General features: G+C 42.5%; 5 protein-coding genes across 14 annotated transcripts; 3 read left to right on the top strand and 2 right to left on the bottom strand.

Moving 5' to 3' along the window:
• Positions 1-737: 737 nt before the first annotated feature.
• On the bottom strand, positions 738-20,729 carry LOC115147824 (voltage-dependent calcium channel subunit alpha-2/delta-2-like). Its single transcript, XM_029690105.1, has 9 exons — positions 20,643-20,729; positions 7,527-7,571; positions 7,244-7,382; positions 4,500-4,631; positions 3,169-3,182; positions 3,077-3,124; positions 2,723-2,801; positions 1,607-1,656; positions 738-1,139 (listed from the first exon to the last, which is right to left on the bottom strand). The coding sequence occupies exons 2-9, from the start codon at positions 7,560-7,562 to the stop codon at positions 1,005-1,007; spliced, it is 633 nt and encodes a 210-aa protein (XP_029545965.1). The 5' UTR covers positions 7,563-7,571; positions 20,643-20,729; the 3' UTR covers positions 738-1,004.
• A 7-nt stretch (positions 20,730-20,736) lies between these two features.
• Positions 20,737-31,574, top strand: LOC115208241 (interferon-induced protein 44). Of its 3 annotated transcripts, XM_029776132.1 has the most exons (8): positions 20,737-22,300; positions 25,916-25,980; positions 26,319-26,352; positions 26,744-26,948; positions 29,870-30,017; positions 30,099-30,270; positions 30,431-30,531; positions 30,788-31,574. In XM_029776132.1, exons 5-8 carry the CDS (start codon positions 29,871-29,873, stop codon positions 30,968-30,970), a joined length of 603 nt encoding a protein of 200 aa, XP_029631992.1. In that variant the 5' UTR covers positions 20,737-22,300; positions 25,916-25,980; positions 26,319-26,352; positions 26,744-26,948; position 29,870; the 3' UTR covers positions 30,971-31,574. The 3 variants fall into 3 exon arrangements, with proteins under 3 accessions (XP_029631992.1, XP_029631991.1, XP_029631993.1); XM_029776131.1 differs by lacking the exons at positions 20,737-22,300; positions 25,916-25,980; positions 26,319-26,352; positions 26,744-26,948 and having other exon boundaries at positions 29,662-30,017; XM_029776133.1 differs by lacking the exons at positions 20,737-22,300; positions 25,916-25,980; positions 26,319-26,352; positions 26,744-26,948 and having other exon boundaries at positions 29,662-30,270.
• A 10,618-nt stretch (positions 31,575-42,192) lies between these two features.
• aqp7 (aquaporin 7) lies at positions 42,193-59,207 on the top strand. 4 transcript variants are annotated; one of them, XM_029776142.1, is made up of 6 exons: positions 42,193-42,631; positions 48,853-48,979; positions 49,119-49,256; positions 49,503-49,621; positions 55,889-56,106; positions 58,464-59,207. In XM_029776142.1, exons 1-6 carry the CDS (start codon positions 42,506-42,508, stop codon positions 58,657-58,659), a joined length of 924 nt encoding a protein of 307 aa, XP_029632002.1. In that variant the 5' UTR covers positions 42,193-42,505; the 3' UTR covers positions 58,660-59,207. The 4 variants fall into 4 exon arrangements, with proteins under 4 accessions (XP_029632002.1, XP_029632000.1, XP_029631999.1 ...); XM_029776140.1 differs by having other exon boundaries at positions 42,379-42,631; positions 58,469-58,550; XM_029776139.1 differs by lacking the exon at positions 58,464-59,207 and having other exon boundaries at positions 42,379-42,631; positions 55,889-56,110.
• tpgs2 (tubulin polyglutamylase complex subunit 2) lies at positions 59,153-64,964 on the bottom strand. Of its 4 annotated transcripts, none has more exons than XM_029776135.1 (7): positions 64,763-64,964; positions 64,497-64,585; positions 61,513-61,600; positions 61,266-61,403; positions 60,924-61,037; positions 60,542-60,705; positions 59,153-59,776 (listed from the first exon to the last, which is right to left on the bottom strand). In XM_029776135.1, the coding sequence occupies exons 1-7, from the start codon at positions 64,836-64,838 to the stop codon at positions 59,558-59,560; spliced, it is 888 nt and encodes a 295-aa protein (XP_029631995.1). In that variant the 5' UTR covers positions 64,839-64,964; the 3' UTR covers positions 59,153-59,557. The 4 variants fall into 4 exon arrangements, with proteins under 4 accessions (XP_029631995.1, XP_029631997.1, XP_029631996.1 ...); XM_029776137.1 differs by having other exon boundaries at positions 64,497-64,576; positions 64,763-64,958; XM_029776136.1 differs by having other exon boundaries at positions 60,924-61,031; positions 64,763-64,958.
• Positions 64,965-82,914: 17,950 nt separating this feature from the next.
• On the top strand, positions 82,915-96,570 carry LOC115208244 (retinol dehydrogenase 12). Of its 2 annotated transcripts, none has more exons than XM_029776143.1 (6): positions 82,915-83,234; positions 86,818-87,057; positions 87,776-87,865; positions 90,588-90,776; positions 91,180-91,289; positions 96,094-96,570. In XM_029776143.1, exons 1-6 carry the CDS (start codon positions 83,072-83,074, stop codon positions 96,271-96,273), a joined length of 972 nt encoding a protein of 323 aa, XP_029632003.1. In that variant the 5' UTR covers positions 82,915-83,071; the 3' UTR covers positions 96,274-96,570. The 2 variants fall into 2 exon arrangements, with proteins under 2 accessions (XP_029632003.1, XP_029632004.1); XM_029776144.1 differs by lacking the exon at positions 82,915-83,234 and adding an exon at positions 86,293-86,423.
• Positions 96,571-112,561: the final 15,991 nt, after the last annotated feature.

Genomic DNA, 112,561 nt, shown 5'->3' on the forward strand with positions numbered 1-112,561 from the left:
GCTATCCGTAAATAAAAAAAAACAGAAAATGATGCCGTCTGGTTTGCTTAATATAAAGAATGTGAAATGATTTCTACTTTTACTTTTGATACATTTTAGATTTTGCAATTACATTTACTTTTTATACTTAAGTATATTTAAAACCAATTACTTTTAGACTTTTACTCAAGTAGTATTTTGCTGGGTGACTTTCACTTTTACTTGAGTCATTTTCTATCAAGGTATCTTTACTTATGTATAAAAATTGGGTAGCCTACTTTTTCCACTACTGCGCAAAACAAACTCGCCCACTGGAACCTCTTCCCCAGACAAGACGTGTGTTTAGTAGCTACTCTAGAGAAAATGGGCTTCCAGAAAGTTGTTCAACAATCTTGGGCAGATGGCCAGGATATGGATTACATCCAACTAGTTTCTTCTTGGGCTGTCAACCGTCAAACAGCTATATGTCATTATAGGCTACGCTGCTATGATACTAGGCTGTGATACTGTGATGTAACTAAATAAAATATAAATACATAGCCTCTTGCTTATTGGTAATGTCAGAGATAGATTTGCATAGCTATCGTTGAACCTGAAGAAAGGTTTTATCCCTGCTAGCTAACGTTAGCTAGCTAGCTCCTAATCAAACAAACCTGACGACATGTTTGATGCATGTTGCCAGCTTGCTTTCAATGTTTCAACTCGAAATGGCTACCTGTTTGTTTGTTGTGATTGTGATTGTTTGTTGTGATTGACTGGCAAAGACAAACCCAAGAAAGACCCACCTCAAACCACACCCCCAAGACAACTCGTTTGCCTTCAGTCATGGCCGCTAGCATTTCTTAATGAGCATTGATAAAGAATTTGGCCTAAGCAGGAAGTGCAGTCACCCTTTAAGTCCAATGTAGATGAATTAGCATGAGTGCCAGTCTGTGCTGTCATGCCAACTCCTTGTCACTCAATGTCATTCCAAACAGCGACAGACTGCAATGAAGCATGATAGCACAAACAGACTGGCATTCAGGCTATAGATTAGGTATAGCTGAATGTTCTGAGCTAGGTGACCTCACCAAGGCATCCTGATAGACATTGGTCCACTGAACCTGCTTGGCACGGCTGCCTGTCAGGACCATCGGGCGGCCCAGCACATCCAGGTACTCCTGGTAACAACACACAGGAATAGCAAACAGTCAGGCATCAGCTGTGTAGCAATACTGATGTTACACATTTTGTAGCTTGCATACCAAATGGCACTGTATTCCCTTTATAGTGCACTACTTTGGACCAGGGCAAAGAGGGCTCTGGTTAAAAGTAGTGCACTATGTAGAAAATAGGGTGCCATTTGGGACGCTCCCGTGCTGATGTTACACAGGAAACTGAAAAGTATTTCACATGACTACGTGCTGTTGCTGATGGAAAGATGCTCAGTAAAGTTTGTCCAACTATATATCTTTGCCTGTCATCCAGCTGTAAGTGAAAACACTTCACAGTAATAACCTCAGGGTAATAATATATACGCTACATTAGAGTCAGTCTCTGGTAAACTACAACAATTCCAGGAAGCAGTGCCAGGAGGAGAACTGGCTGACCCAGGATCAGCTGTGTAAGAGGCACTAGACAAACCCACCTGGGTGTTAATCCTTATGGCACAGATGGAGCGGATCTCAAAATAGAAACCTAGAGGGAGAGCAGAGAGAGGGAGAGGGGATAAAAAGAGAGATAGGATGAGATGGCTGTGGGCTACACTAGTTAATTTAGCAGACAAGATTTGCTTAGAATTCCGTGGCATTATTTTATATTTTGAAGAATACATTTTGAACAAAGCTGATTAAAATATCAATATTTTTCCAAACGATTTGAGGGAGTGCGCACATCTGGCTATTCTGTGTTGAGAGGTTAACAAAGAAATAGGTATTCCTATATGCTTAATTTAGAGTTATTAATGTTACTTTAGTTGTAATACAAACGTTGGGCTGTATGTTTTGATTTTGAATATATTGTAAGGCTGCATGATGCGACTCTATTGCTTTGAAAATAGTTGCTTGAAACGCATGAGCTCTGCTTTGTTTTTTCGCTCAGACTGTACACACTACTCACAGCGGTATCCCCTTTGTGTGGCTGTAATGCACCCTGAAAAAATGTATGCCTTTTGCGGCCAGTGCTGCTCCCTCATCACGTGATCGGGTCTTTCTCACAGGCTACAAGTGAAGACACACATCGGGGACGCAACTGCACAAATCCTTATCGAATTCCAAGATGCATAGGCTTCTGGACTAGGGCTGTTATGGTTCCAGGCTTCCCTGTGGCTCAGTTTGTAGAGCACGGTGTGTGCAACACCAGGATTGTGGGTTCGATTCCCACGGGGGGCCAGTACAAAAAAATATAACTTTTTTTAAATCAAATGTATGCATTCACTACTGTAAGTCGCTCTGGATAAGAGCGTCTGCTAAATGACTAAAATGTAAAATGTAAAATGAGAAACAGAGCTCCCAATTATGGCACAGATGAGGGAGAGTGAAGATGGAGGTTGTGTATCAGGCACTTATAACCTAGGCTAGGGGTTATAAACTGAAAGACTACAGTAACTTCTCTTAAGCAGACAAGTGTCATGTTTATTAGGGCACAAGGAAATGAAAACGGCAATTTTGTTACAACCCCTTACTGCATCTATTTTTGGACAAGTTAAGAGGGATCTTCACTGATGCTGGTTAGGAAAAATAGCCCCTGCACCGATCCCACTCACATTTATTGGCACACGAAATCCATTGCAAGGGTGTGACATCATAGTTGTGCTGCCCCACAGAGAATGTAAAGACCTGCACCTAAGAAGAAAGATAATTCAAAGAACCCATTAATCTTTATTCAGGGACATTAACACAGAGATACACGGCCAACTGTGATGTCCATTGTGGTATCATTTGACCACAAATCCCATTTGGAAGATTCCTGTAACAGGAGGAAATAAGCAGGCGGAATTTTTTAAACCCTAGTGATGCATTTATGGATTCCAAGAATGAAGTCATCAATGAAAAAGTGATTGAAATTTCAGCTCATGTGTTTTGTGTTTGTGTTTAGTTTCTGAGAAACTAAGTTGTACCAGTTGAGCAGTTGTACTGCTCAAAGATGTCCTGAGCTCGATCCTCTCCTCCGTCAGTGAACAGCATGATTATTTTATTGCAGTGAGCTCGCGGGACATTCGTCTTCTAGAAAGAGAAACAGAAAGAGTGTGTGCTAACATTAATACAAAACACAGCAAGTGAATGATTAATACAGAATGTAAGTACGTGACGAATAAAGCAGGCAAGAGTGGAACACTGTCTATGTCCCAAAGGGAACCCTATTTAAAAATAAGGCACTATAAAAGGGAAGAGGGTGACATTTGGGACGCAGAAAATATGAGACAGAGGGGGGTTATAATGGAACACTTCAATTGTGCAGACTTGCTGACATTCAGTTCAGTTTTACAACCCAGCATATTTCCAACCATTCATATAACCATATAACCATTCACATTTAAGTCAACTTTTATTGTTTTACAGTATATTGCATTGTCGTGAAGGAAAGGACCAAAGAGATCCTATAATTCTAATAAGGACATCCTGTAGTCCTGTAATAAGGGCATCCTGTATTAATGTAATAACAGCATCCTGTATTCCTGTAATAAGGACATCCTGTATATCCTGTAATAACAACATCCTGTATTCCTGTAATAACAACATCTTGTATTCCTGTAATAAGGACATCATCTTTTCCTGTAATAAGGGCATCCTGTATTCCTGTAATAAGGGCATCCTGTATTCCTGTAATAAGGGCATCCTGTATTCCTGTAATAAGAGCATCCTGTATTCCTGTAATAAGAGCATCCTGTATTCCTGTAATAAGAGCATCCTGTATTCCTGTTATAAGGACATCATATATTCCTGTAATAAGGGCATCCTGTATTCCTGTTATAAGGACATCAAATATTCCTGTAATAAGGGCATCCTGTATTCCTGTAATAAGAGCATCCTGTATTCCTGTAATAATGAGCATCCTGTATTCCTGTTATAAGGACATCATATATTCCTGTAATAAGGGCATCCTGTATTCCTGTTATAAGGACATCATATATTCCTGTAATAAGGGCATCCTGTATTCCTGTAATAAGAGCATCCTGTATTCCTGTTATAAGGACATCATATATTCCTGTAATAACAACATCCTGTATTCCTGTAATAACAACATCTTGTATTCCTGTAATAAGGACATCATCTTTTCCTGTAATAAGGGCATCCTGTATTCCTGTAATAAGGGCATCCTGTATTCCTGTAATAAGGGCATCCTGTATTCCTGTAATAAGAGCATCCTGTATTCCTGTTATAAGGACATCATATATTCCTGTAATAAGGGCATTCTGTATTCCTATAATAAGGACATCCTGTATTCCTGTATTAAGGACATCATATATTCCTGTAATAAGGGCATCCTGTATGTCCTGTAATAAGGGAATCATGTATTCCTGTAATAAGGACATCATGTACCTGGGTAGTAGCGGGTGACCCCAGTGGCGCTACCAAACGCCTGCCAGAGTAGTGAAGGATCCTCTTGACTGTTCTCCATAAACACCTTCTCCAGCGCCTGGGTCCAGTTCAGCTCATTTAGAATCACTGGGGCTGAAGGGGAAGACCATGTAGAAGACGGATTGGTCTCACTTACAGTGCCTATAGAAAGTCTACACACCCTTGAACTTTTTTCACCTTTTGTTGCGTTACAAATGGGATTAAACTGGATTTAATTGGAATTTTTTGCCAACGATCTACACAAAATACTCTATGTCAAATTGAAAGAATAATTATACATATTTTTAAAAGATGAATGGAAAATCAAACACTAATATACCTTGATTAGATAAGTATTCACCTCCTGAGCCAATACATGTTAGAAACACCTTTGGCAGCGATTACAGCTGTCTTCTTGGTTAAGTCTCAAAAGAGCGTTGGCCACTGTATTGTGCAATATTTGCCCATTATTCTGTTGGAGACTATTTGACTTGAGCTCATTTTAGTTGCATAATGAGTCCGTTTATGATTTCATCATGCCATTATCAGTAGTAATAACTTGTTATTGGTTAGGATGTTGGAGCTGGAGAGTGTTATTGCAGCAACAAAGGGAAGTCCAGAAAGTCTTTGAATGTCCAGATACACCAAATGACCAAAAGTATGTGGACAACTGCTCGTCGAACATCTCATTCCAAAATCATGGGCATTAATATGGAGTTGGTCCCCCTTTGTTGATATAACATCCTCAACTCTTCTGGGAAGGTTTTCCACTAGATATTGGAATATTGCAGAGGGGACTTGCTTCCATTCAGCCACAAGAGCACTAGTGAGGTCAGCTCGCAATCTGCGTTCCAATTCATCCCAAAGGTGTTCGATTGGGTTGACATTAGGGCTCTGTGCAGGCCAGTCAAGTTCTTCCACAACAATCTCGACAAACCATTTCTGTATGGACCTCGGTTTGTGCACGGGGGCATTGTCATGCTGAAAAAGAAAGGGCCTTCCCCAAACTGTTGCCACAAAGTTAGAAGCACAGAATCGTCTACAATGTCATTGTATGCTGTAGCGTTAAGATTTTCCTTCAATGGAACTAAGGGGCCTAGCCCAAACCATGAAAACCAGCCCCAGACCATTATTCCTCCTCCACCAAACTTTACAGTTGGCACTATGCATTGGGGCAGGTAGCGTTCTCCTGGCATCCGCCAAACTCAGATTTGTCAGTCGGACTGCCAGCATGATCCATCACTCCAGAGAACGCATTTCACTGCTCCAGAGTCCAATGGCGTCGAGCTTTACACCAGTCCAACCGACGCTTGGCATTGCACACGGTGATCTTAGGCTTGTGTGCGGCTGCTTGGCCTTGGAAACCCATTTCATGAAGCTCACCGACAAACAGTTATTGTGCTGATGTAGTGAGTGTTGCAACCGAGGACTGATGTTTACGTGCTACGCATTTCAGGACTCGGCGGTCCCGTTTTATGAGCTTGTGTGGCCTACCACTTCGCTGAGCAGCTGTTGCTCCTAGACGTTTCCACTATACAATAACAGCAGTTACAGTTGACTGGGGCAGCTATAGCAGGGCATAAATTTGACAAACTGACTTGTTGGTGCCACGTTCAAAGTCACACAGCTCTTCAGTAAGGCCATTCTACTGCCAATGTTTGTCTATGGAGATTGCATGGCTGTGTGCTCGATTTTATACACCTGTCAGCAATGGGTGTGGCTGAAATAGCCAAAACCACTAATTTGAAGGTGTGTCCATATACTTTTGTATATATATTGTAGGTTACTGTCCTCCTGAAAGGTGAATTCCTCTTTTAGTGTCTGGTGTAAAGCGGACTGAAGCAGGTTTTCCAAGGATTTTTCCTGTGCTTAGTTCCATCCCGTTTCTTTTCATTCTGAAAATGTCCTCAGTCTTTGCCGATGTCAAGCATACCTATACCATGATGCAACTACACCATGCTCGATGTGTGGGTGGTTCAATGCATCATCCACAGCATAATTATTAACTTGACCATGCTTAAATATATATTCAATTTCTGATTTATTATTGGTACCCATCTACCAATCACTGCCCTTTTCTTTATGAGGCTTTCGAAAAGCTCCCTGGTCTTTCTAGTTAAATCTGTGATTGAAATTCAATACTTGACTGAGGGACCTTACATATGTTTTATGTATGGGGGACAGAGGAAGGGGTTAAATACAGAGTGAGTCATATAATTTATTATGTTATTTGTTAAGCAAAATTTAGACTTGCCTAAACAGAGGGCTGAATACTTATGCAACGACTATATTTTTGTTATTTAATTTGTAAAAATGTGAAACATTTTCTTTTGACTTTGACAATAGAGTATTTTGTGAAGATCAATGACAAAAAATACAACTAAATCTATTTCATTCGCACTTTTTAACGCAACAAAATGTGAAAAAAGTTCAAGGGGTTGTAGACATTTTTTTATAGGCTCTGTACCTGTGAAGGTAAGCCCTTTACACACACACAGCATTTGGTATGGAGTTTTTCTGCACCCAAAAAAGTATCACAAGCATTATTGAGGAGACAAACTCTCTGCCAAAATATTTGTTGTTTCACAACCATTGTGTCAAATGTGTTGTACATCAGTTGTTCTACCCAAGTGTGTACAGGGCCATAGTCTCAACTGAGCAGCAAATGACTGCTAAATAACATAATAACAAGATAATCATTGTCCATGCACTAATGCGAAACTCACCTCCTTTATAGATGTCTGTGGGGATCTGAACGGCTGTGAAGGAGTAGTTGACCTTATTTTTGAAGTTAGGGTCATACACAAACTCCACCTGAAGTGGAGGGCTCACCGTTTCCCCATCACCATCTTGCAGGGAGTACTGCTAACACACATACACACGCACACACACACACACACACACACACACACACAATATTACTACCACTTCATTCTTCAGCAGATTTCAAAAGCTTTATCAACAAATGAGAGAGGATGTGTAGAAATTAGCTTTTCACTTTCTACTCACGTAGTCTACCTCTGCCTTGGAATCGTAATACGTCATGTTCCACTCCTGGTAGACAGAAAAACAACATGGATGATGACAAGTTGGCCTAGAGTTGCAAAGCTAACGGTAATTTACCAAAGATCTGGAATTGTAAGTAATTTTGGTAATTAACAGGTAATCTATGGCAATCTATGGTAATTTTGGTAATTTATAAAAATGTATTCATATATAGTATTCATTTTTTGTATATGTGTTCATATTGACTTTGAGTTTCTAGTGGATAGACCATATAGTTAAAGTGAAAATAGCCTAATTAATGAAAAAAAAGCATCTAGTCAACAATGTCATTATTTTCAATGAACCAAGCAACTCCTCCAACTATTGACTTTTTCACAACTGCCACCAGTTTGGCACCAAAACATTTAAAACAAAGACATATTGAGGTAGCAAAATAAATAGAAGTATGTCAAAAAATATATAGGATATTTCATGCTGAAAACCTCACATTAAACACCAACGGTATTCACTAAGTTGATGGTTTATATTTAGGATAATGTTTTACAGCTTTGTCATTTTATTTTATTTGGCCTATATTATATATTTGACATGTGATAAGTCCACACAGAGGATCAGAAATAATTACGGACACCTGTGATTATCTGGAGTATCTAAAAAGGCCCCTAGACGTAATCTGATCAAATAAAATAAAAACTTGAAAGTTACCAAACTTCTGGTAGTTTACTGGTAAACCTCTAGAGTTTCCAGTAATATACCCTCCCCTTGCAACCCTACGTTTGTCACAATCTTATAATAGTGTAACCAGAGTTAACAACCACACTCCCTCAACAAGTAAAAAATAAATTGGAAATGCTAATCTGAAACAAACTGTCCTGCTGTCATGAAGGAACACCACAAACTACACCCCTGTATTTCATATACATAATACACCCACGACAATACGACAGTGCTGTCAAACCCACTGAATCATCCAATCAAACTCTTTTTTTGTCGGTGCATAAGGAGGGGAAGAGTTGTTACTTGTGAGCTCTGATGGTTCGTACACAGCGAGCGAGCCAGTGGTGGTGAGGCTCACAGAGGGAGTCACTGCTGCTGGGAGGGCTGGGGTGGTGTGGCGGGGGAGGGAGGGAGGATGGGGGATGAGTCCACAGGCCCTGTCCTGCCTCAATGGGCTAAAAAAGTGGAATGTCAATGTGTGTAGGACATGTGCCCCCCCCCCCCCCCCCCCGCCCCCCCCGCCGAGCTGGCCATGCTTTTCGCTACACCCGCAATAACATCTGCTAAATATGTGTATGTGACCAATAAAATGTGATTTGATTTAGTCCGCGCCACCAGTTACAGCTCCAGCTATCCCAGCCCAGCACTGTCGAACCAGCTCATCCCTGAGCTCCGTCCTCTGCCCCTGACTGGTGATCTCAGAACACCCTGGCTGAAATAATGACTGACTGTGCGCATGGATGGATGATTGATGATACTGTGTGGCATGGGATGAGCGCATTCTAAACTTTGCAAATCTGAGTAGATTACAAGGAAATAGTACTATTGGACTCCAGCAGCTGTAAACAGACATGGTGGTAAACCTTTGAGTTTCATGGTGAATAAGGGGCATGGAATCTGATGAGAAGAAGAAGAATACATGGGACTTCTAAAATGCTTTTCAAGGACCTAAAGTCACTTTACAAAAAACAGATATCCAAAGAAAACAATGGCAGACTAAAAAGCAGAGAGAAAAATCATGAAACAAAGAGAAGAGGGGTAGAGCTCAAGGAAGGGTAAGAGTGTGATGTGTCAGTGTATGAGTAAACCAGCAGGTGTTGTGTGTGTGCATGGGGTGTTTTTGGTTTCACTATCCTTGTGGGGACCAGAAGTCCTCACAAGGATATTAAAATCAGCAAAATTCAGACAAGTGGGGGCATTTCGCCGGTCACCACATTAAAAGGCTATTTTAAGCTTTGGGGTTAGGTTTAGGGTTACAATTAGGGTTACAATTAAGGTTAGGGGTTAGGTTTAGGAGTTAGGGTCAGGGTTAGGGGTTTGGGGTTAAGGTTAGGTTAAGGGTTAGGTTTGGGAATCAATTGTTTGTTCCCCACAAGGATAGCAGTAAAAAAAAAAAAAAGTATTCTGTGTGTGTAAGAGTGTGTATGGAAGAGAGAGTGTGTGTGTGGGGGGGGGGGGGGGGCTTATGGGTAGGCCATGGTGAAGAGGTGGGGCTTTAGGTGGAACTGAAAGGTGGTGATGGACTCAGAGTCACAGAGGGAGTTCCAGGGCCTGATTAAAGTACCTTAGGTAATCATTTCATAGAGCACCTCAAATATTTCCTTAGGTAAGGGAATACTTAAGGGGGTTTACTGTAGTTTGAAGGCATGTATGGCAGAAAGAGTATTTACATAGGAGACGGCTTAATTCACTGACTAGAGGTCTCGTCAAAGAGATCGCATTTGTTTTGTGAGATAGCAAAATATAACTTCTATAATGAAGACAGGACAACCAAACTGCTTCAGAAGAGAATACACCACGTTTCTTGAAGTTACTGTTTTCTCAACTTGTTTCAATTACTTTCTAGCATGTCAAGCTAGCTTACAGAAAAGCCAGCTAACTAGCAAGCTAACTTTTCCATGGATTAAGCTCCTTCCACAAAAAACAAAAACAAATCTAATTTCCTGCAATTCTACATATTTTCCAATGGCTTTGGCCCATAAACAGGGTGGAATAAAAATGTAAAAAAAATATTTGTATTTTTCAAATCACAGGTCTGATGTAGGGATGCACAAAATATCGGTAAGCATATCGGAATCGGCCGATATTAGCTAAAAATGCCAACATCGGAATCAGCTCTATGTACAGTGGCAAGAAAAAGTATGTGAACCCTTTGGAATTACCTGGATTTCTGCATAAATTGGTCATCAAATTTGATCTGATCTTCATCTATGTCACAACAATAGACAAACATAGCATGCTTAAACTAATAACACACAAAGTATTGTATTTTTCTTGTCTATATTGAATACATAATTGAAACATTCACAATGTAGGTTGGAAAAAGTATGTGAACCTCTAGGCTTATGACTTCTCCAAAAGCTAATTGGAGTCAGGAGTCAGCTAACCTGGAGTCCAATCAGTGAGACGAGATTGGCGCTGCCTTGCCCTATAAAAAAACACTCACAAATTTGAGTTTGCTTATTCACAAGAAGCATTGCCTGATGTGAGCCATGCCTCAAACGAAAGAGATCTCAGAAGACTTAAGATTAAGAATGGTTGACTAGCATGAAGCTGGAAAGGGTTACAAAAGTATCTCTAAAAGCCTTGATATTCATCAGTCCACAGTAACACAAATCAAATCAAATTCTATTAGCCACATGCTCCGAATACAACAGGTGTATTCGGCGCAGTGAAATGTTTAATGCTTACAGTGAAATTCTTACTTACGAGCCCCTAACCAACAATGCAGTTTCAAAAAAATACGGATAAGAATAAGAGATAAAAGTAAAAAGTACTTAAAGAGCAGTAGTGAAATAACAATAGCGAGACTATATACAGGGGGGTCCCGATACAGAGTCAATGTGTGGGGGCATCGGTTACTTGAGGTAGTATGTACATGTAGGTAGAGTTATTAAAGTAACTATGCATAGACGACAACAGAGAACAGCAGTGGTATAAAGAGGGGGGGGGGGGGCAATGCAAATAGTCTGGGTAGCCATTTGACTAGATGTTCAGGAGTCTTATGGCTTTGGGGTAGAAGCTGTCTACAAGCCTCTTGGACCTAGACTAGGCGCTCCGGTACCATTTGCCATGCTGTAGCAGAGAGAACAGTCTATGACAAGGGTGGCTGGAGTCATTGACAATTTTTAGGGCCTTCCTCTGACACCGAGCAGTTGCCATACCAGGCAGTGATACAACCAGTCAGGATGCTCTCGATGGTGCAGCTGTAGAAACTTTTGAGGATCTGTGGACCCATGCCAAATCTTTTCAGTCTCCTGAGGGGGAATAGGTTTTGTCGTGCCCCCTTCACGACTGTGTTGGTGTGCTTGGACCATGTTAGTTTGTTGGTGATATGGACACCAAGAAACTTGAAGCTCTCAACCTGCTCCACTGCAGCCCCGCCGATGAGAATAGGGGCGTGCCCAGTCCTCTTTTTCCTATAGTCCACAATCATCTCCTTTGTCTTGATCACATTGAGGGAGAGGTTCTTGTCTTGGCACCACACTGACAGGTCTCTGACCTCCTCCCTATAGGCTGTCTCGTCGTTGTCGGTGATCAGGCCTACAACTGTTGTGTCATCAGCAAATTTAATAATGGTGTTGGAGTCATGCCTGGCCGTGCAGTCATGGGTGAACAGGGAGTACAGGAGGGGACTGAGCACGCACCCCTGAGGAGCCCCTGTGTTGAGGATCAGCGTGGCAGATGTGTTGTTACCTACCCTTACCACTTGGGGGCAGCCCGTCAGGAAGTCCAGGACCCAGTTACAGTGGAGGTGTTTAGTCCCAGGGTCCTTAGCTTATTGATGAGCTTTGAGGGTACTATGGTGTTGAACGCTGAGCTGTAGTCAATGAATAGCATTCTCATATAAAAGTGTTCCTTTTGTCCTGGTGGAAAAGGGCAGTGTGGAGTGCAATAGAGATTGCATCATCTGTGGATCTGTTGGGGCGGTATGCAAATTGGAGTGGGTCTAGGGTTTCTGGGATGATGGTGTTGATGTGAGCCATGACCACCCTTTCAAAGCACTTCATGGCTACAGAGATGAGTGCTACGGGTCGGTAGTCATTTAGGCAGGTTACCTAGGTGTTCTTGGGCACAGGCACTATGGTGGTCTGCTTAAAACATGTTGGTATTACAGACTCAGACAGGGAGGGGTTGAAAATGTCAGTGAAGTCACTTGCCAGTTGGTCAGCGCATGCTCGCAGTACACGTCCTGGTAATCCGTCTGGCCCTGCGGCCTTGTGAATGTTGACCTGTTTAAAGGTCTTACTCATTTCGGCTGCAGAGAGCGTGATCACAGTCTTCCGGAACAGCTGGTGCTATCATGCATGTTTCAGCGTTATTTGCCTCGAAGCAAGCATAGAAGTAGTTTAGCTCGTCTGGTAGGCTCGTTGTCTATAAATGGAGAAAGTTCAGCTCTGTTGCTACTCTCCCTATGTGTGGCCATCCTGCAAAGATGACTGCAAGAGCACAGTGCAGAATGCTCAATGAGATTTAGAAGAATCCTAGAGTGTCAGCTAAAGACTTACAGAAATCTCTGGAACATGCTAACATCTCTGTTGACGAGTCTACGATACGTAAAAACACTAAACAAGAATGGTGTTCATGGGAGGACACCACGGAAGAAACCACTGCTGTCCAAAAAAACATTGCTGCACGTCTGCAGTTTGCAAAAGTGCACCTGAAGGTTCCACAGCGCTACTGGCAACATCAAATCCTCATCCCAACTGTAAAGTATGGTGGAGGAAGCATCATGGTTTGGGGCTGCTTTGCTGCCTCAGGGCCTTGGACAGCTTGCAGGTTCTAATTTTCAGAGTAAATAACTCACGGACACTAGAAAAGCTTAACCAGGTTTAATTCTTCCCAAAAGGTCGATACAGCTGTATTTCAAACACAGATATGGCTTCCCCCGTGGTAGTATTCATACCCCACTTTGGGTGGAGTCTCCTCCTTATCGCTAAACATTGCATAATTATTGCTAAGCAGGGCGCTAAGTGATATGAGCCTTCAACGGTTTCTTGTCTCTTTTTAACTGATGTTCAAATACTTCTGAGTATAACAATGTTCAAAGTTTCACCCAGAATCCAACACTATCGTCGATGGAAAAATGAATTCCTAAGTTTATCAAGACATTTTGCAGGAGAATGTTAGACTCTGTCCGCCAATTGAAGCTCAACAGAAGTTGGGTGATGCAACAGGACAACGACCCAAAACACAGAAGTAAATCAACAGAATGGCTTCAAGAGAAGAAAATACGTCTTCTGGAGTGGCCCAGTCAGAGTCCTGACCTCAACCCGATTGAGATGCTGTGGCATGACCTCAAGAGAGCAGTTCACACCAGACATTCCATGAATATTGCTGAACTGAAACAGTTTTGTAACGAGGAATGGTCCAAAATTCCTTCTGACTGTTGTGCAAGTCTGATCCGCAACTACAGAAAACGTTTGGTTGAAGTTATTGCTGCCAAAAGGGTCAACCAGTTATTAAATCCAAGGGATCACATGCTTTTTCCACCCTGCACTGTGAATGTTTACACGATGTGTTCAATAAAGACATGAAAACATATAATTGTTTGTGTGTTTTTAGTTTAAGCAGACTGTGTTTGTCTATTGTTGTGACCTAGATGAAGATCAGATCAAATTTTATGACCAATTTATTCAGAAATCCAGGTATTTCCAGAGTTCACATTTTTTCTTGCCACTGTATAGTTTAACGCCGATGTGCAAAACCGATGTCAAAGCTGACGTTCATACCTGTATAACTTAGGTAGATGACGTAATGACGCAACGAAAAATACAGCGTTACACGTACAACACAGCATTCCTAACCTAGCCCACAATGTCTGCTGTGTGGATCTATTTTGAAGTTTCAAAGGAAGATAACAAAAAGGCCATATGCAACGTTTGAGCTGCTATTATTGTAAGGATCCACGCTGGAGACGAGAAGCAGGTACAGGGAGTGAATATTTAATAACCACGGACATGAAGAGAATACAGACAGTGTTTGGACAGGGGAAATGGAAAAGACAATAATGCTGACACGGATGAAACAGACAGATATAGGGAAGGCAATCAAAACGTGAAGGAGTCCAGGTGAGTCCAATGATGGTGACAGGTGTGAGTAATGAAAGGCAGCCTGGCACCCTCAAGCACCAGGGAGGGAGAGCGGGAGCAGGTGTGACAATCATTTCCAGAGGAGGGGAGAAGCCCGTGTGGCTCAGTTGGTAGAGCATGGTGTTTGCAACGCCAGGGTTGTGGGTTCGATTCCCATGGGGGACCAGTACCAGTACGAAAATTTTAAAAAATTTATGAAATGTATTCACTACTGTAAGTCGCTCTGGATAAGAGCGTCTGCTAAATGACTAAAATGTAAATGAAATCTTTCAATACCACAAACCTAATTATTCATTTGAAAAGTGCATCACCCCCAGACGTTCAGTGACTATGTAGAACAAAAGCAGAAAAATCTAAGTGCACACTTCCAACAACTAAACAAGTTCAAGTCAAGCAGTCATTTGAAAGAGTAATAATTTCAGCGAGACAATTCAAAGGCGAAATCCTTTAATGCCAAAATAATGGAATTCATTGATGTTGTATAGCACACTGATTTACTTATACAACTAATATAAGGACAGGACATGAGACGGGAGTAGAAATCAACGTGGGCATTGTTTAATGCGTTTCACAGGAAGAAGGAAGACAAAACTAGAATATCAATACACAACAATTGCCCTTGACAATCAACCGTTCTCTGTCGTGGATGAGCACCTCGAGTCCCGGTATACACTACCAAGTAGGCGCTATTTTTCAAATGTTGCACTACCGGAGTTACACGGTATTGTTGAAACGCACATCCATGAGCTACTTGCTATGGGCGTCACTGCTATTAGCTTCATGACTGACATTTGGACCAGCAATGTCAGCCCCATGAGCATGCTGAGTCTGACAGCACAGTGGGTCGATGAGGATTTCGTACTGAGGAAAGCCGTATTGCATGCTCAAGAATGTGCTGGTTCTCATACCGCTGCTGCCATTTCAATGGCATTTGAGAACATGTTTGAAACGGGAAAATCCCCAAGAACAAAGTGCTACGTGATAATACACGTAACATTTTTTTATTTTTTTGTTCACCTTTATTTAACAAGTTAGGCCAGTTGAGAACAAGTTCTCATTTACGACTGCGACCTGGCCAAGATAAAGCAAAGCAGTGCGACACAAACAACACAGAGTTACACATGTAATAAACAAACGTACAGTCAATAACACAATAGAAACGTCTATATACAGTGTGTGCAAATGAGGTAAAATTAGGGAGGACCCATTACGGACGCAGGCAATGAGGCAGTGATCGCTGAGATCCTGGTTGAAGACAGCAGAGGTGTATTTAGAGGGCAGGTTGGTCAGGATGATATCTATGAGGGTGCCCGTGTTTACGGATTTGGGGTTGTACCTGGTAGGTTTCATGATAATTTGGGTGAGATTGAGGGCATCAAGTTTAGATTGTAGGACGGCCGGGGTGTTAAGCATATCCCAGTTTAGGTCATCTAACAGTACAAACTCTGAAGATAAATGGGGGAGCAATTAATTCACATATGGTGTCCAGGGCGCAGCTGGGGGCTGAGGGGGGCTGTAACAAGCGACAACAGTGAGAGACTTATTTCTGGAAAGGTGGATTTTTAAAAGTAGAAGCTCGAACTGTTTGGGCACAGACTTGGATAGCATGACAGAACTCTGCAGGCTGTCTCTTTGCAGTAGATTGCAACTCCACACCCTTTGGCAGTTCTATCTTGGAGGAAAATGTTGTAGTTGGGGATGGATATTTCAGAATTTTTGGTGGCCTTCCTAAGCCAGGATTCAGACATGGCTAGGACATCAGGATTGGCGGAGTGTGCTTAAAGCAGTAAAAAAAACTAACTTAGGGAGGAGGCTTCTGATGTTAACATGCATGAAGCCAAGGCTTTTACGGTTACAGAAGTCAACAAATGATAGCGCCTGGGCAATAGGAGAGGAACTGGGGGCTACAGGGCATGGGTTAACCTCTACATCACCGAGGAACAGAGGAGGAGTAGGATAAGGGTACGGCTAAAGGCTATAAGAACTGGTCGTCTAGTGCGTTGGGGACAGAGAATAAAAGGAGCAGATTTCTGGGCGAATAGATTCAAGGTATAATGTACAGACAAAGTATGGTAGGATGTGAGTACAGTGGAGGTAAACCTATGCGTTGAGAGATGAGAGGTTTCGTCTCGAGGCATCAATTAACGTAGGTGAGGTCTCCGCATGTGTGTGGGGTGGGACGAAAGAGCTATCTAAGGCCTTTTGAGCGGGACTGAGTGCTCTACAGTGAAATAAAACAATAAAAAACTAGCCAAGACATCAGTAGACATAGGCATATTGACATTAGAGAGAGGCATAAAGCAATCACAGGTGTTGATCAGGAGAGCGAAGACAACAACGGGTAAATGTCGATGAATGGGCAGAGCGGGTCGGTTAGGTACATACAGGATCTGAGTTCGAGGCTGGGGCCGACAGGTAAACAAAATGAGGTACCGTGTTATTGAAACAGTCCAGGGGGCATCAGCTGTGTAGCCGATTGATCATAGGGTCAAAGAGCAGCAATAGGTAAGCCAGGGTGCTGTTCGGTAGTCACTACTACGGGCGAGCAGGGGACATAGCATTCAGAAAAGCTAGTGGGCCGGGGCTAGTGGATGGTTCTGCGGCGATATCGTAACCGAATAGCCTGTTGAGACCACATCGGGCGATCACGTTGGCAGTCCAGTCGTGATGGATCGGCGGGGCTCCGTGTCGACAATAAAGGCTTTGGAAGAATGCGGAGTCGCCAGTTTGCCATGCATGGCACACACACTGCAACTGGCTGTGAATGAATGTGTTATGTCCCAACGCATGAAATGTGACAGCGGCAACAAGTAGGAAGATAGTGGGTCATTTTAAACACTCACAGCTAGCATACAACTGCCTGCAAGCAATACAGGAGCAGCTTGGAGTGAAAACAGAACAGCACTTTTGACATAATGGAGAGCCTGCTGGAACAAAAACGAGTGCTTGGCGTGCAACAATCAGTACAAACCAGTGGACTCTCATTGAAAACGCACTCCTAGCGCCATTCGAACAACTGACTCGAGAAATAAACTCATCAACTGCGTCTGCAGCAGACGTGAAACCCTCTGTCATGGCATTGAAACGCCTGCTCAACAAAACTACCAACAGACCGCGGGGTTAACTTGAAAAAGTACTCTACTAGAGGCTGTGAACAAGCGATTCGGTGGCATTCTCTCTGAGCCTCTTTACTGTGTCACCACCATGCTCGATGCGAGGTACAAGGACCACTAATTCGATGCAGACAAGAAACAGGGTTTACGTGAATTGTTACAGACACAGCTGGACAAGATGGAAACGGACACAGTGACAGTGCACACTGAGGAAGAGGACCCACGACAGAAGAGGCCACGGACAGACAGAGCTGAAACTTTACTGCTTGACATGTATGATGAAATCCTGGTTGAGAATGAAATGACTGAACAAATGAACAATGAAACGGCACAGCAAGTAAGTGAAATAAATAGGTTTGATTATGTTTTACTGATGGGGACATACGGAAATGCCAACAAAATAACCTTTTGATCAGTTTGTGTGTTTCAACTATTTAACTGTACTAGAATGCTTAAAAGGCTGCTATTTTTTTATATCTGTTATTGGTATTGTTTTTATTTTGGCAAGGAAAATATCGGTATTGGCCAAAAATGTCATATCGGTGCATCCCTGTCAGATGTATTCAGGATTCTTTTTGAAGTTGAATACACACTCAACATTTTACCACTTGGTTAGAAGATACTTTGAGATTATTTGGGCATGAAATTTAGAGTATTCTAACTGGGGAACATTGAATTACATTTTTATTTTATGCTCATATTGTCACGCTCTGACCTATGAGAGCTGTTTTTTCTCTGTGTAGTTAGGTCAGGGTGTGATATGGGTGGGCAGTCTATGTTTGTTGTTTCTATGTTTAGTTGTTTTTCTATTTCTATGTTGAGTTTAGGGATGATCTCCAATTAGAGGCAGCTGGTTCGTGTTGTCTCTAATTGGAGATCATATTTAAGTTGGGGTTTTTCTATGGTGTTTTGTGGGTAGTTGTTTTCCGTTTTGCGGTTGTTGCCTGACGGAACTGTTTGCTGTCGTTTTTGTTCCTTTGTAAAGTGCTTCATTTTTTCATTAAACAATAATCATGAGCACTCAACACGCCGCGCCTTGGTTCCCTATATACGACTGCCGTTTCACATATTAACGGTTGGTGGCAGTGGCTAGCCATAGGATGGACTGCAGTCTCTCCTTGTCCATAAGAAACAAACATTAACTATTCCTTTAAAATAGGACCGTAGAAAATCCTGACTAGAGGTAGCTCTCCAAGACGGTTAGCCACCACTGATCTATGTTTCCCAAATCCTGTGGGTTTGAATATGTTCATGTGACATTTGATTCTACAAATTATCCCACTATGAAGAAACATCGAATGAATATCAATTTTCAGGTGGTTGAGGCTGATTTGCAAAACCTTGCCATCATCTTACTCTGCATAGGCAAGCTCTTTTGCATTTATGCCTACCATTTTTGCCTAGTGACCATTAATATGGTCGAATCCGGAACCTATAATTTCGAAAACGAAACGTTTATTATTTCAGTGAAATACGGAACCGTTCCGTATTTTATCTAATGGGTGGCATCCCTAAGTCTAAATATTCCTGTTACATTGCACAACCTTAAAATGTTATGTCATAATTATGTACAATTCTGGCAAATTAATTACGGCCTTTGTTAGGAATAAATGGACTTCACACAGTTCGCAATGAGCTAGGCGGCCCAAACTGCTGTATATACCCTGACTGCTTGCACGGAACGCAAGAGAAGTGACACAACTTCCCTAGTTATAAGAAATTCATGTTAGCAGGCAATATTAACTAAATATGCAGGTTTAAAAATATATACTTGTGAATTGATTTTAAAGAAAGGCATTGATGTTTATGGTTAGGTACATTGGTGCAACGACAGTGCTTTTTTCGCAAATGCGCTTGTTAAATCATCACCCGTTTGTCAAAGTAGGCTGTGATTCGATGAGAAATTAACAGGCACCGCATCGATTATATGCAACGCAGGACACGTTAGATAAACTAGTAATATCATCAACCATGTGTAGTTAACTAGTGATTATGTTAAGATTGATAGTTTTTTATAAGATAAATTTAATGCTAGCTAGCAACTTACCTTGGCTTCTTGCTGCCCTCGCGTAACAGGTAGTCAGCCTGCCACGCAGGCTCCTCATGGAGTGCAATGTAAGGCAGGTGGTTAGAGCGTTGGACTAGTAACTGGAAGGTTTCAAAAACTATTCCCAGAGGTGACAAGGTAAAAATCTGTTGTTCTGCCCCTGAACAAGGCAGTTAACCCCCGTTCCTAGGCCGTCATTGAAAATAAGAATGTGTTCTTAATCTGACTTGCCTAGATAAATAAAGGTATATTAAAAAAAATATATATATATATATATATATATATATGTTTTTTTATTACTTTTTTATTTTATTTTATTTTATTTATTTTTTAAATCGGCGGCCAAAAATACCGATTACCGATTGTTATGAAAACTTGAAATTGGCCCTATTTAATCGGCCATTCCTCTTATAGAGGTCGACCGATTTATCTTAGCCAGGTCGCAGTTGTAAATGAGAACTTGTTCTCAACTTGTCTACCTGGTTAAATAAAGGTGAAATATATATATATTTTTAAACTTACCACCACAGTGGAGCTTCTCAAAGTAATTTTTTCTTCACCTCAAATAGCAAGTAAACAAAGTCTGTTTTTAGATCCATTGAGAATGACAATAGGTCTTCAACATAGCCTATTTGAAAAATCTTTCCAGCTCTCTTTTGATAACCACTTAGCGTGAATGTGAAAAAATAGTAATGCTCTGGTGGAAACGTCATAAAATAGGCCTACCTGATTACTTCTTATCCCTGACGCAAATAGAGGGCCCAGAATACTTTATCCAATGTTGCAAGTTACTAGTGTGAGCTTCATGCTGGACCCAAGTTAATAGTTGATACAATGTTTCAAGTTCCTTGCAGACAAACCATGCGAAGCGAATGTGACTTATGATATTTTCTTTTATCAGGATATTTTCTACCTGCAGGCTGCAAGGTTTTTATTTGTTATCTTTATGTAGGCTATTTTTACATAGTTGTCAATGGCAATATAAGTTACTTTTAGAATTTTGATTAACCACATGTTAATGATTTTGAGATACAAAGACTTTATTATAAATTAAATGAAACTGTTCCACAAAAATGTGCATATGAAAATTATAACTGGCATGCAGATCGGTAGAAAAGGTTAGCCACCCCTGGTGTAGCCTATTACCTACCGGCAAATCAAGGATCGTAACAGCAGAATCTGCAGAAGCCAGCTGTCACGACTACTCCTGCTCCCTCCCTCCGGCACATTGCTGAGGATGGATTTGGTGCCTATGAGGAGGAGTTCCGTTTTAGCACTGTTGAGATAGTAAGTTTTGTTGCATCCAGGTTTTTATTGCAGAGGCATGATTCAATGTGGGTCAGAGGTGGGTTGAGGAGGGATTTGGTGCCTAGGTAGATCTGTGTGACATCAGCGTAGTAGTGAATGTTAAGGTTGAAGTGACGGAGGATCTGACCAAAGGGGGATGTAGATGGTGAAGAGTAAGAGGCCCAGCACAGAGCCTTGGGGGACACCCAGTGTAACTGCAGTGAGTCTGAGATGTGGCCATTGAGGGTCCGGTTGGTGAGGTAGGATTGTAGCCAGGAGACTACAGTGCCCTCAACACCCAGACCCTCCAGCTTGCTGAGTAGGATATGATGGCTCATAGTGTCAAAGGTGGCACTAAGATCAAGGAGAATAAGGATGTTGAGGGCAGCAGCACCAGCAGCGGTGAGGAGGTCATTGATGACTTTGAGGAGTGCATGATGATTGGGTGAACATTTACTGTTGATATAATCATTACATCAATAGGGGATGTGCTTAGTATCATGACCCCCTGCTGAATCTTTTATACATTACAAATGCAGACAGTCTGCTGGTAGGGTGTTACAGAAGTGTTACCTTGACGCTGTCGTGCCAGGGATGGTCTCGCTGGACACATTCTGCTTCACTGGCCAGCCTCTGCAAGTTCAAGAGTTCAGGTTAGAGAACAGAGAAAACAAAGGTCCTGCCCTTTATTTTCAATAGGCCAAGTTGAATGAGAGGGATATTTAAAAAATGATATTCACATTATTTATAACAGGGCCTGCTATGTGAAATAGTGTCCACTGCCAAATGGTTTCCACCCCTGGGTCACAACGGGATTCAATTAGCTTTTAGCGTCTGTTGCTAGGACCGTTGCTAGAACCTGTTAAATTCTGACCGGCCTACGTAATGAACCAAAGCGTCTGTTGCTATGCTGGTTGCTATACTGGTTGCTAGCTCTATTTTACCTCATATTGCTCACGGAGGACGGAGGACAAGGGTGGTTCTGGTTCTATTTCACCTCAGAAGCCCATTTCTAAAGTAGCCTGGATGAACTCTATACGTACTGGGAGTTTCAGGACAAATTATCCACACAAGTATTATGAGAAACATAAGCATATTATGACATCAGTTTGCATAATATAATACTGTAAATATTTGTTAATAGTTCACTGACCTCTCACTTGTAATGTCATTGATAAAAGATAAACAATTGTGTTCATAAATGGTCTGACTTCATAGAAATGTAATGGGTTTAGAAGACTATAAGAGCTGGGTGTTTGTCTTTCTGTCTAAACCACATAACCACCTGATGCTCTTATTTGTAAACAAAAAGTGAAAGCGTCATATTGAAAGTAAAACTATGGTCCCTCTATTACTATAATAGCCCCATTTACAAGAAATGGCTAGAGAAATAGAAGAGCTAGACAGTCCTCCTCACTTGAATTTCACTTTCTACTGTGCAGGTATAAATAGGTGCTGGTGAAATCTTTTTATCAGAACTATATCAGAATCTCAGCCTCAGGAGGAACTAGTACCAACAAGGTAAGTCTATTCACATTTTGTATTTTATCTTTTATAAACAATACAAAACAATTTATTCTGCTGATAGGAGAAACTGGTAGAGGACCTGATCGATATACAGTACAATATTTGCATTGCAAAAGGAAAACTCGAATTGTTATACTGCAATGTTTGTAGAAGCTGCCTATAATTTGTGCACAAAGGAAACCTGTAACCTTGTCTTCTATTGTTCCTATACATCTTCTACATTATGGGGCAGTTTCCTGGACATGTACAATAACAAATGTTTACTGTAACACAAATTTAATTGTAACTTGTTAAAAATGCATTCCACCCGTCTTTGCTTTCACAAACACCTGAAAAGCTGGTTTGGGGTGCATTTTTTGTTCCTAAATATACTGAACAAAAATATAAACGCAACATGTAAAGTGTTGGTCCCATGTTTCATGAGCTGAAATAAAAGATCACAGAATTGTTCCATATGCACAAAAAGCTTAATTCGGTCACATTTTGTGCACAGATTTGTTTACATCCCTGTTAGTGAGCATTTCTCCTTTGCCAAGATAATCCATCCACCTGACAGGTGTGGCATATCAAAAAGCTGATTAAACAGCATGATCATTACACAGGTGCACCTTGTGCTGGGGACAACAAAATGCCACTCTAAAATGTGAAGTTTGTCACACAACGCCATAAGTTTTTAGGGAGCGTGCAATTGGCATGCTGACTGCAGGAATGTCCACCAGAGCTGTTGCCAGAGAATTGAATGTTAATTTCTCTACCATAAGTCGCCTCCAACGTTGTTTTAGAGAATTTGGCAATGTGTCCAACCAGCCTCACAACCGCAAAACAGGTGTTACCACGCCAGCCCAGGACCTCCACATCCGGCTTCTTCACCTGCGAGATTGTCTGAGTCTAAGACCAGCCACCCGGACAGCTGATGAAAATGAGGAGTATTTCTGTCTGTAATAAAGCACTTTTGTGTGGAAAAACTGATTGGCTGGGCCTCTCTCCCCAGTGGGTGTGCCCCTGCCCAGTCATGTAAAATACATAGATTAGGCCCTAAAATGTATTCCAAATGACTGATTTCCTTATATGAAATGTAACTCAGTAAAATCTTTGAAATTGTTGCATGTTGCATTTATATTTTTGTTCAGTATAGATAAAAAATGTATTGGAAACAGGTTATCAAGTAATTTAATTTGCCATGGAATATGTTAGTATTGCGAACGCAATGTGTTCATTTTGTGTGAAATATCCAGTAGGGAATCCTGGATTAAGAAGCATTTTCAATGGAGATTCACTATTGAACTTGCTTTTTAGCCCAGGACCGAGCTAAATCTGTGTCTGTCAAACTGACACTAAATGTAATGTTATTTGTGAAATAAATAAAAGTCAAATTGCTGACTTACATCAAGTGCTCTGCATTTCTTGGCCAGTAGCTTCTCGATGTCTGAAGCTACCTTCTCCACCATCTCATAAGGAGAATTCTTTACCAGGCTGAACTGCCTTCTTTTCTCATTGTAGATCTGCAAAAAGAGTAAAAAAACAGACATCAATGAGTGCAGTTAAAGGACAGTTCCACATATGTTGTACATGTACTGCTTGTATTACTGCATTTAACATCATTTGCAACAGTTTCCGATCCTTGAGTATGTGGACACCTACTTGTCGAACATTTCATTCCAAAATCATGGGCATTAATATGGCGTACCCCTTTGCAGCTATAACAGCCTCCCCTCTTCTGGGAAGGTTTTCCACTAGATGTTGGAACATTGCTGTGGGGACTTGTTTCCATTCAGCCACAAGAGCATTAGTGAGGTCGGGCACTGATGTTTGGTGATTAGGCCTGGCTCGCAGTTGGCATTCCAATTCATCCCAAAGGTGTTCGTTGGGGTTGAGGTCAGGGCTCTGTGCAGGCAAGTCAAGTTCTTCTACACCGATCTCGATAACCCATTTCTGTATGGACCTCGCTTTGTGCATGGGGGCATTATCATGCTGAAACAGGAAAGGGCCTTCCTCAAATTGTTGCCACAAAGCTGGAAGCACAGAATCGTCTAGAATGTCATTTTATGCTGTAGCATTAAGATTTCCCTTCACAAGAACTAAGGGGCCTAGCCCGAACCATGAAAAACAGCCCCAGACCATTATTCCTCCCTCACCAAACTTTACAGTTGGCATTATGCATTGGGGCAGGTAGCGTTCTCCTGGCATCCGTCAAACCCAGATTCGTCCGTTGGACTGCTAGATGGTGAAGGGTAATTGATCACTCCAGAGAATTTGTTTCCACTGCTCCAGCCGACGCTTGGCATTGCACATGGTGATCATAGGCTTGTGCGCGGCTGCTCGGCCATGGAAAACCATTTCATCGAGGTCGCAATTAACCGTTTTTCTGCTGATGTTGCTTCCAGAGGCAGTTTGGAACTCAGTAGTGAGTGTTGCAACCGAGGACAGATGATTTTTACAAGCTTCAGCACTTGTGGTCCCATTCTGTGAGGTTGTGTGGACTACTAGTTCGTGGCTGAGCCGTTGTTGCTCCTAAACGTTTCCACTTCCCAATAACAGCACTTACAGTTGCCAAACATATTTTAATACTGGTATCCACCTAGCCCTACTAGCTGCAGTGCAGACATGACATACTATTCAACCCAAATAGTATTTTTATGTTCCAGGGTTGAGGTAAAGGTCCAATGCAGCCGTTTTTATCTCACTATCAAATCCTTTTTGGCCAAAAAATTAAGTACCTTTCTGTGATTTATCAATTGAAATGGTTAAACTAACACAGCTTCTTAACAAAGAGCAATTTCTCAAGCAAAAATGTTGATAGGACTGTCTGGGAGTGGTCTGAGTGGGGAGGTGAAAACTATCTGTTATTGGCAGAAAGGTTTGGAACGCTATTTCTTATTGGTCTACTGACTAATTTACCTCCTGGGGATGTCACTAGGCAGGCCAACACTCCATCCCACCAAAACAGGCTGAAATTTCAAGCGGTCTTTTAAAACAGCTCTTATGCTAAAAGGATATTATCATTTTCACAATTTCACAGTATTATTGCAACCTCATAGTGTGGAAGTATATATAACACACAGGAAAATCACATTTTTGACTGCACTGGGCCTCTAATTCCACAAATTCAATTAGAAATAATTAAATTATATCTGGAAATTTGATTTAATTCAATTAAAATTCCAGGTCAGTCTTTGAACTCAGAGAACTACATTTCTCTCCATTCCAATGTTAGGTAAATTCCAAGAATTCAATTCCCAATTCAATATTAGGTCACAATTCCACAAATTCAAATTCAATTCCCTCAGGCTTTCAGACTTATCATGTGACTGTTCAGACAGCCTAACTATACTGGAACTATAAAAATACCAATCCTGCAGTCAATGTTTGATACATTGCATTAACTGGGAAATGTAATAATACTGAATTCCAATTTAATTCAATTCCACAGATTAAATGTTTTACAATTCCGTTTAAATTCCAATAAAAAAGTCAATGCAGCCTAATTCCAATTCAATAACTTGAAAGATTGTTGAAATTCTAATTTAATTCAATATCAATTCTCCACTTTATGAGTGAATTCAATAATTAAATTGGAATTGACCCCAACCCTGTTATATTCCCTCTCAGAAAAGCAAACATGGGTGGAGAAGAATCAACCCCATCACCACCCCCATCACCACCCCCACCAAAGGGTAAGAGAGATATGACATATCTGTAAAATAGTCAACCCCTGATAGTGAATATCAGGTTTGAGTGCAAATTCTGTTCAAGCACAGTGCATCGGTCCCAATTCTTTTGACTTGTTCTGGGAACCTGCAGACACCGTTTTAGCGCATGCATTGACCACAGCCCCAAGGTTTTACTTATATAGTACATACCCTGTATCATTGACTGTAGCCTACTCTCATTAATTGTGTCATTGTAATCAAAATCTTCTAATTGTTTTGAAAGTAAGAGATGGGGGGTGTTGGAATGTGGAAAACAGTAATGAACTAATTTAATCAAAATGTCTTCCATGTATGTCACACAGAATTTGACCAACAATGGAGGAAAACATGTTGGAGGTAAGTACTGTACTGACTGACCGATATGAAGGAGAAAGAGAGAAAGTAAAACAAACGTTTAGGTTATAATTACAATCACTATCATGGGTTGTGTGAATGGTGTGCTATACTAAATTGCTGATATCAGTTTTCCCACCATCTTAAATTAGTCCTGGTGTTATCTTGATACAATTTCCCTGTACATCATTATAAGCAGTCTATGGCCACTGTTTCAAAATGCAAAATGTTAAGCATTTGTGGCACAAATCCACAATCATGCAAAAACATGCTAATATCGGTACCACTGATTTGCATTGAACCCGTGCCACAGATGCTAAAAGGGTTAGCATTTGGAAACAGTGGCCAGGCTAACAAGTAACAGGTAACAGGTACTCTTCATTGTCTCTGACAGTAAAAAAGAGAGAGACGACATGGTGGATGATCTGAGGAGCTTTAAACTGAGTGATCCTGACGTGGGCCAGCTCAGATGCCTGCTATATGGACCAGTCGGTGCAGGAAAGTCCAGCTTCATCAACTCAGTCAACAACGTCTTCCAAAATCGGATAACAGGTGGTGCCCTGGTAGCTTCTACCTCTGGCACAAGCTTCACCATGACAGTAAGCTGCGGTGCCTAATACATTTAACACAGACACAATGCAGGCATGGGATATGGCTACCTAATATATCCTGGTACACTAAGACACAGTATTTCATGAGCTACAAACAGGCAGAGACATGAAGAGGGACTTACAGGAACAGAGGTTGTCTGCGCTGTTTTAAATGCAAAATGTAGTCAATCACAGGGGCGTAGGTTTGCAAAAGAAGGACCATGGATAGAATAAATACACTCAGACTGTTGGAAACTTAAAATAAAAACAAAAATGGAGACGCAGATGCACAAATGTATATCATTTACATATTTTTATGTGAGAAGGTGCATAAAGAAAAGGGACAAGACAAATGAAAGCACACATCTGGATAAAGAAAATATAAATGAGTTGATTACATCACATTATCAAGACTAGATAAATGCAAAGCATGTAACTACACAGTAGAATACAAAGTAGAAATGTACACAGTAGAAATGTTACATTTAAGCAATAAGGCCAAAGGAGGTGTGGTATATGGCCAATATACCACGGCTAAGGGCTGTTCTTACGCATGACGCATCACAGAGTGCCTAGACACAGCCCTTAGCCGTGGTATAATGGCCATATATCACAAACCCCTGAGGTGCCTTATTACTATACTAAACTGGTTACCAACATAATTAGAACAGTAAAAATAAATGTTTTGACATACCCATGGTATACTGTCTGATAAACCACAGCTGTCAGCCAATCAGTATTCAGGGCTCGAACCACCCAGTTTAAAATATGTATTCTACTGCTTAGTTATATCCTTTGAGTTAAAAACCGAAATGTTGGTCTTGCATTTTTACTTTATGCACATTTCGGGGTATTGTGCCCTAAATCAATTTTATGTAAAGGGTCTGAAAACTTACAGTACCAGTCAAAAGTTTGGATACACCTACTCATTCAAGGGTTTTTCTTTATTTTTACTATTTTCTACATTGTAGAATAATGATGAAGACAAACTATGAAACACATGGAATCATGTAGTAACCAAAAAGTGTTCAACAAATCAAAACATATTTTATATTTGAGATTCTTCAAAGTAGTCGCCCTTTGCCTTGATGACAGCATTCTCTCAACCAGCTTCATGAGGTAGTCACCTGGAATGCATTTCAATTAACAGGTGTGCCTTGTTAAAAGTTCATTTGTAGAATTTCTTTCCTTCTTAATGCGTTTGAGCTAATCAATTGGGTTGTGACAAGGTAGGGTTGATATACAGATGATAGCCTTATTTGGTAAAAGACCAAGTCCATATTATGGCAAGAACAGCTCAAATCAGCAAACAGAAACGACAGTCCATCATTACTTTAAGACATGAAGGTCAGTCAATCCGGAACATTTCAAGAACTTTGAAAGTTTCTTCAAGTGCAGTCGCAAAAACCATCAAGTGCTATGATGAAACTGGCTCCCATGAGGACCACCACAGGAAAGGAAGACCCAGAGTTACCTCTGCTTCATTTGAGTTAACCGCACCTCAGATTGCAGCCCAAATAAATGCTTCACAAAATCCAAGTTACAGACACATCTCAACATCAACTGTTCAGAGGAGACTGCGTGAATCAGGCCTTCATGGTCGAATTGTGGCAAAGAAACCACTTCTAAAGGACACCAAGAAGAGACTTGCTTGGACCAAGAAACAGGAGCAATGGACATTAGACCGGTGGAAATCTGTCTTTTGGTAAATTTGAGATTTTTTGTTCCAACCGCCGTGTCTTTCTGAGACGCAGAGTAGGTGAGCGGATGATTACCGCATGTGTGGTTCTCACCGTGAAGCATGGAGGAGGAGGTGTGATGGTGCTTTGCTGATTTATTTAGAATTCAAGGCACACTTAACCAGCATGGCTACCACAGCATTCTGCAGCACTACGCCATCCCATCTGGTTTGCGCTTAGTGGGATTATCATTTGTTTTTCAACAGGACAATGACCCAAAACACACCTCCAAGCTGTGTAAGGGCTATTTGACCAAGGAATGTGATGGAGTGCTGCATCAGATGACCTGGCCTCCACAATCAACCAGCCTCCACAATCAACCAGAGTTGCACCCCCTTTTGCCCTGAAAACAGCCTTCAAAACAGTCAGGGCATTTTCCACAAGACATTGCACAGGGACGCTGGCCCATGTTGACTCCAATGCTTCCCACAGTTGTTCTAAGATGGCTGGATGTCCTTTGGGTGATGGACCATTCTTGATACACATGGGAAATTGTTGAGTGTGAAAAACCCAGCAGCGTTGCAGTTTTTGACACAAACCTGTGGGCCTGGCACCTACTACCAGAACCCGTTCAAAGGCACTTAAATATTGTATCTTGCCCATTCACCCTTTGAATGGCACACATACACAATCCATGTCTCAATTGTCTTAAGGCTTAAAAATATTATTTAACCTGTCTCCTCCCCTTCATCTTCACTGATTGAAGTGGATTTAACAAATGACATGAATAAGGGATCATAGACTGACCAGGTGAAAGCTATGTCATGGAAAGATCAAATCAAATTGTATTTGTCACATTACAGTGAAATGCTTACTTACAAGCCCTTAACCAACAAGAAAAAATAAGTGTTAAGGAAAAAAATAGATAAGTAAAAAAGTACAAATTAAAGTAACAAATAATTAAAGAGCAGCAGTAAAATAACGATAGCGAGGCTATTTACAGGGGGGTACCAGTACAGAGTCAATGTGCGCGGGCACCAGTTAGTCGAGTTAATCGAGGTAATATGTACATGTACTGTAGGTAGAGTTCAGGTGAAAGATCAGGTGTTCCTAATGTTTTGTACACTGTATATATATTTGTTGATTCTGAGCCTCAGTTTGGGATGCTTTTCATGTTTCTGAGTGTGAGGGTATTTATCCTTTCCATAGAAAAAAAAGATACATGTTATTAAATAAAAAATGTATTTTCAGTATGACACACACTACATTCAAGGCCGTTCAGGAGAAAAACGTCTTCCCTTTGCATTCAATGATGTCATGGGTCTGGAAACCAAAAAATGGGTTGCACCCTGATGACATCATCAATGCGCTGAAGGGCCATCTACCAGAGGGCTATGAGGTAATGCAGATGTCACACGCACACGCACACGCACACACACACACACACACAGACTAACAAATCTTATATTTTCTTGGCCAGTTCAATCCTTTCCACCCATTATCGGATCAAAAAAAGGAATTCATTCAGAATCCCAGCTTAAGTGACAAAACTCACTGCCTGGTGAGTATTGTGTCAGCGGACAAAATCTCTCGCATGTCAGTGGATGTCATAGACAAGATGAAGAGCATCAGGGCAGCAGCCAGCAGACTGAGTAAGTAAGCTCTTTAAACTCTGTTTCTCAATGGTAACTACAACTATGTCTGGCGATCAGTTGTCACCTTTCAGCTGTAGCTCTTGACTTTTCACTATTACATGACACAGTGTTACTTATGCTAGTCCTTCTATTCATTAAATATTCATTTCTACGGCAGAAATCCCTCAAGTTGTTGTCATGACCATGCCAGACATGGCTTGTGACGTGGTGAACAAGGATGTGAAGAGAATCTTCTACAGCAAGGCGATCAAAGAGAAGGTAAATCACATGACCTCAGACCTGAACAAATGTCACATTGCCTGGACAAGTGTTTAACATGTCAACTAACCATATAATATGATGAGGTAATCTGATGCCCAACTGCACAGTTGATGATGTGGCACGCAACCATCGGTTGACACAATGCAATGTCTGCAATGTAGTCAGCCATTAAATCTTGGTTGTGCTGACATGATTCAATGATCATCACTCAAGAAAAACTGATCCAGCCGTTTTTGTCTCCAACATTTTTCAGATGCAGATCTGCAGTAATGAGCTAGGCCTTCCCATGAACTGCATCCTGCCGGTGAAGAACTACCACGACGAGGGGATGCTGGATAACGACATGGACATCCTGATACTGAACGCCATGACTCAGATTATGAACTTTGCCAACGACTACCTCTGGAACCTCCAACAACATGCAATTCAAAAATAGAATGAGTATTAAGAGATTAGTCAGTGAGCCCTGTAGTATAAGACTGGAATGAAGTTCCTAATTTCTATATTTTTGACATTGTGGTCGTATCATTTCACTTCCATGTAGAGGCCTAAATATGTTATCTGCGGCTCTGGGAGAAATGTATTTTGAGTGAGTATGCACTTCGTGTGACAAGAAAATCTTTAAAATAGTAATTTCTGGGGTCTGCGAAATAGATTATGTGACAATTGTGGCAGAAACGCATTTAAGCGCAAATATTGATATAATAACCATCATATCGAAGTACACTTGGGGTCACGCGATGGTATGTTATGTTGTACAACCACCACAACGTGGAAAAGCATGCAGAGTTTATAGGTAGATTAAATACCGTTAATTATGATGAATTTATGCTAGTAAACCTGTTGAATGTTAATGTGAAGTGGATGGCTGTATAAAACATATCTTCATTAGAGGGCCATGAACAGTACCTAGTAATGCCTTATACTGTTAGAAAGCGGCTTTGTTGCTTTTTGGGGGTATTTATTATTTGTATTAACTTCTTGCACTAGCACGCACTGCTATAGTAAATTGTATGAAAAAATAAACATTTTCGATTTAATTTTCAAGTTTCATTCTCTATGAACAACCAATTCATGAAAAATGACAATTGATATGCTATGAGATTACAGCTGCCTAATTACTGTAACTTTACATAAAAGTAACAAGCTTCCTGTCCCATCAGAACATGCAAGAGTATTGTAGCAAATACATATTTAAATGCAATTTAAAATAACGTTTGAATTTGATTTGACATTGCACTTTTAATTGGTCCAATATTTTTTAGAGAGAAATAGGCTGTATCACTAGTAGGGTTTCCAACTTTCTCACTACCAAATAAGGGACAAAAGGTGGCGTGCCATTGCACGGTGCCGCTGCGGTGTGGGTATGGTGTTGTGGGAATGAATACAGTGTATATTCTTATTAAATTGGAAAGGCAAAACATTTTTATATTCCATTTAGTCTATAACTTTACTAAAACTGTATCATCATGTAAACTTATGTGAATAAACCTCAAAATAAATTATCAAAGAAATCACAATTTGGCCCTTAACAGCATTAAAAAAAAATAACATTTCAAATGCAAGAGGAAAAGAGGGGCATGAGTCACTCACCAAGTCTACTTTTTTCCATGGATACTTTTTTCTGCTCGACTGTTTCAAGCAATCCTTTGCCCTTTTGCATAGCCAGAGAGAAGTCCTTACATGACAAGTCACAGTTCACAGATATTTGAAGTTCATTTTTGATCAGCTCTGTGCTGCATCCGTTTCTTGAGTCTGACCATTTAATGGTCATCAGAGAGAAAATCCTCTCTACAAAGGCATTTGAGCCTGGCACACTGAGGACAAATGAGACAATCCTGAACATGTTGATCAAGTTGGCTTCCCTAGGTTTTGGAAAGCTGCCACCCACTTCTCACTGGTGGATTTTGTGGTATCCTGTCTGGCTTTCTGTATTTCCTCCCGGCTAGCACAAAACTCTTCATAGAGTTGGTCCATACTGACTGTCTCTGTCATTTTGAGGGAAACCACCACCTGCTCCAGGTCAGTGAAGGAGAGCTCCTCATAGAGGCCGATTGGTTTCAGTTTCAACGTTACATTTTCTGGTGAGAATCAAACCACTTGTCAATGTATGTAATGACAGTGTCATAGAACTTCAAAGTCCTGTTGATGCGTGGACCTTTGCGCTTACAGCTGCTTTGCTTGGTCTGGTATCCAAAAAAGCTTTCCTGTTTCCGCTGAAGCATCTTAATTTTGAATTTGGACTTCCTCGTAAACATCTGGGATGCAGAGCGTTGTTTCCTCCAGCTTTTTATGAGTTGGTCAAAAAAACACCCCACGTTGTGGAAAAACCACAGATAAATCTCAGCGGCTTCCGTTTTTCCTTCATACTCAAAAATACTCTTCAGTGCCACAGGACAGGTCTCCCCAAGGGACCTGAGGTATGAAGTAAGAGCTGGCCAGCTTTGCAGGAGACGATCGACAGCTGGTTGAAGAGAGAGCCATCTAGTGCAAACATGTCGCAGAATTTCACGCCACTCAATGTCAACAAAGGCAACACATGCACGCAGTTCCTCTCTTAGGGAAGCAGATACTGAGAAGTGGCTGTAGATCTTTAAAACATTGTCTCAATATCCACTGACAGCTGATCGCAGGCGTGCTTGCAGGCATTATGAGCTATGTGAGCTGGGCAATTAGCTTTCAGAATTCGATTGTTGGCACTGCTCAATAACTGGTAAACGGAGTGGTGTTTTCCAAAGTTGACATTTGCATTATCTGCTGCATATGCTGTGATGTGTCTAATATCCAGTTCACGCTTTTCCAGACAGTTCATCAGTCATTTTCAGTTTCATCACTGTCAAATAAACGTCAAGTAACTTGCACCGCACTCCAGCATAAACACAGAGAAATATCTCACGCACACTGGATTTTTTTTCTTCTATTTCCCTTGTTTGAGGCATCACTGGCAACTGAGAAGTACACGGGCTCACCTTCGGTCCGGGACAGATCATCCAAAATATCCCGCACAGTCTTTGGCCAATTGAGAATTCCCGACGGCATAAAGTACAGAAAGCTTTCGTCGAGTCACCACTGACGGGCTTAACACACGTCTTATTTGCTTCCCATTGTTTGTTGTAGCTGCACTGTCTTTTCTTTTTTGCAGGTTTATCCATATTTCCTTGATATGCCAAACCGACCGAACAACAACAGAAATGACTTTGCAGGAATTGGCGCGTTTACGCGATACTGTGATTGGATGAATATAGGGGACAAGGGAGATTCCGTTTGGGACAAACCAATTTAGCCCAATATAAGGGACATCCCGGCTAATACGGGACAGTTGGCCAAAACTCCATCCCACCAAAACAAGCCTTCCTTTCAAACAGCTCTTACACTAAAAAGGCATTATCATAATGTTCACAATTTCACAGTATTATTTCAACCTCGTAGTGTGGAAATGTATATAAAACACAAGATATCCACATTTTACACAGCTCTGGTCCTTTATCATTTTTAACTAAAACTGTTAATAGTAAGTCAAATGTGTACTATTAAATCGAACAAAATCCGTTTTTTAAATCTCACAGTAATGTCAATTGCAGATGGTAGACTGTATTTTTCCATGTTCAAGATCACCAAAGCGAAATAGAATTCAAGACATGACAAGATCGTATGAATAGTCTATTATTCTAATTGAGATTTGCCACTGGCAGACAGGTGGGCCTACCATGCATTCATCCAGATGCAGAGTTAACACCAGACATACAGTTGTTCTCTTATGATGTGCTTGTTGTTCCAACACATAAAAACACACATTTCTCATGTCATGTAAATTCGTTCCAGAAACATTCGAATCAATATCACTTCAAGCCCCCAGTTGAGGTTTGGGGCAAGGTGTTGGAATCTGTATCGGAGGACCCCGTGTATTCCAGTTCAGAGAATTACGAAGCGCTGTGAATTTTTCCGGTAAAAAGTGCTGTTTGCAAGGACGACAAACAGTAAGTGTGGTAGTAGGCCTACCAGTGTCAAGCAGGGCTGCTTTTCAGGCTTTAGGCTACATGGAGTTGAAACTAACTTTGAGAGCAACTGTTTATTTCTTACATTGAAATGATAAAAAACACCTTATTATTCATAATTGTTAGTGTATATTTTATAAAGTGTATCATACTTTTAATATATTTTATTATCCATATTTTTTTTATCAAATTCATCTTTTATTGCCTTGTTTGTTTTTTAATTGAAATGAGGCCCTTTATCATCTTCCCCAGAGTCATATGAATTCGTGACACCCATAGACTTCCAGTTATTGCGCTAATGCTAGTTAGCATTGGCTCGTGAAACGACCTCATACTTCCTTCATACTGGACACAGAGGCATAAACATGGTATCCACAAGTTCATCTGAATCTGGGGAAGTAGATGAATGGCCTTATTTCCAAAATCCCTAAGTATCCCTTTAACTTTATAGTCTGTCATTCTTATTAAGATGTTTTTCAAATGTATGAACTAATCCCAAGGACTGCAGTGATACTAAGTAAATAAAGGTTTGGAGCAGCCTGATTGACTGCTGAACTGACCTGGGGGTTGAGAATGATGACAAGGTGTTAAGAGCTGTTAGCATGAGCTTTTAGCTTCTACTTGTTACACCCTGAAGACGATGTCCGCACCCACGTGGGAATCTAATTAGCATCATTAAAAAAATCCCCATCAAAATCTCTGTTTAAGATAGAGAGTACTTTATTCCTCCATAAACATTGGCCTGGGAGTGGGAGCCTCACATCTCAATACTTGGTGGCAGGTAGCCTAGCGGTTAAGATAATTTGGCCAGTAACTGAAAGGTCACTGGTTTGGATCCCTGAGCCGACTAGGTGAACAATCTGTCTGTGTCCTTGAGCAAGAAACGTAACCCTAATTGCTCCTGTAAGTTGCTCTGGATAAGAAATGACTAAAATATAATACTGTTCGTATTTTTTTTTTTTCACGTAAATGCACTGTACTTTAAGCTTTAAAACGTAAAAGTTCTCTCTACCTCATGGCAAGATGTGTACAATTGCAGAATATTAGCTTAAAAGCTACAACAACCAAAAACCTCTGCTCCAAGACAAAATGTGTAGAATTGCGGGGAATTGGCTTGAAAACTGCAAGATTTTCTCTCTGATGCCTGGAGGCAGTCCTTTAAAATGTTCCTTCCCAGGGCCTGAGACTTGGTTCGTCCGGCTATGCACTGAAGTCATAGTCATAGTAAAACACTTGTACACTATTTTTTTTTTTTATCTCACTCAAGTTGTGTTCTGGTTATGAGTGGGTCCCCGATTAATTTAGCTTCACAAACGGGGTTTTCCCGGCTCCAAAATGTTTGAGCACCCCTGCAATACAGTACTGTGCCTTAGACTGCTGCTCCGCTGGGCACCAGTTCGAGTAGCCTACTGTTGGCTGCATGCAGGCTATGCGCATCTCGTGTCAATTCTTATGCGGATTAATAAATAAACATATTTGTAGGGGGTTGATGTATTTTCCATTAGGGAAAATATGTTTATTTTTATTGTTTTATTACAGTAAGCAATAAAGGCAAGGCAAGCAATAAATCATTGGACAATGATTTATTGTATGACAAAACAAGCAAGTATAGTGACATATGTGACAAAACAAGCAAGTGTAGTGTAGAGAATCATTATACCATGTAATATCTTTTCCATAACCAAAAATATTATATGTTCAGCTGTTCGAAGCTGGTGTACAAAGCCGAAAGTAAAAGATGCAAAAACAAAACTTAAGAACAGAAAGCATAGAAATAGCGCACCATGAACAGATCTACCATTTCTTAGACTTGCTTTCAATGAGAATGACAGATCTAACCAATGTGATCACACCATCGCGCGCACTCTCTCTCCTTTCAAACTCCCACCAGTTCTGTCTGTTTCCTGAAGTTGTAAGTCAGAATGGGTGTAGTAGTCCTACGGGAATGTGAAATAAATCCTCCTTGACTAAACTCTAAGTATGTGCTTATCAGCAAAACACAATATAGGCCTTTAATATAATGATAATACAGTATAATGACACTAGGTAGCCCAATGGAAGGTAGCCTAGCAATTAGAGAAGTGAGCCAGCAACCAGAGGGTTTTCAGTTCAAATCTCGGATCTGACAGGGAAAAATCTGTCAGGAAGTATGCTGGCTACAAGAAGATTGCTGGTATCAAATCCAATAGAGCCCCACAGAGGAGGTGTCATAATACCCATAAAACCTAGTGGTCAAACAGGGAAATGGTTCCAATCGTTTTTCCAGCATTCATTTCAGAAACACTTAAAATGAATCTCAAATTCGAAAATGCTAATTAGCATCAAAGTAGACATCATGCAAGACTACTAATCCCTGCAAGCTACCGCATATCATCTCTAGCCGGCAATTTTGCTAACAGGTACATTTAAACACATTTAGTCAATATATTGATTACAACATTTATCAAATAAAATAACATTTTATTGGTCACATACACATTTAGCAGATGTTATTGCGGATGTAGCGAAATGCATGCGTTCCTAGCTCAAACAGTGCAGTAGTATCTAACAATTCACAACAATAAACACAAATCTAAAAGTAAAAGAATGGAAGTAAGAAATATATACATATTAGGACGAGCAATGTCGGAGTGGCATTGACTAAAATACAGTAGAATAGAATACAGTATATACATATGAAATGAGTAAATCAGTAGGTTAACATTATTAAAGTGACTAGTGTTCCATTATTAAAGTGACGAGTGATTCAATGTCTTTCTAAATAGGTCAGAAGCCTCTAAGGTGCAGGGTTGAGTAACCGGGTGGTAGCCTGCTAGTTATGGCTATTTAACAGTCTGATGGCCTTGTGATAGAAGCTGTGTTTCAGTCTCTCGGTCCCAGCTTTGATGCACTTGTACTGACCTCGACTTCTGGATGGTAGCGAGGTGAACAGGCCAAGGCTTGGGTGGTTGTTGTCCTTGATGATCTTTTTGGCCTTCCTGTGACATCGGGTGCTGTAGGTGTCCTAGAGGGACAGGCAATGATACAGCCCGACAGGATGCTCTCAATTGTGAATCGATAAAAGTTTGTGAGGGTCTTAGGGGCCAAACCGAATTTCTTCAGCCTGCTGAGGTTGAAGAGCCAATGTTGCGCCTTCTTCACCACACTGTCTGTGTGGGTGTACCATTTCAGATTATCAGTGATGTGTACGCTGAGGAACTTGAAGATGTTTCACCTTCTCCACTGCGGTCCCGTCGATGTGGATAGGGGCGTGCTCCCTGTGCTGTTTCCTAAATCCACGATCAGCTCCTTCATTTTGTTGACGTTGAGGGAGAGGTTATTTTCTTGGAACCACTACGCCAGGGCCGTCACCTCCTCTCTGTAGGCTGTCTTGTCATTGTTGGTAATCAGGCCTACTACTGTTGTGTCGTCTGCAAACTTGATGATTGAGTTGGAGGAGTGCATGGCCACGCAGTCATGGGTGAACAAGGAGTACAGGAGGGGGCTTTTATTAATAAACTTATTGCAATAAGGGAGCTGGTCACACCACACACAAAGTGAAAGGAGTGAGAGCCCGAGCACAAAGAGTACGGAAGCCTTATATAGTCAAGCTGTCTTATACAAGCATCTGCAAAACACGTGACCTTATGTATGTGTATGTGGGGAGAGACGAAACTGGGTTACGGGGTACAGGCTATAATGAAAAGGTTGTCTCATTCTGTCGCAACTGAGGGAGGACAATAGGTGCCAAGGAAGTCACTCCAGACGTACTTCCTCTAACAGTAGCTCAACGGTTCCCCCAAGTTGGGCAAGCAAGCACCTTTGCCTGTCGGCCCAGATGATGTATGGTCCTACCCCTACACACATACACAGAAGCACGAACCTTTCAACCAGAAACAGGCTCCACACAGAACAACAGCCGTATCCCTGGTGTGTGTTGATGATCAGTTACTTGAGAAGGAGACCAAGTCAAGACGCTGGACCGGGTGGATTCAATTATCGTAAGGCAGCTTTATTAAGAGACAAAGATATTTGGCAAAACGTGCACGGACTCGTTCTTTTAGCTCTTATGGATCTAGCGGAAGCGAGCCCCTACACATAGTGTGCATCTATTTTATACAACATGATTGTAATGTAATGACGTATGTTGAGTCTTGTAGATTCGTCCTCCTGACTGGTCGATGAGTGGAGTGACGTTCTGGTCTCGGGTCGGTATCGACTCCCCATTGGTCCATGAGTGTGTTCTTTGTTCCGCTGACCCAGCCCTCTGGGATGGGTTTGTGTGTGTGTGTGTACTTTGTGCTGAGTCCTTGTCTGTGTATCTCTGTAGTTACAAGATATTATTGCGAGACTGGACGTTGACCCCTGTGATCAGGTCATTTCCTGTTTTATCAGTGCTGTGTAAGGTCTAATTCGGCCAATCTGTTTCTGGGTGTGCGTGTATAGCTAGTATCAGTTCAACACAGAATGTGTCTTTTGTATCAGCAGATAAGTGTTGCGCAATAGACCAGCTTATCAAATATATTTATAACATGTGCAGGATATAACACATTGCTCTGTCTCCAGTTAAGCTAAGAGGAACTAGTTCGTTTCTCTCAGCTCTTGGCTGAGCGCCCAGACATCATGGGGTCATACCACACACACACACAACAGTTAAAACAGGCCTATACTAACGCACACACACTTCTCTATCTTATATGATTTAGTTTCTTTAACAATCTCAAGCCCAATGCCTAGGCTTAAAGAAGGATATTTTAGTACACAAGCATTAGTAAGGTTTTACAGAAAATGCCCTCACAGGCCCCTGGGCACATGCCCTGCATGCCCGGTCTGTAACGATCGTCGTAAGGAGGAGACCAAGGTGCAGCGTGATAAGTGCTCACGATACTTTTATTTAGCTCAGAACACCAAAAAAAAAAAAAAAAGGAAAACGAACGTCACATTCTGCAGGCTTACACAGAGCTGTACAAAAACAAGATCCCACAACTGAAGGTGGAAAAAAGGGCTGCCTAAGTATGATTCCCAATCAGAGACAACGAAAGACAGCTGCCTCTGATTGGGAACCACACTCGGCCATACACAAAGAAATAGAAAACATAGAATGCCCACCCCACATCACACCCTGACCTAACCAAATAGGCTCTCTAAGGTCAGGGCGTGACACGGTCGGTATTCAGCCATGATTACTACAAGTTTAGAGAGCTGGCTAAATTAACTTTACAATCTAAATATTGTTAGCTGACATGGCTAATTGAGTGACTGTCAGTGACTGACATAACAAGAGAAAACACTGCTGAGGCTCAACAACATTTCTAAATTTGTCACGGTTGTCGTCTGGAATGGTGGACCAAAACGCAGCAGGAATGTGGATGCTCATCTTGATATTTATTGAAACCAAGAAAACACCAAAATAACAAACGACGAAGAACTCACGAACAACCAAACAGTCTTGTAAGGCTCACACACGCAAAACAAGAGACAATCTCCCACAAACACTAAACCAAACACATACCCATATATAGGACTCTCAATCAGAGGCAACGAGAAAGCACCTGCCTCCAATTGAGAGTCCAACCCCCCATTAACCTAAACAAGAAATACAACTAACTAGACTAAACATAGAAATACATTAACAAGGAACAGTGCCCAAAAACCCCGGAATACATAAATCAAATACCCTTCTACAAAAACACCACCCCGAACCACATAAAACAAATACCCTCTGCCACGTCCTGACCAAACTACAATAACAAATAACCCTTATACTGGTCAGGACGTGACAAAATTGCAGTAAATTGAGACCCTGACTTCCCCCGACTGGGGTTGTTAATCCGGTACTGTGTGATCTCGCTCTCCGTGGCTGATGTGAGTAACTTTTAACCCTGGGCCCGACGGAATACCAGGGTGCGTTATCAGAGTATGCGCAGACTAGCTGGCAAGTGTCCTAATGGACATTTTAAATCTCTCCATGTCCAAGTCTATAATCTCAACACGTTTCAAGCTGACCACCATTGTCCCTGTTCCCAAGAGCTCCAATGTAACCTGCTTTTAAATGACTATCGTCCCATAGCACTCACATCTGTAATCATGAAGAGCTTTTCAAGGCTGGTCATGTCACAAATCAATACTGATGGGTTCTGACTTCTAAACTTGAAAATATGAACTATCCTTATTCATGTTACTGAGGGAGAGTGGGGAATGTAGAATGTTTACATTCTGTCAGAAAATTGTATTGTTAGATATCAGGGAGCCTACGGAAAGGAGAAGGGCCACAGTCTGGTACAAGTCAACAGGACAGCCGTGAGTTGGGGAGGAGTGAGAAATTTGGGCCGAGGTCAGGTCAGATGAAGTGAGGAAGAACAGATATCACTAAAGTTCTGTCCAGCAACAGATGTGTAAGGAGGAGACTCAGCATAGGAGGAAGGGTTAAATGCCAGCGCTTGTATGAATATGTCTTTGTCTGCTCAGCTGTCTGACCCTTTGGGTAAATAAACTTGTTTTGAGCTTTTCGTAGTTGTCTGTCAGTTTTTACACTGTTACTTAGAACCTAACAATACCATCATCCCAGACACCCTAGACCCACTCCAATTCACATACCGCCCAACAGATCCACAGATGACACAATCTCAGTTGCACTTCACACTGCTCTCTCCCACCTGAGAGGAATAGCTATGTGAGAATGCTGTTCAATGACTACAGCGCAGCATTGAACACTATAGTCCCCTCCAAGCTCATCACCAGGTTCGGGACTCTTGGACTGAACACCTCCCTCTGCAACAGGATCCTGAACTTCCTGACGGGCCAACCCACACAGTCGTGAAGAGGTCACGACAAAACCTCCACCTCAGGAGGCTGAAATGATTTGTCATGGGCCCAGATCCTCAAAATGTTCTACATCTGCACCATTGAGAGCATCTTGACTGGCTGCATCACCGCTTGGTATGGCAACTGCACTGCCCTCGACCGCAAAGTGCTACAGAGGGTGGTGCTGACGGCCCAATACATCACCTTCCAGGACCTCTATATCAGGTGGTGTCAGAGGAAGGCCTGAAGAATTGCCAAAGACTTCAACCACCCAAGGTATAGACTGTTCTCCCCGTTACCGTCCGGCAAGTGGTACCGGAGCATCGGGTCTCGGCCCAACAGGATTCGTGACAGCGTCTATCCACAAGACTGCTAAATAGTTAATCAAAATGGTAACCCAGACTATCTGCATTGACCCTATTTTTGCACTGACCCTATGCACACTCATTAGACTCCACCCACCCACACACTCACCACACTGACACTCTCTCTCTCTCTCTCTCTCACACACACACACACACACACACACACACACATACTTTCACACTCATCAAAAACGCTGCTGCTACTCTGTTCCTTTTTTACTCTAGTTATTATCTATACCATGCCTTCAAGTACATATCTACCTCATTGATCTGGTACTGGTACTCCTTGTATTTAGCTTAATTGTTGTGTATTTTCATTCCTCTTTTAAATATATATTTTTTTACTCTGCATGGTTGGGATAAGGCTCCTAAGTAATCATACAGTATTACGGTTAAATCTACAGCTGTTGTATTCAGCACATTTGATTTGGAAGATTTCTCTGTGACAAGCCACGTTGTTTTTCTACCCCTCCCCCTTAAGCATACACCCCTCCCAGACATAGGCCCATTGTAGGGTATGTGTGTGACTGTGTGTGTGTGTGTCTGTGCGTGGAGGAAAGAGGGGGTGTGAGAGCAGGAAGGTGGGAGAGGAGAGGAGGCCATAAAATACAAGCCAAAAGGAAGCGAGAGAAAGGGAAGTGGGAAGAGAAAGAGAAAGAGATACAAACAAGGCTGTGTGTCGATTGCGATTTTGAGGGTCGTAGCCCAAATTCTTCCGGATACCTTGACAACCTACAAAGGACTGTAAACTTGAGTGTGACTCTGTGGAAAGAAGAGAAAAACAAGCAGCGGGCATACAAGACAGACAGAAGAAGAAAAAAAGACTCAATGCATGCGATGGAGCAGGGGAGCGTTCAAGAACATGGAAGAAGTAGAAAACTGTCCAAGATCCGGGTGATAAATGAACATGTTCGAGTGGGACTCGCAGAAACCCTCAGCACCTATGTCATGATGGTAAGAGAAAGAGAGAGAAAGAGAGAAAGGGTTAGAGGACACCATCAACCTTTCACTTCTTAAGGGCAAGGCCAGACTGGCCCGTTGATTTGATCTGTATCTGTGATTTCCAACGCTTTCTCAATGGGAGTCGTACGTTGACGGTCAGCGTAGATGACCGTCAACGTATTTTCACGGACAAAAAGTTCCGATGAGATGAACTTTTGATGGGCCGACGGATACGTAACCATCCATTTAGCCAATTAGAAAAGAGGAGGCGTTTTACGTCACACACTTCACACACGCACAGAGCGAAATGTATCTGTTCTAATTTGGTGTCCGCATCCACACGTCAGTCTGGTCTCACCCTTACTCCCTTGCTTATTTGCATTTTACATTTGCATGCAATATGTTTTGGTTGTTGCATATTTCCAGAAAGACAAGAATTATAAATGAATAAATAAAATGTTGTATTTAAAGGTATTTAGTATTACTAGTTTATTACTACTAGTATTACTAATTGTGTCTATATTCATTGATATATTTCCACTCAACTGTGATTCTGCTTAGAAATATTCAGACAAATTGCATGTTGCAATACGCTCCCCATGTAGATGCTTATCATGTGGCATTAGTTGTCACTGTCATGCGCTTGACCCTGTGATAACACGGCTGGCCAGTTGGCCGCATGCATGCTCTCTCACACACACACACACACACACTGCGAAAGCAGTCAATAGTCTCATAGCCGGGGTCTGCTGCCTGTTTGTCACATGCCTGACAACGAATCCTATTCTTAGAGCTTAGGACACAGACAGAAGACACACACGTGGTAGTAGTGTGATATTGTCTTCACTACTATACAGTAATTGTATAAGGAGCTTTCCCTTTCCTTTGTGACTTACCTACATTAAAAAGTGGGACGACGCTGTTGTTAATCTTAAATGCTTTTACTGATTGGAATGATTGAAAATGACGCTTTGGTTCTTTTAACCTATTCTATGAAATTTGTCTGAAATTAAATGCTAAATTCGACAGATCAATGTGAATTCTTTAATTGAATGAAAGGTTCTAAAATGCTTTCAAAACCTCATGCGCTTGCGCATTAAATAGCATTGGGGGAAATGTAGCGGCATCAGCCTATCAGAAGAGTTGGAGGCGTGGCTTATTGGGGTCATTGCATTCAGTTGGTTCTTTATGCACACCCGTGAGAGTGAATGTCATTCCAGTTAATCTGGTCTATTGTAGTCATTTTTCACTGATAGCAACTGAAATGATACTGGCATAATTACATTTAATACCGAAGAGCCTGATATGATTTCTATGTTACAGTAGGCAATGCTTGGTTATGATATTGTGGCTACTAAATGTGAAAGGCTTGTGTAAAGAATACGTTTGGAAACATTATTTCAAGTTATTGAACCAACATTAATATCTTGATTTACAGGGATTTATTTATTTTTCTTGTAACCCAATTGCTGAAAATGTTATAGGTCATTCCAAATAAAAAAGTGAACTTGGAACAAGATGAAAAAATGTGTTGTATTTACATGAAATATTCGTTTATATTAGTTATTTATTAGGTTTATGAGTGCTCAAATAAATAGTTTGCAACTTGAAATATAGGTTTGGTAATAATCAAATTAAACAGTTGACATTGAATCATATATTTGGTTTCAAAAACGAATTTACTAGTAACCAGTTAAAGTATTTTTGGGGGGGTTGATCCAAAAGAGTCACCTTGGGGCATACGTGTGGGTTGGAAGTAGATCATCACCTTAGTAACCTACATACGATACAATATTAATAGAATAATCACATCCCCCTAAGGCCTAAGCTGATTATATTCTTATAACTAATTAACCTCTATGGGACCCCTTCCCGTTCTCATCCCAGTAACGGGATTGCTTGACAAGATAGCAAAAATCGAATAATTTCAATTTCTCAAACAATCAACTATTTTACACCATTTGAAAGATAAACATCTCCTTAATCCAACCACGTTGTCCGATTTCAAAGAGGCTTTACGGCAAAAGCATAAAGTTAGATTATGTTAGGACAGTACATTGACAAAACATTACACACAGCTATTTTCAATGCAAAGACAGGCGTCACCAAAAGCAGAAAACCAGCTAAAAGTATGCACTAACCTTTGACAATCTTCATCAGATGACACTCCTAGGACATTATGTTAGACAATACATGCATTTTTTTGTTCTATCAAGTTCATATTTATATTCAAAAACAGCATTTTACAATGGCGGTGATGTTCAGAAAATATTTAGCCTCCAAAACTGCCGGTGAATCTGCGCTACAATTTACTAAATTACTATTCGAAAACATTGATAAAATATAATATTGTCATTCAAAGAATTATAGATTAACATCTCGTTGTCACGGCTGTCGTAGGAGAGAGACGACCAAGGCGCAGCGGGTTGCGTGCTCATCATATTAATTTACTTAATAAATGTGAACACGGGAAAAACAATAAACAAAAGAACGACAGTTTAACAGGCTATACTTACAACAGCAGTGCTAAAGACAACTACCCACAATTAACAACCCCAAACACATACCTATATATAGGACTCTCAATCAGAGGAAAATAGAAACACCTGCCTCCAATTGAGAGTCCACACCCAAACCTAAACATAGAAAAACTAAACTAGACAGAACGTAGAAAATACAACCTAGAACATACCCAACACCCAGAACTAACAAATCACACACCCTAAACACAACCAACCACCCCGAACCAACCAAAACAAATACCCTCTGCCATGTCTTGACCAAACTACAATACCAATAATACCTAAAACTGGTCAGGACGTGACACTCGTGAATGCAACCGCATTGCCAGATTTCAAAATAACTTTACTGGGAAATCACACTTTGCAATAAACGAGGTACTATGCTCAGAAAAATAGGCTAGGCGATACAGGTTAGCGCCATCTTGGAACCATCTAAAATCAAATATACTATTGTAAATATTCACTTACCTTTGATTATCTTCATCAGAAGGCACTTCCAGGAATCCCAGGTCCACAACAAATGTGGTTTTGTTCGAAAAAGTTCATAATTTATGTCCATATAGCTCCTTCTTGTTAGCGCGTTCCGAAGGCTACTCAAAATGTATGAAGCGCACGGGACTTGTCGTCAGGAAAGTACAAAAAAATATTATTTACGTTCGTTCAAACATGTCAAATGTTGTATAGCATAAATCTTTAGGGCCTTTTTCAATCAGAACTTCAATAATATTCAAGGCGGACGATTGCATTGTCTTACAAAACATTTCGGAACGAGAGAGTACCCACGGGCACGCGCGTCATAGTAGAAATGGGCTTCCCCCTATGACAAACTTTCCAGGCCTCTCGTTCGGTCAGTTTTTACAGAAGACTCAAACCACTTTGTAAAGACTGTTGACATCTAGTGGAAGCCGTAGGAAGTGCTACATTAATCCTAATTTACAGTGTGTTTCATAGGCAAAGGCTTGAAAGTGATTCCACACATCAGATTTCCACTTCCTGTTAGGATTTCTCTCAGGGTTTTGACTTCCATTTGAGTTCTGTTATACTCACAGACACCATTCAAACGGTTTTAGAAACTTCTGAGTGTTTTCTATCCAAATCTACGTTTGACTAGGAGGCAGTTTAATATGGGCACACATTTTTTCCGAAATTGTCAATACTGCCCCCTAGCCCCAACAGGTTTTAAGTACATCACTCAAAATGAGTTGACAGGTTTCAAGGATAAGACGTGATAGTTACCTTAAATGTCTTAAAGAGCAACTGAAGGCAATAAACAACCTCTCTAGTAGAAAACGGCCTATAGAGTATTGCTATTATTCAGATTTTTTTTGTTCTAGTGTCAACATTGACTACAAAGTGTAAATAGGATAATTTTGGTCATAAAGTCAGTCTCATCCAAAACGGAGATTTGTGAGATAATTAGGGGGGATGGGGGGGGGAGTATGTCACGGAATGAAGGGTACCATAACAGTTTTCCTTGGGTTGGGTTTATTTCAATCCCACACACACGCCCACAGCTGGCAGCACCCAAATAATCATAAATTCGGAGCGCAGCTGCACCCAACCCCATCGTAATGCCCATGGCCAATTTGGTTTGACATTCGATATCCCTATGAGGGCTAGTTAGGGACCATCAGTAAATTACACAATGCACATGGGACTTTCATTTTAAATGTAAATAGCTCCAAATTTCAGTGACTTAAAAACCTCAAACAACTATTATTTGTAGAAATTCAGATACAAATACAGCTCAAAGATGAGCAACATTAAAATATTGTCACATTTACATTGTATAATTTATTGACGGTCCCTAACTAGCGCCACTAGGCTATCCAAAGTCAAACCCACTTTACCACGGTCGCACACCGGCTGGCTGAAGCTGATTGGCGAAAGAAGTTAGCTAGCTTGCTAGCTAGTCTAGGCTACTTCCAGACACAAGACCTAGTTAGACCATTTCAAGTTATTTAGAAGGGTGAGTACTGTAACTGTGTGCTGTTTTGGCAGAGTGAAAGTACAAATGAAGTACGTGAGGATGGAGGTCAGATGTTGGAGAATTTTGCAGGTTTTTTTGCAGGTTTTTCCAGGAATCTAGAGCCATAATCATTCTGCCTAATTCTATGTAAAAAACAAATGTATATTTTTCTCCATAGGTTATCCAAGGATACCTCTTTTCCAGCAGCATACCACCCTGCATCCCACTGCTGGCTTGTTCTGAAGCTAAGCAGAGTTGGTCCTGGTCAGTCCCTGAATGGGAGACCAGATGCTGCTGGAAGTGGTGTTAAAGGGCCAGTAGGAGGCACCCTTTCCTCATCTCAAATGCCCCAGGGCAGTGATTGGGGTCATTGCCCTTTGTAGGGTGCTGTTTTTCGGATGGGACATTAAACGAGTGTCCTGACTCTCTGTGGTCACTAAAGATCCCATAGCATTTATAGTAAGAGTTATCCCTGGTGTCCTGGCTAAATTCCCAATCTGGCCCTCATACCGTCACCAAATCATCCCCAGTTTACAATTGGCTCATTCACCTCCTCTCCCCTGTAAAAAATAAATGTACATGTTCAATTGTCATTTTAAGGATGGTGTCATTCTGACTTGTAAATCACACATCTAAATATACTGCAATAACATGCCTAAAATGTCACATCCAAATTACAACACAGTACATGGGACCAAAGCACACATCAATACAGGCAAATATCATGGCATAATAATTAACACACAGATGTAATGATAATATCATAAGGTGCCAGATAAAATTTAAACCAAATATTTTTCTGCATACCTCTTCAGCTGTCTGCATCCCCCTAAAATCTGGATAAAAGGTTGGAAGGAATGTGAGTCTTATTGAGTACATTAAGTAATTGTACACTTTCCTAAAGTCTAGCAACTTTGCCAGCAGCATGCCAGCTAAGATACCGTAGTTAGACAAGCTACTCTAAGTTGATTGGTAGCCTGAAATGATTTGGTAGCTAGTTATGAGGTTGGGAGATTGGGAATCTATCTGGCTGGTTAACTAAAACCAACTCCATAAAATGGCTAGGTGTCTAGTATTACATAAAAATTATATATTTTTTGTTTTATTTATTCATCAAGAAGGAATCAATAGGCGACATAGCTTGATCAAATTCATTTACAAACATACCTCCTGTGACTCCTACCCATCATCGGCAGCTAAAATCAAATCAAATGCTGTGTCTTTGCTCCATGGTGACCTTGGAAGGAAACACTTACTAGGGAGAATGGGGGTACTCTTTGCCTGGTCCAGTCAGTGTGCCCCTCCACAACATACCGCTGACAGATCTTTTTAATAAATAATTATGTTTAAGTTTAATAATAAGTTTTACATCAGAAAAATATAAAACTGGACAAATCTGAGGGGGAATGTGCTCTTGTGCCCCCTATGGGCATGACGCCTCTGCAAGAGACACTCACATCAAAGACCCAAATCTAGTTCTCATTCACATTTCCTAATGAGGGAATTGAAACTTGTGACAAAGCTTGTTGGACGTTTTATGAAGTGACATGTTTTTACTTTAACAGTAATCCTTTGTTTAATTGAGTTAGTGAATCCAAATGCACCAGAAGGAATACATTATGTAGACCCACAAACCAGCTTGGATATATTCAGCTGTAATAAATTATTGTAATCAATTCTCCCACTGCCTGTGTGGACATCTGTTTTTGACGGGTTGTGTTTATGTTGTGTTTATATTCAAGGTGTTTGGCTTGGGCTCTGTGGCACAGGTCGTGACTGGACGGGGTGCGTTCGGAGAGTACCTTAGTGTCAACCTGGGCTTCGGCCTGGGTGTGGCTATGGGGGTGCATATTGGCGGGAGGGTCTCAGGTACATAACACAACACCACTTCTTTTGTCATGGGTAATGGCTTAAATTGTTTTCATGTATGGTGCCTCTTATAGAGCACATTTAAGTGCAAAATGAAAATACCTCTCTCTCTCTCTCTCTCTCTTCCTCTACCTCCTAGGGGCCCATATGAACGCAGCAGTATCATTCTCCATGTGTCTCTTTGGTCGTTTGGGTTGGAGGATGCTTCCCGTCTATATCCTCAGTCAGCTGATAGGCTCCTTCTTGGCTGCTGGGACCATATATTCCCTTTACTATGGTAAACACATAATGACAACATAGAAGACAATGACCAATTCACTTTGGGAAATCATACAGCCAGTACAAGGAAGCGCTTGTGTGCATTAAACGTCGCTATGAGGGCCGGAAATGTTTGTTTCAATATTCATGTACATTTCCCAACCTTAGCACTTGAAATCCTACAGATAGTAGTAGTGTGTTGGTTGAATATGGTTATGAGGTACTGTGCAATGATGTGAAACTTGCTTTGTCACTCTATTTCCAGATGCCATATACCACTACTGTGGAGGGAATCTGACTGTGTCTGGCCCTAAGGCTACAGCTGGGATCTTTGCTACCTACCCAGCAACCTACCTCTCACTTCATGCTGGATTCTTAGACCAGGTAAGCATGAAACGGGAAATTCAACCCCATTTTACACCATAAAGACACCTGTTGAATTGGTTTGTCAAGCCAGTTTACCCTGATCTATATTTTACTGTGGACGTCCATCTCACACTGACGGAGGACAACTCAGGCTATCTATCCCTTTTCTCGCCAAGTGTGTGTGTGTATGTGTGTTAATTGTGTGTAGTCCAGGTATTAAGCACATCGGGGGGAATTCAGACCAGAGTTTTGTGCACGTAAATGGAACTTAATTTCCTTTTTATGCACTTTTCTCTCAATGCGTAGTCTGACCTTGAACTTAAGCGAGGGGAAATGTATGTGCCAGCCAGCTATACGTTTGGGGTGGAGATCACAGAAATTGAGGTGTGGTAGAGGTGTGTCTACAGATATCTGTATTCTGACCTTGACTTAATTCGCTCAAAATTCCACCACTTTTGCGCATGAGGAAACCATGAATAAGGTCGAGCGAACCTGTTTGTTCCAAGTGGAAACTCATACTTAATTTTTTTTCAGATAGAAATAACACCTTTCTTCATGCACTGTATTTAACAATTAATAAGAGCTATTGATAAGAGCTAGGTAAATGAGCAATCTGTTTGGAGAAGAGGGCTAAAAAAAAACATGATTTTTCCTTCGGATGCTGGAGAATGTGAAACCAGTCATGGAAGCAAACCTAAAGCGTGACAAGAATTTCTGCCCTTTTCCCACAGTGAAGTACAACATGCTGTGACCTTATGCATCATTTTAATTGTATGGCCTTTTAACTTGCAGTTATGAAACTTGGAGATGCAAGCCAAATGGGTAGGCTACTGCAGCCTGGAGCATGTGATGACGATGCACCATGATAGTGACGCCAAATTTAACCTTTGGACACTTTCGAATGTTTGAATTATATGCCTCAACTTTCTCTGGTTCCTACTATTTCTATCATGTTACCAAATGTCAGTAATAACCACACAATTTAATGTTAGTTTCCTTCATTTCATTACATTACATCCCTCAATTGAATTGCATTGTTTTGTTTACCTTCATATGCTTCCTCTGTAAACGTTGTCACGTCCGTGTGGTTGTTGCTGAGGATCTCTAGTAATAGTTGATCATGTTTAATAATGTCTTTTTTTTTAAAGATGTAGGCTAATTAAATCCTTATGGAGTGACAGACCAAGTCTTAATAGTTTGAACCTGACGCATGGCGCAATACTTGGCCGTGTCATCACACAGTTCTATTACAATTACTTGTTTGGTCTCTCACTTTGGGTAACGTCTCGTTAGGGGCGGAGTATAGGAAGGGGCAGAGTCTATGAAGATCCATTCACACAAGGTCTGTCATAGACTTCCTATGTAAGGGGCCATAGCCTGCTCCCATCTTCACTTCTATCATCTTCCTCACGGATTCTATTAAGATCCTCTACTCTCCTCAGTAATATCCTCCACTCTCCTCTACTCTCCTCAGTAATATCCTCCACTCTCCTCTACTCTCCTCAGTAATATCCTCCACTCTCCTCTACTCTCCTCAGTAATATCCTCCACTCTCCTCTACTCTCCTCAGTAATATCCTCCACTCTCCTCTACTCTCCTCAGTAATATCCTCCACTCTCCTCTACTCTCCTCAGTAATATCCTCCACTCTCCTCTACTCTCCTCAGTAATATCCTCCACTCTCCTCTACTCTCCTCAGTAATATCCTCCACTCTCCTCGACTCTCCTCAGTAATATCCTCCACTCTCCTCTACTCTCCTCAGTAATATCCTCCACTCTCCTCAGTAATATCCTCCAATCTCCTCTACTCTCCTCAGTAATATCCTCTACTCTCCTCGACTTGGACCTCTGCTTTGCTGCTAACCTGTCCACAGGTGGACCGTCAAAGAATCCATCGCCGAGCATAGTACAGCAGCTTATCGTCGAGAGGATTGACCTCACAGGGAAAAATTCTCTGTCTCTGGTTCAGCTAGCACCACACGGCGAGCTGTAACCAAACTACCTGCTTCGCTTTGCTTATTCCTACCTAGGTGGAAAGAGAAAATATCTTTTTTTATAGCTAATGAAGAACACACATTCTCTTCAGCTAACAGCGTGCTGGCTTTAGCTAGGTTACTAACCGACGAGGTGAACTCTAGCTAGCCAACGACAGGACTACTAGCTACACAGCTACAGCGTCGACCAGCACACACACAGCCTGGGTGTCCATACCGGAACTTTGGCTAATTCTACCCCTACACAGGACGAGACCAGCAAACCTGCTGACCTACACCCATGCCCATGTGGGGCAGGGATACCCACACCCTATATATCGACTCTCTAGGACTGGAGCATGCCCAGACAAGGCTCGCTAATCCTGAGTCCTGCGTGTATTGCAGGGAGTTGCCGAAGGCTATCCTCAAGCGTCGAGTGCGACAGGCTGCCGCCCCATGCTCATCTTCCTCCCAGCATTTTGGGTGAAGAGGCAACTCACCAACCCCTCCCCAGTCCTGTCTGTACTGAGGTTGACAGGGCTGAGGTTATGGACAGTCTCCCCCCTGATATACGGTTTGACGACCTAGAATTAGGGGAAGATGACTTGATCATAGATGAGGATGAAAACGACATCCTTCATCTCCTCCGTGATGGAGAAGAAGAGGTGGAGGAGGACCCCCTGGCTCCCAGGCATACACAGGGCAGAGATGTCCCCTCTCCTACCCTGGGGTACAGGCTCATGGATGTGTGTAAACGGGTTGCAGCCAAGCTCAAGATTAGGACACTGAACGTCCCCACTCTACTGATGGCATATCAGGGTGAGCTATTGGAAGAGAAGGGCAATCTCCTGAACAAGAACGAGCCCAACCCATTGCTCTGGGAAGAGATCTGTGTCGTCTCAGACCTCAACCTCCGTGCCTCCAGGGGTGCTATCCAAGGCTGTGGGCGTGTCATTCGCCTTGCAGTGGTGGGGGATAGAGCCCTGTGGCTGAACCTGTCCAGCCTCACGGAGAAGGAGACGGCAGACTTCCTGGATGCTCCTATTGAGCCAAAGGAACTGTTTGGCCCTAATGACTGGAACTGTACAGAGCAGGAGAATCTTCCAACTTCTTCCAACAACCCGCCAAACCGGGTCCAACCCTGGTCCAACATCCACAGCCATGAGCCAGCGTGCCTACTCAGCAGGAAGAGGCCAGTACTCCTTCGCCAGGGGCACCAGGCCCAGCAGACTGCTAACCCACTAGTAACTGTTCAGACTAGAGGCAGACGAAACTGGGGCAGACGTTCCTACGCAGCAGCTGCTTTGAGGTCACACCCCAACAATTCCCCTGAGGGGGAGACAGTCCTAGGGGTCTTTCCACAGTGGCAAAGGGGAGCAGAGCACAGATCATATGGTGTCCGGCCCTTCCCCCTCTCGGGCTAAAGACCTTTCACCCTACGCAAATCGCAAGAGGGGCATGTCTATTTTGTCAGAATGCTTTCCCCCTTGCTGCAACACATTGTTTTGTGTCGAGACACAGGGAAGATGGAGACAGCCCACTTTCCCCCCAAGTGCCCTTCATATTGTAGCTCTCCACTCGACACCCTTGTTTGATCTGTCAGAGGCCGGAAAACAAGGTTTCAGTTGCCATGAACACTGCCCTGTTCCGGGTTCATTCACTGCCTATTCAATAAAGGTACTACTGTTGCGCTAAAGCTTTTCGCAAATCAAATCAAATTTTATTGGTCACATACACATGGTTAGCAGATGTTAATGCGAGTGTAGCGAAATGCTTGTGCTTCTAGTTCTGACCATGCAGTAATATCTAACAAGTAATCTAACAATTTCACAACAACTACCTTTTACACACAAGTGTAAGGGAATGAATAAGAATATGTACAGTACATATAAATATATGGATGAGCAATGGCCTAGGCATAGGCAAGATGCAGTAGATGGTACAGTATATACATATGAGATGAGTAATGTAGGGTATGTAAACATTATATAAAGTGGCATGGTTTAATGTGACTAGTGATACATTTATTACATAAAAAAATTTGTTTTTAAAGTGGCTTTCGATTTGAGGCAGCAGCCACTCAATGTTAGTGATGGCTGTTTTACAGTCTGATGGCCTTGAGATAGAAGCTGTTTTTTAGTCTCTCGGTCCCAGCTTTGATGCACCTGTACTGGCCTCGCCTTCTGGATGATAGCGGGGTGAACAGGCAGTGGCTCGGGTGGATGTTGTCCTTGATGATCTTTTTGGCCTTCCTGTGACATCGGGTGGTGTAGGTATCCTGGAAGGCAGGTAGTTCGCCCCCGGTGATGCGTTGTGCAGACCTCACTACCCTCTGGAGAGCCTTACGGTTGTGGGCGGAGCAGCTGCCGAACCAGGCGGTGATACAGCCCGACAGGATGCTCTCGATTGTGCATCTGTAAAGGTTTGTGAGTGTTTTTGGTGACAAGCCAAATTTCTTCAGCCTCCTGAGGTTGAAGAGGCGCTGTTGCACCTTCTTCACCACGCTGTCTGTGTGGGTGGACCATTTCAGTTTGTCCGTGATGTCTACGCCGAGGAACTTAAAACTTTCCACCTTCTCCACTACTGTCCCATCGATGTGGATAGGGGGGTGCTCCCTCCGCTGTTTCCTGAAGTCCACGATCATCTCTTTTGTTTTGTTGACATTGAGTGTGACGTTGAGTACTGAAACGTGGCCGGATGATGAAGCTATGCATGTAGTACTCAGTGGATTCTCCATGCAGCAGCAGGATCGTACCCTACATCCCGCCCTAAGCCAACACCACTCTGGCATTCAACAAACTGTATGGGGCCATAAACATACAAGAGATCGCTCACCCAGAGGCAGCGTTTCTGGTGGGGGGAGATTTTAAGTCGTGGAGACTTAAAACTGTCCTACCTCACTTCTGCCAACAAAACTCTAGACCACCTTTATTTTACACACAGAAATGCATACAAGGCCCTCCCTTATACCACATGCGGCAAATCTGACCATGCCTCAATTCTCTTGCTTCCTGTTTACAAGCAAAAGCTCAAACAGGAAGTACCAGTGATGCGCTCAATACGGAAGTGGTCAGATGAAGCAGACGCGAGGTTACAAGACTGGTTTGCTATTACAGACTGGGAAAACCATGGATTACAGGCAATATCCACACTGGGCTAAAGGCTAGAGCTATCACTTACAAGGAACAGGACACGGACATGGAAGCAATCAAGAAATCCCGCTACGAACTCCGACAAGACATCAACAATGCAAAAGGACAATATAGGAGGAGGTGGAATCCTATTATACCGGTGCCATCTCTCGTCGTATGTGGCAGGGCTTGCAGACGATAACGGATTACAAAAGTAAACCCAGCCATGAGTTGTCCAGCGATGCAAACTACCAGATGAGCTAAATGCCTTTTATGCTCACTTTGAGGAATATAACATTGTGCTTTGATTGAAAGCTCCTGTTTTTCCAGATGGCTATGTGATCTACTGATCCTTTGGACGAAATTTGTTTAATCTGTTGTTTTTAGTAATATTCATTTGAAAAATTAAATGTGTATAAAAACAGTTATTACTTTTATTTTAAGATCTGGTCACGGAACCCCTGCAGTAGCCTACCTCGTCCGCATACCCCACTTTGAGAACCCCTGCATTAAGTAACCTTAAATTCCATGGTCAGTGTGGGCAATGAGTCAGGGTATACTATTGTACACTATTCTCCCTATTATAATCATATGTTCACTATTAATCAAAACAGTTTTGTTTTTTTTGTGCGTAAAGGCTCTCCAAATTGTTCCATGAAGTAGCCTAGGGTTCATGAAAACTTCCCTAAACATACATATTGTGAAATATCAGTGTTTTGAAATCTACACAAGGGTTCTGAACAGAGATAAATATACATGTTTTGATGGCTATCTTTCATTGATATTCATTCTGAATGCATTTTTCATAGGCTGCATTCTAATGTTGTGCCAATCAAATTAAAAGGTACACATTATTTAGAGGGATTGGTTAAGATGAACAGAAAAACATATTGAAGAAAAACTCTGATCAAATTGGCCGACCCAGTAGGTGTGATTTTTGTTGGATTGAATTAAATGTATTCAGCGTGTGCAAGAGAGCCACACCCGCAAACCATGTTATGCTCATGCATATGTTAAGTCTGAATCTCAACTACTGAGAAGTGCTTAAATCAGAATGCTTAAAAAAGGCATACATTTCCTAAGTCTGATTTGATTCCATAGTGTCAATCATGGTTGTTTTACTCTCTCACAGACAGTAGACATATCAACCTAATGTCCGCTTTCTCGCTGTGTGTGTTCCAGGTGATCGGCACGGCCATGTTGTTGCTGTGCCTGATGGCCCTGTCTGACCAAAGGAACCAGCCTGCTCCATCGGGGGGTGAGCCCATCGCTGTGGGCCTGTTGGTACTGCTCATAGGAGTCTCTCTGGGGAGCAACAGCGGATACGCTATCAACCCTAGCCGTGACCTGGGACCTCGAATCTTCACCGCTATAGCAGGCTGGGGGCCAGAGGTGTTCCGGTAAGTCTGGAGGGGAGTAAGACTTGGTGGTGGTCAATTCAGTTTTGGTTCAGTGAATTAGTTAATTGATATTCAATTTGTGAATTCAAAGTGAATTGGCCATTTTCAGAACTGAGTGGATTGAAAAGTGAATTGACCCCAACATTGCCTGCTAGTCTTGCAAGGGCTTTTTATCTTACAGTATCTTCAGAAAGTATTCACACCTAAATAAGTTCAGGAGTAAAGATGTGCTTAACAAGTCCCAAACATTAATACATTGCATGGACTCATTCTGTGTGCAATAATAGTGTTTAACATAATTTTTGAATGACTACCTCATGTCTTTACCCCACACATACAATTATCTGTAAGGTCCCTCAGTCGAGCAGTGAATTTCAAACACATATTCAACCACAAAGACCAAGGAGGTTTTCCAATGCCTCGCAAAGAAGGGCACCTATTGGTAGATGCGTAAAAGAAAGCACGCATTGAATATCCCTTTGAGCATGATGGAGTTATTAATTACACCCAGTCACTAGAAAGACACAGGTGTGCTTCCTAACTCAGTTGCCGGAGAGGAAGGAAACTGCTCAGGGGTTTCACCATGAGGCCAATGGTGACTTTAAATTGTTACAGAGTTTAATGGCTGTGATAAGAGAAACCTGAGGAGGAAAAAACAACATTGTAGTTATACCACAATACTAACCTAATTGACAGCCTGAAAAGGAAGCCTGTACAGAATAAAATATTCCAAAACTAGCATCCTGTTTGTATAAAGGTACAAAAGTAATACTGCAAAGAAAATTGACAAAAGGGCAAAAAAATATATAATTCTATAATAATATTAATAAATAAATAGGCAAAGCAATTCACTTTTTGGCCTGAATAAAAAGTGTTATGTTTGGTACAAATCCAATACAACACATTACTGAGTACCATATTTTCCAGCATAGTGGTGGCTACATCATGTTATGGGTTATGTTATTGTAATCGTTAAAGACTGGGAAGTTTTTCAGGATACAAAAGAAACGGAATGGAGCTACTGTAAGCACAGGCAAAATCCTAGAGGAAAACCTGGTTCAGTCTGCTTTCCACCTGACACTAGGAGATTAATTCACCTATCAGCAAGACAATAACCTAAAACACAAGGCCAAATCTACACTGGAGTTGCTTACCAAGAAGACAGTGAATGTTCCTGAGGGGCAGAGTTACAGTTTTGACTTAAATCTACTTGAACATCTATGGCAAGACCTGAAAATGATTCTCTAGCAATGATCAACAACCAATTTGACAAAGCTTGAAGAAGTTTGAAAATAATTATAGGCAAATATTGTACAATCCAGGTGTACAAAGCTCTTAAAGACTTTCCCAGAAAGACTCACAGCCAAAGGTGATTGTAACATTTATAGGTTGAATGCTATCTAATCAAGATATGTTCTATTTATATATTTTTTTTTAACGAATGTTTGAATTTTTCTCCAATTTGACAGAGTATTTTCTGTTGACAGTTGACAAAAAAATTACAATTAAATAAATGTTAATCCCACTTTGTAACACAAAATGTGGAAAAAGCAGGGGTGTGAGAATACTTTCTTAAGGTACTGTATATAAACAAACTGGCAGGACTAAGATTGCCTTGGGGTTTTGGTTTAGCAACATTCATACATGTTTTGCCACATGTTTCAGCCAGGTGTTGATGACAGTGTTAGTAGAATGTTCAGTGGTTCAGGGGTCAATTACAGGGCAGTAGAGGTATTTTGGAGTGGACAGTCTGGTTTCCCATGCCAATCTGCATTATTTCCTCTGTCCTAGCCAGTCACTTCTTTTTGATGTTTCTTTGTACTGTTCTGTCCTCTTGTTCCTACCATAATAGGAAAAGAGCTGTGCCCGTTTGTTGTGGCATCTGATTTGATCTCACCCTCTTATGGCATCTAATTGGATCTCACTGGCCAGTTATGTTCCAATTTTGGTAGCAACAAAAAAGTCCCTCTCATGATATGGTTTAAATGATTTTGGGATTGTTCGACATTGCAACTGACGTGACGCATTTTGGGTAAATTGTGACTGACTGATCTACAAATAAGTGTTATTTATGATGAAGATAATTTGTAGATCAGTCAGTCTACGGTCACCAATGTCAGCTGAAATGTCAAAGCTGCGATAATCCGGTTTAATTTGTCAATCAGGAATTCTGATAGGCCTGTTACGGGAGCGCCTGCTTGAAATGACAATAGATTGAATCCTGATCAAGGGCTGCCAAATAATACAGCATATAATTAAATAGGACAAAACTCCCCGAAGCTATTTTTGTTTGTTTTTGACTGACTTTGACCACTGTAACCAATCTCCACACTGTTGTCTCTCGCTCTGTTGTGCAGGGCAGGTAACGGCTGGTGGTGGGTACCTGTACTTGCCCCCATGGTGGGAGGTGTCACAGGGGCCTCCATCTACAAGGTGTTTGTGGAACTGCACCACCCCTCCCCCTGTGAACACAGGAGGGAGATAGAGGACGAGGCAGAGGAGGCTGCACCTCTGGATATGCAGAAAAACCTCAGCCCAGAGGTGTGTGTGTGAGAGGTACCCCAGCTATGTGTGCACACACTTGCTACACCCAAAGTAACTGGAGGAGGATCCAATGGAACAGAAACATCGGCAAACAATTGGGGATGTTGTTTTGAGAGGACACTGATTGGACTGGTTACTTTCTCGACGGTCCAAGTGACAGGCAGTCCAGAATGAATTGTGAGAGTGAAACAACTGTGAAACAGAGCATGAATTCAGTTTCGCTCCCAGGCTAAGGATAAATGAGACCACCTCTAACAGAAGTCAAAGCTGCATATAGAAGTTGCCTGTAGGTACAGGTCTAGGATCAGCTTACTGTAGCTTACCCCTCAACCAATAGAATTATGGAGCCTTGAAACTGATGGCAAAATGCGAGAGACTATGTCAAGAGTGTAATTGGTGCTCATTACTCATATCGGTTTCAAAGCACAGTGCAGCACATCTGAGGACACTGGAGGAAATCTGGACTCAGTTAAATGGCCATCGACAATAACACAGGTTTAACCGAAACGATTCTCATCTGCCTTTAATAGGAAACACATACAGCCATAGACACAAAAGGGAAATAAATAGGATCAACAGGATGGCCTACAAGGCTTCACAGGGAATAGCAGCATTGCTAGAAAAAACATATCAGACATACACAGACACGTGTGCACACACATTCAGGAGAAGAAGCATTTATAGTGGTATAATACATAGCTACCGTTTCCCTGCCATTACTTACTCGAGAAGCCAAGCGCTGTAGCCCCATCAGCTACCACATAGAACGTTAGCTTCAATATTCTGAATGGTAGCAGCCAGATATGTTGTTTCTGTGCCCTTTTCACCCCACTCAAGAAACAAACGCAGGGGAAACACTGCCATAGCCCATTGAATATATATATTTTTGGGGGTGGGGGAAGTTACCTTATCGCCTGCCCCCACTATGCCTCCCCGAGCTCCCTTGCCCCTTGGCAGTGCCCCCCACCCCTCCCTGGGCCGACTGTTTCTTCTTCGGGGCAGGCAGCTTTGCTTTGCCCCGGAAGGCTTTGCTGGGGTCCAGCTTGTTGACAGGCGGCTCTCCGGCGTGGTCGGCCATACTGGGCTCACAGTGGAAACTCAGGGGCTGGTAGAGAGACGCCCACTGCTGTTGGGGAAAGAGATGACACAAGCACAATGGGTAAACTAACTAACCAAACAAAAACCCATGGCATTATTTCCTACTGTTAAGCTGTACTTACTTAGGTTTGCGTGCTGAGAGAAATCTCTTTCATGAGAAGGACATGTTTTAAACATAACAAACCTTATTGTTAAGTTGTCTAATCAAAAAGTATAGCTACACATTTCTAAGTTGCTTACTACAGTATAACTCATTTTAGGATACACTTAAATGACTAAAATACTCATATTTTTTTGTGAGAACTAGTCAAGGTATGTAAGGCCGACAGGACAATGAAACAAATGCACTTAATGACCCTCCATAGGGTCAGAGCTTGGGGGTCAACGTACAACATACCTCAGTCAACACACTCTCGTTCTAGGCCCGGACTTATTTGTTTTAGCTGATGTGGCCGGAAAGTGATGACACATAGCCTAACTGGGGTATGTTATGTTTGACATGACTATATATTGTACATTGAAAGAAACAATAAAATCTATGTTTACCTTGTATGTAATGGATCACCTTTTTGGCTGTGCTGATTTAGTTTTTTACTTACATACATGGTAGTAGGCCCATAGTACATGTAATTGTAACACATCTACAATGATATCTACATGCAATACATAAGAACAATGGTCACTATTTTCAAGTGCTCTTAGACACCCAATGTATTCTCTTATATTTTGTCCTAATTCCAACAAAATCCCATAACCCCAGCCTCGCTCTTTCTAGGGGGTGACAGTGTATTACCTTGGCCTGCGGGCTGGGGCCGTAGGGGGTGAAGGCATTCTGCCACTCTGGCAGGCCTAAGTTGGTGATCATCAGGCGGTAGTAGGCGGTGAAGCTGGGCGTTAGGTAGTGCCAGTACAGAGAGCGATCCAGGAACCACACCTCACACTTCTGGGCCACCACACCTGGAACCAAACAGCCATGGGACAGAGAGCAAGGGGGATGAAATAATTATGGGCACATTCCCATGAATATTAACCAGTCAAAATCCATTTAGCTTTTTAACTTTTATAAAGTGTGGTGTAAAATATGGCAAACGGAAATTGTCTTCCTCTCTTATTCTTCCATGATATTTTACACACACAGTGCATGTGGCATATCACATGGGTAAATGGGAAAGTACCTTTTGTGCAGTCTTTGTAGACCAGGCAGACTTTGCCATTCCCACTGCAGGGGTCCAGCTCAAAGATACGGCTCCTGGAATCAAAATGGGGCTCCGCCGGCCCACGCTCTGACTCTCAGGGAAACAGAATGTGTGAATTGCCTGTGTGTGTCCTACTATGTTAACTAGATAGGCCTATCTATACATGACGTAGAAATTTACGGAACATTTGCTTCAATGCCCCGTATTCTACAATATGTCCAACATTTCAACAAGGAACACATCGGTAGAAGATTCAGTATACAATAACATTGGAGGCTGAAACTAAAGAATCCAATAAGTAGCTGAATGAGGTGGTGTCACCTTCAACTTGTTCTTCGTCCCAGTCCAGGTCAGCCAGTGAGGGTGCGTTGGGGAGGGAGAACACTGACGATGACTGGCAAAGAGGACGCAGGTTGGCCACACCGTTGAGCACCATGCATCCTAAAGGCACAGATTCATCTGGTACAATATAGGAAAGAGTGTCACAGAGAGAAGAACAGGTGGTGTTCAGTTGTCTGTTCTTCTATGGATGTTTGGAGCTGAATGTGTCACTGTCAGGGTTACCTACTCTCGAGTTTGGCACTCCAGGTAAGGGTGAAACCATCCGTTGTGAGATAAAAGTCTCGGAGGTCCTCGGGCAGAACACAGGTATTTTTCTGTAAACCGCACAAACAATGACAACACAGAAGGTTAAATCCATTTAAATTCAATCACTTTTTCACAGCACCCCTTTTGATTTGAACAAAACTTTCCATACATATTTGCCCATTGTAGAAGTGATCAAAATGTGACTATTTGGAACTGAATCAAGAGATACATGTGCTCAAATTTGACCCATTTTGCATACCCTACCATGAGTCTCATCACTGGAAAAGATAAATGGTTGAGATTTATATAATTTAAGGGCTTACAAAACAGCGTTGTCAAATTATTTTAGAATTTCGTAAGAAAAAACACTTAAATTTAAAAAAAGTGAGTAAACAAAAAATTGCATATGTTTTAGCTTCAGTCTGGTCTTTGGCAGTTTAGCAACTTTTCAACAACTTATTACTTTTTATCTACTTGGCACGTTAGCTAACCCTTCTCCTAGCTCTAACCGTAACCCTTTTAGCTAACCCTGTAACCCTTCCCCTGACCCTTTAACCTAACTCCTAAACTTAATCTTAATGCTAACCCCTAACCTAGGTAAAGTTAGCCAGCTAGCTATCGTTAGCCACCTAGCTAGAATTTGTAACATATCATACGTTTGGCAGTCAAACATATAGTGCATTTGGAAATTCGTAACATAATACGAAACGTGGCCCAACGTTTCACGTCTGTCAGCAGCAACTGTGATTAAACACTACACTCTTAAAAGCAATGTTGAATAGGGGATAAAGTTAAATAACTTCACTAGGTAGGCCTACGTTGGTTGGAGAAAAGTGCATTAGGTGTGCTTACTGCTATGTTTAACCACCTGTACAAAGTTTCTACCGATAGCCTAATGTTTACCTTGCAAGCTATCGGCTAACAATGCATCGGCAAATGCCCCCTTCTGCTGCTTGACACGCACAGCCCACAAAGGATGGAAAATTAAACCGAAACCACCCATACTTGTCAGGTATAGTTCACTTTTATATCACTCAAATATCCAATTAATAGTGACCAATATTGAGAAATTACAAAATCAATTGGTGTTTACTGATCATGAAAAGCATGCAGTTACTTTCTGTATAACTCCGATGATTGAGCTACATTTGCCTCAATTGATTTGCATGGAATAATACTTTTTTTTGTTCTGACTGATATGCTCTTCAAGAGGTGACCAAATATACTGAACAAAAATATAATAAGCAACATGTAGTGTTGTTCCCATGTTTTATGAGCTGAAATAAAAGATCCCAGAATTGTTCCACATAGTCAAAAATATTATTTCACTAACATTTTTAGCACAAATTTGTTTACATCCCTGTTAGTGAGTATTTCTCCTTTGCCAAGATAATCCATCCACCTGACAAGTGTGGCATATCAAGAAGCTGATTAAACAGCATCATCATTACACAGGTGCACCTTGTGCTGGGGACAATAAAAGGCCACTAAAATGTGCAGTTGTCACACAATACAATACCACAGATGTCTCAAGTTGAGGGAACGTGCAATTTGCATGCTAACTGCAGTAATGTCCACCAGAGCTGTTGCCAGAGAAATGAATGTTCATTGCTTTACCATAAGCCACCTCCAACATTGTTTTAGAGAATTTGGCAGTACGTCCATTCGGCCTCACAACCGCTGATCACGTGTAACCATGCAAGCCCAGGACCTACACATCCGGCTTCTTCACCTGCGGGATCGTCTGAGACCACCCACCCGGACATCTGATGAAACTGTGGGTTTGCACAACCGAATAATTTCTGCACAAACTGTCAGAAACAGTCTCAGGGAAGCTTATATGTGCTCGTCGTCCTCACCAGGGTCTTGACCCGACTGCAGTCCTTTTTGTATCCCTCGTTGACCAGTTCGTACCTATAACATTCTTCATTCAGGCTGCATAGGCTTCGATTTCCTCCTGAACTTGATTTAATGGCGAGAAGGCCGAAAATGTGTACTTTCCTTTTGAAACACCATTTTCCACCACCATGCTATAGTGGCTAAATGCTAATCCCGGATGTTGTGTATCACATTTAGCCAATCAGGTTGAAACTATCAGACCATGAGTTCTGCCTCTTTTAGGTCAGCCTTATTAGCATCTCATTTTGGTAGGGTGACCTGATTTGTCTAATTATGAACAATATCTTTGCCCAAACAGATTGTGAACCCAACTGTGTAACTGATTCTAGGGGGGATACATTGAAAGATCATTTGGGTTGGGTGTAGGGACAGATTTGAACTATGTGATCTTGTGTTCTGGGGATTGTATTATCTGTTTAATTGATTTGGTCAGAACACGGACTTGGGGTGGAGCCAATGACATTCACAATCGAAATCTCACTCCAAGCTAGAGTATGTTCAAAAGTTGGCAGGCCCGCTGCTGCAACTTGATTGCCTGAAAATGATAGACAACATCCGGGATTAGCATTTAGCCACTATAACATGGTGGTGGAAAATGGTGTTCCATAAGGAAAGTATGCATATTTTCCACATTCTCACCATTACATAAAGTTAAAGGGATTTTGGCAATGAGGCAATTTATTTACTTCCCCAGAGTCAGATGAAATTGTGGATACCTTTATATGCCTATATCCAGTATGAAGGCATTCGTCAGAGGTAGATTGGCAAATGCTAACTAGTACAATGCATTTGAATGTAAAATGACTACTCTATATCGTCATCTGCCGGCCTTTGGGCTGGGTCCATTAAGTGACTTTCTGACCACTTCTTCCATGGGCAAATATGTATGGAAAGTTCTGTTGCTGTCAAAAAGTGATGCTATCAAAAAATGATTTAATTCAAATGGATTTACACAGAATTCCCTCCCAAACCGGGATAAGAACCTCTCTCCCTCCTTTCCTTCACTGACGTGATGGAGAGAGGGAGCCATTTTAGTATTGAAATGCAGCCAGCCTGTGTTTTTACCTGTTCCCATGACAGCAGGCATCGCTTCTCTGCAGGCTCCCTCTCCACAAAACGCACGTCCATCACCCCGGGCATACTCTCTGTGACACCAACATATTATACAGCAGAATGACAAGTAATGTTAGCCACAACTGTAATGCAATGAAGAAGAAAAAAATCCTAACAGGACGTCCCAAACAGGCTTCTAGCGAGCAAGCTAGCCTAGCAGCAACAACAACAGGCTTGCTAAATCAAACGCTAGCAAGCCAGCGAAAATGAATGCTTACCAAGTACTCTGGTAATGCCGAGTGTCAGCCTTTCAGCGACCCCTTTACATGTTAAGCCTTCCTTTGTCTCCTCCATTTCAATAATTAGAAATCACAGCAGAGAACTATTAATTTAATCCATTTAACAGTTCATTTTCTGGAGGAGTCGCAGATTATCTTCTTCTCTGAGATTTTATGGTGCACAACAACTATTGTTGTATTGCCGCCCCCAACTGGACGGGGTGAAGAAAAAAAAGGACATTCATTATGGAGAAGGGAAAAACATGAATCCACACATACAGTATTACAACAACAAAAAACATCCCATTCATTCAGTCATTCAAAAACTCCATAGCTCCTTACAGAGGCTCTTGGGCCTGCGAGGGTGGGACTGCATCAGACAGAACTTCATGTACAGTTGAAGTCGGAAGTTTACATACACTTAGGTTGGAGTCATTAAAACTTGTTTTTCAACCACTCTACGAATTTCTTGTTAACAAACTATAGTTTTGGCAAGTCGTTTAGGACATCTACTTTGTGCATGACACGAGTAATTTTTCCCATAATTGTTTACAGACAGATTATTTCACTTATAATTCACTGTATCACAATTCCGGTGGGTCAGAAGTTTACATACACTAAGTACACTGTGCCTTTAAACAGCTTGGACATTTCCAGAAAATTATGTCAATGCTTTAGAAGCTTCTGATAGGCTAATTGACATCATTTGAGTCAATTGGAGGTGTACCTGTGGATGTATTTCAAGGCCTACCTTCAAACTCAGTGACTCTTTGCTTGACATCATGGGAAAATCCAAAATAATCAGCCAAGACCTCAGAAAAAAAATTGTAGACCTCCACAAGTCTGGTTCATTCTTGGGAGCAAATTCCAAATGCCTGAAGGTACCACATTCATCTTTATAAACAGTAGTACGCAAGTATAAACATCATGGGACCACGCAGCCGTCATACCGCTCAGGAAGGAGACGCGTTCTGTCTCCTAGAGATGAACGTACTTTGGTGCGAAATGTGCAAATCAATCCCATAACAACAGCAAAGGACCTTGTGAAGATGCTGGAGGAAACGGGTACAAAAGTATCTATATCCACAGTAAAACGATTCCTATATCGACCAAACCTGAAAGGCCGCTCAGCAAGGAAGAAGCCACTGCTCCAAAACCGCCATAAAAAAGCCAGACTACGGTTTGCAACTGCACATGGGGACAAAGATCACACTTTTTGGAGAAATGTTCTCTGGTCTGATGAAACAAAAATAGAACTGTTTGGCCATAATGACCATCGTTATGTTTGGAGGAAAAAGGGGGAGGCTTGCAAGCCCGAAGAACACCATCCCAACCATGAAGCACGGGGGTGGCAGCATCATGTTGTGTGGGTGCTTTGCTGCAGGAGGGACTGGTGCACTTCACAAAATAGATGGCATCATGAGGCAGGAAAGTTATGTGGATATATTGAAGCAACATCTCAAGACATCAGTCAGGAAGTTAAAGCTTGGTCACAAATGGGTCTTCCAAATGGACAATGACCCCAAGCATACTTCCAAAGTTGTGGCAAAATGGCTTAAGGACAACAAAGTCAAGGTATTGGAGTGGCCATCACAAAGCCCTGATCTCAATCCTATAGAAAATGTGTGGGCAGAACTGGAAAAGCGTGTGTGAGCAAGGAGGCTTACAAACCTGACTCAGTTACACCAGCTCTGTCAGGAGGAATGGGCCAAAATTCACCCAACTTATTGTGGGAAGCTTGTGGAAGGCTATCCGAAACATTTGACCCAAGTTAAACAATTTAAAGGCAATGCTACCAAATACTAATTGAGTGTATGTAAACTTCTGAGCCACTGGGAATGCGATGAAAGAAATAAAAGCTGAAATAAATTATTCTCTCTACTATTATTCTGACATTTCACATTCTTACAATAAAGTGGTGATCCTAAATGACCTAAGACGGAATTTTTACTAGGATTAAATGTCAGGAATTGTGGAAAAACGGAGTTTAAATGTATTTGACTAAGGTGTATTTAAACTTCCGACTTCAACTGTAGCTCCCCTAAGTCAGTGATCATAGCTGCGATAAAAGAGTAAATAGAAGGCATTGACCAGATTGCCGCACATTCAACAAATCTGATCTAACAAAGTCGTCAAATCCGTCATGATTTATGTATTGTAACAGGCCCACAATGTGGTTCCTTAAGCCAGATATCAATATATTTGGCTGTTTTCGCTGCATAACATGTAGAAGTTGTCCTTTTTAAGGCTTTGAAGAAGGGACTGCTAAATGCTAACTCCCATTCGTAAGCTGGTTTGCATAGCTAGCCTACAGAAATCGGTGGTGGTAGTCAAAGTAGTTTTTAACTGTAATGCAGTTGATTGGTAACGATGACATGAACATGTGTTGGGATTGACATCCATACAAGCATTATACAACATTTTTTACCTCAACATTGTGTGAAATGCATATAAAATAGCCAAAGTAAATGTAGACAAATTTTTCTGGGGGGCAATGAGGAGACTCACATCTTTCCCCCACGCGTTTCCATGGCAATTCCATTGCAGTTTGATTGACCTCTTTACCACAAATTTGAAATGTAATGTAGTTTTAAAAGCATGAACTAATCTTAAAATTGGCATAGATGGGTAAAGAGGTCAATGGAACTCAACCCCCAAAATGAAAATGCCAAGGAAAGGTGTGGGGGAAATATTCCAAATCTCCTCATTGCACCCAAGCAGAATTTTCCTACATTTAGGCTAATATTTATATGTGTATTTCACACTATGTTGAGGTAACAAATTCTGAGTATAATGCTTGTATGGATGTCAACCCCAATACATGTTCACACTGTGGGCCTGTTACAACACATCAATCATGACGGATTTGACAAATATCCACTTTTTTTTTAGAATCAGATTTGTTCAGTGTGTGCCAATCTGGCGTCCTCCTTTAATCCCCCACTAGTTGATGGGTCGTTCTCGAACAAACTTGGTTCACTCCAGACCTGACTGCCCTTGACCAGCACAAAAACATCCTGTGGCGTACTAAATTAGCATCGAATAGCCCCCGCGATATGCAACTTTTCAGGGAAGTCAGGAACCAATATACACAGGCAGTTAGGAAAGCAAAAGCTAGCTTTTTCAAACAGACATTTGCATCCTGTAGCACGAACTCCAAAAAGTTTTGGGATACTGTAAAGTCCATGGAGAATAAGAGCACCTCCTCCCAGCTGCCCACTGCACTGAGGCTAGGAAACACTGTCACTACCGATAAATCCACGATAATTGAGAATTTCAATAAGCACTTTTCTACGGCTGGCGATGCTGTCCACCTGGCTACTCCTACCCGTCAACAGCTCCGCACCCACCAAACCAACTTGCCCAAGCCTCCCCCATTTCTCCTTCACCCAAATCCAGATAGCTGATGTTCTGAAAGAGCTGCAAAATCTGGACCCCTACAAATCAGCTGGGCTAGACAATCTGGACCCTCTCTTCTAAAATTATCCGCCGCAATTGTTGCAACCCCTATTACTAGCCTGTTCAACCTCTCTTTCGTATCGTCTGAGATCCCCAAAGATTGGAAAGCTGCCGCGGTCATCCCCCTCTTCAAAGGGGGACACACTCTAGACCCAAACTGTTACAGACCTACATCTATCCTACCCTGCCTTTCTAAGGTCTTCGAAAGCCAAGTTAACAGACAGATCACAGACCATTTGGAATCCCACCGTACTTTCTCCGCTATGCAATCTGGTTTCCAAGCTGGTCATAATGATATCATAACCGCAGCCGTCTTCATCAACCTGGCCAAGGCTTTCGACTCTGTCAATCATCTCATTCTTATCGACAGACTCAACAGCCTTGGTTTCTCAAATGACTGCCTCGCTTGGTTCACCAACTACTTCTCAGACAGAGTTCAGTGTTTGAAATCGGAGGGCCTGTTGTCCAGACCCCTGGCAGTCTCTATGGGGGTGCCACAGGGTTCAATTCTTGGGCCGACTCTTTTCTCTGTATACATCAATGATGTCGCTCTTGCTGCTGGTGATTCTCTGATCCACCTCTACGCAGACGACACCATTCTGTGTACTTCTGGCCCTTCTTTGGACACTGTGTTAATTAACCTCCAGACAAGCTTCAATGCCATACAACTCTCCTTCCGTGACCTCCAACTGCTCTTAAATGCAAGTAAAACAAAATGCCTGCTCTTCAACCAATTGCTGCCCGCACCTGCCCGGCCATCTAGCATCACTACTCTGGATGGTTCTGACTTAGAATATGTGGACAACTACCTAGGTGTCTGGTTAGATTGTAAACTCTCCTTTCAGACTCACATTTAGCATCTCCAATCCAAAATTAAATCTAGAATCGGCTTCCTATTTTGCAACAAGCATCCTTCACTCATGCTGCCAAACATACCCTCGTAAAACTGACTATCCTACCGATCCTTGACTTCGGCGATGTCATTTACAAAATAGCCTCCAACACTCTACTCAGCAAATTGGATGCAGTCTATCACAGTGCCATCCGTTTTGTCACCAAAGCCCCATATACTACCCACCACTGCAACCTGTATGCTCTTGTTGGCTGGCCCTCGCTTCATATTCATCGCCAAACCCACTGGCTCCAGGTCATCTATAAGTCTTTGCTAGGTAAAGCCCCGCCTTATCTCAGCTCGCTGGTCACCATAGCAGCCCCCACCTATAGCACACGCTCCAGCAGGTATATTTCACTGGTCACCCCCAAAGCCAATTCATCCTTTGGCCGCCTTTCCTTCCAGTTCTCTGCTGCCAATGACTGGAACGAATTGCAAAAATCACTGAAGCTGGTGACTCATATCTCCCTCACTATCTTTAAGCATCAGCTATCAGATTACCTTACAGATCATTGCGCCTGCACATAGCCCATCTGTAAATAGCCCACCCAACTACCTCATCCCCATATTGTTATTTGCACCCCAGTATCTCTGTCACGCCCTGACCTGAGAGAGAGGGTTTGTTTCTCTATGTGGTTAGGTCAGGGTGTGGGGTGGGCATTCTATGATGTCTATTTCTTTGTTTTGAGCCGAGTATGGTTCCTAATCAGAGGCAGCTGTCTAACGCTGTCTCTGATTAGGAATCATACTTAGGCAGCCTTTCCCCACCTGTAGTTGTGGGATCTTAATTTTGTACTGCTTGTTAAGCCTACACGTCCTCCCTGTGGCTCAGTTGGTAGAGCATGGTGTTTGCAATGGTGTTTGCAACGCCAAGGTTGTGGGTTCGATTCCCACGGGGGGCCAGTACAAAAAAATAAATAATAATAATGTATGAAATGAATTGAAATGTATGCATTCACTACTGTAAGTCGCTCTGGATAAGAGCGTCTGCTAAATGACTAAAATGTAAATGTTACGGTCGTATTCATTGTTTATTCCTTTTTGTTTGTTGTGATCTGCGGTAAATAAAATACGTTGAACACTTACCACGCTGCGCTTTGGTCCACTCCTTTTGACGATCGTGACAGAAGATCCCACCACCGAAGGACCAAGCAGCGTGGGCCGATGGACTGGACATAGGAGGACATCCTGGATGGCAAAGGATCCTGGACGTGGGAGGAGATCCAGGCCAGAAGGGATCGCCTCCCATGGGAAATGGTGGAAGCAGCGAGGGAGGTACAGCGACGAGATCGACAGGCAAGGCAACAACGGAGGCCCGAGAGGCAGTGCCCCCCCCAAAAGCGAGTAACCGAGCGAGTAACCGAGCGAGCACCGTGTTATGCGATGATGAGCACTGTGTCGCCAGTGCGCACTCACAGCCCGGTGTGCTCGGTGCAAGCTCCTCACCGTTGCCGGGATAGAGTTGGCCGTCAGCCAGGAAGAAATACGCCGGCTCAGCGTATCTGGTCTCCAGTGCATCTCTACGGCCCAGGTTATCCTGCGCCCTGCTCTACGCACGGTACCCCACGTTCACCAGCACAGCCCAGTTCGTCCTGTACCAGCGCCCTGCCCTTGCTGGGCTACAATAACCTTCCAGCCAGGACGGGGTGTGCCAGCCCTAAGCTCCAGACCTCCAGTGCGCCTCCACGGCCCAGTATACCCTGTGCCTGCTCTGCGCACCCAGTCTCCTGTGCGTCTCCCAAGTCTGGAGCATCAGCATTTGTGTGTTCGATTACAGGCTCAAAATGGCCAGAAACAAAGAACTATTATATTATTATTTATTTTGAAACTCATCAGTTGTCAGAAATGAAGGCTATTCATGCGAAAAATTGCCAAGAAACTGAAGATCTCGTAGAACGCTGTGTACTACTCCCCTCACAGAACAGCGCAAACTGGCTCTAACCAGAATAGAAAGTGGGGTGGGAGGCCCCAATGCACAATTGAGCAGGAGGACAAGGACATTAGAGTGTCTAGTTTGAGAAACAGACGCCTCATAAGTCCTCAACTGGCAGCTTCATTAAATAGTACCTGCAAGACACCGGTCTCAATGTCAACAGTGAAGAGACGACTCCGGGATGCTGGCCTTCTAGGCAGAGTTCCTCTGTCCAGTGTCTGTGTTCTTTTTCCCATCTTAATCTTTTCTTTTTATTGGCCAGTCTGAGATATGGCTTTTTCTTTGCATCTCTGCCTAGAAGGCCAGCATCCCGGAGTCGCCTCTTCACTGTTGACGTTGAGATTGGTGTTTTGCGAGTGGCTACTGTGAAGAATCTAAAATTTAAAATATATTAAACACTTTTTTGGTTACTACATTACTTTTGTTTCCAAACCTTTCCCTTGTGAATTAACAAATGAAAGGTGTGACCTGGGAAGGAAATTGTGTTGGGAGAGAGTTGTATTTGTATTTGTATTTAGTATGGATCCCCATAAATGCTGCCAAAGCAGCAGCTACTCTTCCTGGGGTCCAGCAAAATTAAGGCAGTTTATACCATTTTAAAACATTACAATACATTCACAGATTTCACAGATTTCACAACACACCGTGTGCCCTCCGGCCCATACTCTCCCCCTACCACATCTACAGTACTAAATCCATGTGTATGTATAGTGCGTGTGTGTGTGTGTGTGTGTGTGTGTGTGTGTGTGTGTGTGTGTGTGTATGCATGTGTCTGTGCCAATGTTTGTGTTACTTCACAGTCCCCGCTGTTCCATAAGGTGTTTTTTTATCTGTTTTTTCTCAATCTAATTTTACTGCTGGTGTCAGTTACTTGATGTGGAATAGAGTTCCATGTAGTCATGGCTTTATGTAGTACTGTACTGTGTGCCTCCCATGGTCTGTTCTGGACTTGGGGACTGTGAAGAGACCTCTTGTGGCATGTCTTGTGGGGTATGCATGGGGTCTGAGCTGTGTGCCAGTAGTTTAGACAGACAGCTTGGTGCATTCAACATGTCATAAATAACCTCTCATAAATAAAAGTAGCGATGGAGTCAATCTCTCCTCCACTTTCAGCCAGGAGAGACTGACATGCATATTATTAATATTAGCTCTCTGTGTACATCCAAGGGCCAGCCATGCTGCCCTGTTCTGAGCCAATTGCAATGTTCCTAAGCCCTTTTTTGTGGCCTGTGATCACACTCCTGAACAATAGTCAAGGTGCGACAAAACTAGGGCCTGTAGGGCCTGCCTTGTTGATAGTGTTGTTAAGAAGGCAGAGCACCGCTTTATTATAGACAGACTTCTCCCCATCTTAGCTACTACTGCATCAATATGTTTTGACCATGACAGTTTACAATCTAGGGATACTCCAAGCAGTTTAGTCATCTTAACTTGCTCAATTTTCACATGATTTGTTACAAGATTTCGTTGAGGTTTAGGATTTAATGAGTGTTTTGTTTTAGAAATATTTAGGGATAACTTATTCCTTGCCACCCACTCTGAAACTAACTGCAGCTCTTTGTTGAGTTATTGACTAGACTGGTGGGGGTTGGGCGTGCAGGTGGCTCTGGCTGGCTGGTCAGTCTGGCTGAAATTTGATATTGAGGATGTCTTAGTAAAGACAATCAAAAGTTTTCATATGTTTTCAAGGGTTGTTCATTTTTTTGGCTATTATTTATGTTTATTATTGAATTACCTTTGAACTAGTTCAGTCTTATTAATCACGTGAACATATTTAGTAATTATCTCTAACCTAGAATGATGGCTGTGAGCATTTTTGCTTACTTTTTGATCTTAATAGAGACGGCTTATTGGATTGTGTAAAAATGCAGGAAATGTGCTTTAGATGCCAGGTTATCTCCCGTACAGACTCGGGAGAGGCGAAGGTCGAGAGTCATGCGTAATCCGAAATACGACCCCGCCAAGCCGCACTGATTGTTGACACACTGCTCGCTTAACCCAGAAGCCAGCCGCAGCAATGTGTTGGAGGAAACACAATACAGCTGGCAACAGAAGTCAGCGTGCATGCGCCCGGCCCGCCATAAGGAGTCCCTAGAGCGCGACGGGACAAGGACATCCCAGCTGGCCAAACCCTCCCCTAACTCGGACGACGCTGGGCCAATTGTGGGCCGCCTGCACACCCAAACCCCACCAGTCTATTTCATTGAAATGACGTGGAAACAACGTTGATTCAACCAGTTTGTGCCCAGTGGGATCTTGCAAATTGACTTATACTTCCCTATAATATTTGCAGATCTTACCACAGAGTTACAGGGCCAAACCTCAGAGGAATGTCTTGACAATACAGGCCCAATCTGGTGAGATTTGTATTGAAACAAAAACAAACAAACAACAACAGCAATAACACTCCTTAAGAAATTTCAGCATTCCATATTACATTCAAACTTCAGCCAATGCCTGTGGCCTTCCTAGTGAGGGTGATCAGGCCTCACCAGAAAGTCAGAACAGAGGTCACTCAATACGATTAAGTGAGTCTGTTCTTTCCGTTTTCTTTCCTTGTACTTCTGACTCGTTATTTAAAAACATTTCAAACATTCTCTGTACCAGGTTTACATTGTTTTTCAGTACATTTCTCACCAGGAGAACTTACTTCTGTGAAACCAAAATTCGGACAATGGATACTTTGGAAAACGTTATTTGCGTGTTCTTTAAGGCGCATCCTTTCTCACCTGTGAAGATCCTACTAGAACCAAATAAGAAGACTACACACAATAAAACAGACACGGTATTAACAGCACTGAAACATATTCATAAGTATAGACGGGTGCGTTGTGTGTGTAGGTAAATGTGTGGGAGTAAAAAGTAGGGGGAAAAACAAATATGGCCAGGCCTTTCTTAAAGTGGGAGCTCCCTTAACAGCCAGATTCGGATACCTTTACACGTGCATAATTTCACTAACTGCTCTCCCAAGACAGCAGGCCTAAGGAAGCATTTCAAAGGGAGAGATACAGAATCATTGTTAAACTCATTAGAATACTTGGTAGTGGACATTCCATCAGTCCTGGAAGAGAAAATAAACATTTTGTTAGTTTTCACTATGTTACATGTTCATCAGTCCTAAAAATGCTAAATTCAATTATTCAATTATTTATACCTCTGTTCCAAATTTTCCACTGTATCTTAGAGCCTGTTTTAGTTCATAACACCAAGGACACATCTTATCTTTGACCCAAACACCAGATGTGCTGGGGAGAGAGGAATGGCGACCTCGAATTGAATCAGTCCCAAGCTTGATCCCTCTGTTCCCTTAGGAAACGCAAACAATAGAAAGCAAATGCTGTCAACACTCGTATTAATAGTGTGACCTTGTGTGGAAACTTTAACTTCAAATTACTAAAATATTGTATTATTATTCAACAAGTGGGTCTAATCCTGAATGCTGATTGGTTAAAATCGCATTCCAGCTGGTGTCTATTCCACAAATTGCCACCAATCTAAATCTATGACGTTAAAATGCCTATTTACTCTGCTCTATCTGACTGCGCAATCCACTGTCTCAGCCCAGACAGGAAAATTATACACTTGATCTCCATTATAAAAAGCATCCTGACATCATCTCACATTTATTTTAGACTAACATTTAGTTTTCAACAGCAGAGATTTGTGTAAACCTTGCTGTCTGTCTCTCTGATATTTTCAACATTATTATTCAAATTTGATCTTCTGCTCTCCCATGGTAATGAATGTGTTGGGAGTGGGGACGAGATAGACAGGCAGACAGGCAGCGTTTCTCAGCTAGTCGAAATCATTAATCAGCTGGCATAATTTTTATGGATATATACAAAAAAATGTCAATTCAAAAAAGGTAAAACAAAACAAAGCTAATTTGCCGTCTTTCCAGCTTCAGTTTGAAGTGATTATGTTACTGTAGCTGTGTTGGCTAGCTCCTCAGAACAACAGTGTCCTAATGAGTGAGCACATATTCTATGCGAGGCGAAATTGCACCTCATTAGTACATTGTTATGGATGTATCCAAATAAATGTCACTAGAAAACAGCTTAAACAAATGCAAATGCAGCTACTTTGCTGTTATTCTGGCTGCACTTTTTGACCTGACTGTAAGTTAGCCGTAGTTGGCTAGCTAGCAAGCAAGGGATATGAACGTTGCCAACCAGTATGGCAATTGAACATTTCGAATGAACGACTGGGTCGCGTCCATAGATACAGAACAAAAAGACTGAACGACTGGGTCGTGTCTCTAGCAACCCTAGATTTGTGTCAGGACTATATCTTGTGGAAGGATGAAATAGTATGAATAAATTAATCCACTTCGTCTCGGGCCTAACAACACCCATACCAATATAGTGTATCCTCCAAACACTGGCTTCTCTGGCATTATCACTTAATTAGTGTGCTTACTAAAAGCTACTAATAACATATGAACCATACCTTCAACACTCATTACACCTGACTTCAACTGATGACCATGAATCATGTTTCTGTAAAAACCTTTAATTATTTCTGTCATGACTGTCGTATGAATAATTGGACCAAGGCGCAGCGTGAGTAGAGTTCCACATTTTAATGATAGTGAAACTTCCAAAACAACAAGATATAACAATCGTGAAATACATGGGCACTCATACGAAACAATATCCCACATCACAGGTGGGAAAAAGGACACACTAAGTATGATCCCCAATTAGAGGTAACGATATTCAGCTGCCTCTAATTGGGAACCATACACACACACCAACATAGAAATATAATACCTAGAAACCCCCCTAGTCACGTGACAATTTCCTTATTCTACTAACCTGTGTTAATCAAACGAGCTGTTCCATTTAATATTTATATAATGCACTGTTTTCTGATCATCTTTTTCAAACAAAGTAAAACATTGTGATACAAAAGTCTGACTGCCTCTGTTTTTACTGCAGTGTGTTTGTGTTTAATACACTTGTCATCTGTCATTTCAAGGTTCTACATTCAGGTCTCAAATGGACTCCAGGGTTACCTCCTTGCTGATACATGCAATTTAGCTGAATGAAATAGGTATTTTTCTGAAATGTTGAAAAGAATGCCAAAACTCTTTATTCATATACATGAAAGCACACATTCCTTTGGTTGTCAATGCTGATGACTTTTAGTTCTGCATAGGCATGAATCATTTTGTACAATGTGGCACAAGAAACAGGTGTGAGGAGTCCGAATCAGAATGATATTCCCCATAATAAAATGTAATCAAGACACAATTCAATATTAAGACAATTGTGTCATCTCCACAATGATTTATTAGATGTGACTTTTCCTAGAATGGGTAGTTGATCAGGGGTCCGGTCCTCAGTGCTGAAACAGCAGGTGCAACTGCTGACTACATAGAGGGACCTGGTCAGTGATCTTAGATCAGCAATGCTTTCCGTGAATTGTATGCGTGTAAGTAAGTAGGGGCAGGGAGAGGAGTGTACTGCAGGTGTGTGTGGTGGCCTGGCTGGTCATTTGTTAGAGGGCTGTAGCCTCAAGCCCCCTCTCTTCCAATGAGCCAGTGCCTGAGTATTTAACATTCGTCTGTAGCAGTAATTCTGACAAACAAATGGAAATATTTGTGCAATCAAAAGGGAATATTCACAAGGTACAGACCACACCTTCAACGGTATATGTTTAAGCTATTTAATGGTGTGAGTGACAGACAGGTGTTGGGGTCTCAACATTACTCACTTTGTATGACACTTGAACATTGCATGTCAAATGTGTCACATCTGGCCTTAGATCTTTTTATTCTCTATTTTTGGTTAGGTCAAGGTGTGACTAGGGTGAGTAAACTAGATGTTATATTTCTATGTTGGCCTGATATGGTTCCCAATCAGAGGCAGCTGTCTATCGTTGTCTTTGCTTGGGGATCATATTTAGGCAGCCTTTTCCCACCTGTTGTTTGTGGGATCTTATTTTGAGTTAGTGCATGTTGCACCTCTGTCATCACAGTTTGTAGTTTTGTTTATAGTTTTTTGTATGTCTTGCATAGTTTCACATATTAATAAAGATGTGGAACGATACTCACGCTGCGCTTTGGTCCTTCTCTACAAAAAATCGTGACGAGATTTAGCCAGAAAAATGTACAGCTGTAATCGCTGCCAAAGATTATTCTAACGTGTTAACTCAGGAGGTTGAATACTTATCTAATCAAGATATATTAGTGTTTTATTTATATTTCTGTCACATTTTTGAAAACGTCTTCCACTTTCACATTACAGACTATTTAGTGTAGATCGTTGACCAAAAAATGACAATTAAATATATTTTAATCCCCCCAAAAAAGTAAAGTGGTGTGAATACTTTCTGAAGGCACAAAACATTAGGAACACCTTCCTAATATTGAGTTGCAACCCCTTTTCCCTCAGAGCAGCCTCAATTAGTCGGTGCATGGACTCTACAAGGTGTCGAAAGCATTCCACAGGGATGCTGGCCCATGCTGACTCCACAGTTGTGTCAAATTGGCTGGATGTCCTTTGTGTGGTGGACTATTCTTGACACACACGGGAAACTGTTGAGCATAAAAAGCCCAGCAGCTTTGCAGTTCAAGACACATTCAAACTGGTGCACCTGGCACATACTACATTACCCCGTTCAAAGACTCTTTAGTCCTTTGTCTTGCCCCTTCACCCTTTGAATGGCACACATACACAATCCATGTCTCAATTGTCTCAAGGCTTAAAAAATTTTCTTTAACCTGTCTCATCCCCTTCTTCTACACTGATTGAAGTGGATTTAATAAGTGACATCAATAAGGGATCATAGCTTTCACCTGGATTTACCTGGTCAGTCTATGTATATTTGTAAGATCGCGCCGACAGAGTGGGTAGCCTCGCTTCTAGTCCTTAAGAAACTTTGCAGTATTTTGTTTTTTTATGTTTTATTTCTTACAATGTTAGCCCAGAAAATCTTAAGTGTTATTACATACATCTGGGAAGAACTATTAGATATCAGAGCAACATCAACTTACCAGCACTACAACCAGGAATACGACTTTCCCGAAGCGGATCCTTTGTCCGAACTACCCAAGGCATTGAACTGATTCCAGAGGCTGACCCAAAACAACGTCGCCTCTGAAGAGGAAGACGGAGCAGCCTTCTGGTCAGACTTCAGAGGCGCTCTCACCACCCACCGCTTCCGAGTATATTACTCGCTAATGTCCAGTCTCTGGATGACAAGGCAGACGAAATTAGGGCAAGGGTTGCTTTCCAGAGAGACATCAGGGATTGTAACATACTCTGTTTCATGGAAACATGGCTCTCTCGGGATATGCTATCGGAGTCGGTACATCCACTGGGATTCTTTGTGCGTCGTGCCGACAGAAATAAGCATCTCTCCGGGAAGAAGAAGGGCAGGAATGTATGTTTCATGATTAACTCATGGTGTAATTGTAACAACATACAGGAACTCAAGCCCTTTTGTTCACCTGACCTTGAATTCCTCACAATCAAATGCCGACCGTATTATCTCCCAAGAGAATTCTCGTCAGTTATTGTCACAGTCGTGTATATCCCCCCCACCCCCACCCCCATCAAGCCGATATCACGACGGCCCTCAAGGAACTACACTGGACTCTATGCAAATTGGAAACCATATATCCTGAGGCAGCATTTATTGTAGCTGGGAATATTAACAAAGCAAATTTGAGAACAAGACTACCTAAATTCTATCAGCATATTGATTGTAGTACCCGCGCTGGCAAAACATTGGATCACTGCTACTCTAACTTCTGCGATGCATACCATGCCCTCCCCCACCCTCCTTTCGACAAATCTGACCACGACTCAATTTTGCTCCTCCCTTCCTATAGGCAGAAACTCAAACAGGATGTACCTGTGACAAGGACTATTCAATGCTGGTCTGATTGTTTTGATCACGCGGACTGGGACATGTTCCGGGTAGCCTCAGAGAATAATATCGATTTATACGCTGATTTGGTGAGGGAGTTTTTAAGAAAGAGCATAGGAGATGTTGTACCCACTGTGACTATTAAAACCTACCACAACCAGAAACTGTGGATAGATGGCGGCATTCACGCAAAACTGAAAGAACGAACCACTGCATTTAACCATGGAAAGGTGACCTGGAATATGGCCGAATACAAATAGTGTAGTTATTCCCTCGGCAAGGCAATCAAACAAGCGAAATGTCAGTATAGGGACAAAGTGGAGTCGCAATTCAACGGCTCAGACACGAAACGTATGTGGCAGGGACCACAGACAATCACGGACTACAAAAAGTAAACTAGCCACATCACAGACACCGATGTCTTGCTTCCAGACAAAGAAAACACCTTCTTTTCCCGCTTTGAGGATAATACAGTGCCACCGACGTGGCCCACTACCAAGGACTGTGGGCTCTCCTTCTCCGTGACCAACGTGAGTAAGACATTTAAACATGTTAACCCTCGCAAGGCTGCCGGCCCAGACGGCATCCCTAGCCGCGTCCTCAGGGCATGCGCAGACCAGCTGGCTGGTGTGTTTACGGACATATTCAATCTCTCTCTATCCCAGTCTGTTTTCCCCACATACTTCAAGATGGCCAGCATTGTTCCTGTACCCAAGAAGGCAAAGGTAACTGAAATAAATGACTATCACCCCGTAGCACTCACTTCTGTCATCATGAAGTGCTTTGAGAGACTAGTCAAGGATCATATCACCTCCACCTTACCTGTCACCATAGACCCACTTCAATTTGCATACTGCCACAATAGGTCCACAGATGATGCAATCGCCATCACACTGCATACTGCGCTATCCCATCTGGACAAGAGGAATACCTATGTTAGTGTCACAGAAAATGTCATACTTGTCGTTGAATATGTCGTATCTGAGAGAGAAGGACCAAGGCGCAGCGGAAGTGTGGACACTCATGTTTCTTTTAATTGGTAAAAGGCAAAGCATCCACCGGAAAACAAAACAAAAATGATACTCACAACAAGGACAGTCTCACAGGCTATGCAAACGCAGTGCAAGAACAATTCCCCACCTTCTTCTGCCACGCCCTGACCAACACTTATACACCTACTCCACCTGCTGGTCAGGACGTGACATTACCCCCCCCCCTAAAGGTGCAGACCCCGAATGCACCTTCAAAAGAAAAAACACAAAACACCCAAAACAACCCGAAAATTTCCCCCTAACTACAGGGAGGGAAGGGAGGGTGGCTGCCGTCAACGACGGCACTGTGCTACACCCCCCCTCCCCAACCCACCTATGTTGGAGGCGGCTCAGGTTCTGGCCGTTCCAGGCAGTCGGGGCAGTCCGGCAGCTCGGGGCAGTCCGGCCAGTCTGGCGGCTCGGGACAGTCCGGCGGCTCGGGACAGTCTGGGCAGTCTGGCGGCTCGGGACAGTCTGGGCAGTCTGGCGGCTCGGGACAGTCTGGGCAGTCTGGCGGCTCGGGACAGTCTGGGCAGTCTGGCGGCTCTGGCCACTCCGGCAGCTCAGGGCAGTCTGGCCACTCCTGCAGCTCAGGGCAGTCTGGCCACTCCGGCAGCTCAGGGCAGTCTGGCCACTCCGGCAGCTCAGGGCAGTCTGGCCACTCCGGCAGCTCAGGGCAGTCTGGCCACTCCGGCAGTTCAGGGCAGTCTGGCCACTCCGGCAGTTCAGGGCAGTCTGGCCACTCCGGCAGTTCAGGGCAGTCTGGCCACTCCGGCAGTTCAGCGCAGTCTGGCCACTCCGGCAGTTCAGCGCAGTCTGGCCACTCCGGCAGTTCAGCGCAGTCTGGCCACTCCGGCAGTTCAGCGCAGTCTGGCCACTCCGGCGACTGTTGACTGGCGGGCAGCTCCGACGACTGTTGACTGGCGGGCAGCTCTGACGACTGTTGACTAGCGGGCAGCTCTGACGACCGTTGACTGGCGGGCAGCTCTGACGACTGTTGACTGGCGGGCAGCTCTGGCGACTGTTGACTGGCGGGCAGCTCTGACGACTGTTGACTGGCGGGCAGCTCTGGCGACTGGCGGGCAGCTCCTGCCCCGTCACACAGCCCTTGTGCCCCCCCCTAAAAAATTATTGGGGGTGCCTCTCGGTCTCCCTTACCCGTTGTGTCTCCCAGTCCTCGCCAGCCTTCTTCCGCTGCTTGGTCCTGTGTTGGTGGTGGGGAATTCTGTCACAGAAAATGTCATACTTGTCGTTGAATATGTCGTATCTGAGAGAGAAGGACCAAGGCGCAGCGGAAGTGTGGACACTCATGTTTCTTTTAATTGGTAAAAGGCAAAGCATCCACCGGAAAACAAAACAATAAATGATACTCACAACAAGGACAGTCTCACAGGCTATGCAAACGCAGTGCAAGAACAATTCCCCACCTTCTTCTGCCACGCCCTGACCAACACTTATACACCTACTCCACCTGCTGGTCAGGACGTGACAGTTAGAATGTTGTTCATTGACTTCAGTTCATCATTCAACACCAAAGTACCCTCCAAGCTCATCAGTAAGCTTGAGGCCCTGGGTCTCAACCCCGCCCTGTGGAATTGGGTCCTGGACATCCTGACGGGCCGCCCCCAGGTAGTGAAGGTAGGAAACAACATCTCCACGTCACTGATCCTCAATACTGGGGCCCCACAAGGGTGCGTGCTCTGCCCCCTCCTGTACTCCCTGTTCACCCATGACTGCATGGCCATGCACGCCTTCAACTCAATCATCAAGTTTGCAGACGACACAACATTTGTAGGCTTGCTCACCAACAACGACGAGCTAGCCTATAGGGAGGAGGTGAGGGCACTCGGAGTGTGGTGTCAGGAAAGTAACCTCTCACTCAACGTCAACAAAGCAAAGGAGATGATCATGGACTATCCACATCGATGGGACAGCAGTGGAGAAGGTGGAAAGTTTTAAGTTCCTCGGCGTACACATCACGGACAAACTGAAATGGTCCACCCACACAGACAGTGTGGTGAAGAAGGCGCAACAGCGCCTCTTCAACCTCAGGAGGCTTAAGAAATTTGGCTTGTCACCTAAAACCCTCACAAACTTTTACAGATGCATAATTGAGAGCATCCTGTCGGGCTGAATAACCTGCCTCCAGAACACCTACAGCACCCAATGTCACAGGAAGGCCAAAAAGATCATCAAGGACAACAACCACCAGAGCCACTGCCTATTCACCCCACTACCATCCAGAAGGCAAGGTCAGTACAAGTGCATCAAGGCTAGGACCGAGAGATAGAAGCTATTTTTCAATCTCAAGGCCATCAGCCATTAAACAGCCATCACCTTTCTAATGAGTTTTTCCTAGCCACCGTGCTTCTACACCTGCATTGCTTGCTGTTTGGGGTTTTAGGCTGGGTTTCTGTACAGCACTTTGAGATATCAGCTGATGTAAGAAGGGCTATATAAATACATTTAATTTTATTTGATCACTAATACAGAGAGGCTGCTGCCTACATACAAACTTGAAATCATTGGCCACTTTAATAAATGGATCACTAGTCACTTGAATAATGCCACTTTAATAATGTTTACATATCTTGCATTACTCATCCCATATGTATATACTGTATTTTATACCATCTATTGCATCTTGCCTATGCCGCTCAGTCATTGCTCATCCATATATGTATATGTAAATATTCTTATTCCATCCCTTACCTAGATTTGTGTGTATTAGGTAGTTGTGGAATTGTTAGATTACTTGTTAGATATTGTTGCAATGTGGGTACTAGAAGCACAAGCATTTTGCTACACTGGCAATGACATCTGCTAACCATGTGTATGTGACCAATAACATTTGATTTGATTTGATTTGATTTAAAGAGCAGGTTTTACTAATGTTGTGTACACTCAGTGGCAACATCGACTTTGGGAAAAACTTCGGTTGTTGACTTGAATCGTTCTATGTGGATACTGCAAATAGCCCTCAGAAAGGAGCTGGGTCGTAAATCTGCTTCAACCTGACTGACAATAACAATACATCTGCTTCAACCTGACTGACAATTGCGAAGTTGTATCCAGATACATTTTCGTTCTGCATTTGGGGCTCGGTGGACTTTTAAATGTATTTGGTTTGGACTGATGTTTTCTCTCACCCGTTGTGGGCGGTATCGACGGTGATTTTGGGACTTGTCTTGCGATCACAGCGGAGAGGGTCGTGGGATCCGCGCGCCTGTCTGGTGCAACTGAAGGGCAAGACAGCCATAGTTACTGGAGCTAACACAGGTAACTGTTTTGTATGGTGCCACTTGGCATGGGCTATAGACTTGTTTTGCTTGGACAGGCTGATCCAGTCAATTTGATTCAATAATTATATTTATCCACCAAGTGCACAGACAAAAACTCTTAACCAAATGGTAATACAACAAAATCTAAAGACTATTTAAATCATAATTGGTAACCCACTGGGCACGGACGTCAATTCAGCATTTATATTCACTTTGGTTCAATTTCATCGAAAGGATGTGGAAACAACTATGATTCAACCAGTGTTTGTCCAGTAGGGAAATAACTCTTGACATGACGCATTTCCCTCACTTGAACCTTTAACCCTCCAGCCCACACTCAAAGTGTCTCAAATAGACTTCGGAGTTTAGTTAATGGCATGCTTTTGGAATCCCGCTTTGAAGATGTGAAGAAAGTGAGAGTACTCCTGTATGTCCACATGGGTTTCCATTCATGCCCACTCTGGTATTGACACGCGCGCTCTAGCCAGCATTGCGCAGATATGCGCGCAGTTGCCTTGAGCGCACATACAGCCTACATTATGAGATTATTATGGACAAAAGAGCGAGATTATTTTTTATTTGTCAAATAGCAGCCAAGCATCGATGAACATGTCAACAGAAAAAGACCCTTGATATTTATTGGAAAAAAGCATCAAGCTCCTTGCTATAATGGCTATTTTTTTGTGAGAAAACCATCAGTAGAGTTGAAAATGCGATGGAGACCGATTTAACTTGTCTTTTTTATTCGGTTCATAGGAATTAGTATTTTTATGTTTTCTACGTTATCATGCACAGGCTTTCATCTGCAACAAATCCATTTGATGGAAACAAGTCTCTGGTGGGAAAATGTGCATATTGTTTTTATGCGAATTTTAGAATATTCAGCATGGAAATCTGTCACCAATTGGATGGAAACTTAGCTATAGCCCCAAAAAGATCCCACTTTGTCTAGCATGTTTTGTTTTGTCGACGTTTGGAACGATTACCAAGTTTACCGACACATTTGCTGTTTCCATCAGGCCTGTCATTACATTTTTTATCCACCATGTACTTTACTTTGGTTATAAACCAGGTTTCCATCCAACCTTTATGCAAGTAAAGTACACCGATAAAAAATTGTCACAATAGGCCTGATGGAAACATCAAATTTGAAGGTAAACTTTTCAAAAGGTTGACAAAACAAAATATTTCTAGACAAGATGGGATCTTTTTGTGTTGGTGTGATGATGCGAACACATCCTCATTTGAACATTGCCCCTTATTTAAATTGTATTTGTGTTTATTTCTATGTATATTTTATTCCAGGAGCCTGCTTAATAACTTACGTTATTCATATCAGAGTTGAAAATCAAATGAAAGCTATTTAACTTGGATTTTTTATTCGATAAATGGGAATTTAACCGCAAAAGTTATTTTTAGGTGCACCGTGTCATCACGCACAGCCTTTTGTCCACAACAAGTCAATTTGATGGAAACATCTCTGGTGGTAAAATGCGCATATTACAGATATATGCTGATTTTAGAATATTTGCATTAAAATCTGTCATCAATTGGATGGAAACCGAACTATAGACAAACACTTGGAACAATAGCTATGCATGTCAGACAGCTCAGAACTCAGAAGTGCCAAGTTTCATGTGAAGGAAACTGTTACGAGGTGGAAACGTGACAGGTTATTTGTAACTGGGATGAGCAGGCATAGTGAAGTAAAGACCAAACAAAATGACTAGTTTCAGCATTTAATAAATAATAGGGCATGGTTTACAAGTTCACCTTTTCAGCAGTGGCCTTTCTCACTGGGCCAGGAATATTTACAAACCATGCAATTTCAAATGACAAACAATCAAAGTAACAAAAAGGCCCAGGAGGTAAGTCCATCTTGGAAACTCCCAATATTCAATTTCCCCCATGCTCGCGGAAACAACCATACCTCTGGACTGCATGCCCTCCTGTAGACAGTCGCATCTAAAACAGAACGGAACAAGGCTTAAATCGGAGAGGAAGAGGCGAAGCGAGAGCTTTTACTCCGGCCAAAATCTGTCCATGAAAAATAAGCCCACGAAGTGAGTTGCTGTTTGGGAGGAGGTAGTTAGGACGAGTCTAAGGGCCTGTGAGTGACAGTGGTCCTAAAAAAAATATTAGAACACTAGGTAAACATTTTTCAATATTAAATTATTAACCTATCATAATTAATATAATTTATTTACAGTGTACTAATAAAACTACTCCCAACAGAAGAAGGAGGTGAGCAGCATTGTGTGGAATGACATGTCAGTTGGCATAATTGCATGTACTGAAATGCATTAAGGACAGGAATGTGATTCTCCAGTCAGGAAAAATCTCACTTGACACAGAGGCAGCCAATATCAGAGCCTTAAAGGAAGAGATGCAGGGTCTTAGAGATGGAAGGGAGTGTCTCCTGTCTGAGGCAACACCGATTGCTACGCAAATGATTGTTGCACCTCAGTTTAGCAAGGAACACAGCCGCCAGAGGAAAAGGAAGAGGTTCCATGATGAGACCTCTCAAGAGGAGATAGACAGCTCAGGACAGTGCAGCAAATGTGTTTCAGAACACAGTGTTTTTTTACTGCTATGGACAACATCATAAGTGACTTGGACACTAGGTTCCACACCACTGCAAAAATTGTAGAATAATTTTCTTCTGTTCTGAAAGTTGGGCAGATTAGTGAGGATAAAGTCCCTTCTGTGTGCCAACCACTGATCATAAAGTATTCCAGAGATCTTACACCTGAGTTTCAAAATGAAGTAAGACATGCGATGTAAGACAAGAGATGCAGCTGCAAAACATTTTTGGAGAAGTGTGCATTGCTTTACTTATATTTTGCACACTGCCTGTGACTGTTGTGGTGTTCGCAGAGCTTTCAGTAAGCTAAAACTGATTTTTTTTAACTATTTGAGGTCCACTATGTCCCAGGACAGGCTTTGCAGTCTTGCCATGCTGTCCATTGAAAGTCAGTTAGCTAGAAAGCTGGTCTTCAAATATTTGATCAGTGACTTTGCTAGCAAGAAGGCTCGGCGCTGGGCTCTTGGTGAGTAAGGCTGAGCAAGGGCCAGTGATAACTGTTAAATGGCATGGATATGGATATTGGATCACTACACACATGATGCCCACAGGCTGAGAACAAGATCTATCTCAAAGTAATGACACGTCACGATGTAACGGAGGGTCAGTTTTTTCAACTTTTCTCCAATACTATAGAGCCATTACCATGTCGATCAACGCTTGAATAGAAACGTAGTTCACACCCCAGATTTTGAAGTCAACACAGTCGCTACAGTCCCATTCGTTTTCTTTGCAGCCTCGTTTGAATGTCGCGGTTGCACACATTTGTACGGAATGGGGTGAGTTTACGTTAACCCTGTTAACCTCCCTCCCTCTCTACTCCCCTATCCTGTTTTCTCATTCCCTTTCCCCCGTCTTTCTGTTTCTCGTTCTCTTTTTCTACCACTTCCACTCTCTTTCCCTCTCTCATTCTACTTCTTCTTTCTCTCTCTCATTCTCTCCCTAACTCATTTCCTCTTACAACCCACCCCCACCACCTCACCTATCACACTCTCAGGGATAGGGAAGTTCATTGCCCTTGACTTTGCCCGGCGCGGGGCTCGTGTCATCATGGCGTGCCGGAGCGAGGCTCGCGGTAGCGTCGCCCTGCAGGAGATCCGTAAACGGAGTGGGAATGCCGACGTGCACCTGCGTCTGGTGGACACCTCGTCCCTGGCGTCGGTGAGGGCGTTCGCAGAGGGCGTCCTGCGAGAGGAGAAGGAGCTCCACATACTGGTCAACAACGCCGGGGCTTCAGGTGGGCGCCAGATCCAGATTAGCCTGGAATACACACTTAGGCTGGAATCCACACTGAATATTGTTCACTATTTATTACTGTTTCACTTGAAGCAAAAGACAATAGTGAAGGAGCTCTCTACACATCCTGGTCGACAATGCCAGGGCTTCAGGTGGGCATTGGGTCCAGAGTCAGTTATAGCCTGAAATCCACACTGAATATCGCTACATTTTCAATATTCACCTGAAGCAGAACAGTAATGAAAAGGAGCGATATTCACTCTGGATTCCAGGCTAAGATGCAGGGAACCAGGGGTGGACGTCAACAGCCGTCACACTAGTGTGATCAACTGGGTTTGAATCAAGGGTGTCTACATGCTATAAGACTGAATACTGTGCATGAGGAGAGTTAATGCAAGTCTTTAGGTCTTGGGTAAGATTACCAAAGCACGGTTGTCATTTCGAGTCAGTACCCAATAAGAATCTCCATGAGACGAACAGCTTTGCTTGATTGATAATAACGATGCTAACATGCCATTCAACCCAATTACAATTTGGCTTACAAATTCCCATTCATTATCTATGTCTGTTTGCGACATGCACATCCTTTTGTGCCCCAAGTAAAATGCATTCACAGAATTTCTTATCACATATTATAGTAATGCTTTCAGTATTTAAAATACATATTTTCAAATATGTATGGGTGTGCCTTGGTTTGGTTATATTGTGTCTGCACACAGGCTTGCCTAGAGATATCACCTCAGATGGGCTAGAGTTGTCCTTTGCTACCAACCATGTGGGTCCTTTCCTCCTCACCAACCTGCTTCTGGGTAAGATACAACATATCCCACTAATACCTCACCCTGCTGTAATGCTGGAGCTCTGTGTGCAACTACTGCAGCGTTACACAGGCCACGGCTATAGGCTTATTATACAAAATAGGTTCCTATACACTCTTAGACAAAAGTGTTTCTCAAAGGGTTCTTCCACTGTCCCCATCGGAGATCCCTTTTGGGTTCCATGTACAGTGCCTTTCAGGTTTCAGGTAAGACCCAAGTGCAGACTGCTGAAGTAACAATGTTTATTGCAACAACAGGGGCAAGCAAATGACGGGTCGAGGCAGGCAGGGGTCGATAATCCAGAGTAGTGGGGCCAAGGTACAGGACGGCAGGCAGGCCCAGGGTCAGGTCAGGCAGAGGTTAGAAGTCCAGAGTAGGGGCAAAGGCACCGGACGGCAGGCAGGCTCAGAGTCAAGACAGGCAAGGGTCAAAACCAGGAGGATGAGGAAAAAGCAGGCTCTGAGACAAACAGCTGGTTGACTTGAACAAACAAGACGAACTCTCACAGACAGACAGAAAACACATGTATAAATACCCAGGGGATAAGTGGGGAAGATGAGCGACATCTGAAGGGGGATGGCGACAAGCACAAGGACAGGTGAAACAGATCAGGGCGTGACAGTGCCATGAAAAAGTATTTGCCCCTTTCTGATTTGATCAATTTTTGAATATTTTTGATACTGAATGTTATCAGATCTTCAACCAAAATCTGACATTAGATAAAGGGAACCTGAGTGAACAAATAACACACCAATTACATACTTATTTCATAAACAAAGTCCTGCCACACCCAATTCCCCTGTGTGAAAAAGTAATTTCCCCTTTATACTCAATAACTGGTTGTGCCACCTTCAGCTGCAATGACTCCAACCAAACGCTTCTTGTAGTTGTTGATCAGTCTCCCACGTCGCTGTGGAGGAATTTTCGCCCACTCTTGCATGCAGAATTGCTTTATTTCAAGTCCTGCCACATCTCAATTGGGATTAGGTCTGATCTTTGCTTACTGTCAAGCATGGTGGTGGTAGTGTGACAGTTTGGGGATTTTTATATATGTATTTTTTATTTAACCTTTATTTAACTAGGTATGTCAGTCAAGGACAAATTCTTATTCACAATGATGGCCGACCCAGGCCAAACCCAGACGACGCTGGGCCAATTGTGCGCCGCCCTATGTGACTCCCAATCACAGTCGGATGTGATACAGCCTGGACTTGAACCAAGGACTGTAGTGACACCTCTTGCACTGCGATGCAGTGCCTTAGACCGCTGTGCCACTCGGGATGCTTTGCTACCTCAGGACTCGGACGACTTGCCTTAATAGAAGGAACCATGAATTCTGCTCTGTATCAGAGAATTCTACATGAGAATGTCAGGTCATCTGTCTGTGAGCTGAAGCTGACGCGCAGCTGGGTTACGCAGCAATCAAGTCTACATGAACATGGTTAAAAAACAACAAATGTGAAGTTGGCATAGTATAACGATCGTCTGAAAGAGGGGACCAAGATGCAGCGTGGTAAGTGGTCATAATTTATTATAAATGACGAAACACAAACAAAGAAACAAAAACGAAAGCCAACAGTTCTGTCAGGTGAAAAACACAAGACAGAAAACATAGAAAAAAGGACATAGAATGCCCACCCAAATCACACCCTGACCAAACCTAAATAGAGACATAAAAAGGCTCTCTCAGGTCAGGGCGTGACACATAGTCAAAGTCCAGACTTAATTGAGATGTTGTGGTAGGACTTGAAATGAGCAGTTCATGCTTGAAAACCCACAAACGTTGTTGAGTTAAAGCAGTTCTGCATACTAAAGTTCTCCCTGTGGCTCAGTTGGTAGAGCATGGTGTTTGCAATGCCAGCATGGTGTGTGCAACGCCAGGGTTGTGGGTTCGATTCCCATGGGGGGCCAGTACAAAAATGAAATGTATGCATTCACTACTGTAAGTCTCTCTGGATAAGAGCGTCTGCTAAATGACAAAAATGTCAAATGTAAATGTCCACAGTGATCTGAGAGACTGATTAACAACTACAAGAAGCATTTGGTTGGAGTCATTGCAGCTAAAGGTGGCACAACCAGTTATTGAGCATAAAGGGGCAATTACTTTTTCACACAGGGGAATTGGGTGTGGCAGAACTTTGTTAATTAAATAAATTACATTTGTTATAATTTCTGTTATTTGTAAACTCAGGTTCCGTTTATTATTAGGTTTTGGTTGAAGATCTGTATCAGTATCAAAAATATGCAAAAATTGAGAAAATCAGAAAGAGGAAAAATACTTTTTCACGGCACTGTAGAACCCTCTTCACGGCTCTTCATGGAACCCCAAATGCTTCTGCTTGGAACCAAAAGGGTTTTCCATGGAACCAAAAAATTTTATTCAAAGGGTTCTACTATGGGGACAGCCGAATAACCATTTTAGGTTCTACAGTAGAAAGCACCTTTTTTCTAAGAGTGTATTCTAGTGCTGTATTTTGTGAGTGTTATGCATTTTGTTACTTTACATGTTTTATATCTACTCAACCTTACAGTAGGTTACTGTATGTAACATTGTCCCAGTTATCTCACGTTACATTCCACACTTTACATTGTTACTGTATTCACTTCCCTTCCCACTACTCTTCTCTCGCCTCGCCTCTCCTCCCTCCATCCCCCTGTTCCCCTTTCTCCCTCCTCTTCCTCTCCTTTTCCTCCCCTTCTCCCCTCCGTCCAGACCTGCTGAAGCAATCAGCACCGGCACGCATCGTCAACGTGTCATCCGTGAACCACTGGAGGGGTATGGTCGACTTCTCGCACTTCAAGGGCAAGAACCTGGGCTACACTATGGACAGTGTGTACAACCACACCAAGCTGCACAACGTCATCTGCACTAACGAGCTGGCGCGAAGGCTACAAGGAACAGGTGGGTATGAAGGCCTGGGCCAGTATTAGTAAAGCATCTCAGAGTAGGAGTGTTGATGGCATCTGGTTTGGCTATTCGATTATCAAATTCTTATTTAGAGCACATAGTAGCTATACCCTATTTTACCGCTGCTAAAACAACTGTATTAGTGGATGAGTAACATTTTACAATGAGCATCATTTCTGAGTGGTCTTGTAAGGGGGAATGTGGTGACGTAATGAAATGCGCCAAACATCTTCTGTGGAGCTGGAGATGGAGTTTCCCCATGTGAGTCAGACTTCCCAAGAAATCAGATTCCTGGTAAAGGAGGGACATGGATTTCTGGGCTTTTGTGTGGTTTATAATCTCTTGTGTGCACGTGTGTGCGTGTGTGCGTGCATGTGTGCTTGCGTGTGTCTCACAGGGGTGACAGCTAACTCCGTCCACCCCGGGTTGGTGATGACAGAAGTGATGAGACACTACAACTTCATGGTTCGGTTCCTCTTCAACATGATCGGAATATTCTTCTTCAAGGTGAACATTTTGAATCATAACACCCTGGTGAAAATCATTCATACATACTTTACCATCCTGTTTTAGCTGGTATTAAGTAAGAAACCATTTCTGGCACTTGTGTTATTATGTAATAATTATCATTTTATACAGTTGTTTCCAAATAAGTAAATAGTGTACTGTAAAATTAAGTTGTAATCATTATTTTCTTTTTGTCTGAACTGAAAGAGCGAAAGGCTGGGATTCATTGAAAGATGCATTTCAACAGTGCACACTTGTCACGGCTGTTCGAAGGATCGGACCAAAATGCAGCGTGTTCGTAGTTCCACATTTATTAGACATGAAACTGAATGCAATACATAAATAACTTGAAAACACAAAAACAAACCGTGACGCAGAGAGGAAAACACACTACTCAAAATAATAACCCACAAACAGGAAGAGAAAAACCCCTACTTAAATATGATCTCTAATCAGAGGCAATGAGGATCAGCTGCCTCCAATTAGAGATCAACCTCAAACAATCCCAACATAGAAATAGAAAACATAGAACAACCCAAAACACCCCCTGTCACGCCCTGCCCTACTCTAGAAAATGACATCTTACTAGGGTCAGGATGTGACAGTACCCCCCCAAAGGTGCAGACTCCAAATGCAAACAAACAAACCAAAAAAAACACAAAACACAAAGGGAGGGTAGGGTGGGTGACTAATGTCTATGGCGGCGGCTCTGGTTCCGGGCGTAGTACCCCCACCGCCCGCTGATCCCCCCGCTTCTGTATGTCCGGAGGAACCAGACCATGGATCGTCGCCGGAGGCTTCGGATCGCCAACCGCCGCTGAAGACTCTGGGCTAAAGGCCGCCGCTGAAGACACTGGGCTGCAGACCGCCGCTGAAGACACTGGGCTGCAGACCGCCGCTGAAGGCTCTGGGCTAGGGATGCGCACTGGAGGTCCGATGCGTGGGACTGGCATAGGTGGCGCCAGACTGGTAACACGCACCTCAGGTCAAGTGTGGGGAGCAGGAACAGGACACCCCGGACTGGGCAGGCGCCCTGGAGGCCTGATGCGTGGAGCTGGCATAGGAGGCGCCAGACCAGTAACACGCACCTCAGGGCGAGTACGGGGAGCAGGCACAGGACATACTGGGCTATGGAGGCGCACTGGAGGGAGAGTGCGAGGAGCAGGAATCGGTCTCACCGGACTGGGGAGACGCACTAAGGGCCGAGTGCTCACAGCAGGCACTGGCTGTACCGGGTATTGAATGCGCACTGGAGGGAGAGTGTGAGGAGCAGGCACAGGACGTACTGGACTATGGATGCGCACTGGAGGTCTGGAGCGTATGGCTTGCACAACCCGCCCTGGCTGGATGCTCAACTCAGCTCGACAACTGCAGGGTGTTGGCACAGATCGCACCGGCCTGTGAATGCGCCCTGATGACACAGTGCGCATCACCGCACAACACGGTGCCTGCCCCATCACTTGCTCCCCACAGTGAGCACGGGAAGTTGGCTCAGGACTCCACCCTGACTCTGCCCAACTCCCTGTGTGCCCCCCACAAAAAAACATTTTTTGGGGGCTGCCTCTTGCACTTGCCTCTGGGTGGATATAGCGCCTCATAGTGTCGCCGTTCCGCTCTCGCAGCCTCGATCTCCTCCTTCGGGCGGCGATACTCCCCAGCCTGCCTCCAGGGTCCTTTCCCATCCAATATCTCCTCCCAAGTCCATTTGTCCTGCTGCTCCATTCCATGCTGCTTGGTCCTTTGGTGGTGGGTTATTCTGTCACGGCTGTTCGAAGGAGTGGACCAAAATGCAGCGTAGTTCCACATATTTATTAGATGTGAAACTGAATGCAATACATAAATAACTTGAAAACACAAAAACAACAAACTGTGACGCAGGGAGGAAAACACACTACTCAGAGGATAATAACCCACAAACAGGAAGAGGAAAAACCCCTACTTAAATATGATCTCTAATCAGAGGCAATGAGGATCAGCTGCCTCCAATTAGAGATCAATCCCAAACAATCCCAACATAGAAATAGAAAAACTAGAACTTAAACATAGAAATAGAAAACATAGAACAGCCCAAAACACCCCCTGTCACGCCCTGACCTACTCTACTATAGAAAATGACATCTTACTAGGGTCAGGACGTGATAACACTGCACAAATGACAACACACCTTTTAAAGGCAATCTCCCTGCTTTTTGTGGATATCACATTCATGTGCAATGTGCTTGTCGACATCGCTCCTTTGACTCAAATCCGGAAAAAGTGTGTTTCTGAGATGGTCTGTAGTTGGGAAGAAAATGTGTGAGATATAAAGATTTGTTATTGTTCTGTTATTGTTATTGTTATGGTCCTGGTTGTAACATGTATGGGAACATGATGTGTTAGGTCTCACTTCATTCACAAGGAAACTAAAGAGACTTACTGCACCAGACAACCGACAGTGCGCTTTTTAAAGATAATTTCCAGCTGAGCCAGTTTAACCAATGGTATTTTGTACAGATAAGTATAAATAGGTTGTAGCGCTTAACTACTGTATGACTCTTTCAACATGCCACTGAAAAGGTTGAAAGCTGCAATTCATTTTACGATACCTGAAACTACTGAAGAGTAATTCAAAGCCATTTGCAAACATTGGATGCTTTGCATATACAACTTTGAACCTCTTTGACCATCTGAGGGTAGTGTTCTTGTTTCAAACACACATTACACCATCTATAGAGGGATGGTTACTCCGATTTTCCACTTACCTTGGATGTAGTTGATTCAAAAAGGCAGTTTTGGGATATTTAGTTTTCTTTCAACACTTAAAGGCATACTCCTTTATATACTTCCCCAAAGTCAGATTAACTTGTGGATACAAATTGTATGTCTCTGTGTCCAGTATGAAGGAAGCTAGAGGTAGTTTCGTGAGCCAATGCTAATTAGCGTTAGCGCAATGCCTGGAAAAATAGAGGCCGTTACCATTACAAATGTAGACAGAGAAAAGCCGACCCCCGATATAATCTGAGATGCCTTTAATAAGGCACACATTATGGGAATGATAATCTCAATGATAATCTAATATTTGGCAAAAACTAAATCTGATTAAGTGATTTATTTTTCTTTCATTTTTTCTTTCTATCTTAGAAAAAGACCATAAAAAATCTTTACAAGGTACAGAAGAAAATCACTTTTCTGAATTTAAGCAAGAATACAGTCTTTTACTTTTGAAGAGAGCCAACAATTACAGGTCAAACTCCAATAAAGCATATTAGTTAATGGCAAATAAACCTGGTAAATATCTTGCAGCTCTCACAAAAAGGAATACATGCTAAACCAGTTATAATTTTAAAAGAAAGATACAAATGCTGTTATTAGAAATAACGTGATTAATGACACTTCTATAAGCTTCTATTAAAATGTATATAAATCAGAATTAAACAACAGTTGGACAGACCTTATAGTCTTCTTAGATTCAACAACCGTGAAGCAATTATCAGAAAGCAGAGATCGCCCAAAAATAAATATTATATTCTGTTAAAACATTTACCCGGAGAAAAGCACCAGGACTGGATCGCTTTCCCATAGAATTCTATTCAACATTTTGAGACAAAGTAGCACCCCTTTTTACACAAATGACAACACATGTCACTCAATTCAGTACTTATAGTTCTATGTCTCAAACAGTTACAAAGAAAATAAATAATTAGCTTAATATAATTTGGTTTTCTGAGAAGTATTTTAAAAACTTTCAAATATTATACAAAAATTCTGACACCTGTATTTGAATTTCAAAGAAAATAGTTGCCTTATAGTCGAAACTCTATATAAGCTATATTCCACTACCTTGAGTATTTGAAAAGTTTGTATTTTCAAATAAACTACAAAATACAATTATTTTCTGCCCTGGTCTGGTGGGGACCCAACAAAACAGCGGAACACTACAGAATGAGTTGAAAAAAACAAATCCACTCAATAAACCAGCAGAACAACTGTAAACGCTACCACATGTTGGTAATGAAAACAGCATTTATTTCTGTCTCTGGGTTCACGTGAACCGTGACTGTGGAATTTCAACTGTTTTGACTGTGTGCCATCCCACCTCGTAAGAACTGTTGTGTTTGTCCAGAAAGAATTCTTAGGGCTCTATTCAATCTGTATTGCTGAATACAGATTGTTACAGATTGCACAATAGAAATGTGAAGGTAATTTCCGATTGCGCCGACATATGCAGCGTTTACCTTGAATGCAGTCTCCGCTAATGCGGGAACATTGAAATGTAATGGAAATCAAGTTGGAATGCTAAATTCAGCGATACAGATTGAATAGAGATCTTAAGACAAAATAAACCAGTGTGAAAAGGAGTCAAGTGGAGTAGAGTATGTGTCAGAAAAATTGAATTTCTAGCAGTTTCACAACTCTTTTTCACAGATTTCCCTGAATCAACAAGGGGAATCTGTCAAAATTCAGAGTTTCTTTGTCAAAGTTGCAAATTAAGGAAGACTTATTTCCTGGCATATCACCAAAACAAAGCACTGCGCTATTGACTGGCAGTTAATGTATTTACTAGCAGTGGCTGTCTCTTTTATGCAGAGATGGTTAGTGTGAGTGTGTGTGTGTGTGCATGTGTCTTCTTACGCCGGGATTCAATCTGATCACCGCTTGATCCGTGTTAAAGTGCTTGACATTTCCAACTGAGCTGGCATCTGCAGCAATTAATGTAAATGGCGGAACATTGACTTTAAAATGTGCATAACTGACAGCGCGAACGGATTGAATCCCGGCGCTAGTGTATACCTAGCCTCACCTTTTCCCATCTCTGTCCACACAGTCTTCTGAGGAAGGGGCAGTGAGCACCATCTACTGTGCGGTTGCCGTGGAGATGGAGGGAATAACAGGGAAGTACTTTGACAGTGACTGTTCCCTGGTTCTCCCTGCTCCCCTGGCCCGAGACCCCGCCCTCGCAGTAAAGGTCTTTGAGTTCTGCGAGAGATTGACATCCAAGTTCTGAGAGAGCGAGAGTTTTTCTTGAAGTGTTTTATTCAATAGCAGACAAGTCAAATATAGTGTAAGGTTTTATAATCTGTGAAGGATACCTATAAAGTTTTTTTTGTGTTTATTTGTGCGTCTTCAGTGTTGTAGAGTCACCTAACAGCTCAGACACACCAATAATGTTTGCCTTATTTTCAGCTGACTGTATTTTCCTTCCCTGTGAGTAGGGACCTGCGTTTGGTTAATCATGTGATATGACCTGGAATTTTAACCTTTTATTTTAAGCCTTTTCCAGAAATGAGAAGTAGACCAAAAATGAAAGCAATTGTCTGAGGATGGTGCTGGACCATCTGAGAAAAGGGGACAGTTGTCATGTGTTACTGCCATGCTATGTTGTTGTTATCTTAGGTCTCTATGTAGTGTTGTCTCTCATCGGGATGTGTGTTTTGTCCTATATTATTTCATTTATTTTTAATCCTAGCCCCTGCAGGAGGCCTTTTGGTAGGCCATCATTGTAAATAAGAATTTGCTCTTAACTGACTTGTCTAGTTAAATAAAAATGAAATATAAATGGTTAAAATTCAGGTCATGTGACGTGATTAACCCAAAGACAGGGCCCTAACTATGAGGTGTGTGTGTTAATGCGTAACTGTGTGTGAAGAGGGAATTTTGTCAATAAACTTACTACAAGCAATGAGTGGTTGTTTCTTCACATTACATAAACACTGCCATCTAGAGGATGTGGTATGGAAGTGTGACACACGTATGAATACACAGCTATTTCACAAGACCAAGCAAAGCTTTATTGAAATGATACATTTCCTTTATTCATATAATTGAAACAAACTGGTCAGTTATAGTAGATTGGCAGCTTTGATGTCTCCGGTGGTCTTCTGTCATTTGGCTGAGGAAGAGAAAGCACAAACATGTTACAGCCTATTAATACCTTTAAGCACTGTACCTGCTTTGTGTTTTTACCTACAGTAGTACAAAGTTGCAGTAGTACAAAGTTTGTACATCCGTTGCACACTATACATACACTGAGTGTACAAAACATTAGGAACACAAACTGACCAGGTGAAAGCTAGGATCGCTTATTGTCACTTGTTAAATCCACTTCAATCAGTGAAGATGAAGGGGAGGAGACAGATTAAAGAAGGATTTTTAAGCCTTCTTGAGAGATGGATTGTGTATGTGTGACATTCAGAATGTGAATGGGAAAGACAAAAGATTTAAATGCCTTTGAACAGGGTATGGTAGTAACTGCCAGCCACACCAGTTTGAGTGAGTCAAGAAGTGCAAAGCTGCTGGGTTTTTCACACTCAACAGATTCCTGTGTGTATCAAGAATGGTCCACCAACCAAAGGACATCCAGCCAACTGTGAGAAGCATTGGAGTCAAGATGGGCCAGCATCCCTGTGGAACGCTTTCCACACCTTGTAGAGTCCATGCCCTGACGAATTGAGGCTGTTCTGAGGGATAAAGTGGGTACAACTCAATATTCGCAAGGTGTTCCAAATTATTTTTAGACTCAGTGTCTATATTAAAATGATGAAAATAAAATAAATGAAGTATTAAGACATTTAAGCTAGTCTAAACAAAAGTTCCAACTTTGTTTTTTGTAACTATGCACTGTGGCTAGAGTTTGCACTTTTGGGACTATGCCATTGGTTCTGCCAGATAAGGACATTTTTGCAAAAGTATAAAAAATAAAACTTGAAATATCACATTTACAGAAATAGTTAGACACTTAACTCAGTACTTTGTTGAAGCACCTTCGGCAGTGATTACAGCCTTGAGTCTTCTTGGGTATGACACTACAAGCTCGGCAAACCTGTGTTTGGGGAGTTTCACCCATTCTTCTCTGAAGATCAAGACATGTTCAATTGGGTTCAAGTCCAGGCTCTGGCTGGGCCACTCAAGGACATTCACAGACTTGTCCCGAAGCCACTCCTGCGTTGTCTTGGCTGTGTGCTTAGGGTCGTTGTCCTGAAAGAAGGTGAACCTTCGCCCCAGTCTGAGGTCCTGAGTGCTCTGGAACAGGTTTTCATCAAGGATCTCTGTACTTTGCTCCGTTCATATTTCCCTCGATCCTGATTAGTCTCCCAGTCCCTGCCGCTGAAAAACATCCACACACCATGATGCTGCCACCACCATGCTTCACCGCAGGGATGCTGGCAGGTTCTCTAGACGTAACACTTTGCATTCAGGCCAAATAGTTCAATCTTTGTATCATCAGAACAGAGGCTCTTGTTTCTCATGGTCTGAGAGTCTTCAGGTGCCTTTTGGCAAACTCCAAGCGGGCTGTCATGTGCCTTTTACTGAGGAGTGGCTTCCATCTGGTGGAGTACTGCAGAGATGGTTGTCCTTCTAGAAGGTTCTCCCATCTCCACAGTGGAACTCTGGATCTCCATCAGAGTGACCATCTGGTTCTTGGTCACCTCCCTGACCAAGGCTCTTCTCCCCAATTGCTCAGTTTTGCCCGGTGGCCAGCTCTAAGAAGAATCTTGGTGATTCCAAACTTCTTCCATTTAAGAATGATGGAGGCCACTGTGTTCTTGGGGATCTTCAACGCTGCAGAAATGTTTTGATACCCTTCCCTAAATCTGTGCCTCGACACAATCATGTCTTGGAGCCCTACGGACAATTCCTTCGACCTCACGGCTTAATTTCTGCTCTGACATCACTATCAACTGTGGGACCTTATAAAGACAGGTGTGTGCCTTTCCAAATCATGTCCAATCAATTAAATTTACCACAGGTGGACTCCAATCAAGTTGTAGAAACATCTCAAGGATGATCAATGGAAACAGGATGCACCTGAGCTCAATTTCTAGTCTCATAGCAAAGGGTCTGAATACTTACGTAAATAAGGTATTTCTGTTTTCTAAAATCTAAAAACCTGTTTTTGCTTTGTCATTATGGGGTACTGTGCGTAGATTGATGAGTAGAAAAATTATTTGATACATTTTAGAGTAAGGCTGTAACATAACAAAATGTGGAAAAATGGAAAGGGGTATACCTAGTCAGTTGTACAACTGAATGCATTCAACTGAAATGTGTTTTTCGCATTCAACCCAACCCCTCTGAATCAGGTCAAGGGGTCTGAATACTTTCTGAATGCACTGTATATACACTACCATTCAAAAGTTTGGGTTTCACTTAGAAATGTTCTTGTTTTCCATGAAAACATACATGAAATTAGTTGCAAAATGAATAGGAAATATAGTCAAGACGTTGACAAGGTTATAAAGGAGGTAATCTGAAGAGATTTCACCCCATGCTTCCTGAATCACCTCCCACAAGTTGGATTGGCTTGATGGGTACTTCTTACGTACCATACGGTCAAGCTGCTCCCACAACAGCTCATTAGGTTTGAGATCCAGTGACTGTGCTGGCCACTCCATTATAGACAGAAAACCAGATTACTGCTTCTTCCCTACATAGTTCTTGCATAGTTTGGAGCTGTGCTTTGGGTCATTGTCCTGTTGTAGGAGGAAATTGGCTCCAATTAAGCGTCATCCACAGGGCATGGCATGGTGTTGCAAAATGTAGTGATAGCCTTCCTTCTTCAAGATCCCTTTTACCCTGTACAAATCTCCCACGTTGCCACCACCAAAGCACCCCCAGACCATCACATTGCCTCAACCATGCTTGACAGATGGCATCATTCACTTCTCCAGCATCTTTACATTTTTTCTGCGTCTCACGAATGTTCTTCTTTGTGATCCAAACACCTCAAACTTAGATTAGTCTATCCATAACACTTTTTTCAAATCTTCGTCTGTCCAGTGTCTGTGTTCTTTTGCCCATCTAAATATTTTATTTTTATTGGCCAGTCTGAGATATGGCTTTTTCTTTGCAACTCTGCCTAGAAGGCCAGCATCCCAGAGTAGCCTCTTCACTGTTGACGTTGAGACTGGTGATTTGCGGGTACTATTTAATGAAGCTGCCAGTTGAGGACTTCTGAGGCATCTGTTTCTCAAACTAGACACTCTAATGTACTTGTCCTAGTGCTCAGTTGGTCACCGGGGCCTCACACTCCTTTTTCTATTCTGGTTAGAGTCAGTTTGCGCTGTTCTGTGAAGGGAGTAGTACACAGCGTTGTACGAGATCTTCAGTTTCTTGGCAATTTATTGCATGGAATAGCCTTCATTTCTCAGAACAAGAATAGACTGACACGTTTCAGAAGAAAGGCCTTTGTTTCTGGCCATTTTGAGCCTGTAATCGAACCCACAAATGCTGATGCTCCAGATACTCAACTAGTCTAAAGAAGGCTTTATTGCTTTTTTAAATCAGGACAACAGTTTTCAGCTGTGCTAACATAATTGCAAAAGGGTTTTCTAATGATCAATTAGCCTTTTAAAATTATAAACTTGGATTAGCTAACACAACGTGCCATTGAAACACAGGAGTCATGTTTGCTGATAATGGGCCTCTGTACGCCTATGTAGATATTCCATAAAAAATCTGATGTTTCCAGGTACAATAGTCATTTACAACATTAACAATGTCTACACTGTATTTCTGATCAATTTGATGTTATTTTAATGGTCAAAAAACAAGGACATTTCTAAGTGACCCCAAACGTTTTAAAGGTGGTGTATAACACACTGTGGCTGAGGAAAGGCACTACTCCCAATATAAGTGAACCCCAAATCAATGTAGTTCTCATCATATTTGCGCCTCTTCGATGGTCCAATGTTGACTGTTGTTCGGTGCTTTCACGGGTAAGGGGACAGTAGCTCTTCGGCTGCATCAGATTCACAACTGTCAGGGTACATGCTAGCTGGGCTAACAACAAATGTAGAATTACTGATGCTAGCATTGGATGTGCTCGTGGAAGCAGAACAACTTGTGTCGTCGACAGGTGCAGGTAGTAGCAGTACTACCAGTAGAGCTGGTATGTGTCTCTATTGATGCGGGGCTTGCTTTTATTTAAGCATTTATCCATTTTCGAGCAAACCGAATGAGCAGCAGCTACGTTTGGCTACATACGGACCGTTAATGAAATTCCCGTGAGAGAATAACGGTTAATGTGATTGGATGTTAATTATTTGACTAGGCTACTTGTATTTGACATTGTGTTGTTATTTCGCTGAACACTAGATGGTTTAATTTTATTTTTGGCAGTGAAACGAGGCTACTCATGCGAGAAAAAACCTCAACCAAATGTATAGCCCTGTTGGAAAATATAAATGGACTGTTTGAATTTTTTTTGTTTATGTGAATCACATTTTTATGTGGTGTACCGCCGACGGCATTGCACGCAACCCAGTTTGGGAATACCTGCCCTATGGGAAAAATGAATGTTGGAAAAACCATTTCCCTGTTTGACCGCTAGGTTTAATGGGTATTATGACACTTCCACAGTGGGGCTCTATTAACCTACCATAACACGAGTTGTTTGGTTGGATGCTGTCTCTCGTCTCTCCCTCCCTCCTCCCTGCTCCCGTTTCACTCGCTTACAGTAACTTACGGCCCCTCACCCACCCTCTAGAGCTGCAATCCTCTCTCCCTCCTCTCGTGCTTTACCAACTCTGCTTAGTAAAGTAGCTTAAAAAGTACTTTTCTGCTGCTTCCATCACTCGGATCGGACCGGGTGTGGATCCAGCCAGGTCTATACGGAACGGGTCTAGATGTCCTCGGATCCGTTTGGAACGGGTCTCTATATATTTTAAAAATGTATTTATGCATATCAGGTCCGGGTGGGAAAGCCCCAGGTCCATTTGAACGAGTCCAACTTTTTGGACCCGTGAAGACCTCTACACCAGACGCCTCTCCTCAAACACTGGCTTATCCTCCCTCTATTCTGACACAAAACACACATACAACCAAACATGTAAATAGGGGAACATTCCTAATAGAGTGTGTGTGTGTGTGTGTGCGTGCGCGTGTGCATGCGTGCGTACGTGCGTGTACCTGTGTGTATTTGGGGCGGGAGCAGCAGGAGCCTCATGTTGACGGGGGAGCCCCCTGCACTCGGCTGGCCAGGTGCCTAAACAGGAACAGGATATGACATCACACAGGGAGAAATAGATGGCAGTAGAAGTGGTGCCCTGTATTGTTTGGGTTTCTCTGGTGTAGGCCAGGTTACTGTAAAAGCACTGTGAAAACTGCTGATGTAAAAAAAATAAGGCCATAAATAATTTTTCTTCATTGATTGATTGATTGAAAAAGTAGAAGTGATGTCTACTTACCCATCAGGTAGGAAGTAGCAGTGCCAACACTCTGCACCCCAGCTCCCTCTGACCACAAATTGACCACACATTAACTACACAACATGGTCAACACACGGTAAAATCAAACATAACCATGTCCAAGAATATTGCTGAACTGAAACAGTTTTGTAAAGAGGAATGGTCCAAAATTCCTCCTGATCGTTGTGCAGGTCTGATCCACAACTACAGAAAATGTTTAGTTGAGGTTATTGCTGCCAAAGGAGGGTCAACCAGTTATAAATCCAAGGGTTCACATACTTTTCCCACCCTGCAATGTGAATGTTTACACGGTGTGTTCAATAAAGACATGAAAACGTATAATTGTTTGTGTGTTATTAGTTTAAGCAGACGGTTTTTGTCTATTGTTGTGACCTAGATGTAGATCAGATCAATTTTTATGACCAATTTATGCAGAAATCCAGGTATTTCCAAAGGGTTCACATACTTTTTCTTGCCGCTGTATTTAGCAGATGTTATTGCGGGTGTTGTGAAATGCTTGTTTTCCTAGCTCCAACAGTGCAGTAGTATCTAATGATTCACAACAATACACACAAATCTAAAAGTAAAAGAATGGAATTAACAAATATATAAATATTAGGACGAGCAATGTCGGAGAGGCATTGACTAAAATACAGTAGAATAGAATACAGTATATATACATGAAATGAGTAAAGCAGTATGTAAACATTATTAAAGTGACTAGTGTTCCATTATTAATGTCACTGATTCCATGTCTATGTATATAGGGCAACAGCCTCTAAGTCGCAGGGTTGAGTAACCGGGTGGTAGCCGGCTAGAGATGGCTATCTATCAGTCTGATGGCCTTGAGATTGAAAAACTGTCTCTCGGTTCCAGCTTTGATGCACCTGTACTGACCTCGCCTTCTGGATGGTAGCAAGGTAAACAGGCCGTGGATCGGGTGGTTGATGTCCTTGATGATCTTTTTGGCCTTCCTGTGACACCGGGTGCTGTAGGTGTCCTGGAGGGCAGGTAGGGTGCCCCCCGGTGATGCGTTTGGCAAACAGCACCACCCTCTGGAGAGCCCTGCGGTTACGTGTGGTGCAGTTGCCGTGCCAGGCGGTGATACAGCCCGACAGGATCCTCTCAATTGCGTATCTGTAAAAGTTTGTGAGGGTCTTAGGGGCCAAGACAAATTTCTTCAGCCTCCTGAGGTTGAAAAGGCACTGTTGTGCCTTATTCACCACACTGTCTGTGTGGGTGGACCATTTCAGATTGTCAGTGATGTGAACACCTATTAACTTGAGGCTTTTCACCTTCTCCTCTGCAGTCCCGTCGATGTGGAGAGGGGCGTGCTCCCTCTGCTGTTTCCTGAAGTCCACGATCAGCTCCTTCATTTTGTTGATATTGAGGGAGAGGTTATTTTCCTAGCACCACTCTGCCAGGGTCCTCACCTGTGGGCTGTCTGGTCATTGTTGGTTATCAGGCCTTGTACTGCTGTGTCGTCTGCAAACTTGATGATTGAGTTGAACGTGTGCGTGGCCACACAGTCATGGGTGAACAGGGAGTAATGGAGGGGGCTGAGCCCACACCCTTGTGGGGCACCTGTGTTGAGGATCAGCAAAGTGGAGGTGTTGTTTCCTACCTTCACCACCTGGGGGCGGCCCGTCAGGATGTCCAGGACCCAATTGCACAGGGCGGGGGTTCAGACCCAGGGCCACAATCTTAGCCTCTCTGGGAAATGTGGGACGCTCACTATTCAACAGCCAGTGAAATAGCAGGGCGCCAAATTCAAAACAACAAAAATATCATAATTCAAATTTCTGAAACATACAACTATTTTACACCATTTTAAAGATTAACTTCTCGTTAATCCAACCACATTGTCTGATTTCAAAAAGGCTTTACGGCGAAAGCATAGCATTAGATTATGTTAGGACAGCGCCGAGACAAGAAAAACCACACAGCCATTTTCCAAGCAAGGAGAGGCGTCACAAAAACCAGAAATACAGCTAAAATTAATCACTAACCTTTGATGATCTTCATCAGATGGCACTCATAGGACTTCATGTTACACAATACATGTAAGTTTTGCTCGATAACGTTCATATTTATATCCAAAAACCCCATTTCACATTGGCATGTAATGTTCAGAAATGTTTTTCCTCCCAAAACTGCCGGTGAATGAGCACATCAATTTACAGAAATACTCATCATAAATGTTGATAAAATATTCAACTGTTATTCAAAGGATTATAGATACACTTCTCCTTAATGCAACCGCTGTGTCAGATTTCAAAAAAACTTTACAGCAAAAGAACGCTTTGCAATAATCTGAGTACAGTGCTCAGAGACGAAACCAAACCCGCCATTTTGTGGAGTCAACAAAACTAAATAAATATTCACTTACATTTGATGATCTTCGTCGGAATGCACTCCCAGGAATCCCAGTTCCCCAATACATTTTCATTTGTTTCGATAAATTCCATATATATGTCCAAATACCTCCTTTTTGTTTGCGCGTTCGGTAGAGTACTCCAAATGCACTGTGCTCGCGCAGTTAAGTTCAGATGAAAAGTCAAAAAAGTTATATTACAGTTCGTAGAAACATGTCAAACGATGTACAGAATCAATCTTTAGGATGTTTTTATCATAAATCTTCCATAATATTCCAACCGGACGTTTCCTTTGTCTTCAAAAAAGAAAAGGAACACAGTTAACTCTCACGGGAGCGTGAGCTCATGTCATTTTCTCACTCATCTACTTCCAGGAGCTCTTATTCTCTCCCTATTCACAGTAGAAGCATGAAACAATGTTCTAAAGACTGTTGACATCTAGTGGAAGCCTTAGGAAGTGCAAAATGAACCCTAAGTCACTGCATACTGGATAGGGAATCACTTGAAAAACCTACAAACCTCAGATTTCCACACTTCTTGGTTGGATTTTTCTGTGGGTTTTGCCTGCCATATGAGTTCTGTTATACTCACAGACATCATTCAAACAGTTTTAGAAACTTCAGAGTGGTTTCTATCCAAATCTACTAATAATATGCATTTCCTACCTTCTGGGCCCGAGTAGCAGGCAGTTTAATTTGGGAACGTCATTCACCCGAATTTACGAGTACTGCACCCTGTGTAACGCCCTGGCCATAGAGAGGGGTTTTTGTTCTTTATTTTGGTTAGGCCAGGGTGTTACATTGGGTGGGCGTTCTATGTTCAGTTTTCTATGTTTTTGTATTACTTTGTTTTGGGCCGTGTGTGGCTCCCAATCAGGCACAGCTGTAGTTCGTTGTTGCTGATTGGGAGTCACACATAAGCAGCCTAGTTTTCCTTTGGGTTTTTGTTGGTGATTGTTTTCTGTTGTGTTCATTTGGGACCAGACAGGACTGTTTGCTGTCGTTTCTTTTCGTGTTTTGTATAGAGTGTTTATGTTCATTAAAATCTTTAATAATGAATACACATCCTCCGCTGCACCTTGGTCTAATTCTAACGACAGGCGTTACACCCTGTCACTAAAAAGTTAATGATGAGCTTGGAGGGTACTATGGTGTTGAAGGCTGAGCTATAGTCAATGAACAGCATTCTTACATAGGTATTCCTCTTGTCCAGATGGGATATGGCAGTGTGCAGTGCGATGGCAATTGCATCATCTGTGGATCTATTGGGGTGGTATGCAAATTGAAGTGGGTCTAGGGTGTCAGGTAAGGTAGAGGTGATTAACTAGCCTCTCAAAGCACTTCGTGACGGCATAAGTGAATGCTACGGGGCGATAGTCATTTAGTTCAGTTACCTTTGCTTTCTTGGATACAGGAACAAAGGTGGACATCTTGAAGCAAGTGGGGACAGAAGACTGAGATAGAGAGAGATTGAATATATCTGTATACACTCCAGCAAGCTGGTTTGCACATACTCTGAGGACGCGGCTAGGGATGCTGTCTGGGCCGGCAGCCTTGCGAGGGTTAACACGCTTAAATGTCTTACTCATGTCTGCCACGGAGAACGAGAGCCCACAGTCCATGGGAGCGGGACACGTCGGTGGCACTGTGTTATCCTCAAAGCGGGCGAAGAAGGTGTTTAGCTTGTCCGGGAGCAAGACATCAGTGTCCGCAACGTGGCTGGTTTTCCCTTTGTAATCCGGGATTGTACTGACGTTTTGCCTGTTTGATTGCCTTATAGAGGGAATAACTACACTGTTTGTATTCAAGCATATTCCCAGTCACCTTGTCATGGTTAAATGCGGTGGTTCGTGCTTTCAGTTTTACGCGATTGCTGCCATCTCTCCACGGTTTCTGGTTTTGGTAGGTTTTAATAGTCACCGTGGGAACAACATCCCCTATACACTTCCTGATGAACTCAGCCACCGTGTCCGTGTATACGTCAATGTTATTCTCAGAGGCTACCCGGAACATATCCCAGTCTGCAAGATCAAAACAATCTTGAAGCATGAATTCCGGTTGGTCAGACCAGCGTTGAATAGACCTTACCACAGGTACTTCCTGGTTGAGTTTCTGCCTATAGGAAGGGAGGAGCAAAATGGAGTCGTGATCTGATTTGTCAAAGGGAGGGAGGGGGAGGGCCTTGTAGGCATCCCGGAAGGGGGAGAAACAGTGGTCGAGCGTTTTAGCACCGCGAGTACTACAGTCAATGTGTTGATAGAACTTTGGAAGCATTTTCCTCAAATTTGCTTTGTTAGAATCCCCAGCTACAATAAATGCGGTCTCAGGATATGTGGTTTCCAGTTTGCACAAAATCCAGTTTAGTTCTTTGAGGGCCGTTGTGGTATCGGCTTGAGGGGGAATATACACAGCTGTGACTATAACCGAAGAGAATTCTCTTGAGAGGTAATACGGTCGGCATTTGATTGTGAGGTATTCTAGGTCGGGTGAACAAAAGGACCAGTTTCTGTACATTATCACAATCACATCATGAGTAGTTAATCACTTTTCTTCCCGGAGAGTTCTTTATTCCTGTCTGCGCAATGTACTGAGAACCCAGCTGGCTGTATGGACGGGGACAGTATATTCAGAGAGAGCCATGATTTTGTGAAACAAATCAAAAATCAAATCAAATTTATTTATATAGCCCTTCTTACATCAGCAAAGTGCTGTACAGAAACCCAGCCTAAAACCCCAAACAGCAAGCAATGCAGGTGGAGAAGCACGGTGGCTAGGAAAAACTCCCTAGAAAGGCCAAAACCTAGGAAGAAACCTAGAGAGGAACCAGGCTATGAGGGGTGGCCAGTCCTCTTCTGGCTGTGCCGGGTGGAGATTATAACAGCACATGGCCTAGATGTTCAAATGTTCATAAATGACCAGCATGGTCAAATAATAATAATCATAGTAGTTGTCGAGGGTGCAACAAGTCAGTAACACAAGAGTAAGTGTCAGTTGGCTTTTTCATAGCCGATCTTTGAGAGTATCTCTACCGCTCCTGCTGTCTCTAGAGAGTTGAAAACAGCAGGTCTGGGACAGGTAGCACGTCCGGTGAATAGGTTAGTGTTCCAGCAGGTCTGGGACAGCAGGTCTGGGACAGGTAGCACGTCCGGTGAACAGGTCAGGGTTCCATAGCTGCAGGCAGTACAGTTGGAACTGGAGCAGCAGCACGGCCAGGTGAACTGGGGACAGCAAGGAGTCATCAAGCCAGGTAGTCCTGAGGCATGGTCCTAGGGCTCAGGTCCTCCGAGAGAGAGAAAGAAAGAGAAAGAGAGAATTAGAGAGAGCATATTTAAATTCACACAGGACACCGGAAAAGACAAGAGAAATACTCCAGATGTGTGACAGACTGACCCTAGCCCCCCGACACATAAACTACTGCAGCATAAATACTGGAGGCTGAGACAGGAGGGGTCAGGAGACACTGTGGCCCCATCCGATGAAACCCCCGGACAGGGCCAAACAGGTAGGATATAACCCCACCCACTTTGCCAAAGCACAGCCTCCACACCACTGGAGGGATATCTCCAACCACCAACATACCGTCCCGGGACAAGGCCGAGTATAGCCCACAAAGATCTCCGCCACGGCACAGCCCAAGGGGGGGCGCCAACCCAGACAGGAAGACCACGTCAGTGACTCAACCCACTCAAGTGAGGCACCCCTCCCAGGGACGGGAGGGGTGCGTCAGAGTATGTTACAGTCCCTGATGTCTCTCTGGAAGGAGATCCTCGCCCTGAGCTTGTCTACTTTATTGTCCAGAGACCGAACATTAGCGAGTAGTATACTCGGAAGCGGTGGACGGTGTGCACGCCTCCTGAGTCGGACTAAAAGTCCACTCCGAATACCTCTTCTCCGCCGGTGGCGTCTTGGAGCAGCCTCTGGGATAAGTTCAATTGCCCAGGGGGGTACCAACAAAGGATCCAATTTGGGAAAGTTGTATTCCTGGTTGTAATGCTGGTGAGTTACTGCCACTCAGATATCCCAAAGTTTTTTCCGGCTGTATGTAATAACACAAAAAACTTTCTGGGCTAATAATGTAAGAAATAAAATAAAAAATACTGCAAAGTTGCTTAGGAGCTAGAAGCAGAGCTGCCATGTCTGTCGGGACTATTTTCCAAGTTTAAAATGATAAACATTCAACATTGGCCATGCTGTCAACGAAGCATGATTTGTGCCGCTCTCAAAACAACTGTCAACTCGGAACCTTGAAAACTTGACTTCAGTGAGTTCAAGACAACTGGGAAGTCGGGAATAAATGAGCTCTGACTGGGAAAATACATTTTGAACGGTCATCCAACTCGGAATTGTAAATCCAGCCTCCAGTTGTTTTGAACGCACCATAAATCCATAGAATGCCAGACTTTGGTGACAAAATTTGCCCACAAAGGACCACCGCGCCATCTTCCTGTTCAAGTGAGCACAACACAACAAGTCCAAAAATGTATTGTTTGCTGCTGCATAAATTATGTAATATGCCAGGGAGATATGTACACTGTAGCTAAGAAAGTAATACTAAGTGTATGTTGTGTAGCAAGATGTTAGTAGCCCATGTGCTTCACCCTAATAATTGGTTTGATTTAACCCCCTTTATTTATCCTACAGTTCTGACTTGGTACAGGGAGAACACTGAACGAACGACCCATGTTCTGAATTCTGTCACTGTACATTTCAAAAGTGCAAACAAATAGTTATACTGACTACGTCCGTAGCTCGCTCATGAATGTCTTAATTGAAATTACGGATTGCCACTTATCCACTTGTCATCCCCTTATGCCATAGCTGTACATCTCAATTGTCATTAGCAACCACATTTGTTTAAGCAAGTCAGCCATGATTGAACTGTTTCGCTGCCAGACAAGGCTCAGCTCATAGCCAGGTGTAGTGGTGGTAAGATGTTGGGACAGCTTTATGTAGGCCCTAACAGATTGTCACCATTATTGTGCAATTAATTTATTGTTTAGTGTTGTGTTGTGTAATGGCTTTGCTGGCATCCCATTTTCTTTGCCCCACCAAGATCTACATGCATGTAGCCTATTTGAAATTATGCTTGCTTCTTACATTCACCTTTTCATGTTAATTTAAATACTTTTCATTCAAATTCATATGGTTTGGTTTCAATACATAAAAACCAATTAGTAGGTCCAGGTAGTCACAAAAATAGATGGGTGTTGGTTAAATTGTGATTTTAACGAATGTAGCCAATTTGGAGCGGGAGATTTTTTTCTTCCCGTGAAAGCGGAGATGTTGTTAGCAGAGTGTAGAAACGGACATGGAGGCTTCATGAGCAATGGGATTTCCAACCACTCAACTCCGCTCACTTGCTCTGCTGCCTACATGCCTACCTATACCTGGCTGAACCCCTTCCATCTCTCTCTCTCTCTCTCTCTCTCTCTCCCTCGCTGTGAAAGATGAAAGATGCGAGAGTTTGTGTTCTCGAAATAGACTATGGAAAATAGTTTCCCCCGTTGCAAAAATACTGAACCTTAGGAGTCGATTGCTAGTGGAATCGAAGCTTGACACCCAGAAATGTGAGTCGACACCGGGAGTCGACGGGCAAGGAGTCGAGGAATCGATTCTTTTGGAGTCGACTCACCACCACTAATCTCACCACACCGGTATCAAACGTAACATCACTACTGTTTAAAGCTGGTGTACAAAACCGAAAGTAAAAGATGCAAAAACAAAATTTAAGAACGGGACGTATAGAAATACAGCACATGGTACAGATATACGGCGTAGACTTGCTTTCAATGAGAATGACCAAACTAATTTAGTGATGGGCATTCCGGCTCTTTTCAGTGAGCTCTTTTGGCTCCCAAACGGCTCTTTAAAAAAAAATTGGGGTATTTTTTCAAGTAAAACAGTTTGCGATAGTTTGACTATGATTGGTGTTAAAACAATTCGAATTAAATTATTAAATGAAATCATATTCTACCTTAACCACGTTGTATTTAAAAATATTTAAAAATAATGCTTTTAAAATTTGCATTTCAAGTATAACATTTTAATGTATATAAACAAAGTGCATATAAATCTAACCATTCAAAACGAATACAATCTGAACAGCATATTAGAATATTGCACCATGTCAAAGAAAAATAAATAACAATTTGCAAAACTGCAGCATCCCACAAATTGAAATAAATGTAAAAAAGAAGGATGCTATTACACAAGTGCATTTAAAGTATAACTTTTTAAATGTATATAAACAAAGTGCATATAAATGTAACAATCCAAATCGAATACAATCTGAACAACATAATAATAGAATATTGCACCATATCAAAGAAAAATAAATAACAATGTGCAAAACAGCAGCATCCCACTTAAAACATTAAAAGGGTCCCTCTTTTCTCTCTTCTTTATTGCCATGTTATAACCAGCAGCACACAGCAATGCTGACCATATTTTGCTTTTATGAGAGATTTGCATTCAGAAATGCAAGCTGCCTCACTTTCGAGGGGCTGGTGCAGTTTCTTCTCTCAGTAATTATTTGTCCCGTTTTCAAGAAGACCCTCTCAGAGGGAATGAATGTGGCCACTATGCAGAGTCTCCCTGTCATGACTTTAGTAAGCCGTGGGTAGACAGAGGCCTTGTTCTTCCACCAGCTCAGAGGATCTGCAGGTCTATTTGGAGGGGCTCCTCCAAATAGGATCGGACCTCCATTATGGCATCAGCTGAGGGATTCCTTCGTGCTGCATCCCCAGTTGCTCTCTTGTCAAACAGCATCCAAACAGCAGACGTTTGTGGCACTACTGCTGGTGCTTCTGCTCCATCTGATCCCTTATCTTCCTGTTGCCCTGGTGCCTGAGCCAGCTGACTGCTGGGGCTGTCCCTCCCTGCTGCTGAGGTTATTCTTTGAAGAGCCTCATCAATCGCTCTGGCATCACTAAAGGCTAACTTCTTAAACCTGGGGTCAAGTGCAGCGGTTTCTGATAGCACGTGATTATATTCCATTCTGTGGAACTTTCTGTCCATTGATGAAAAAAGGGTGTCCATCAACTCTGTCACATGTCCTGTGGTAACCTCCCATTCCTCATGGGTCAGAGCATCGACAGGTGCATTGACAATGGCCAGAGTAGAGATGATGGCATCCTTTGACTCAAGAAACCACTTCAACATATAAAATGTTGAACTCCACCTTGCAGTGCAGTCTTGTTTATGCCTCAGCTCAGGCATCCCCATCTGGCGTTGTGTAGACTTTCGTTTTTCAGCACCTACTGTGCTCCTGTGGAAGTATTCCACAGCTGCTTTCACTTTGTACACAGTGGGCTTCATCACCTTCAGAGCATCTCTTACAATCAGGTTGATTGTGTGGGCAAGACATGGACGACGTGGCCTTTTTAAAAAATGTTATGGCTTTGGTTATGTTAGCTGCATTGTTGCTAACACAACAGACCACTTTTCCATCTACTTGCCATTCTCTGGCCACTCTCAACAGTTCCTCTGCCAAGTTCTCTGAGGTGTGTCTGTCGCTGAACTCAAAGCAGTCCAGAAGACCGCTAGACATCGAAAAATCCTCAATGAAGTGACATGTAAGAAGTGGTTACCCTTGATGTCCAGCAGTCAGTGGTAAGGCAAACTGCAGTAGCTTTTTGGACTCTTTCCCGCACTTAAGCCTGTGTGCTCTCATACAGTTGTGGAATAAGTGATTTTGAAAGGGTTTTCCTGCTTGGAATTGTGTACATTGGATT

This window comes from Salmo trutta, chromosome 14, assembly GCF_901001165.1.
Source record: "Salmo trutta chromosome 14, fSalTru1.1, whole genome shotgun sequence".
In the NCBI taxonomy this organism is placed as follows: domain Eukaryota; kingdom Metazoa; phylum Chordata; class Actinopteri; order Salmoniformes; family Salmonidae; genus Salmo; species Salmo trutta.

Coding starts and splice junctions, on each gene's coding strand:
- tpgs2 (XM_029776135.1), bottom strand. CDS start 64,838: ATGGAGGAGACAAAGGAAGGCTTAACATGTAAAGGGGTCGCTGAAAGG. Junction 61,601..64,496: donor GCCTGCTGTCATGGGAACAG/GTAAAAACACAG, acceptor TGCGGTTTACAG/AAAAATACCTGTGTTCTGCC. Junction 59,777..60,541: donor GCCCCAGCCCGCAGGCCAAG/GTAATACACTGT, acceptor TTTCCCCAACAG/CAGTGGGCGTCTCTCTACCA.
- aqp7 (XM_029776142.1), top strand. CDS start 42,506: ATGCATGCGATGGAGCAGGGGAGCGTTCAAGAACATGGAAGAAGTAGA. Junction 48,980..49,118: donor TATTGGCGGGAGGGTCTCAG/GTACATAACACA, acceptor TCTACCTCCTAG/GGGCCCATATGAACGCAGCA. Junction 56,107..58,463: donor TGGGGGCCAGAGGTGTTCCG/GTAAGTCTGGAG, acceptor TCTGTTGTGCAG/GGCAGGTAACGGCTGGTGGT.
- LOC115208241 (XM_029776131.1), top strand. CDS start 29,841: ATGTTATTAAATAAAAAATGTATTTTCAGTATGACACACACTACATTC. Junction 30,271..30,430: donor GGCAGCAGCCAGCAGACTGA/GTAAGTAAGCTC, acceptor TTTCTACGGCAG/AAATCCCTCAAGTTGTTGTC. Junction 30,532..30,787: donor GCAAGGCGATCAAAGAGAAG/GTAAATCACATG, acceptor AACATTTTTCAG/ATGCAGATCTGCAGTAATGA.
- LOC115208244 (XM_029776143.1), top strand. CDS start 83,072: ATGTATTTGGTTTGGACTGATGTTTTCTCTCACCCGTTGTGGGCGGTA. Junction 83,235..86,817: donor AGTTACTGGAGCTAACACAG/GTAACTGTTTTG, acceptor TCACACTCTCAG/GGATAGGGAAGTTCATTGCC. Junction 91,290..96,093: donor TCGGAATATTCTTCTTCAAG/GTGAACATTTTG, acceptor CTGTCCACACAG/TCTTCTGAGGAAGGGGCAGT.
- LOC115147824 (XM_029690105.1), bottom strand. CDS start 7,562: ATGACGTATTACGATTCCAAGGCAGAGGTAGACTAC. Junction 7,383..7,526: donor CCAAGGCAGAGGTAGACTAC/GTGAGTAGAAAG, acceptor TATGTGTGTTAG/CAGTACTCCCTGCAAGATGG. Junction 4,632..7,243: donor CACAGACATCTATAAAGGAG/GTGAGTTTCGCA, acceptor CTTCCCCTTCAG/CCCCAGTGATTCTAAATGAG.